Source organism: Ranitomeya variabilis, chromosome 2 (genome assembly GCF_051348905.1).
Source record: "Ranitomeya variabilis isolate aRanVar5 chromosome 2, aRanVar5.hap1, whole genome shotgun sequence".
Lineage (NCBI taxonomy): Eukaryota > Metazoa > Chordata > Amphibia > Anura > Dendrobatidae > Ranitomeya > Ranitomeya variabilis.
The window spans coordinates 833,877,309-834,021,487 of NC_135233.1; the positions used below are offsets into that span (position 1 = coordinate 833,877,309).

The window sequence follows — 144,179 nt, forward strand, 5'->3', positions numbered from 1 at the left end:
CATTTTGGGCAGAGGGAATTAAATTGTTTTATCCAAACATCTGAATACAAATTATTATAGTAAATGTAGACATTTAACACTGCAGGTCTGTCTTGGCTCACCTGTTTAAATTGTCAAATTGAAGATAAATGCTCAATAAATATTACGGACAGGCTGGTGTTACATTAGCATTTTTGGTCTCACGTGAACCCTGCCTTGCATTTGTGCTTGATTCTATTGTTTTCCAGGGTTGGTTAGATGTGGCTGGTAACAAATTTTAATAAAAGACTTAAACATTATGCTTGTGTTTAAAATGTATGTTAAACCAAAACTTGAAACAAATGTATAAAGCACAATAGGGTCTTATCCATGTATATAAGGTTAATAACAATGGTAATCTGCTCAGCTACTAGGGTTGTGTGTGACACAACCACTATGGTTGCATAGTTATCAGTTGCTGCACCATCCACAGAGGGGTATGCAATGTATGGAAAGCAAAGAATGGTGGACTAAAGTGCGCAGCTGATTAACAAACAGATCCGAAGACAAATATAATCTGCAGTGGTTTAATGTCAGCATGTTTCAGAGTCACATCTGACTCCTTTCTCACATGCAGTTGTCCTGAGGAAGGAGTCGGATTCGACTCTGAAATGCGTTGACATTAAACCATTACAAATTATATTTGTCTTTGGATCCATTTGTGAATCAGCAAGCACTTGAAGTCCATGATTCCTGCCTTTCTATACATTGATAAACCGAAACACTGGCAATGGACATGGAACTGTGAGAGAAAAAACTTCTCACACCATGGCAAAAAATGTAGGAGAGGCTAGCAGCAGCGCCCTCGACACTTCTGTCAGCAACCATCACAAAGATACAAATACAAAAACGCATGTCACAATTGGCCTACTTTGCCTTTGGCAAGCTTATCAGTGAGAAAAATTGAAGATCGTAATGGAAAATATGTCACATTGCTCAACTCCATCACAGCTGGAATATGTAGTATCTGACAGAAACGCTATTAGCTTGAGTCAGTGCTCTGCTCAGTCCACATACTCAACCTCCACTAAGGAACATACCACACCAGAACAACTTCTTTCAGTTGATTTATTGGAAATGATGAACAGTCAGCCTTTGTGCTCGTAAGACATGGAACTGGAGGAGATAGATGACACAATTTTAATGCCAAGTTGTGTTGCTGGCTTTATGAGTCATTGTGGTAAAGGCACTGGCTGTGGTAGTAGGACTCAAAATCTGGAGGTGGGAATCAGGTGGGAGAAGATAAGGAGCTCAAGCAATTTCCCACACAGAGACAATTGTCAGCTGATTCCAAAATGACGATAATGATGTTGTTTCTGCGGTGTACAAGAACTGGAAACCAGATAGTAGTGCCAAGGAGTTTATGTCAAAGGAGCAGGGTATGGACTTGGCGATAATCAATTCACGCGATGTGCAGCTAAAAGATTCTCTGGATCAAAATCTGGTCATTCTGCAGTGAGCTCTTAAGCAGGTGATGTTGGCGGTGGAGGCTCAACAGCACCTGAAAGGTCTGTTGGCAGTGAGTCATTTGTGTGGATATCTCGTGTATGGTTCTTTTTCATGTTGCTGCCAGATGATAGACTGGAATTTTGCCACCTCTGCTAGAGAAAAATAAGTTAAGGACTTCTCAGCTTGCTTAGACTAGGAACTACAAGTGATACCTTGGTCACTTGCACACCTTCTAAGCGCCATCCTACTCACCCTGTGTTTCACTCTGGTACACCCAGCACCTGACTATTGTTCTGAGTTGCCTTGTGCTGGTTGTGAGTCACAGGGAGGTGTGGCTGTTCTCTTGCAGGAATTTGTTCCACTCTTTCCTGCAGAGATTTTATTTTCTAGCCTATCACCTGCTAGCAGGTGATATATCAGGTGATTCCACCCTCCATTCCTCACCCGAACATTGGTTACTCTCATGCTAGTACCTAGTTCATGCATACTTTTGTATTCAGTCGCCTGTTATCGACCCGGCCTGTTTATCCGCTTTGCTTGACATCTCAATTCTAGATTTCAGCTTTGTTTAGTGAACCCATGCTGCCCGCCCCAACCTCAAACCATCTGACTATGATTCAGTCTCAACCTCCTGTTGTCACAATTAATTTTTGGATTCGTGGCAGCTCTGGTTCTGCTATAATTTAAAAGTTGCTTTTTTCCTTTTTGGGTCAGCAAGGGTTAATGTCAGTATCCTTGCTGGCAGCTACTTTTTGGCTGGTCAGCTGATGTGGGTGATGACCACTCCCTCTATCCCTTAGTCACATGACGCATCAGCTGTCAGCAGTTATTCTATGAAGACCAACCTGGATTTAGGAGCTCTCTGGTGTCAGTAGTGCAGCTGCTGCTGCTGTGGAGTTTGGGTTCCTGGTGGCCGTATCTTCTGCTGTTTGGAGTTTTGCAGCAGAGCAAGTGGCTGAGTATAGTTTCCGTTCTTGTGTTTGTCACTTCCCGTGTGTTGTTACCATCTGCAATGGTGAGGCTAACATCCATGCTGGCCAGTGCACTAGCCAGGGTATATTGAGGCAACAATCAGGGACCAGGCATGTGATGGCAGCAGGGGGAAGGACCCGCATAGGGAATTAGGGGAGATTAGGAACAGGCACAGGTCAGAGTCAGGAGGTTCCCCATCCCTCGCTTCCTACTGTTAGGGCCTTCCTCTCCCTATTCCATCCCATCATTGGTTTATGTTGTGCCGTCCATAAGACTTACCCGCACCTGTACCTTGTAGTCGTGTTTCTGACCCTCCAGCTTAAGTCCCAGGGACTACACTAGAGTGGTACCTTGTGTTTACCCGCAGCCAAGCCTATCCTCAACATCAAACACCCTAGTCAAGACCCAGAAGACATTTATTCACGCACTTCCAGGGTAAGGCCGGCCTGTGAAACAGTGGGTCCACACCTGGCAGTGTTACAATCAGTCTATATCAGCACATGAAGCGACATCATCTGCTCATATTTTAAAAGCAAGACAGACTCAAATTTCCTTCTCCCCCTTCTCGACATGCTCTTTTGTCAGTCGTGTCCTGGTCGTGTCATCATCACCATTATCATTCATCACCTCTGCTTGTCATGCTCACAGTATGCCTCCTTCTTAATCACACCTGCAATTTTCCATCCCTGACTGTGTGCTGTGGAAACAGTTATGCACTCTCAGTCATTTGCTGGCTTGCCCACTAAATTCTCACCTGCTCAAGTTGCTGGGAGTGCAGCTATTGCCTTACCACCTTGTGGAATCAGCTGCTGTCTTTCGAGAAATAATGATTTGTGCTTTGCCTTGCCAGAAGAAACTAGACCTACATTTCACACAGAAAAGGGTTATTGCTCTCTGCTCTCAAGTGCAGGAGAATTTAGGCTGCTCTGTCGATTTGCCATTAAGCTCCAAAGTTTACTGCACCATAGTCACTTAGAACAACAACTATGTGTAGGGACAATACCTGAGTTTCATGGCCCACTAAATGCTTGTAGTGGCAGTGATGCATGACTGCAATCAGGGCAAGTATTGAAGCCTCCATGACAGGGAGCTATATGTGTTTCCAACAGCGTCCATTCCAAATGCAGACCTCAATGATCTCGCTCAGACTAGGCAAATCATTGACAAGCAGTTTTATATAGCTTGAAATTCTATGGAAGAATATTCATACAGTGGACGAGCTGCTGCTGTGCATCGAGAGGCAACTGTCATGCTGACTGACTCGCCATGAACTGCAGCTGGAATTTGTCATGAACGACAATACATGGAATATTCTGGCTGCATGTGACTCGTTGCTTGTATGGCACACGTTCTAAAATTAATAGTGCAATATTTCTTTCAGAAACATACTCACTTGAGCAGGGTGGTGACTACGGCTTTGCTTGCCCCATCCTAATTTTCTACCATGCAGCTTCCACAAATCACCTGGCTGCATTCCCACAGTGTTTTATATTGGTAGACTGTACCACTGCTGTGCTGGCCCTACACTACCAGACATCTGCTTGCCTGCCCCATCCTAATTCTTCAGCTTTCTTGCACAGCCATGCCAGCAACACATCTCCTGGCTGCTCACTGTGTTTTATAGTGATAGACTGTACTGATACTACAAGATATACTCTCGAGGGTACACAAATGTCAAACAACTAAACAACTCACAAAATAGGGCTAATTAGCTGAATCGCTTGTTGCCAACAACTTATTACTTCTTGACTTTGAAAACAGCTAGCCTTTTCCTGCTGTCTTAAAAAGGGATCATTTTTTAAGGCTTTAGAAAAAGTTATTTTGTAATTGCTTACTTGTTTTGAGAATCGCAAACCTGTTGCAGATCAAACACAGGTATATTTTTTTCACTACATGTTAAGAAGCCATTACTTCTTCATGTTCAAAAGTGCTGCTCTTGCTCACTAAATAAAGGGAACATTTTCAATTATTTAAAATTATACTTACCTCCGTTCCAGTGGTGTCAGTACTGGTTCTCCTGGGGGATCATGTGACACTGTAGTGTCATGCGATCGCTGAGGTCAATCAGTGGCACTTCACTCTCCCCTCCTTCGGATGAATCATATACATCCAGATCAAATGAGAGTGCAGCAGATTTCACTACCTCCGGACGTGATTTGTCCAGTGCTGATTGGTTGTAGGGATTCCCGGGAGAGCCATCTATCTAAGGCTATTCAAGTGCTGTGGTTTCACAGCATCATAAGGTGGGCACAAAAAAACGCTTGTCAATTGGTTAGTAACCAATGTGGGTTTTTTATCAATCCCTAGTCTGTTATTTTACAAGGTGAATACATGGGGATTGAGATATTGAGAAAGGGTTGTCCGAGCAGTGGACAACCCTTTTAACACCACTTACTAACCGCTTTTATCTAGCCAGACAGGTTGAAGTCACTTGGGCAATACCTCAAAAGGGGTTCTACAGTCCTAGAAGACCTCTGAATGCGATTTACCTATTTTCAGGGCAATTAAAGTGTGCCAGGAACGAGGTAATACTCAAATGTCTATATAAAAGTTACATTTTATTCAGACAAATGCTTTTACAAACGATGCATACAGGCAAACACCAATTACAAACAAAACAGACTAAAATTTGATGGGTGAGCTAGTATGGGAAACACCCATGAATAAATATATACATATGTGTACAAATAGTAGAGCAGCGTTTGCACATATAAGGCAGTTCTATAGTATATACACATATGTACATATAGCTGCTTACTCAATAAATGTAATAATATAAAGGTTTTCACAGTTCAGTCATAACCCCTGACGAAGCATTGGTGAAACACGCATCGGGTATGTGGTGGGTGAGCTTACTACCTCATATGATATAAATTTTACTATAATTCTACTATTACTTGCTGGGAAATACTTTTGTTCTGGGATTTATTTGTGTCTTCAACCAAATTATTTCTGTGTGCTACATATTGAAGTGTGAAAAACTTTTACATTGTTACATTTATTGAGCACATAGCTATATGTACATGCGTATATTCTACAGAACTGGCTTATATGTGCAATCACTGCATTACTATTTATATATTGTACAGTACACATATGTATATATTTATTCGTTGGTACTTCCCAGACTAGATTACCCATCAACTTTTAGTTAGTTTTTTTCTGTAATTGGCATTGCATTGTTGCAATGTATGCATTGTTTGTAAAAGTATTTGAATAAAAGTGACTTTTATATAGACATTTGAGCATTTCCTTGGTCCTGGCACACTTCTTCTTTTGGTTGTGTTTGTATCTTAGTGCCCCATGGGGACCAAAAATACATATTAGTTTGTGTTTGGTACGCAGTATTTAATTTTAGTGGAAAATTCAGCAAAGCTAGCAAATTTAAAATGGTTTGATCTCCTCTAGCGAGCGGTTTATCTGGGCACGAAGTGGCACTATTCAAAAATCTGGCTAGTAGGATAAGCCAAAGTTTCTAAAAAGGTCCTCTTCTTTCTTGGAAGACATGTAAAATCAATACATATTCATAGATAGAACTAAATTTAAAACAAATTCCTGCAAATTGCCATGATCAGTAGAGTTAGATATTATTTAAAAAAATCAGATTGCTCTACAAGTTAAGAATGTACTGTTTTCCTATCCCATAAGAAGAGATATGGCTGTATTCCCATTATGGTAGTATTTGGTAGCACTTTTGATGGACCTCCTACTTGTTCCTGCTCATTTCCCAAGAGAATTAACAACAGGTATAGGCATACTGTTGAAATAAAGGTCTGTGCTTCAGGGGAACAAATGAAGTGCGCAAAGTTAGGTTATTCATTTATCTGAGGAACCCTTATAAAAAACTCTTTGCTTTAGTCCCATGTTTTATGAATTGAGGTGACCGAGGCTCGCTAACTGCAGCGACACAATCCGTGGAGCTGTAAATCTATTACATATATAAATAATGAAATACGTTCATGTGAGATATCTTCGGTAAGTAACAAAAAAGTAACTTGAGACTTCTTTCAGAACACTACTATTTTAATAGTACAAGGTCATCTTTAATCTGTAATAACATTTATCAGAATCCCATCAAATTCAAGATACAGAGAAAAAAGAGCAGAAACAAATTTTGCTAAAATTCATGTTCAATGAGTCGTGTATATATTGACTGCTATCATCCACATATAAAGTAATACTCAATTCTTGGAATGTAAAATAATGTGCAAATTGGTGACTTCTGTAATGGCAACAACAGCTTAGCTGTCGGTTACAAAGACTGAATACTTAGCTTTTTAAACCTCTAAGGTCAGAAGTTAGCAGAAATTTTTTAATAATTCCAAGGAAAAGTTAATAAGTGCAAAAGCAGGTACAAAGAGAATATACAATGCATATTAAAATGCTCAACCAGTATTAAATGCATAGCATTGTGCAGCTTCACAGAACAGTAAAAATACAAAACATGCCAAGAAATGGCCAAACCAAATCATCAACTGAATTAAATAATTATTGAAAATTACCTAAATATTTCCAGTTTCATTGAACTAAATTAGTATTAAAATTCCATTTTTCAAAAATGTGCATCAGAGAGTAAAAAAATTGATTTTGTTGAACAATATGAATGCATCGTTGTAAACAATAGTATGATAACTGTGGAATACTAGCATGATGGACATACACAACAATCACTTACGATCAAAAAGGTATCTACGGTTATTTACACAATACATAGTGATAGGCAGTAAGTGATAACTGCTTTGCCTAGGTAGGTGGTGATGGAATGAAAATATCCAAATTGTTCCGCTACCTTGTGCTGAGTTATGTAGCCCATGAAACCTCATATCATATTATCTACCAATATTGTGTCAGATGTGAAGACACTTAGTAAGACATATTGGCCCAGTATCTCAAAATTGTTAGCAGGCATAAAAGTCCCATTCCCATGGTTTTCCTTTGGGAGCACCATCAGGAAGGAATTTGGACAGGTACTAATCTCTTGCATACAATGTCAATGAAAGTGCATATAAAAGTAGTAGTTACTTATGTCTAAAAATAATTATACACTGTTAATTATATATTTGTTATATATTTTAGAAGACAGCAAAAGTAAGGGATAGAGGACCTGCCAGATTAAAGTGCCAATATATACGTTTGTTCAGTATAAGGCCGGGATCACACGAGATACGGCCGAGTCTCGCAGGTGAAAACCCAGCTCTGGCGCCGGCACTCCGGAGAAGAGCATGCAGCTCCATGTATTGCTGTGTGGCCGCACACTCCGCTCCGTAGTGCCAGCACCAGAGCTGGGTTTTCACCTGCAAGACTCGGCCGTATCTCGCGTATGTGTGATCCCGGCCTTACACATTCTGCCAAGCAAAATCTATGGCCTTGATTAATCAAGATAAGCATTGTTCACACTAGCCTTGATGAGGGGGCATGCTGGAGTCAGACCTCCTAGTGCACCAGGACCAACAGACAAGTGATATGCACCTCTGTTGGTGCCTCATCACAAATCCTACTCTGAGTAGGATGTATGGCATAAGGAGCGACGTTGCTCATCGTGAATTTAACGAGCGGGTTTGCCATGCCCCTGTTCTGCCCCCAGCTCTTCCTACTTTGTCATAGCTGGACAAAAATGGAGTGAGAACACCATAAATTGAAAAATGTTGGCACATTCAAAATTTAGCAACGTTTAAAAGCTTTTTATGCCAGACGTAAATACTTTGATGAATCAGGTCTTATTTGCGTTGCCTATTTTTCTAACATCAATGTATACATTTTCCTTCTTGTCTAGTATTTATTTGATTACAGTAAAAAATTCCCTTTTGACCATAAAAATATTGCGTAAAACTTCCAAAATCAATGAAGTGAAAAGTATTATAACTATTTGACAGAATCCCCTACGGTCCTCAGTAACTCCCGTTATCAACTGAAAAATGGAATTTCGCTGTGCAAAGTAGAGAACTTTTTACTTCTGGGTTGGTCAAATGTACCAAAATCAAGCCTTAGGTCGGGGTCACACTTGCGAGTGCAAGTCGAGAAACTCGCACGAGTCTCTGGCATCAATACCCGGCACTGCCGCCGGCACTCGGGACCGGAGTGTTCAGATACATAGAAATACATGCAGCTGAACGGTCCCGAGTGCCGGTGGCAGTGCCGGTATTGATGCGAGAGACTCGTGCGAGATTCTAGCCTTGCACTCGCAAGTGTGACCTCGGCCTTACGCAGAAAAACTGAAGGATTATTCTCTTTGTTTAAAAAAATGGTTGATTTTTTAATTTGATTTTGTAAATTGGTAAAAATGTAGAACTGCATAAAATAGAAAAATATTAAGGCCCCGATTCATCATTGTACCTGTTTACCTGTTTTTTGTCTAGTTTTGGGTGGTGTGTCCCTTTTTTTGTTTGCACTCAATTTATTTGCACCATTTTTTAGGTCTATTTTATATGTGTTCACCTGTATTGTTATTTTCTGCTTCGTGGATGGGGTCTAGCAAATCCAAATGTTTTACCCGGATTCATCAATTGCAACCTTTTAAAAATTGGTAAAATTTGGCGTAACTTTACTTCAGTACACCCACCCCAACCAAGGTATATTTTTGAGTTTGCAAAAATGTTTGTGCTTTTTTGCAATTTTTGTCACCAAAAATCGCAAAAACAGTTCAAGACAGGAAGAAAGACCATCTTTGACTTTGTGCCTAATTCATGAATCTCATGCGCCATTTTGATGAATTTGTCGCCAAAAATGGCAGCTAATACCACAAGACAAAAAAGGAAATAAAAAAAGACTTAAATCAATAATAAAGGCTTAAATGAAAAATGCAAATGAGGAATCGGGGCCTAAGACTTTAACAAAAGACTATAGAATTGAGAAACATGATGGTCGGAGCCACAAAAATTCAAGGTGATAGCAGAAGGTTCAGTGCAGGGGAACACAACCATTTCTTGGCTAAGGGCCAAACTGTCATACTGCGTTATTTCCAAGCGTAAAATATAAAAGGGAATTCTAATTTAAGACAGGCATAGCATATCCATGGGTGAAAAAGGTCTAAGAGGGGGTTTCCACTTCTGGAACTCCCACAATAGCCCTCTTCTATGTAGTTTATGGGAGTTATGGTATACAAGAGTGATTCACATTTCCTAAAAACTACTATAGAGAGAACTACCCAAGTATACAGCCAACTGTCCACGGTATCAGCTTGAATCAGGAGTTCCAAACAGAGGGTCAGGAGATCCTCATTCTCCCAATATATGGGGGTCCCAGAGATAGAGCCCCCCAGAGTATGCCATGAATCTTTCGAAGAATTAAAGCTTAGTGTTATATTAAACTGAGGCCCTGAGGACCAACACAGAAAATAAAAAAATGGAATGTCTGTATGTGATGGACCTGTACAGAAGTTACTGAAAAAAACACCCACTTCTATGACATCACTTCCTGCTCTGGCTATTGGCTGAGGCTGCAGCAGACTTCCCGCTGTGTTCGTCTCTTACATATTGGGTATAATGGGAGCTCTTTCTCCCTCTTCGCTGATTCCATCTGCATTACGTAGTGAAAGTTGGGGAAGGTAGTAAAAGTTTTACAATAGTTTAAATGATATTTTCTACATTGCCTCCCTGCTGTTTAGAAGACAATATAGGAGGAAAGTATCGCACTTGATCAGTAAGGACTTAAAGGGGTATTCCCATCTCCAAGATCCTAGCCCAATATGTAGTAGGTGTAATAATAATAATATTAGCATATACCTCCAATTAGAAATGTAGCATAGATCTTCTAATTCGCTATGTCACTTACCCCATGCAGGGCATTGCAGTAGCTTAGGTATCCATAGTTACGACCACTATCAGCTAACTGTCACTATATGAGTGGTCGTAACCATGGATACCTAATCTAGTGCAATGTCCTGTACATGGGGTAAGCAACATAGTGAATAAGAAAAACTATACTACATTTCTAATTGGAGGTATTTGCTAATATTATTATTCATGCACCTACTACATATTGGGATAGGATTTTGGTGATGCAAATACCCCTTTACGTATACATGTAAATAATAATATAAGCATGCAATAAAAAGATGGAGTGTAAGATGTTAAATTTAATGTTTGTCTAACATTGATCTGTTCCCTTCAAGTGCAGGGTTTTCATAGCAGATATGATGAATAGACTGATCACAGTGATACATGAAGACGCAGACAATTGGATAATGATTATTTTTCATCAGAGAATAGATTTTTAGAATAAATCGGCTTTCATTTTCCCAATTCCCGAGCCTTTCATTATTGTGTTGGATGAGTAGGAGACCGTACAACACAACGGGCAACAGAGATAAATCAGGGCTGCACGAAGGGATTACATACATTAGCTCATTACATAAAATATAAAATGCACAAAGCCTACAATAGTCTGTAATCTAAACTATCAATGATGGCATTCACCGGCTCACAGCAGAAAGACATGGACGGAAGGGATTTCTTGTCAGATCATAAAATATTCTTGGCCGCAGTTTAGAAGCTTTCCACACGTAATGATGGAGGGATCGTGGGTGTGCTGCTGATCCATTAAGTTATGCATTACATGAACTGTGGATTGCCTACAGCACTGCAGAAGAAAAAGCCAGTTTGTGCAGGAAAAATGAGATTTTCCAAGCTCAGTTGTTAGAACTTGACCAGCATTCTTATCTACTTCGTCTTCATGTGTCGAGTTTCTAAACCGAGAAGCATTAAGAGCTAGGGTCAGAATTTATTTCCAGAGGTCTCTACACACATTGATCAGATGTATAGATAGTATGTCTTTTCCTAGCAGATACTCGTCCAAGGTCTACGTGCCTTATTGGCCGTCTACCATGTCATTTTAATGTGATCATTCAAAAGAATTTCATGGTCATAAATACTTCTCGTAAGTTTTTTATTTTTACTGGGCTTTAAACTACTTTAGTTTTTTTTTTTTTTTTTAAAGGAATTCCGGAATCCCCTCTATTAGGGAAAAGTAGCATTCAGCTTTTTTCTGGAGACCACAAATGTCCAAAAAGAACAAGCTCTGATATCGAGATTCAGGGAACGAATTACTGACAAATACTTTCGACAATGTTTTTTTTTCTGTAGGATAACAAAGGATTGGACTTTTTGATAATCAACAAGTGTCCTCGCTGTTAACCATGTGAAAAAGCAGGAGGCCCATACAGACATTAGATCATTGGTCTCAGCCGATTTGCCAATTTTGGTGCCTAATCGTTAAATTACTGGTCCACCTCAGCCAATTTGCTCTTTTGAATATGATCAACTTTAGGAAACCACATTTACCAAGCAGTTTACACCAGGGTTAACATAGTGTATGACCCAAAAAAGATGCAAATCAGGACATGCACGAATTTTGAGCAGAAATTGAGAATTTTGAAGTGAGTGTCGTCATATACCTGCAAATAGCACAAATTGTGGTGCAAAGCATAGATTTAATTTTCTATCTTTCAGGCAGCAAAAAACAAATTTGTTAGAAGGAGTGCGCCTTTTAATAAGTTTCAATCAAATCACTCCAACTATCTCCACTCTTAGCCAGAAGATGATACAGCAGTCTGAGAGAGAGCTCATGCAGATGACCGTATTTTTGGTCTGAGTGCAATCTGACAAAATATCAAATCACACTTGGACCAATGTTATTCTATTAGTCACACACATGTCCAATTTTCATTTTTTTTCCCTTGGACAGAGTCTGTTCAAAGAAAAATTTGCAGCATGCATGATTTACGTCATATATTCGGTCTGCACTTGGTCATGCAAGTCAATGAGTCCATGGGAAAAATTGGACTGCACTCAAATGACATTAGAGTGCAGTCCAATTTTCACAGGCTGACAGAATGGAGACGATTGAGACATTTATTTTATCATCTTCTCATCCAAGAAAAACGGATCAACCTATGACCACAATCTGATCAAACTCTGATTACCATACAAGGCCCAATTCTCTTAGATAAGAAAAAATACGCTGGGGTGAACCTGGCCTTTGTGTTTTTGTTAAACTTTTGAAAGACTTTGACCAAAATACCTTTTGGTTCTGAAGAAATCATAATGATTGATCTTTTCATATAGATATATCCCCAAACATTTATTAAAGCCATTTCCCATGGTATGATCGCAGCAGATGTTTAACGTTAAGACGTTATTCAGCTATTGCATCTATGTTGTTTTTCCAGTATCATCAAGCGCACATTAAAGAAATGGCTGTGTAATGTAATGGTAAATTGACTTTCCATTATATTTGTTTTCCATAGAGACAGTTTTTCATTATGTTTCCATTATCCTAAGGCATTTAAAGTTTCCCAACACAAGTATTCCCTTCGGTAACGTCACATTTTATACTAGTCACCAGGGAAAAAGTAATGTTGCAGTCAAAATAAATGTTTGAAGACTGAGTAACATGGCACTACAGGAATATCCCATAGGTATACGTGATCCCAGGAATGCGGTCGTCCCCGGCATTGCAATATGGTCAAGGACTGTGGAAGAGACACAGGAAGAACGCACTGTCATAAAAATGTCTATTCTGCTGAATGATGATGGTACTAATGTCGTTACGCACTCAATCACTATTCATTAAAAATATTATATAAACACAATTAGATTTCATGGCTGCAGTAATTGTCAGAATCAACATCGATTCATATGACCGTCAGCAAACGTTTAGAAAATAAGACTTGGTTACGGTAATTGATTTGTGCGGCACGATTCTGGAGACTGGCTATCATCAAATCATCATTTCAGATATATGGAAATATGGCAATGAACACGCTTGTACCATACAACATATATATATACATTGACCAGACAGTTTATTTAAAGGGGAAAGCGTTGTCTGTATTTCTTAACAAAATCCTCACAACCTACAGATGTAGCAGGCCATAAGGAAAGGGTCACGTAGATCTAGCATTTGCCAAACATTGTGGACCAACTGCACAAACTGCAGAAATGGGCTTAGAAAATGCCAGATCTGTATAGACTACACCACTCCATATAAAAAGGAATGAAGATATCATCCCGCCAAACGAATGCCAAAATCTCTGCACAATAAATGCCTAAGGACTAGTGATGAGCGAGTGTACTCGTTGCTCGGGTGGTCTCCGAGTATTTATGACTGCTCGGAGATTAAGTTTTCATCGCCTCAGCAGCATGATTTACAGCTATTAGCCAGCTTGATTACATGTGGGGATTCCCTAGCAACCAGGCAACCCCCACATGTACTCAGCCTGGCTAGCAGCTGTAAATCATTCAGCTGCCGGGATGAAAACTAAATCTCCGAACACTAACAAATACTCGGAGGTCACCCGAGCGTGCTCGGGAAAACCGGAGCAACGAGTACACTCGCTCATCACTACTAAGGACGCGTTCACAAGTAGAGTAAATGCTGCGTTTTTTTTTCTGATGTTTTCTATCCGTATATTTTCTGTCTCTGATCACTGCATTTTTTTTGCTTTTTTTAATGCATTTTCCTTTTTATTTGACGCGTTTTTGGTGCAGATTTGAAGCAGCTGTTTATTAATATGTTTTTTAAATGGAAAAGCTTTGATTCTGCACTTAAAAATGCAAACCAGTTTTTTTAACATGCATTTGTTACATTCGTTTTTACATGCATTTTTCAGTTTTCCCATAGAAGCCTACGTAAAAAAAAAATGCATAAAAAATACAATACTATCCTTAGGCTACACATGGCGTGGCTGTGTACAGTACGCGCATTTTTGTCACCTTTTTACTTGCGGTTTTCACCCATTCATTTGAGTGGGTGAAATTGCTGTAAAATCGCTGAAAGAATTGACATGCTGGGTCATGGCAAAAAAACGCAACACAGCTCAAAAACAAAGCAGAAAAACTGCAGTATTTACACTACATGGGAACACGGTCTAAAGGAAGAAGGATCCATAAGCAGGGTGTGAACAGATCCTAATGAAGGCATTAAATTACAAGCATGGAGGTTACAAGACAAAGCAACATGATGATCTATTCAGTCCGTTCTGTAATACAGGTTCTGTGTGTTAGAAGAATCAGGCTTCTATATAACATGCTCTGATGCTAATCATGTGCCCGGGTCATGTATATAAAACTGCAAATAAGAAACAATAGCCCTGCGCAGAGTAACTGAGAAATAACTCAGGTTATAACAGCTAGAAGAGGTGCAGAAGTAGCAATCACTCCCTGGTCCCTGCCCCCAAGAAGGCCTAAAGCCACATAAGAGGACACCAATAATAGCGCACGAACAGTATCGGTCATGTTATGGGGGTATAGAAAGGGATGTTGTCTGGTTTCCATAGGCATACAGTCAGTATGTAACATATAATCATTTTAATTTATGACCTACAGCAGTGTCATCAGATTATACAATGCAAATTAGCAAATATAAGAGCATTCATTTTGTCTATGGCAAACATTTACAGCCACTCTACAAGTTAGGTCATCCCCTGATTATAATATTATAATTGTCACACTATTGCTCCTCTTCATTCTCATTATATAGAAGTGAGATTCAGTATTATCTGAAATGTATTACCATTTATTTTAAGATTTAGCTCTAAATTTTAGCAGCTTATAGGTGCGGTTAAACTTATCCCGAGAAACTCCTGTTGTCTTCACCATATCGGATGTCATTATATTGTACACACATAACGATCACTACTACATGCAAAACTCTCCTCGGCAAAGGCCTGTAGGCTGGTTCTAATTTACAAGGCCATTTTCAGGAAATAAATGCACAGAATTTGTAGATTCACATATTCATTTTTTGTACAGTGATAGACATGCATTTGTGGAACTATTATGAACCCGGCATTAATGTATTTTTAATCATCGAAACGAACAGACATTTAAAAACATGCCAGTAAAGTAAAACACATAGGCAATATAACCTTGGTCTTAATGTTATGACTTATTCTCAGGTAAAGAGAGAACAAATGGAAATAAGACTCCTTTTGCGTCTTCTGGTGAAGGAAAGACGTCAAGCTCACAGCTAGCCATTTCTCCTCCGGTTCCTTCTGGTGGTAGTGGCACTCTCAGTGTTACACCTCTGTTCAAGCAATAGATGTTGCCTCCCATGACTGTGCAGCGAAAAGGTAGACTAGGTGGTGTAGGCCCTGGACCAGGACGTAGGTTGACTCCCTCACTCCAGTGTCTGGCCATTGAATTGTAAGTGAAAACACTAAGGCCATGTTCACGACTGACATCAAATCGGTAGATGCAGCCTTTGTGGGATACCATACCAGCTGAGCGTCGGCGGCTGTTGTTGTAAGGGCATTCTTGCCATTCATTATGTTTGGGATCATATTTGAGTAGACGGTAAAAAAGAGTTCCACCAGATACATATATCTCACCATTACACGTTGTAGCTTCATGGGCCACTGCAAATGCACCCTTAAGTAATGAAGCTACTGAGGTCCAACGGTCCAGACGGGGATCATATTTTTCCACTGTGAAGAGGCACTCTCCGCCAATAGCATATAAATAACCATCAAGAGCTACTAATTTCAACTGAGAGCGTGGCTGGGAGAGGGGTCGGACCTTATCCCATGTGTCCGTCAAAGGGTTGTAACAAAATACCTGGTCGGAAAGTTTTGCTTTTTGTCCACTACCTTTAATGCCACCAGCAATGAACAAATAGTTATATAGGACACAGACCCCACAACCTTTAGTATTTGCTTCCTCTGGAATCTTTGTCAAAGACCGCCATCTCCTAGCAGATTCAGTAAAGCAATGTACCTGATAAGTAGTTCCATCATCTTCAGTAGACACAATTGATGAAGGACTCTGGGGTCTACTACTCTCTCGGCTTTGAGGTCTACTGCTACTGGTCATTCGTTCAAAAGCATCATTGATTTCTGCTACCACCAAACACTGTTTACCATCCATTCTGCGCTGTAAAATTAAGTCTCTCTCTGCACCTGTTAGTCTGCCGTAGACATTTGGATCCTTAAGAACCTGTAGAAAATGGTCACTCATAAATTTGTAAGCAGCCTCCTTGAGCTCATTCAGTCTTTGCTTCTTTGCGATATAGAGGACCTGATAGCAGTTCTTGAGTGATATCTGGGACCTCATGCTATCCATGGCACATTGCACCGCACAAGGAATCTGGAGGAACTTTGCACCACTTATCACCTCTACCACATTTTCCTGCTTCACTTCCAGCTGTGAGCTGTAAATGTAATCCACAAGCAACTGTAAAGTCTGGTAACTTACACCCTTAATTTTAAGAATGTCTCTTGATGATCGAGCCCTGAAATAATCACTTTTCTCAGCTAACATGGACTTGTGCGCTTTAATTCTTTGCCCCCCAGTCACTTCAATAACCAGGTCTGGATCACCTAGGAGTTCAGGTAAAATGTTTCTTTCCAGGTCACCTCTAGATGCATCAAATGTAGCTTCGTTGATGGAAAAATCTGTGTTGGGTTGTCTCGTGTGAGATTGCAGACACTCACTGATTGAGATGGATTCAGATAAACTTCGTTCTTCACCATCCTCTTCCAATTCTGACACACTATTCATATCCCACTGGCTTCCACCCAGCGGTATGCTACCCTCACTTATGGGTTCAGAAATTGAAATGTCCTCAGCATCATTATAAGTTACTTGTCTAGAAATGTCCAAACTATGCATAGGCTGCACAACAGTGTCAGATTGAAGAGTGTAGCCACCATTAGAGTGGGGTAAGCTGTCTTTTTCTCTGCCATTCGAATGCTTTCCCGAGCTTCCACTTGCCTCCAATCCATCTCTTGAGCCCCCACTGTACTCACATGTCTTCTTTGCAGAAGTCCCCGTGTTTCCATCATTCACTTTTAGATCACTGGGATAAGGAGCAATAGACAATGAAGCATCCATATTCGTGGTTTCTTGAGACTGCAGTCACATAACCTCTGTGCTTTTGCTTTTGCTGTCGATTTCGTTGTGTCAGTGTTGTTTTTCTAGCATTACACCAGATACGGTCTGTTTCAACACCGCGCCTATCACAGACTGCTGATCTAGATTCTGAGAGCAAAGAGGTGTGTCAGAACTGCACCAGTTTCACATAAGACTGAACTCTTGAACTTCTCGGTATGTTCACCGTCTAATGTTTGCACAGAGAGGATTGCTTTATTTTTATTACTTTCCAGCTCCAATTAGGGCAGAGTTATTCTAGCGCTGCATCAGAATTCTCCACCGGAAAATGCCTTCAATTTCACAATATTGAAAAATTACAGTTCACTAGAAATGTTCTGCACATTCTAGGAGACGGGCACAGCTTTAATCCACGTGACTCGTAAAAGAGGGATATTTCATCCACGAGTTTCCAGTATCTTCTAGATCCAGAACTGCTGACTGTTAGGTCAATGATGCTTAGCATATATCCTTCAGCTGCAGAAATCTCACAGGAGTCACATTTGATTAGCTTTAAGGTGACATTGGCAGGACGGATAGAATTCCCTTCAGAGATTAAGCAGCTTTCAATTAGAGGGTTCGTCACATATATTCCAATGTACGAGGTGCATCATGCTGGTTAAATATTCCATTCTTTTATTTGAGCTTATTAATTTTTCAGTTATCGACTCTGATCTGTAATAGAAAAACAAAACAAAGGAGACTTATAATGTGGAAACAGACTAAAAAAACATCAATCTGATTAACTCATGTTATATTGACAAGTGCTAAGAATAGTTTATGTTAATGATCCAAAGACAAGGTCGTTATTAGCTAACACACCCTCCCAGGGTCAAACTAAAGGAAAAAGCATAAAAGCAAGATAAAAGTGACAGGTTAATGAAGTGAGAAAGTATAGCGTCACATACACACAATCCACAGCAGATAAGTTATCAAGAAATAAATTTGATTTACAGGTCGGAAAATTGTCCCTATCCAACAATTGTAGATTTAACGTGGAGCTGTTATCACTAAGAGAAAGGTAGAACTTATCATGTTATGTAACTTGCATGACTAGATTGTGAAATGTACAGTCATATACTGTATTTTTCACATGTACAAGGATACTTGTAAAATACCAAATTTTAGAAAATCTCAGCCCTCACCAAAAAAGGCTCTAAGGGTACCGTCACACAGTGCAATTTTGATCGCTACAACGGCACGATTCGTGACGTTCCAGCGATGCATTTACGATATCGCTGTGTCTGACACGCTACTGCGATCCGGATCCCCGCTGAGAATCGTACGTCGTAGCAGATCGTTTGAAACTTTCTTTCGTCTTCTAGTGTCCCGCTGTGGCGGCATGATTGCATTGTGTGACACAGGTTGTATACGATGTGCGCACAGTAACCAACGGCTTCTACATCGCAAATACGTCATGAAATTATCGCTCCAGCGCCGTGTATTGCAACGTGTGACCGCAGTATACGACGCTGGAGCGATACTTATACGACGCTGCAACGTCACGAATCGTGCCGTCGTAGCGATGAAAATGCCACTGTGTGACGGTACCCTAAGTGGGTACACAGACTATTAATGGACCATTATTATTAATAGTTCTAATTAACTTTTTTGTCAAATTACAAAATATAGAGAAATGGCGATTAGAGACTCTAACAGACAACAGATATTTAATGCTAATGATTTGGAGCAGCTTTACAGTTCCCTAATGGCAGCCATTTAATTCCAACCTAGTTGGAAACGCACTGAAAACGCATGTAATCCGCACATGACTGTATCAATATACTTTTGGGGAGTTCAAATACCATGATGTATCAAAAACAAAACAGCTTTATTTAAAATCTAACACCAGAAAGCGACAAAAAAAGTTTCAAAAACGCAATAAAAATGCACTCCAAAACACAATAAAAAAAGGTAAGTGCAGAAATGCAACAGAAAATCTGCAATATCAAAAACTCACCAAATATTCATTGTGGGAACATAGCCTCTAACCCAAACAGAACTTTGCGAATCGTCTTGTTAAACAGTAACTTAATAACAAAATGTTACCATAATATCACAGCAGACTGGATACAACTGAAGGCCATAATGTAACACTCTGCAATTACATAATTTCCCTTACAGTTCTCAGAATTTAGTGCTGAGGTAAATCAGCGCTATAGAAGAAGTGCGAGTAATTGTTGGCCTGGTGTACACATGCAAACTGCCAAGAGTTACTCGCTGGGTCACGCTGACCTGCTTAAAATGCACAGTCACTAACGCTGGACAGACGTTGGAGCCACAGTACTATCAGGGTATGTGTAGATGATCAGAAATCCGCAGCACTTTGGATACAGCACATGTCCACCGCATCCAAAGCGCTGCAGTCTATTGAACGCAGGTAAATCCACATGTGATCACTGAACCGCGCGGATTCACCACACCCAATACATTCTATGGGTGACATTTATCATGCGTAAACTAGCGTGTCACAAGAAAAATTGACATGCTGCAGTCTGGAGAGACGCGCCGCATGTCCGTCTCAGCGGGTGAGCTGCGGGCGTCTCTGCACGCATAGTGGAAATGGGATTTCTTGAAATCCCTTCCACTATGCTGTAACATCTGGATGCTGTGGGTTGGACGCTGCAGATGTACGCAGCATCCAACCCGCAGCGTTTACTGATCGTGTGCACGTACCCTCATACATAAAGAACAGGAATTTTGGCAGGGTTTAGTATTTAAAGCATCATCAAACATCTTTCTTACTATTGCCCCAATTCATTAACTGGCGTTTTGTGCACCAGTCTGAATACACAGTGCGCTGGAGTAAGATGGACCAAATTCATTCACAAGCGTGCACATTCAGCTGCCAGAAATATACCCCAGGCCGATGTCCATTTCTGTAATAATTTATGTCATGTGACATAAATTATGATGAGTTTGTCAGGCATGCATTGAGTTACGCAAACATTTTGCAACAGTTCAAACAGTTTTAGACCAGAAATCTGGAGGAAACTACTTGACAAATCTGTGCCTGTTTGTTTAACATTTCATTTCTTGCATTTACTCTTTACAGTAAACTTTGAAAATATACGATGTCACCAATTACTCTCTTAAAGGGAATCTGTCACCAGGCTTTTGCTACCTCATCTGTGAGCAGAAAATGTTGGAAAAGAGACCCTGACTCCAATGATGTATCACTTAAGATTACTGGGTGCAGCAGTTCTGAGTTTTTAGATGCAGCATGTAGCACAGCTTAGAAAGCTAACCTCGCCCACACCACAGCTTTCTGTGTACATTGTCTATTGGCAGTGAGCTGCTTAGTACAGGAAAGGGCGTGGTCATTCTAGCAGTTACATGAGTTGTCCAAACAGTGGTAATGTTCTGGTGATAAAACATTAATTTTAAGTAAACGACAGCAGTCTAATAAGTGACACATTCCTGAATTCTGTTTTTCAGGACCCATCTCCAGCGGTCTTCAGATTACATAGCAAAAACCTGCTGACAGATTCCCTTTAATTTCAAGTCAAAATGTTGATGTATAAAAATTTTTTTACATTTAATCAGACTAGATAAACACCTCAATTAATTGATATAGTATTATTATTTTACTTATTCAATCTCTATTTTGTAGCTCCATACTGAACATTTCTGTTCATGTTACATTTGCTTTACACATTCTAATATATTCTGCCTATGTCTAATGCTGATAAACATACTAATCACGGAGCAATGGCTAAGTGTCATCGGAACTAGCGTTCAATGACAGCGGCTTATTCTGAATTTTATAACAAATATAAGATCATTTTGGGGTTTGTTGCTCCTTAATGCAGTATTTTCTAAAAAATGCATTATTGTAGTACTAGCCATTATGAGAACTCTTATTTTTGAATAATTACAGTTAATGGTCTATTCTATTTCCCACAAATTAATGACTAAACCTCCAGTAAAGACAACAATAAATGGTAATGGAGGGAGTTTACTGTGTCTCTAATTTTACGGTTTCTGGGGTTTTATACTGATGGCCTATTCTTAGGCTGCACCATTGATGTAATATATGGGTAAAACCCCTTTATCTCTGTGGTGGGAGCTGGGCCCCCCATCGATGTGCAAAGCAAAGAGTCCAAGCCCTCTCCAAGGATAGTGAGCTGTGATTTGAAGGTGCTATGAATGTACATGTGAGGTAAAAAGACGTTTCACAGCCAGCACTTCTCAAAGTAAATATCTACAGATATTTAGATCCTTAATTTTAGGTATCGTCATAAGTCAAAACTGTAAAATTCGGTCATGTCTACATTTCATGTCAGAGTATTTAAATCTTGGGATACAATGAAGGAGACTTACAAGTTAATGCTAAATGTACCAGAACTTTGGCCTAATTTGTGCCACAAAGCTCCAAGGGAACCTGTCAGCTGATTCATGCTGCCCAAACGAATGCCGCCTGTATATTATTTTCGCCGAAGCGTTTGAAGGAAAATACACTTTGAAGATCTGCCGGGGGAACATAGCCAGGGATCAGAATGGCCCAGCAGTGCTCTGGCAGGTCCTTCTCAACACAGTTGCAGCTGGCAATCACCTGCAGCGGCACTGAGAACAGCTGACCAGGGATGGCACCAGACTAGCCCCGTCTCTGGCTATAGTCGCTGGCCCAATCTTCAAAGTCTATTTTCTCTGAAACGCTTCTGAGAATGACACCTTGCTGGAATCGTGCAGGCAGTCTATGATTCATGATGCCCACAGTTTCCCTTTAAGTGTTTTGTGTCAATGGGAAATTGGGCAAATGAGCATGGTTTAAAGGGGTTGTCTAATATTACAACAAGCCTTTCTCAATGTGAGTGTTTGCCCCGTTAAAATAAAAAAACTTATACTCACCTCCCATGCCAGCACCATTCTAATGGTGTCAGCACTCGCTCACCCGGGGCTCACGTGAGGTTGTTACATCATGCAAACCCTGCACCCAATCAGTGCCAGCTTCACTGTCTCCGCCTGCAAACGTATAAGTAATCCAGAAAGGGTGACGGGCAGCCTCCGCTCTGGCGACAAGTTGATGTTCGTTACGTCTGAAGGCAGGGACCGTGAAGCTGATGCTGGCTGGGTGCAGTGCCCGTGTGACATAACAACCTCACATGATCCCAGTGAGAGCGAATGCCAACACCATTGGAATGGCACCAGCAGGGGAAGTAAGTATAAGGCTGGGGTCACACATGGCGTAAGAAAATACGCCACGTATTATACGTCCGTACTACGGCCGTAATACGGAGAAATGTCCCCAAAATATTGATCCGTAGTCAGGGTGTTTCAGCGTATTTTGCGCATGGCATCCTCCGTATGTAATCCGTATGGCATCCGTACTGCGAGATTTTCGCGCAGGCTTGCAAAACCGACATCTAATGGATTTATGTGCTCAAATGTTAGGGAAAACATATATACAGTATATATATATATATATATGTCATTGAGACACATATATATATATTCTGTATTTAGATTTCATTCAGCGCGATATCTGTGAACAGCCGGTAATTCAATTGCCGGCTTTTCATTTCTCCTTCACAAACCCGACAGGATATGAGACATGGTTTTCATACAGTAAACCATCTCATATCCCCTTTTTTGTTGCATATTCCACACTACTAATGTTAGTAGTGTGTATGTGCAAAATTTCAGCGCTGTAGCTGCTGAAATAAAGGGTTAAATGGCGGAAAAAATTGGCGTGGGCTCCCGCGCAATTTTCTCCGCCAGAATGGTAAAGCCAGTGACTGAGGGCAGATATTAATAGCCAGGAGAGGGTCCATGGTTATTGGCCCCCCCGTGGCTAAAAACATCTGCCCCCAGCCACCCCAGAAAAGGCACATCTGGAAGATGCGCCAATTCTGGCACTTGGCCACTCTCTTCCCACTCCCTGTAGCGGTGGGATATGGGGTAATGAAGGGTTAATGCCACCTTGCTATTGTAAGGTGACATTAAGCCAGATTAATAATGGAGAGGCGTCAATTATGACACCTATCCATTATTAATCCAATTGTAGGAAAGGGTTAAAAAACACACACACACATGATTACAAAGTAGTTTAATGAAATAAACACAGCGGTTGTTGTAATAATTTATTGTTCTCCCATTCCATTTCCAGGACCTCGCTTGGCAACATAATAAACGCACAAGATACATACCTTCTGCTGTCAGATCTCGTCCCACGAAGTAATCCATCTGAAGGGGTTAACTAATATTACAGGCAGGAGCCCTGCAAATGCAGCTGTGCTCCCTGCCTGTAATCCCCAGCGAATGAATGAAATGTAGGTCATTGACCTACATTTCCTTCAGTCGCGGTGATGCGCCCCCTGGTGGATGTCCTCATATGACCTGGAGCGTGGGAAAAAGTTCCCAGGCTGCAGTTCATGAGAACATCCAGCAGGGGCGCATCACCGCAACTGAAGGAAATGTAGGTCAATGACCTACATTTCATTCATTCGCTGGGGATTACAAGCACGGAGCACAGCTGCATTTGCAGGGCTCCTGCCTGTAATATTAGTTAACCCCTTCAGATGGATTACTTCGTGGGACGAGATCTGACAGCAGAAGGTATGTATCTTGTGCGTTTATTATGTTGCCAAGCGAGGTCCTGGAAATGGAATGGGAGAACAATAAATTATTACAACAACCGCTGTGTTTATTTCATTAAACTACTTTGTAATCATGTGTGTGTGTGTTTTTTAACCCTTTCCTACAATTGGATTAATAATGGATAGGTGTCATAATTGACGCCTCTCCATTATTAATCTGGCTTAATGTCACCTTACAATAGCAAGGTGGCATTAACCCTTCATTACCCCATATCCCACCGCTACAGGGAGTGGGAAGAGAGTGGCCAAGTGCCAGAATTGGCGCATCTTCCAGATGTGCCTTTTCTGGGGTGGCTGGGGGCAGATGTTTTTAGCCACGGGGGGGCCAATAACCATGGACCCTCTCCTGGCTATTAATATCTGCCCTCAGTCACTGGCTTTACCACTCTGGCGGAGAAAATTGCGCGGGAGCCCACGCCAATTTTTTCCGCCATTTAACCCTTTATTTCAGCAGCTACAGCGCTGAAATTTTGCACATACACACTACTAACATTAGTAGTGTGGAATATGCAACAAAAAAGGGGATATGAGATGGTTTACTGTATGAAAACCATGTCTCATATCCTGTCGGGTTTGTGCAGGAGAAATGAAAAGCCGGCAATTGAATTACCGACTTTTCACTAACAGCGCTGCGTATTTCTCGCAAGTCACACTGCAGGTCCGTGTGGAATCCGTATTTTTCGCGCCCCCATAGACTTTCATTGGCGTATTATTTGCGCAGTACGCTGACAAACGCAGCATGCTGCGATTTTGTACGGCCGTAGAAAGCCGTATAATACTGAACCGTAATATACGGCTAATAGGAGCAGCCCCATTGAGAATAATTGTGCCGTATGTAATGCGAGTTTTACGGACGTAGTTTCTGCGCTCATACGTCCGTAAAACTCGCATGTGTGACCCCAGCCTAAGTGGTTTTATTTTAACTGGGGCAAACACTCAGATTGAGAACAACAAATTTGTTCATCCCATTTTCGAAGTTTTGTGTAAAATTATGTCCAAGTTGCCTTTTTTTCTCAGTTTTTTTGTGCTGTTCCAATACACACAAAGGAGATAAATGTGTATAACAAAACATGTGTAATTGCTATCATTTTCTGGAACAACACTTTTGGCCATGACTGTATGTGGAGAAATGGTGTGAGGATTTGTGTGGACACAGTATAAGGAGTGAGGGTGTGGGACTGGTGTGGACACAGCTTATGGAGTGGGTGTGTGGGGATTGGTGTCGACACAGTATAAGGCGTTAGGGGAAATTTGTGTGGACAGGCACAGTATGAGGAGGAGGTGGAGGGATTGGTGTGGACACAGTATGGGGAGCAAGAGGAACCCGCAAGGAGATATAATGGCAGTATGGGGAGGGAGTCATGCAATCTTCATACTTACAGTCACGTGACAACTAGCTTCTCTTCCTGCTTCTCTCAGTGAAGCAGGGGCAGTAGTATTTCACTGAACATTGAGAGAATCTGTAAAAGCAGCTCATTGGCATATAAGTGGACACATGACAACTACTCAAATGGACTGAGTAGGGGTGGGGGGCGCCAAACTGAATTCTTGCCATGGGTGCCAGAAAACGTAAGATACACCTCTGGGATGACCCCTTTAAGATGTTATATCGTGTGGCAAAATTTTAGTGCAGATTATTGGATTCAAGTTTACCAACTAATATGCGGCGTATATATATGCAGCACCCCAGAGTCCTGGTCGTTGCAGTACTGACACTCCGCCACTAAGGGGAGTGATGGTACGTCTGATGGCACTAAAGGAGTTCACCTGACCAGGTATCACAGTCACACATTACACTTCACACTCTGGCCACCAGGGGGAGCAAAGGGTTCTATGTATTAGGCCACTCCTCACAATCTGGTAAAACTGGGGGCTGGATAGGAAGTTAGCCAGAAGCTGACTGGGTTGGATCCAGGCAACATCCTGTGGCAGAGGGTGTTGCAGGGGAAGATTCAGGGGGGTCTCTGTCAGGGGTGGAATCCTGACAGTGGCCTAGCGAAAAGAACAGAACGTTACGGAGCCGCGCCTGCACCCGTTGCGGTGGCATTCTAAGAAAGGAAACGAAGCGAGGTTTATTGTGGAGAAGTGAGAAGCGAGATCGCAGCAAAAAGGAGATAAACCAGTAGGAGTCGTGCCTTAAGATCGTGGCAACATCCTACTGAGTCGCGTAGCCGGTGGCCGGCACGCCGAGGAAGTATTGGGCTCAAAGCAGTACTTCAAACAGCGGCAGGACAGTTGATTATAGGTTGGCTGTCTCACCTAAATCACCTATGCAGACATAGGGGGCAATTGTGGGAGAGGGGCGACACTAGGGTCCCGGAAGAACTCCAGGCCTACCCGTCATACGGGTGCGTCCTAGCCATATCATCTGGGGGACAGAGAAAGAACATCAGAACAGATACAAGTTGTGAGAAAGAACATCAGAAACAGACACAACAGTTGTGAGGACTATCCCGTGGTGCTCAGCAGGGAGGTACTACAACACACAGGCGCTAGAAGGTAGGCACTGATTTCCACCTGCAAAGGGAACTCTGGATGTGCCTTCGGACCGGCCGGTCTCAGCCAGCCCTGTTAGCAGTACTCTGGATTGCGGATCCCGAAGCCTTCAGTACAGAGGTAAAGAGACTGCAACCCTGTGTCCTCGTTATTCATCGCGACCTGCACCACGCACCCTCATCACACCTTTCATTGGACGCCCCTTAGCAGGGTCACGGACCGGGTCTAGCCACCGTGACAACCCCAGGACCGAGACTGAGAGGCCCGGTACCGAGTACCCCATGGCCCTGCGTCTGGGGGCGCTCCATATAAACTTGATAAACTGGTCTAAAGATGTACCAAATGCATCATAGGAGCCACTTTGTTACAGTTAGTGCATTTTAACAATCTGGAAATAAAAAGTATGCAATGTGTAAACTCAGCTGAAGGTGATTCTGTTTTCTGTGCTTTAGATTATGAGCAGTATGGCATTAAAAGGCTTGTCAAAGACCTCAACCCTGGTTTCTGCATTAGCCTCCAGAAATATCATTAGATGGAACAATACGCACATCACTTGCTTCCTGCAGGGTATGTGACATCAGTCTCAGAGATTTCTACATTCTGTTCTGCATCCGTTAATTGGACTCAGGATTTTTCTCTTTAATAAGGGTGTCTACCTCTGAATAACCCCCACTGTGCTGTGACAAGTTCTTCATACAACCAGAATAGGGGAGAGCAATAAACAAAGCTCTTGACTAAATTGCTTGTGACTTCCACTCATTGAAACCCTGTAATACCAGAGGACACACTGGGTAGGAGTCCTCTCCTCCTGCTGGTTTCATTGGAAGAGATGACATATTAGGAAGTGACTTTGCTGTTACTCATATTTTGTAACCATTAAGAGTAAAATCAATTTTGCTTTTGTGCACCACAATTAATGGTCTGGTACATGACTCAGTGTGTACATTCCTGTCCCTATTGTCAAAGACAAGTAAAGTAGTTAATGAGGACCCGCAGCTAATTGCCAGTAGAATAATGAGACTTAATAACAAATAATCTAAGCTGTGCACAACATGTTAAGGGGAAGCTATCGGTGAAACACGACTTATTGTTTATATCAGGCTTTGTGTTAAATGTGTATATATATTATTTATTGGCATTGTTTTTTTTCCATATCATAATCTGTGGTAAAGATAAAAAATAAAAATCTTGCAGTTCTCACATTGGCCACTGGGGCTTTTTTAGACTCAAACTTCCTTTTGTTTGAGGAAACAACACATGGACATTAGCCATCTTGTGAGAATTTCATGTCAGTAGCACCTTTAGACATGCATTTACTTAGAAAATTGGTGACGTTTTCAATACTTATTTCACCCGCTGTATATAATGAAGAAGATACTTTACAAGAGGTGCAAATCCTATAGGAGAATCTTCACCAATGAGAGGCAATTTAATTAAAAGGTTGTTTCTTTGCTGTTAAATGAGTTCTGCATTCCAGGAATATATTCCTTTCATCAGACTGGGTGTATATACCAAGGCAATCTGTACACTCTAAATATGAAGCTGATGTAGTCCCAGAAATGAATAACTCATGTCACAATGAAGATTAAACCTTTCTTGTTTGAGCTTCCTCTCATTGGTAAAGTTATTCCTGCTGGATTCACAATGCCTGTAAAAGTGTAATCTTCTTCGTATACCTTCCTATTACAGTACCTCATAGATTATATTTTAAGGCATACATATCTTTTCAGGTAGCTTATATCCTGCGTTTTCACCAGTTTTTGTCTCTCCAGGCTCCATCTCTAATTATCTCTATAACTGACCTTCTGTACGGAGAATAGCTACGCAGATGTCTCCTATACGAAGTACAAAGAGACAGATTGCTGTCCTTCTTTCTTGTTATCACACTGACAGAAATAGAAGCATTGAAATAATTGCAGTACTGAGCTGTGCTGCTGTGAATCCAGCTCTGAAGTAAAATAAATTTGGTAGAAGCTTCAGTTGTATCTGCTTGTCTTTCTGCCTGTTTCAGCCTGATCCCTGACTGTGCTGAGGGACAAACCAGGGCTGAAGAGTCGGAGTCGGAGTTAGTTTTGGTTGGAGTCGGAGTCGGTAGAAATGTACCGACTCCGACTCCAGCTTTAAAAAAAATGTATTAATATTTCATAATTGAACTTTCATATGAATTTTATAAATGTTACTCAAATATATATGTTCTATCAAACTATGAACAACAGTGATAAGCAGTTCTGCTGGAGATAGAGACATTTCTTAAGGTACCTTCACACTGAGCGACTTTACAACGAGAACGACAGCGATCCGTGACGTTGCAGCGTCCTGGTTAGCGATCTCGTTGTGTTTGACACGCAGCAGCGATCTGGATCCTGCTGTGATATCGCTGGTCGGAGCTAGAAGTCCAGAACTTTATTTGGTCGTCAGATCGGTGTGTATCGTTGTGTTTGACAGCAAAAGCAACGATGCCTGCAGGGCCGCGCTTAGTAACCCGCGCTATATCGCTGCAGCGTCGTGAGTGTGACGGTACCTTTACTTCTTGTGTGTCACTGATCTCCACTGCCCTTATCTACTCTTATACTTGGTTAACCTCATGGTGCCCCAACCCCCCTACTTACAATGTATGAAACTGAAAGTGAAAATGTGTTGCAAATTCTTAGTAGTAAAGCTCCTCCTCTAGACTAGATGTTTACTAAGTGTGTGTCTTTCAAGCATCTCACAGCTGCTACTCAGAAGAGGGAGACTGTAAAAAGTATTATCCTTTCAACAAACTTTGCATCAGTTAACTGTGAGTACATGAGGAATAACAGTATTACTGACCACTATATCAGTTGTACGACCTGGCAATAATTTTGTGCAATTGTTTTTAGGAAAAACAATTGTCATTTGGATTGTGAATGCAGAATTAAAAACCTGAGAATGTCAAAGAAGCGTCACATTAAATCAGCTGTATTTGAACATTTTACCATCACTCAAGATAGAAAACATTATGTCTGTCAGTGTATGACAAATGATGCAGACGAAAACAAATGCTGTGAAGCCAAGATCAGTGCATATTCAGACAAAGATAAAAATGCTCCTACCAGAGCTTCTAACCTAAAGACACATTTACAGCGCTTTCATCCAGAAGTACTGAAAGCAGTGAATGAGAAAGACTGCATCCAAACCAATGAACCAGTGCCCAGCTCTTCCAGCCAAACAAAGGAGCAGAGAACTTTGCAGCCATCAGTTGCAAGATATTTTGTCAGTGACAAAGTTACTGTGACAATGACAGTAGATACATTTAAAAAACAGATCATAGAGCTTGTTGTAAAGGATAGTGTGCCTATTTCATTATTTTCACGACCAGCTTTTATGTGTCTGAATGGGGAAATGGCCCACAAGCTTGGTGTTTCTCTGGAGAGAGAGAGTATTAGAAAATTAATAATTGAAGAAGCTTTTAAACAAAAGGAAGAACTTAAAAAAACTCTCAAGGGACGCTTTCTGTTTCTTAAAATGGATGCCTGCACACAGTGAACTATTTTGCCATCAATGTCCGATTTGTGACAAAAATGAAATAGTTACCAAGACATTGGCAGTAAAAGACACCAAGGCTCATCACACCAGTGAGTTTCTCCAGGTCTTGGTGGAAAAGGTTCTGCAAGACTATGAACTTAAAAAAGAGCAAGTTCTTTCTGTCGTAACTGACAATGCTTCAAATATGATAAGTACTATTAAGCTAATGAATGAGAGTAATGATGGTGACCAGCAGCTAGAAGAACATTCTGGGTCCACAAAAACAGAAATGTTTGAAATAGAGGAACACAGTATTGTAACTGAGGAGCAAACTGAAGTTGCTTCAGATGAACAGCAACATGATAGTTTAGATGATCTTGTTGAAACTGTGTCAATACGTTCTTTCATTCATCACATGCGCTGTGTTGTGCATACGCTACAGCTGGCTATAAGAGACAGTCTGCAACAAGGACATGCTGCTGCACTGATTGGCAAGGTGAGAAAATTGGCTACTGTTGCCAGAACCCCTAAAGTTGACTCAATTTTGAAGAGACGTGCTGGAAAAGGGGCAATTATTGATCAAGCCACACGATGGGGCAGTACCTACTTAATGATTCAGCGCTTGGTTGAACTGAAAACCTTTCTTGTAGACATGGCTAACCCTCAACTGACGCTAAATGAAAGTCAGTGGAATCAGGTGACTGAAAAATTACAAGCAGAGGACTTAACTCCAGGTATTTTCTTAAAGGAGTGGAAGAACCTGATGTTTCGCCTGTCCCAAAGAGGAGGGTTAATTGCAAGTGGCATTGCTACATCAATGAAACGGAGAGAGGAGCTACTATTACAAAATAACATTCTTTTGGCAGCTGTTTATGTAGACCCAATGCATCGGATTCTTCTAGATGACCAACAGCTAACTAAAGGATAAGAAGCTCTGTTTGAAATAGCAGTAAGGATGAAAGGGTTGCAGAACAGTCAAGAGGAACAAGAAGAATTTGGTCGTCCTGCCACATCTTCACCCTCAACTGATGAAGAATTTAATTTCGAAAAATATTTGGATCACAAGGACCGTGCAAAGCATTCCCGCATAGAAGAAGAGTCATCCCCATCAAAGAACACAGCCAGTACATTTCAGCAGAATTTTTCATGTGCACTAAAAGAAATTGAGAAATTTGACCATTCATCAAAAATAACAGTGCAACAAGCGATTCCTCTGTATCCTGACATTGTCAGAGATGTTGCCCGAGTGGTTACTGCTTTGCCACCAACCCAAGTTAGTGTAGAGAGGTTGTTCTCTGCTCTCAAAATAATTAGATCAGATTTGAGGGCATCCATGAAGGAGGATCTGACAGAGGCAATACTTTTTCTGAGGACAAATTTATAGATTTCTTCTTATTAACTGCATAACAGTGTTTATTGCATATTTACTTACAAGAGTTTAGAAAAGTTTATAAAAGTTATTTGCTATATTCTAATTGTATTCTAATAAATATAGTTTTTGCTCTAAGTGGTCTGATTACTTATATGATGGTGAGAAACTGAATAAGCACGATGTTAATATTTTACAACAGTAAATTTATTGTTATGAATTGGCCATTTATGAAGGAGTCGGAGTCAGAGCCGGAGTCGGAACCTGATAAAATCCAGGAGTCGGAGTCGCAACTGTGGCTTACCGACTCCACAGCCCTGGGACAAACCCCCCTTTTCTCTCTATAGACTTCAATATACTCTATAACCTGACATCTCACTGTGCTGGCAGTCATTCTGTCTTTCACCAAGATGAATTTGAGCTGTTTTTTTCATTGAGTTCAGGAGACAGAGGTAAGGAAAAGAAATGGCTCATAAGTGGAATAGAAGCAATATTATTAGAGATTGCAAGGTTACTTATATACATTATATAAACTACATTATATTGCTTGCACTATTGATTTATGCAAAGTGTGTATAAAAGACAGAGAATATTTCAGGCCCTATTCGCACCACGTTTTTGCATCCCGTTGAAAGGTGCTGTTATAGTTGAAATTTAACCCCTCTGTGACTTAGACGTACTATCCCGTCGAGGTGACCTGGGCCTATCTGACCCTCGACGGGATAGTACGTCATAGCCGATCGGCCGCGCTCACGGGGGGAGCGCGGCCGATCGCAGCCGGGTGTCAGCTGACTATCGCAGCTGACATCCGGCACTATGTGCCAGGAGCGGTCACGGACCGCCCCCGGAACATTAACCCCCGGCACACCGCGATCAAACATGATCGCGATGTGCCGGCGGTGCAGGGAAGCATCGCGCAGGGAGGGGGCTCCCTGCGGGCTTCCCTGAGCCCCCCGCAGCAACGCGATGTGATCGTGTTGCTGCGAGGGTCTTACCTCCCTCCCTGCCTGCTCCAGACCCGGATCCAAGATGGCCGCGGATCCGGGTCCTGCAGGGAGGGAGGTGGCTTCACAGAAGCCTGCTCAGAGCAGGCACTGTGAAGCAGCCTGCACTTCTCTCAGATCGGTGATCTGTCAGAGTGCTATGCAAACTGGCAGATCACCGATCTGTATTGTCCCCCCCTGGGGCAAAGTAAAAAAGTAAAAAAAAATTTTTCCAAATGTGTAAAAAAAAAAAAAAAAAAATATTCCAAAATAATGAAAAAAAAATATATATATTATTCCCATAAATACATTTCTTTACCTAAATAAATAAAAAAAACAATAAAAGTACACATATTTAGTATCGCCGCGTCCGTAACGACCCGACCTATAAAACTGGCCCACTAGTTAACCCCTTCAGTAAACACCGTAAGAAAAAAAAAAAAAACGAGGCAAAAAACAACGCTTTATTATCATACCGCCGAACAAAAAGTGGAATAACATGCGATCAAAAAGACAGATATAAATAACCATGGTACCGCTGAAAGCGTCATCTTGTCCCGCAAATAACGAGCCACCATACAGCATGATCAGCAAAAAAATAAAAAAGTTATAGTCCTGAGAATAAAGCGATGCAAAAATAATTATTTTTTCCATAAAATAGTTTTTATCGTATAAAAGTGCCAAAACATAAAAAAATAATATAAATGAGGTATCGCTGTAATCGTACTGACCCGAAGAATAAAACTGCTTTATCAATTTTACCAAACGCGGAACGGTATAAACGCCTCCCCCAAAAGAAATTCATGAATAGCTGGTTTTTGGTCATTCTGCCTCACAAAAATCGGAATAAAAAGCGATCAAAAAATGTGACGTGCCCAAAAATGTTACCAATAAAAACGTCAACTCGTCCCGCAAAAAACAAGACCTCACATGACTCTGTGGACCAAAATATGGAAAATTTATAGCTCTCAAAATGTGGTAACGCAAAAAATATTTTTTGCAATAAAAAGCGTCTTTCAGTGTGTGACAGCTGCCAATCATAAAAATCCGCTAAAAAACTCGCTATAAAAGTAAATCAAACCCCCCTTCATCACCCCCTTAGTTAGGGAAAAATAAAAAAAATGTATTTATTTCCATTTTCCCATTAGGGCTACGGTTAGGGCTAGGGTTGGGGCTAGGGTTAAGGCTACAGTTAGGGTTGGGGCTAAAGTTAGGGTTAGGGTTGGGGCTAAAGTTACGGTTAGGGTTTAGATTACATTTACGGTTGGGAATAGGGTTGGGATTAGGGTTAGGGGTGTGTCAGGGTTAGAGGTGTGGTTAGGGTTACTGTTGGGATTAGGGTTAGGGGTGTGTTTGGATTAGGGTTTCAGTTATAATTGGGGGGTTTCCACTGTTTCGGCACATCAGGGGCTCTCCAAACGCGACATGGCGTCCGATCTCAATTCCAGCCAATTCTGCGTTGAAAAAGTAAAACAGTGCTCCTTCCCTTCCGAGCTCTCCCGTGTGCCAAAACAGGGGTTTACCCCAACATATGGGGTATCAGCGTACTCAGGACAAATTGGACAACAACTTTTGGGGTCCAATTTCTCCTGTTACCCTCGGGAAAATACAAAACTGGGGGCTGAAAAATAATTTTTGTGGGAAAAAATTTTTGTTTTATTTTTACGGCTCTGCATTATAAACTTCTGTGAAGCCCTTGGTGGGTCAAAGCGCTCACCACACATCTAGATAAGTTCCTTAGGGGGTCTACTTTCCAACATGGTGTCACTTGTGGGGGGTTTCTACTGTTTAGGTACATTAGGGGCTCTGCAAACGCAATGTGACGCCTGCAGACCATTCCATCTAAGTCTGCATTCCAAATGGCGCTCCTTCACTTCCGAGCCCTTCCATGCGTCCAAACGGTGGTTTCCCCCCACATATGGGGTATCAGCGCACTCAGGACAAATTGGACAACAACTTTTGGGGTCCAATTTCTCCTGTTACCCTCGGGAAAATACAAAACTGGGGGCTGAAAAATAATTTTTGTGGGAAAAAATTTTTGTTTTATTTTTACGGCTCTGCATTATAAACTTCTGTGAAGCCCTTGGAGGGTCAAAGCGCTCACCACACATCTAGATAAGTTCCTTAGGGGGTCTACTTTCCAAAATGGTGTCACTTGTGGGGGGTTTCAATGTTTAGGCACATCAGGGGCTCCCCAAACGCAACATGGCGTCCCATCTCAATTCCAGTCAATTTTGCATTGAAAAGTCAAACGGTGCTACTTCCCTTCCGAGCTCTCCCATGCGCCCAAACAGTGGTTTATCGCCACATATGGGGTATCAGCGTACTCAGGACAAATTGTACAACAACTTTTGGGGTCCAATTTCTTCTCTTACCCTTGGGAAAATAAAAAATTGGGGGCGAAAAATAATTTTTGTGAAAAAATATGATTTTTTATTTTTACGGTTCTGCATTATAAACTTCTGTGAAGTACTTGGTGGGTCAAAGTGCTCACCACACCTCTAGATAAGTTCCTTAGGGGGTCTACTTTCCAAAATGGTGTCACTTGTGGGGGGTTTCAATGTTTAGGCACATCAGGGGCTCCCCAAACGCAACATGGCGTCCCATCTCAATTCCAGTCAATTTTGCATTGAAAAGTCAAATGGCGCTCCTTCGCTTCCGAGCTCTGTCATGCGCCCAAACAGTGGTTTACCCCCACATATGGGGTATCGGCGTACTGAGGACAAATTGTACAACAACTTTTGGGGTCCATTTTCTCCTGTTACCCTTGGTAAAATAAAACAAATTGGAGCTGAAGTAAATTTTTTGTGAAAAAAAGTTAAATGTTCATTTTTATTTAAACATTCCAAAAATTCCTGTGAAGCACCAGAAGGGTTAATAAACTTCTTGAATATGGTTTTGAGCACCTTGAGGGGTGCAGTTTTTAGAATGGTGTCACACATGGGTATTTTCTATCATATAGACCCCTCAAAATGACTTCAAATGAGATGTGGTCCCTAAAAAAAAATGGTGTTGTAAAAATGAGAAATTGCTTGTCAACTTTTAACCCTTATAACTCCCTAACAAAAAAAAATTTGGGTTCCAAAATTGTGCTGATGTAAAGTAGACATGTGGGAAATGTTACTTATTAAGTATTTTGTGTGACATATCTCTGTGATTTAAGGGCATAAAAATTCAAAGTTGGAAAATTGCAAAATTTTCAAAATTTTCGCCAAATTTCCATTTTTTTTGCAAATAAACGCAGGTAATATCAAAGAAATTTTACCACTATCATGAAGTACAATATGTCACGAGAAAACAATGTCAGAATCGCCAAGATCCGTTGAAGCGTTCCAGAGTTATAACCTCATAAAGGGACAGTGGTCAGAATTGTAAAAATTGGCCCGGTCATTAACGTGCAAACCACCCTTGGGGGTGAAGGGGTTAAATAAGAATATATTGTGCTACCTCCCATTGACTTCTATTATCCAAAAGCAGGATCTATTAGGCAGAAAACAGAAGGTGCGTCACGTTTGTGTCCTGCTGCATTTGGTTTTCATGTTACATTTATCTAACTATAAAACTATCTTTTAAGAGGCTCTTAGAATGTGCTGTGAACCCGGCCTTAGGAACCTACAAATAACTCTGGTGCTAGATTATAATGATTACTGCACCAGCCTAAATATACTGCTCAGTTACATAGGTGGTGAAATGAGCACGGCGGCAGGATGACGGCTCGCGCTCCCGTGGCTAGCAGCATGCTACTGTTGCTATAGCAACAGATGAGCCAGTTTTGCATTGTCATTCAAATATGGAACATCGTCACCTTGTCAGGAAGAATTCAATAATCTCCCAAAAGAGAAAAACTATCACTTCCCTATCTGTCAGTTCTCTAGTTACAAAATATTTACTTTCTAGGGCTAAGACTATGAATGTAGATCTCAGAGTTGCTCTTCTCAAGATTTGTCTTGGTTAAGGCTGACACTTTCACTGTAACAGCATATACAAGGAGGTGTAAATAACATTAAAGACACCTCCAACAAACCCCATAAGGCAGGGCATGTGATCAAATATGTGGTAGCTATTGGATATACTAAAAATTAACCTTTATTGGTATATTTTAAAATACTAATTTATATAGAAAATAGGGGAAAAGGGGGGAACCCTGGTGTATAAGTGCCCTATTACCAACACAGAATGGGGAACAAGAACAAAACAAACAAACAATTACAAACTTGGTAAAAAACTGACAGTGCTAATTATAATCAAACTGGATACTCATATGATCTCATCCAGGTTCTATCAATTAAATTTGTCCTATTGTTTATACCTGAAATGCAGATTCGGATTTTTCTGGTATGTTGGAGTGATGGTTCAAAAACCCAATCTATATGCCAAATGTCAAAAGAACAACCTCCTATACCTTGACATCTATCAAGAAGATGATTCAACTGACTACATTAGTCTGCCGCTCTCAGACACAGATTACCATTCTCCCCTGATGAATCCGTAAGGAAGAAACGCGTCGGGAAGTGCTTTTTCACAGCAGAAAGCTTCACACTTTATCTTGGGCTAAAGCGGATAGAGACAGGAGAATGACTGGAGATCGCCAGCATGGGTGAGATCCACCCACTCATGTGGGTTCGTCTAAATATACCGGTTTACATATACTAGCCTCTGAGCAGGATGCTTGTTATAGATGGCTATTATTGCCACATAAAAAGAATCCACAAGGGACGCTCATAATAATTGAATGAAGAAGCTGGGTCCCATAAACATGTGGATGGATATATTTTTGTGGTTCTATGAGGTTGAAGCTTTATGGAGGTGCTGCTGTGTGATACTGACAGTATTTGCATAAGGAGTGCAGACTCTGTATGAATATGTGCTGTTAATATAAGGAATGGAATATGGATACTCTATGCACTAATGTAGTCAGTTGAATCATCTTCTTGATAGATGTCGAGGTATAGGAGGTTGTTCTTTTGACATTTGGCATATAGATTGGGTTTTTGAACCATCACTCCAACATACCAGAAAAATCCGAATCTGCATTTCAGGTATAAACAATAGGACAAATTTAATTGATAGAGCCTGGATGAGATCATATGAGTATCCAGTTTGGTTATAATCAGCACTGTCAGTTTTTTACCAAGTTTGTAATTGTTTGTTTGTTTTGTTCTTGTTCCCCATTCTGTGTTGGTAATGGGGCACTTATACACCAGGGTTCCCCCCTTTTCCCCTTTTTTCTATATAAATAGTATTTTAAAATATACCAATAAAGGTTAATTTTTAGTATATCCAATAGCTACCACATACTTGATTAAACGCACCACGCTTCAGATACATGTGAACAAATAGTGGAGGAGTGTATAGCAGGAAGCTTTCATCAGAAAATGGACTACTGATTACATCAGGTTTTTGTGTTGCATGTAATTAAAAAAATAGCCAAATTTTTTATACGACAGTAGTTATTAAAAAAATGAGTTATCTTGCAATTTTCACACTGTCCACTAGGACTTTTTCAGGCTCATACTTCCTGACCTTTCAGGAAGAGTTTTCAGCAATCTCCTGAAGACAGGGTCACAATGACCGGTAACTCTTCTATACAACACTGATGACAACGGATCAACCATCCCAAATAACTGATATTACTGCTGACCCTGCTCCCAATTCCTTCACAATGGCCTCTGTATATGCTAATTAGATGCATCAATACAAAACTAGGATGTTTGGAAAGAACAAGAAGTTAGAGTCTAAAAAAGCGCCAGTGGCCACCAGGGTGAGAATTGCAAAATTTCTATATTTTTTCCTAAAGCACCACTCCAGTTTTTTTTTTCATGGCTGGAATGGTGCTTCAAAACTCTTCCCCATTTTCAGTGCTGCTTGGGACCCGTGGAGCCATCTTGTTACCGTAGTTACCATGAGCTCTCAAAGAAAGTCTATGAAAGCCAGAACTAGTCTCTCCTAGACTTATATTGAGTTGTGAGCTACGGATTTTTCTGTGAAACACTGGAGCAGCCGGCAGGTCACAAACTGCCGGAGACCTACGGAAGCAGCGGTGATAACAGATGAAGAATGTGTGTACAAGACAGGGGGAAGGAGACTTAGGTTTGGAGAACGACCCTAGAGATAAAAAAAAATTAAAAAAATGCTTGAGTGATGCTCTAATAAAAAATGTGATATGCAAAAAAATGTTGCAAAAAAAAAATCATGTAAAGAAGCACACGCTTTTTATGATTTCCTTGTAATAGTGTTGTCCTCCTCAGTCGTCTTCCATGAAGTCCACTTTGGTCAAGACAGCGATAGTGTGATCTGACACTGATGTACCTTGTCCTCACAGTTCACCTCTGATCTCTTTGGAAGTTGTTCTTGGCTCTTCGGTTATCATTAGTATTATCCATCTCTACAATTTGTCATCAATTTTACTCTAGCAGCCACTTCCAGGGAGATTAGCTACAGTCCCATAGACCGTAAAGAAGCACTCGTCCTCCTATTAAAGTTGTGATCCTCTTAATATATTGTAGTCATACAGCACTCTGTACTTTCAGTTACGGTACTCATTTTGCCTTTCTACCCAGCTAATTATCCTTTTTTCCATTAAGGTCTATGACATCACGTGATTAAAAACTGACTAGCTGAATCCTTCTAGGATCGATGCAGAAACAGGAGGTCAATTTTCCCTGTATGAGTCATGAGTCACTGCAAAAGTCAATGGCATGGGGGAAGGGTAGAGCATCAGGGTCAAGCATTGAAGAGGGAAATGATTTCTGCATGGACAAAAAACTTCATTTTTTTATAAAGAGCAGAGAAAAGAGAAGAATTAACTGGGTAGAAAGGCAAAATGAGCAATTGTAAGTACACAGTGCTGTATAATATGATGACTGCAGTATATTAAGAGGATAAAACCTTTGATGGTAGAAGGAGGAGTGCTTCCTTGACACACAAATCTGATTTAAACAATAGGTTTGTTTCTGATGATATCTTTCCAAATCCTGGAAAACTCGATTCTTCAGCTATCAGCATGCTACTACCCCACAGGATGTGACAGGGTAAACACGAGACATTTGTACGGCCCACAGCTTGCGCGATCTGTTATCACATCACTACAACTCGCACAGGGTACAATCGAATAATACATATATAGCATACTGAACGAATCTGTGCTCAGTAACTAGACAAAATGACATTTTCTAATGCTAAATCTAGACTTCTTACTTGGCAGAGTGTGATGCTGACTTATGTCTGAATCTACAAGACGATGTAAACTGTGCTAGACAGCACTGGCATCTTTATAGTAACAGCAAGCGGAGCTATAAATAATTAATGCCCTTTTCATGATCTAATAGGTAAAATCTATCACATTGTCTCATAAATTAAATTGTAACAATGTTTGCAAGAGAGATAATTGTTTTCGTTCTCAATAAAGTAAAATACTGTCCTAGAGTCAGTGCCAAGGCCATGTACCCACTTCTGCATGGGAAACAGAGAGCCTCTGTTTATTGTCCACCTACTGTGAATACAGACTTTTCACGCTGCACAATAGCCGAGGAAACAACCCAGAAAGCAACTCACTAAATTGTGTCACAAAATGTCTTATCGAGGGGGGTTCAAATTCCAATACCTCAGCGGTTCCTGTGCTCCTGGTATCCACTGCTGACCAATCACTTACTCAAAATGAGCAGCAGGTTTCCGCACATCAAGGGAAATGCCTACTTTACAGGAGTCTCCAGAATATGGAAAATAGCTTATGTTTAAGGCCATGAGAACCAGTATTCATTTCTTATACATGGATGTGTAACGTGTGCCCGCGGCAAATATCGCTGAAATGAACTGTCTTGGTTGTTTGTTGGTGATCATCACTATTCTTTAGGTCTAAGTTTGTGCATGTCTGCACTGAGACTATTCTTTAGGCCTAAGTTTGTGCATGTCTGTACTGAGACTATTCTTTAGGCCTTTGTTTGTGCATGTCTGCACTGAGACTATTCTTTAGGCCTAAGTTTGTGCATGTCTGCACTGAGACTATTCTTTAGGCCTAAGTTTGTGCATGTCTGCACTGAGACTATTCTTTAGGCCTAAGTTTGTGCATGTCTGCACTGAGACTATTCTTTAGGCCTTTGTTTGTGCATGTCTGCACTGAGACTATTCTTTAGGCATACGTTTGTGCATGTCTGTACTGAGACTATCCTTTGGGCCTAAGTGTGTGCATGTCTGCACTGAGACTATTCTTTGGGCCTAAGTTTGTGCATGTCTGTACTGAGACTATCCTTTGGGCCTAAGTGTGTGCATGTCTTTACTGAGACTATCCTTTGGGCCTAAGTTTGTGCATGTCTGCACTGATATTATTCTTTGGGCCTAAGTGTGTGCATGTCTGTACTGAGACTATTCTTTGGGCCTAAGTTTGTGCATGTCTGTACTGAGACTATTCTTTGGGCCTAAGTTTGTGCATGTCTGTACTGAGACTATCCTTTGGGCCTAAGTGTGTGCATGTCTGCACTGAGACTATTCTTTAGGCCTAAGTTTGTGCATGTCTGTACTGAAACTATTCTTTAGGCCTAAGTTTGTGCATGTCTGCACTGAGACTATTCTTTAGGCCTAAGTTTGTGCATGTCTGCACTGAGACTATTCTTTAGGCCTTTGTTTGTGCATGTCTGCACTGAGACTATTCTTTAGGCATACGTTTGTGCATGTCTGTACTGAGACTATCCTTTGGGCCTAAGTGTGTGCATGTCTGCACTGAGACTATTCTTTGGGCCTAAGTTTGTGCATGTCTGTACTGAGACTATCCTTTGGGCCTAAGTGTGTGCATGTCTTTACTGAGACTATCCTTTGGGCCTAAGTTTGTGCATGTCTGCACTGATATTATTCTTTGGGCCTAAGTGTGTGCATGTCTGTACTGAGACTATTCTTTGGGCCTAAGTTTGTGCATGTCTGTACTGAGACTATTCTTTGGGCCTAAGTTTGTGCATGTCTGTACTGAGACTATCCTTTGGGCCTAAGTGTGTGCATGTCTGTACTGAGACTATCCTTTGGGCCTAAGTTTGTGCATGTCTGTACTGAGACTATTCTTTAGGCCTAAGTTTGTGCATGTCTGTACTGAAACTATTGTTTAGGACTAAGTTTGTGACATGTCTGCACTGAGACTATTCTTTAGGCCTAAGTTTGTGCATGTCTGTACTGAAACTATTCTTTAGGCCTAAGTTTGTGCATGTCTGTACTGAAACTATTCTTTAGGACTAAGTTTGTGCATATCTGTACTGAGAATAATCTTTGGGCCACAGTTTGTGCATATCTGTACTGAGACTATTCTTTGGGCCTAAGTTTCTGCATGTCTCCACTGAGACTATTCTTTAAACCTAAGTTTGTGCATGTCTGCACTGAGAGTATTCTTTAGGCCTAAGTTTGTGCATGTCTGTACTGAGACTATTCTTTGGGCCTAAGTTTGTGATATCTGTACTAAGACTATTATTTTGGGCCGAAGTTTGTGATATCTGTACTGAGACTATTATTTGGGCCTAAGTTTGTGCATGTTTGTACTGAGACTATTCTTTAGGTCTAAGTTCATGCATGTCTGTACTGAGACTATTCTTTAGGTCTAAGTTCATGCATGTCTGTACTGAGACTATTCTTTAGGACAAAGTTTGCGCATGTCTGCACTGAGATTACTCTTTAGGCCTAAGTTTGTGCATGTCTGCACTGAGACTATTCTTTAGGCATAAGTTTGTGCATGTCTGTACTGAAACTATTGTTTAGGACTAAGTTTGTGACATGTCTGCACTGAGACTGTTCTTTAGGCCTAAGTTTGTGCATGTCTGTACTGAAACTATTCTTTAGAACTAAGTTTGTGCATGTCTGTACTGAAACTATTCTTTAGGACTAAGTTTGTGCATGTCTGTGCTGAACAATTTTCTTGTTTTTTATTGCAATGCTATGTGTTTGATTTTATTTAAAGCAGGCTGGAGTTTTCCGGGGTGGTTAGAAAAGAGACGGGCAATATATAGACAAGAGACCTCCCTTATTTTTGTTTAATAAAAAATGTCATTTTTGCAAACAGTCTTCTCTAGGAAACTTTACTGGAAAAGGGCACTTGAAATTAGGACCATGACATTCTGTGCAGCTGATATATATATATATATATATATATATATACACACAGGACAGACCAAAAGTTTGGACAGAATTATATACTTAACAAAAAAGTGTGAAACAACTGAAATTATGTCTTATATTCTAGGTTCTTCAAAGTAGCCACCTTTTGCTTTGATGACTGCTTTGCACACTCTTGGCATTCTCTTGATGAGCTTCAAGAGGTAGTCACCGGGAATGGTTTTCACTTTACAGGTGTGCCCTGTCAGGCTTAATAAGTGGGATTTCTTGCCTTATAAATGGGGTTGGGACCCTCAGTTGTGTTGTGCAGAAGTCTGGTGGATACACAGCTGATAGTCCTACTGAATAGACTGTTAGAATTTGTATTATGGCAAGAAAAAAGCAGCTAAGTAAAGAAAAACGAGTGGCCATCATTACTTTAAGAAATGAAGGTCTGTCAGTCCGAAAAATTGGGAAAACTTTGAAAGTGTCCCCAAGTGCAGTGGCAAAAACCATCAAGCGCTACAAAGAAACTGGCTCACATGAGGACCGCCCCAGGAAAGGAAGACCAAGAGTCACCTCTGCTTCTGAGGATAAGTTTATCCGAATCACCAGCCTCAGAAATCGCTGGTTAACAGCAGCTCAGATTAGAGACCAGGTCAATGCCACACAGAGTTCTAGCAGCAGACACAGCTATACAACAACTGTTAAGAGGAGACTTTGTGCAGCAGGCCTTCATGGTAAAATAGCTGCTAGGAGACCACTGCTAAGGACAGGGAACAAGCAGAAGAGACTTGTTTGGAACACAAGGAATGGACATTAGACCAGTGGAAATCTGTGCTTTGGTCTGATGAGTCCAAATTTGAGATCTCTGGTTCCAACCACCATGTCTTTGTGCGACGGAGAAAACGTGAACGGATGGACTCTACATGCCTGGTTCCCACCTTGAAGCATGGAGGAGGAGGTGTGATGGTGTGGGGGTGCTTTGCTGGTGGCATTGTTGGGGATTTATTCAAATTGAAGGTATACTGAACCAGCATGGCTACCACAGCATCTTGCAGCGGCATGCTATTCCATCCGGTTTGCGTTTAGTTGGACCATCATTTATTTTTCAACAGGACAATGACCCCAAACACACCTCCAGGCTGTGTAAGGGCTATTTGACCAAGAAGGAGAGTGATGGGGTGCTACGCCAGATGACCTGGCCTCCGCAGTCACCAGGCCTGAACCCAATCGAGATGGTTTGGGGTGAGCTGGACCGCAGAGTGAAGGTAAAAGGGCCAACAAGTGCTATGCATCTCTGGGAACTCCTTCAAGATTGTTGGAAGACCATTTCCGGTGACTACCTCTTGAAGCTCATCAAGAGAATGGCAAGAGTGTACAAAGCAGTCATCAAAGCAAAAAGGTGGCTACTTTGAAGAACCTAGAATATAAGAAATATTTTCAGTTGTTTCACACTTTTTGTTTAATTATATAATTCCACATGTGTTAATTCATACTTTTGATGCCTTCAGTGTGAATTTACAATTTTCATAGTCATGAAAATACAGAAAAATCTTTAAATAAGAAGGTGTGTCCAAACTTTTGGTCTCTACTGTATATATATATATATATATATATATATATATATATATACTCTATATATATACATATATATACATTAAATAGTGCTATAGTGCTTTTTTCCCCATTTTCTAAGCATATCGGCCTTACGTTGATGCCGATAGAGTTCAAAGTGGTGCTCGCAAGAGAGCCAGCATACCGGGCCCCAGATATTTGGCCCTAGCAAAACCCCTTCTCTGACACAATCATGCACCAAGGGGCATGCTTAATTAACTACGCTATTGTATCATCAATAAATCAATCAATGAGATCATACTGACATTAGTGAGACAAATAACTATAGCACTCTAATCTCAAAAAACAACTTTTACAGACAAAACATCAGTGACAAGTAAGAAAGTGTTCAACTCAGGACTTAGTACAAAGTTTACCATGGCTCCCCAATAGATTAGATCTTGACCCCCAAAAAACTATGTTAAAGTGGTGGCCCAAAACGGATATTGATTTTAATCCTAAATGTCTATTTATTCTAATAATCTAATCACTTTTCTTTTTCTATTCTACTTTAATGAAAAAGTCCCTACCCTTCCCTCGCTAATCTAACAGCTTTGTTTTTACCTACTTCCATTTTAATGACGTTTCATTTGAGACTCAACAGTGTGTGATGGGATACTCAAATGGGACGTCATGAGGGGTCACCAACCTGAAATGAGGAGTCATCAGTGATGTCCGTTTCAGGGGCTTCACTAATCTGTGCTCTACTGAGCATCCATTAGTTGTCAATTAAGATGTATGTCCCTTGTCATTGTGCGATATTACTTTCAACGCACAGTGACAGTGCACTCCATCGCAAGCTCTGTTGAGAAGTGACAAGCCGGCAAGAGAGCGCACTGTTAGGGCACACTGAAATAACACTGATGATGACTGATTTCAGGGTGTGGACAGAGGCTACAGCAGTGACCACAGCCTCTACCCCATGATGATTTGAGTATCCCAGAATGCACTAGGGATTCTTAAACAAAGCATCATCAAAACAGAGGTAGATGAAAGAATAATAAAAAAAGCAGTTACAGAGAATAGAAAAGGAGTAGTAGGGACTTTTTAATTAAAGCAGAATATAAAAGCTATTAGATGATTACATTAATAATATTTTAATAATTTTTAATAGACTACCAATAGATTGACATTTAGGATTAAAGTCAATATTAATTTCGATCCACCCCTTTAAATTCTGTATATCCCTTGGAGTACTAGGTAATCACAAACAATGATGGTGAAGACTTCGCTAGATAAAAGCGGCTTGGCTTTTAAAACTTCACACACCCACAAATGTAGCCATTCCTAAATTCACAAAGATCCCATTGAAGAAAGAAATATCAGTGCAAAAGTAAGGGTACCGTCACACAATGCCATTTTGATCGCTACGACGGCACGATCCGTGACGTCGCAGCGATCGTATGATTATCGCTCCAGCATCGTAGACTGCGGTCACACGTTGCAATCACGGCGCTGGAGCGATGCCGAAGTCCCCGGGTAACCAGGGTAAACATCGGGTAACTAAGCGCAGGGCCGCGCTTAGTAACCCGATGTTTACCCTGGTTACCAGCATAAACGTAAAAAAAACAAACAGTACATACTCACATTCCGGTGTCTGTCCTCCGGCGTCTCAGCTTCTCTGCACTGTGTAAGCACAGCGGCCGGAAAGCACAGCGGTGACGTCAGACGTCACCGCTGTGCTCGCTTTCTGGCTGGTCGGCGCTCACAGTGCAGAGAAGCTGAGACGCCGGAGGACAGACACCGGAATGTAAGTATGTACTGTTTGTTTTTTTTACGTTTACGCTGGTAACCAGGGTAAACATCGGGTTACTAAGCGCGGCCCTGCGCTTAGTTACCCGATGTTTACCCTGGTTACAAGCGAACACATCGCTGGATCGCTGTCACACACAACGATCCAGCGATGTCAGCGGGTGATCAAGCGACGAAAGAAAGTTCCATACGATCTGCTACGACGTACGATTCTCAGCAGGATCCCTGATCGCTGCTGCGTGTCAGACACTGCGATATCGTATGGATATCGCTAGAACGTCACGAATCGTACCGTCGTAGCGATCAAAATGTGACTGTGTGACGGTACCCTAACTCAACACCTAACTGTACAAATACAATGGCCTTTGTTATGTAAAGTTTTGAAGAGTTAACTTTCTGCATCCTGATCTCCTTATGTGTTAGATTAAGAAGGGCTTCATCTGTAGTTTTGATGGTTGCACGGTTACTGGGGCCAGGATATCCATTAGCTTATTCTTGAGACTCCGTTGAGTATGTCCGCCCCACACACAAGCTCTCACGTTCTCTCGGCTACACGTATATTAGCTGGAAATGACCAGCTTTACCAGCAGTTAGCTGCACAATGAACTCAGAAAAGAACTTATAAGTGTTATTTTAATGTAGAAATCACAGCCCCTGATGCCTGCTGTAAATGAGTCAGCATTCATACACTTTCACAGACCGGTATTTTATACAGTGTGAGCTAAGAGTTTTATCCGGAAAATTAAGTGGAGCTTCTAGTTTACGTAAGTAAAGCCGTTTGAGCCATGGATCACATTACACATTTAAACATGTGTGAATCAGACCTTCCCTGCATGGAGACTGCCAGGCCATACACTATAATCTATAGCTACACTCATAAATTGTTCCAGCTGAGTGAAGCCGAGAGTTATATTTATTTCACTTAGTAATAAACTGTCTCGATAATCATTTTTATAAATGCCATTGTAAGTACAGAGATCTCACAGCTTTCGTCTCTAGGAAACCTATTGTTATATCATAAAGTAACACATAATTGTAATTTCAACTAATTAGCTGTTCTTAGGATTCTTTCTCAGTGTTGAGCACACACATATATAAATATATACATACATATTTAGACACGTGTGTGCTGATTAGAGATTAGACATGAGCGAACATCGTCGGCTCCCTCCTTATTCGGCTCGCTAGTAGTGCTTACTAGTGATGAGCGAGTATACTCTTTGCTCGGGTTTTCCCGAGCACGCTTGGGTGGGTGGTCTCCGAGTATTTGTAACTGCTCGGAGATTTAGTTTTTGTTGACGCAGCTGCATGATTTACAGCTGCTAGCCAGCCTGAGTACATGTGGGGGTTGCCTGTTTGCTAGGGAATCCCCACATGTATTCAAGCTGTCTATCAGCTGTAAATCATGCAGCTGAGGCAACGAAAACTAAATCTACGAGCAGTTACAAATACTCGGAGACCACCCAAGCGTGCTCGGGAAAACCCGAGCAACGAGTATACTCGCTCATCAACATCGTTGGCTCCCTCGTTATTCGGCTCGCTAATAGAGCTTACACAATAGCTGCAGCGGGGACCCGGATACCTGGAACGCTCCCGATGGTGTTGTGTGTTGTGACCGTCACACAGCCGCGACACATACAGCCGCGACACATGCAGCTGCGGCGCCGGACACCTGATTATCAGGATCGCTCCAGGTATCTGGGTTCCCGCTGCAGCTATTCGGTAAGCTCTATTAGCAAGCCGAATAAGGAGGGAGCCGACGATGTTGACTCATCTCTATTAGATTACTGAATTTCTTCAAGAGAAACTGAATTATACTGAAAATGTTAAAAAAAATCACATTCTCCAAAATAGAGATTTTTCAGTTTGCTATGTGCAAATTGAGCAGAATACTGTCCAGCAGGCCTTCATTTTGCTGAACCTTTGAGGGTCGGCAAAAGGTTAAAAAAAGAAATTCACCTCACGCTCACCTTTCCTGCCGCCCTGGCAACCTGCTGTCTGGTCCTTCACGCTTCTTGTTTTGGACTTCCTCTATGACATGCATCTACTTCGGCCTGCTTGGCCATGCCCTCTCGAGGCACTAACTCGGCCTCTGGTGAAGCATGTCATAACTTTGTGAAGTGACAAATTCGCTGCCAAGGCATAGCGCCCAGTGAACTTCAGACACTTATTTGTGCCAGAAGTCCAGGCTTAGAAAAAAGAAGGCAAAAAAATATGGCGTGACACGACAAGCAAAAAGAAGAGACACAGAGGAACAAAATGTGTGTGCCAGGAGAGCTAATCAGTGAGGCATTCTTTTTGTTTTTTACTATACTACGTTTATTATTCTTGAGGTTGTGGAGAGACACCAGAGTTTAATATGGCACATTCAATTCGTATTGAATGTTCACATATCATGAGGAATGTTCTGTTATAATAAATGCAGCTCCCTTTGCAACTGTGGATTCTCACACAGGTCTCTGGCTGCAGAAACTACAATTATGGTATTTACCCCCTACAATCAAGGTGAGTGAGTGCCAGTCAGCTGTTACAGAAGTGGACATGCGTGCTGTTTTTGTGTCACCTAGCACAACACATCTTTCTCTATGCACCATAACATCTCCACCTGCACCTCATTCACAGTCCAGCAGTTTGTACTGTTCTCCGTACTCCACCTTGTCTCAGTACACAGATTTGACCGCATCCTGAAGTGCAGTCTTACTGATTAGCAAGCAATTAAACAACTACTTGCCGACAAAGATGTTGCCAGTCAGCGGTCGTTTAAAGATATACATCAGTGTAAATTCACCATTACAAACTGTCAGAACAAACTGACTGACAGGGTCTCAGTGGACTCGTCCTATCCAAAGACAACTGACAACAACTGTTAATGGACGGACTACTCGACTCCCTTTCTTTGGCAGCCGCACAGCGGTACACCTTATAGATGAGGTTCAGAAAGAGCATGTGCTCCAGTGGATGGAAAGTGCTGCATCAAGTGGCCTTTCCTCCTCTTCCTCCATCTTAACATCACACACATTTTCCCCGCATGACAAATTTCCAAATGCCAAACTGACTGTGAGGAACCACAGATGGGCAATTCTGCAGAACTGTTCACAGATTCTATTCCTTGGGCATCAGAGGTCTGCCCCAAAAATTCACAAAATCCAGAGGAGGAAAGCATCTGCACCGATGACCAAAACTCTTTCATGTTGGATCCAGGGCCGGGCAAAGTAGGATCCGAGCAGAATCCAGACCCTCTTCATCAGACTTTAACCACTGGGGGTGGAGGTGATCCTGATGAGACTCAAATACCAGGGGCACAAATCTACTGTACGGTGGTGTCAGGGCAGGAAGAGGAGGAGGGTGACTCTCAGGGTGAGGAATGTGAGAACAGAGAGGATGACGATGAGGTTGTAGATCCCACTTGGTGTGAACCCAGAGGTAGAGTAGCTCAACAGAGAAGGAGGAAGATGAGGAGGTTATGTTGCGGCTTCCCACACAGACATGAAGTGATACAACCATGACAAGCACTGCATCCTCAGCATCAGCTCTGGCTGTTGCCAGCACCGGTCACAAGTGTGCAGTTCACAGGGGTGGTGTAAGGGTTGCCTAACCTGGGCCTTTTATGAAACTGCGAAGGATGACCCAACCCACATTATCTGCCAAATTTAAAAAAAAAACTCAGTAGAGGCAAAAATTGCAATACTTTGACAACTATATGAATGAACTGGCACATGCGTGATCAACATGCGACTATCGGGCCTCGTCAACCACCGGCAGTCCCAACAACCATGTCTGCTGCTTCTTCCTCCTCCATCACCGTGCCAAGTCTCGATAGTGTCCGAGATGTGCTCAATAGAAGACAATTCCTGAGACGCTACAGTCCATGGTAGTAGGAGAGTAGTAGGAGTAGAGGACTCCAGTTACCATACATTATATCTCCTACACCATATTCATTGGAGTATAACTGGTGTGATGTGAAATGAGTGCAAGTGAAATGAGCGGTCACATAGTAAGCCTAAGTCATGAAATAGTGGTTACACAAATCCTCAGAAGGCGTTTCAATGACATTGGACCATGAGCGAGACGTCGAGCTACAGGTGTGCCATCAGAGCAATGGAGGCTGGAATTATGTCTTTCCTTTTAACGATGAGTCCTGCTTTGCCTTACATGTAATGATAGCCAGAGATTGGACTGGAGAAGATGTGAGTAATGCCATGTAGAAGCCTTTACTAGGGAACGTGAAACTTTCTCAGAAGCCATTTTTTCAAAATGACAACACATTTTTTTAATGTGTTTTCGTGTGCTTTTTTTTTACATATGGCTTTTTCGTTTTTTTGGCGATGTGTTTTTGTCTCTTTTTGGTGTGTCATATTTTAAATAAAGCTGCTTTTTCTGCTTCCTGGTATTTAGTTTTTAAAAAACTTTATTGATATCCATAAGGGCAGAATACATGCATTTTTGATGTGTTTCCGCACAAAGGACACGTGCATTTTTTACCTGCAGATTTTCCGCATCTAATGCAAGTCTAGGGGAAAAATCCATACAGAAATCTCTGCGTTCCCACAGGAGAAATTGACATGCTGGGATTTGAAACATGTACCACAGGTCAGTGGTAAACAAAAAAGCAAAGCAGGCATTGGATATGAAATTTATTTAAATCCCATCCACTTTGCTGGAACTGTAAGGCTATGTGCCCACGTTGCAGAAATGCTGAGGAAAAACGTCCGCAGCATTTCCGCAACTCCCTGCCGCGGGTAAAACGCATGTGGAATTAGCATGCGTTTTCCCGCAAAACACAAGCGTTTTGCAAGCGTTTTTAGCTTGCAGAAAACTTTCGCTTTTACAAGCAATTTGAAGGATTGCTTGGAAAAGTGAATGACAGGTTAGTCACACTTGTCAAGCATAGTGCTTGACAAGTGTGACCAACTTTTTACTATTGATGCTGCCTATGCAGCATCAATAGTAAAAGAATGTTAACCCCTTAACGACCGCCGATACGCCTTTTAACGGCGGCCGCTAAGGGTACTTAAACCACAGCGCCGTTAATTAACGGCGCTGTGGAAAAAGTGAATAGCGCCCCCCAGAGTCGGATTTTCTCTGGGGTCTCGGTTGCCGAGGGTAGCCGAGACCCCAGAGAACATGATTCGGGGGTTTTTTACCGACCCCCGAGTTGCGATCGCCGGTAATTAACCGTTTACCGGCGGTCGCAACAAAAAAAAAAAAACGCGATTTGCCGTTTAATTTCTCTGTCCTCCGATGTGATCGCACATCGGAGGACAGAGAAATGTGGTCCCCGATGGCCCCCAATAGCCCCCCAATACTTACCTACCTCCCCCGGTGCTCCTCGTGTCTCCCCATGGGCGCCGCCATCTTTTTTCCGGGAAAAAATGGCGGGCGCACGCGCAGTGCGCCCGCCGCCCGGCACCCGGATGTTCTTTGGGGTCTCGGCTGCCGGGGGTAGCCGAGACCCCAAAGAACATGATCGGGGTCGATTTGCACCGACCCCTGCTTTGCGATCGCCGGTAATTAACAGTTTACCGGCGACCGCAAAGAAAAAAAAAAAAAAAAAGCGATCAGTTATTTCTCTGTCCTCTGATGTGATCGCACATCAGAGGACAGAGAAATAGGGGGATTCGGGGACCCTATCATACTCACCCGGGGTCCCTGGGTCCTCTTCTGTCTTCTCCTGCCAGCCGGCTTTTTCATCATGGCGGGCGCATGCGCAGTGCGCCCGCCATCTGCTGCCATCTGCCGGCCGGCAGGAGAAGACAAGTTGGGGCTAAAATTAGGGTTAGGGTTAGGGTTAGGGTTAGAGTTAGGGTTAGGGTTAGAGTTAGGGTTAGGGTTGGGGCTAAATTTAGGGTTAGGGCTAGGGTTAGGGTTAGGCTACTTTCACACTAGCGTTTTTTGGCTTCCGTCGCAATGCGTCGTTGGAGAAAAAACGCATCCTGCAAAAGTGCTTGCAGGATGCGTTTTTTCTCCATTGGCTTGCATTAGCGACGCATTGCGACGGATTGCCACATGTCGCATCCGTCGTGCGACGGATGCGTCGTGCTTCGGCGGACCGTCGACACAAAAAAAACTACATGTAACTTTTTTGTGCGACGTGTCCCACATATTTCAGTGCCACGTGCCACGTATTTAAGTGACACGTGCCACGTATCAAAGTGCCACGTGCCACATATTTCAGTGCCACGTATCAAAGTGCCACGTGCCACGTATCAAAGTGCCACGTGCCACGTATCAAAGTGCCACGTATCAAAGTGCCACGTGCCACATATTTCAGTGCCACGTATGAAAGTGCCACGTGCCACGTATCAAAGTGCCACGTGCCACATCTTTCAGTGCCACGTATTTAAGAGACACGTGCCACGTATCAAAGTGCCACGTGCCACATATTTCAGTGCCACGTGCCACGTATGTAAGTGACACGTGCCACGTATCAAAGTGCCACGTGCCACATATTTCAGTGCCACGTATCAAAGTGCCACGTGCCACGTATCAAAGTGCCACGTGCCACGTATCAAAGTGCCACGTGCCACGTATCAAAGTGCCACATGCCACGTATCAAAGTGCCACGTGCCACATATTTCAGTGCCACGTGCCACGTATCAAAGTGCCACGTGCCACGTATCAAAGTGCCACGTGCCACATCTTTCAGTGCCACGTGCCACGTATTTAAGAGACACGTGCCACGTATCAAAGTGCCACGTGCCACATATTTCAGTGCCACGTGCCACGTATCAAAGTGCCACGTATCACGTATTTCAGTGCCACGTATTTAAGTGACACGTATCACGTATAAGTGCCACGTGTCACGTATTTAATTGCCACATATTTAAGTGCCACGTATCAAGATTTTCCATGGAGAACAGACACATCCAGAGATATGTCTGCTCTCCACGGCTGCAGCAACACACTGACAGGAGCCATAGTTCCTGTCGGTGTGTCACTGCGCATGCGCGAGCGAGTTTACCGGCGGTCATTGACCCCGGCACTCTCGCTTAACGGCAGTGCTGCGTGGGAAAGTTCAACGCAGCTGTACTGCTGTTAACCGAGACGCCGGAGTCATTGAACTCCGGAACAGTACGCGATACACTGCTAGGAGCTTCGCTCCTGGCAGTGTATCGCCGGAGAGCAGCCGATCGGCGTGGGACACTCGTTTTATGGATTCTGCGGACAGGGAGTATGAATTTGGTTTATTATTTTTGGATTTTTTCCTGGAGGATCGAGGGCTTCGCCTACAAGTGTGCTGTTGGTGAGTATATACTCTGTGTTATATGTTGTATGTACTGTGTGTCATGTATGTGTATTGTGTGTAGGTGTTTTGTGTAACTTTACAATTGTGCTAAGTCGCCGGACACAGGGACAACTCTCCCATCCTAATACCGGATGGGAGTAGTAGTCCCATACGGCGACTTAGCACAATGGTGGCACTAGCGTCGCATGGGGACACATGTACCGACGCACGTTGTGAAAATTGTGCACAACGTGGGCAGCGGATGCAGTTTTTCAACGCATCCGCTGCCCAGTCTATGTCCTGGGGAGGAGGGGGCAGAGTTACGGCCACGCATCCACGGAAATGGCGGACGCGACGTACAAAAAAAAGGTTACATTGAACTTTTTTTGTGACGACGGGGGCTAAAGTTATGGTTAGGGTTGGGGCTAAAGTTAGGGTTGGGGCTAAAGTTAGGGTTAGAGTTGGGATTAGGGTTAGGGTTTGGATTAGGGTTGGGATTAGTGTTACGTTTGGGATTAGGGTTGGGATTAGGGTTAGGGTTGGGATTAGGGTTAGGGGTGTGTTGGATTTAGGGTTTTGATTAGGGTTATGGTTAGGGTTGAGATTAGGGCTGTTTTTGGGTTAGGGTTGTGATTATCGTTAGGGTTGTGATTAGGATTATGGATCGGGTTGAGATTAGGGTTAGGGCTGTGTTGGGGTTAGGGTTGGAGTTAGAATTGGGGGGTTTCCACTGTTTAGGTACATCAGGGGGTCTCCAAACACGACAGCCAATTTTGCGCTAAAAAAGTCAAATGGTACTCCCTCCCTTCTGAGCTCTGCCGTGCGCCCAAACAGTGGTTTACCCCCACATATGGGGCATCAGCGTACTCGGGATAAATTGGACAACAACTTTTGGGGTCCAATTTCTCCTGTTACCCTTGTGAAAATAAAAACTTGGGGGCTAAAAATCTTTTTTGTTGGAAAAAAATATATTTTTTTATTTTCACTACTCTGCATTATAAATTTCTGTGAAGCACTTGAGCTTTCAAAGTTCTCACCACATATCTAGATAAGTTCCTTAGGGGGTCTAGTTTCCAAAATTTGGTCACTTGTGGGGGTTTCTACTGTTTAGGTACATTAGGGGTCTGCAAACGCAACATAACGCCCGCAGACAATTCTATCAAAGTCTGCATTGCAAAATGGCGCTCCTTCCCTTCCGAGCTCTGCCGTGCGCCCAAACAGTGGTTTACCCCCACATATGGGGTACCAGCATACTCAGGACAAATTGGACAACAACTTTTGGGGTCCAATTTCTCTTGTTACCCTTGTGAAAATAAAAATTTGGGGGCTAAAAAAATCTTTTTTGTGGGAAAAAAAATATTTTTTATTTTCACTACTCTGCATTATAAACTTCTGTGAAGCACTTGGGCATTCAAAGTTCTCACCACATATCTAGATAAGTTCCTTGGGGGGTCTATTTTCCAAAATGGGGTCACTTGTTGGGGGTTTCTACTGTTTAGGTACATTAGGGGTCTGCAAAGGCAACATAACGCCCGCAGACAATTCTATCAAAGTCTGCATTCCAAAATGGCACTCCTTCCCTTCCGAGCTCTGCCATGCGCCCAAACAGTGGTTTACCCCCACATATGGGGTACCAGCATACTCAGGACAAATTGGACAACAACTTTTGGGGTCCAATTTCTCTTGTTACCCTTGTGAAAATAAAAACTTGGGGGCTAAAAAATCTTTATTGTTAAAAAATATATATTTTTTATTTTCACGACTCTGCATTATAAACTTCTGTGATGCACTTGGGCATTCAAAGTTCTCACTACACATCTAGATAAGTTCCATGGGGGGTCTAGTTTCCAAAATGGGGTCACTTTTGGGGGGTTTCTGCTGTTTAGGCACATCAGGGGCTCTCCAAACGCGACATGGCGTCCGATCTCAATTCCAGTCAATTTTGCATTGAAAAGTCAAATGGCGCTCCTTTGCTTCCGAGCTCAGCCATGCGCCCAAACAGTGGTTTACCCCCACATATGGGGTGTCGGCGTACTCAAGACAAATTGTACAACAGCTTCTGGGGTCCATTTTCTCCTGTTACCCTTGGTAAAATAAAAATTTGGAGGCAAAAAGATCATTTTTGTAGAAAAAATGCGATTTTTTTATTTTCACGGCTCTACGTTATAAACTTCTGTGAAGCACCTGGGGGTTTAAAGTGCTCACCACACATCTAGATAAGTTCCTTAAGGGGTCTAGTTTCCAAAATGGTGTCATATGTGGGGGGTCTCTACTGTTTAGGCACATCAGCGGCTCTCCAAACGTGACATGGCGTCCGATCTCAATTCCAGCCAATTCTACATTGAAAAAGTAAAACGACACTCCTTCTCTTCCAAGCTCTGCGGTGCGCCCAAACAGTGGTTTACCCCCATATATGGGGTATCGACGTACTCAGGAGAAATTGCACAACAACTTTTGTGGTCTAATTTCTCCTGTTACCCTTGTGAAAATAAAAATTTGGGGGCAAAAAGATCATTTTTGTAGAAAAAATGAGATTTTTTATTTTCACGGCTCTACGTTATAAACTTCTGTGAAGCACTTGGGGGTTCAAAGTGCTCACCACACATCTAGATAAGTTCCTTGGGGGGTCTAGTTTCCAAAATGGTATCACTTGTGGGGGGTTTCCACTGTTTAGGCACATCAGGGACTCTCCAAACGCGACATGGCATCCGATCTCAATTCCAGCCAATTCTGCATTGAAAAAGTCAAACGGTGCTCCTTCACTTCCAAGCTCTGCGGTGCGCCCAAACAGTGGTTTACCTCCACATATGGGGTATCGACGTACTCAGGAGAAATTGCACAACAACTTTTGTGGTCTAATTTCTCCTGTTACCCTTGTGAAAATAAGAATTTGTGGGCGAAAAAATCATTTTTGTGAAAACAAATGCGATTTTTTATTTTCACGGCTCTACGTTATAAACTTCTGTGAAGCACTTGGGGGTTCAAAGTGCTCACCACACATCTAGATAAGTTCCTTGGGGGGTCTAGTTTCCAAAATAGTGTCACTTGTGGGGGGTTTCCACTGTTTAGGCACATTAGGGGCTCTCCAAACGCGACATGGCGTCCGATCTCAATTCCAGCCAATTCTGCATTGAAACAGTCAAACGGTGCTCCTTCACTTCCAAGCTCTGCGGTGCGCCCAAACAGTGGTTTACCTCCACATATGGGGTATCGGCGTACTCAGGAAAAATTGCACAACAAAATTTGTGGTTAAATTTCTGTTTTTACACTTGTGAAAATTAAAAAAAATGGTTCTGAAGTAAAATGTTTGCAAAAAAAAGTAAAATGTTAATTTTTTTCTTCCACATTGTTTTAGTTCCTGTGAAGTACGTAAAGGGTTAATAAACTTCTTGAATGTGGTTTTGAGCAGCTTGAGGGGTGCAGTTTTTAGAATGGTGTCACACTTGGTTATTTTCTATCATATAGACCCCTCAAAATCACTTCAAAGGTGATGTGGTCCCTAAAAAAAACATGGTGTTGTAAAAATGAGAAATTGCTGGTCAACTTTTAACCCTTATAACTCCCTAACAAAAAAAAAAATTGTTTCCAAAATTGTGCTGATGTAAAGTAGACATGTGAGAAATGTTATTTATTAACTATTTTTTGTGACATATCTCTCTGATTTAAGGGCATAAAAATACAAAGTTTGAAAATTGCAAAATTTTAAAAATTTTCGCCATATTTCCATTTTTTTCATAAATAATCGCAAGTAATATCGAAGAAATGTTACCACTAACTTGAAGTACAACATGTCACGAAAAAACAATCTCAGAATCAGCGGGATCCGATAAAGCGTTCCAGAGTTATAACCTCATAAAGTGACACTGGTCAGAATTGTAAAAATTGGCTCGGTCATTAAGTACCAAATTGGCTCTGTCACTAAGGGGTTAAAAATAATTAAAAAAAAAAAACGGCAGTTATTCTCACCTTCCGACGGCCCCTGATCTCCTCAGCGGCGCTCCTGGTACGTTCTGTTCCCAGGGATGCTTTGCGCGAAGGACCTATGTGAAGTCACGGATGGAGTTTAGTTTAACCCCTTAACCCTCGGAGCTTTTTTCGGTTCTTCATTTTTCATTTTTCGCTCCCCTCCTTCCCAGAGCCATAACTTTTTTATTTATTTTTCCGTCAGTATGGCTATGTGAGGGCTTATTTTTTGCAGGACGAGTTGTACTTTTGAACAACACTATTGGTTTTACCATATCATGTACTCGAAAACGGGAATAAAATTCCAAGTGCGGTGAAATTGCAAAAAATGTTATCAAAGTGGCGAAAAAAAACTCCAAAGTTTGCTAAAAAAAAAATTGTGAAGTTTTCCGATACTCGTAGCGTCTCCATTTTTCATGATCTGGGGTTGGGTGAGGGCTAATTTTTTTTCGTGCCGAGCTGACGTTTTTAATGATACCAAATTTGTGCAGATACGTACTTTTGATCGCCCGTAATTGCATTTTAATGCAATGTCGCGGCGACCAAAAAACGTAATTCTGTCATTTTGAATTTTTTGATCGCTACGCCGTTTAGTGATCAGGTTAATCCTTTTTTTATTGATAGATCGGGCGATTCTGAACTATGTGTAAGTTTGAATTTTTTTATTGTTTTATTTTGATTGGGGTGAAAGGGGGGCGATTTGAACTTTTATGTTTTTTATTTTTTTCATATTTTTAAACACATTTTTTTTTTAGTTTTGGCATGCTTCAATAGCCTCCATAGGAGGCTAGAAGCTGACATAGCCTGATCGGCTCTGCTACATAGAAGCGATGCTCAGATCACCTCTATGTAGCTGAATTACAGCATTGCTATGAGCGCCGACAACAGGGTGGCACTCATAGCAATCTGTTATCAACAACCATAGACGTCTGGGTTGTGATAGCAACGCACCCATGACCCAAGATCAGGTGACGGGGGTCAGCAGTGTGCGTATTTCCGGCCGGGTGGCAGGAAGCGTTTATTAAGTGCCGCTGTCAGTGGCATTTAACTAGTTAATAGGTGCAAGCGGATCGCGATTCCGCTGGCGCCTATTGCGGGCACATGTCAGCTGTTTAAAACAGCTGACATGTTGCGGCATTGAGGTGGGCTCACCACTGGAGGGATACTGCCAGCTGACGTACTATTCCGTCAGCTGGCAGAAAGGGGTTAAGGCCACATTCACACATTCAGTATTTGGTCAGTATTTTACCTCAGTATTTGTAAGTGAAAACCAGGAGTGGGTGATAAATCCAGAAGTGGTGACATGTTTCTATTATACTTTTCCTCTGATTGTTCCTGATTTTGGCTTACAAATACTGAGGTAAAATACTGACCATGTGAATGTGGCCTAACAGATTTTTCCACCTGATTCATCATTTAAGGCTTTTTGAAAAATCCTAAAATTTGTTGCAATTGTGTTCCAGTCCTCCAAAGCGATTTTATGTATGTCCGTTATTTTCATTCAATGTTTGTGAAACTTATGACTTTTTGCTCAAAAAAGTCACAAAAAAGCTTGAAAGCAAAAATAACAGCAATTTTTGACTTTGTGCTACATTTATGAACCACATACCGGTAAATTTGAAACAGAAAACGTCAGCGAATATCACAAGACAAAAAATGAAAAATATATATGAGTATCTTGATACTGTGCTAGACAATAGATAGAAAAATATGAAAATTTGAGAGCCCTCAGTGGTTGATACCATCTTTTCAGTCAGCCATTAAAAGGTAACAAATTGCAAGCTTTCGAGACTACTCAGGTCTCTTCATCTATGCCTGATAAAGAGACCTGAGTAGTCTCGATAGCTTGCAATTTGTCACCATCTTTTCAGGTAGACATTAAAAGGTATCAACCACTGAGGACTCTCAAGTCTTAAGATTTGAAATAAAAAATGAAATCAAATCCAAAATATGTGAATGAATGATTGCATCAGTTCTTCTAGACCAGTATTTCCCAAACTCCAATCCTCATGGCCCCCAATACACCATATTTTCAGGATTTCCTCAGTATTGCACAGGTGAGAGAACCTGTGGACATTTCTGATGCCTTAATAATAATTCCATCACCTGAGTAATACGAAGGAAATACTGAAAATAAGAATACTCATCCTTTTCAGAAGAATGAACTCAGCTTGCATGTAGTGTCAGCTGTAGGGCTCCTTCTCACTTGCGAGAAATACGGCCGAGTCTCGCAGGTTAAAACCCTACAATGGCGCCGGCACTCCAGAACGGAGCGTGCAGACGCACAGCAATACAAGGAGCTGCACGCTCCGCTCTGGAGTGCCGGCGCCATTGCAGGGTTTTAACCTGCGAGACTCGGACGTATTTCTCGCAAGTGAGAAGGAGCCCTTACAATGACATTCACCTCTGCCTAAAAGGAAGACTATTGTGAACAAGAGTTCTGAGGAACTCGTGTTTCCTGATAATCGGCAAGGTGACAACAGGCTGCCAATCACCCAACTAATGAGTAAATAGCTTGTTAGTAGTAGTAGTGAAATATTATTTTTGAGCTTGCTTAAAAAATCACCGCTTTCGACAGCACATGGCCCTGTGTAAGTGGACCTGTGCTGCCGAGAACCATGAACGCCCATGCGCACCGAGCCATCTATGAGTGATCATTCTGTATGCAGCAAAAAAGCAGTTTACCTGTCTAAACGGGTTATTAAACGACAGCTGACTGACATGTAGCCAACTGGCCGTCGTTTTCAGCCGCCGATCGGGCAATGTAGATGAGCCCCTAGTCTTTCTCCCGGTGATCTATGTATTCAGTGTAGCTTATGCCAGCATGAAATCATCATTATTGGCAGCACATCGCCCCTTGTAAATAGGGGATGTGCGGCTAGTAACATGTTCTGCATATGGGTCGTAAGGTTGTATTAGCGATCGTTCTGTCCCCATCATCGCGCCGAGTAATCAGGGGCTGATCCGCGCTCGTTACTGACCTGACGTTGGTCATTGTATATGGGCCATTACATGTCACAATACACTAATATCATCACAACCTGGTATACATTCGATATACGATGATAATAAGAGACGAGCTTATCATCTTCTTACACAATATTTTTTCCCAGCTATATTTAAACTAGATCATTAGTGAGATTAAGCTCTGCAAAAGTTCCGTTTTCACCCTACCTGTCCCTACGCATCAATTATTTACTGGGATCCTCAAGAATTTTAACAACGTAGTTTAAATTGTTCATTTCAATGTTCCGCGGTTGCCATGGTAACCCACCCCCTGACAGCTACCGCAAGAAGAGTCTGTGTCACTTGGTGAAGAGGCATCACATTACCATGGAAATGATTGCCTTTCATTGAAATGTGCATTTCTAGTTAATCTTCCACTACAAATTGAAAAGCATCTCGGCGCCTCTCGCTCCAGTCCAGCCCTAAACTAATAAAATGCCAATACACAGGGCTATGTGCATTGTTTGACAACATGAATACACCATTCATATGACCTTTACCCTCCTCTGAGTGCAAAACCAATGGCCAATACAAGATCATCTAAAAGTAATGCTATTAGGGCATATTCACACTGCAGATTGTGGCAGGAATAGTGGGATCTGCAGAAATAATCCCACTCACACATATGGAACGGTTTGGATTTGTATAATGTGTAAAGCGATAGGTTAAAGGTAGATGAGACATGTAACAACCGGCGATAAACAAGGCGATGTTACAACGTTATAGCTGCCATATGCTGTTTATTCTCTTTACATGTAAAGTATCCAAGATGGACTATTACATGAGGTATTTGCAGACTCCATGTCCGGGGCACGTGTATTGTCAGGCTCAGGCCTGTCACATCCGGTAATCTCCTTTGTATAGAAGTGGCAGAGCTCCTGTGCTGTGGCATCATCCTGGCAGGCCTCAGGTCTGTGTATGCAGCGCTGAGTGACTGGCGTATGCCAGGGCACAAATCATCCTGCCTGGTATAGAGCACATTCACTGACGCCTGCCCAGCGGGGGAATCCATAGCAGATGAGCCGAGAAAACAACAGAATGGATGTGGAGAACAATATAGTAATGTTCTGAGAAGTTCTACCAAGCACAGGATACCGTGCCCATTCCTATGTGCAGAAGACAAGACGTGGACAGGACACTAAATATCCTGCACCTTCATTTATGTCCACTAATGTACGTATCAGTATGTCCCCATGCCCACAGGACACCGTCCTTATATGCCAATGCTCACAGCACAGCGCCACATTATACATGTAATATGCCAATGCTCACAGCACAATGTCACATGTGTACATGTAATATGCCAATGCTCACAGCACAGCGCCACATTATACATGTAATATGCCAATGCTCACAGCACAATGTCACATTATACATGTAATATGTCAATGCTCACAGCACAGTGCCACACTACACATGTAATATGCCTATGCTCACAGCACAGTGTCACATTATACATGTAATATGCCAATGCTCACAGCACAGCGCCACATTATACATGTAATATGCCAATGCTCACAACACAGTGCCACATTATACATGTAATATGTCAATGCTCACAGCACAGTGCCACACTACACATGTAATATGCCTATGCTCACAGCACAGTGTCACATTATACATGTAATATGCCAATGCTCACAGCACAGTGCCACATTATACATGTAATATGCCAATGCTCACAGCACAGCGCCACATGTGTACATGTAATATGCCAATGCTCACAGCACAATGTCACATTATACATGTAATATGCCAATGCTCACAGCACAGTGCCACATGTGTACATATAATATGCCAATGCTCACAGCACAGTGCCACATTATACATGTAATATACCAATGCTCACAGCACAGTGCCACATTATACATGTAATATACCAATGCTCACAGCACAGTGCCACACTACACATGTAATATGCCTATGCTCACAGCACAGTGTCACATTATACATGTAATATGCCAATGCTCACAGCACAGCGCCACATGTGTACATGTAATATGCCAATGCTCACAGCACAATGTCACATTATACATGTAATATGCCAATGCTCACAGCACAGTGCCACATGTGTACATATAATATGCCAATGCTCACAGCACAGTGCCACATTATACATGTAATATACCAATGCTCACAGCACAGTGCCACATTATACATGTAATATGCCAATGCTCACAGCACAGCGCCACATTATACATGTAATATACCAATGCTCACAGCACAGTGCCACATTATACATGTAATATGCCAATGCTCACAGCACAGTGCCACATTATACATGTAATATGCCAATGCTCACAGCACAGTGCCACATTATACATGTAATATGCCAATGCTCACAGCACAGCGCCACATTATACATGTAATATACCAATGCTCACAGCACAGCGCCACATTATACATGTAATATGCCAATGCTCACAGCACAGCGCCACATTATACATGTAATATACCAATGCTCACAGCACAGTGCCACATTATACATGTAATATGCCAATGCTCACAGCACAGTGCCACATTATACATGTAATATGCCAATGCTCACAGCACAGTGCCACATTATACATGTAATATGCCAATGCTCACAGCACAGTGCCACATTATACATGTAATATGCCAATGCTCACAGCACAGTGCCACACTACACATGTAATATGCCAATGCTCACAGCACAGTGTCACATTATACATGTAATATGCCAATGCTCACAGCACAGTGCCACATTATACATGTAATATGCCAATGCTCACAGCACAGTGCCACATTATACATGTAATATGCCAATGCTCACAGCACAGCGCCACATTATACATGTAATAGACCAATGCTCACAGCACAGTGCCACACTAAACATGTAATAAGCCAATGCTCACAGCACAGTGCCACACTACACATGTAATATGCCAATGCTCACAGCACAGTGCCACATGAGTACATGTAATATGCCAATACTCACAGCACAGTGCCACATTATACATGTAATATGCCAATGCTCACAGCACAGTGCCACATTATACATGTAATATGCCAATGCTCACAACACAGTGCCACACTACACATGTAATATGCCAATGCTCACAGCACAGTGTCACATTATACATGAAATATGCCAATGCTCACAGCACAATGCCCCATGTGTACATGTAATATACCAATGCTCACAGCACAGTGCACCATGTGTACATGTAATATACCAATGTTCACAGCACAGTGCCACATTATACATGTAATATGCCAATGCTCACAGCACAGTGCCCCATGTGTACATGTAATATGCCAATCCTCACAGCACAGTGCCACACTACACATGTAATGTGCCAATGCTCACAGCACAGTGCCCCATGTGTACATGTAATATGCCAATGCTCAGAACAGTGCCATAGTACATATATATTCCAAGGCTCAGAACACAGTGCCACATGTGTACATGTAATATTCCAATGCTCATAGTAAAGTGCCCCATGTGTACATGTAATATGCCAATGTTCACAGCACAGTGCCACATTATGCATGTAATATGCCAATGCTCACAGCACAGTGCCACATGTGTACATGTAATATACCAAAGTTCACAGCACAGTGCCACACTACACATGTAATATGCCATACTCAAAGCACAGTGCCACATGTGTACATGTAATTTACCAATGTTCACAGCACAGTGCAACATTATACATGTAATATGCCAATGCTCACAGCACAGTGCCACATTATACATGTAATATGCCAATGCTCACAGCACAGTGCCACACTACACATGTAATATGCCAATGCTCACAGCACAGTGCCACATTATACATGTAATAAGCCAATGCTCACAGCACAGTGCCACACTACACATGTAATATGCCAATGCTCACAGCACAGTGCCACACTACACATGTAATATGCCAATGCTCACAGCACAGTGTCACATTATACATGTAATATGCCAATGCTCACAGCACAGTGCCACATTATACATGTAATATGCCAATGCTCACAGCACAGTGCCACATTATACATGTAATATGCCAATGCTCACAGCACAGTGCCACATTATACATGTAATATGCCAATGCTCACAGCACAGTGCCACACTACACATGTAATATGCCAATGCTCACAGCACAGTGTCACATTATACATGTAATATGCCAATGCTCACAGCACAGCACCACATGTGTACATGTAATATGCCAATGCTCACAGCACAATGTCACATTATACATGTAATATACCAATGCTCACAGCACAGTGCCACATGTGTACATGTAATATGCCAATGCTCACAGCACAGTGCCACATTATACATGTAATATACCAATGCTCACAGCACAGTGCCACATTATACATGTAATATGCCAATGCTCACAGCACAGTGCCACACTACACATGTAATATGCCAATGCTCACAGCACAGTGCCACATTATACATGTAATAAGCCAATGCTCACAGCACAGTGCCACACTACACATGTAATATGCCAATGCTCACAGCACAGTGCCACACTACACATGTAATATGCCAATGCTCACAGCACAGTGCCACAAGTGTACATGTAATATGCCAATGCTCACAGCACAGTGTCACATTATACATGTAATATGCCAATGCTCACAGCACAGTGCCACACTACACATGTAATATGCCAATGCTCACAGCACAGAGTCACATTATACATGTAATATGTCAATGCTCACAGCACAGTGCCACATTATACATGTAATATGCCAATGCTCACAACACAGTGCCACATTATACATGTAATATGCCAATGCTCACAGCACAGTGTCACATTATACATGAAATATGCCAATGCTCACAGCACAGTGCCCCATGTGTACATGTAATATACCAATGCTCACAGCACAGTGCACCATGTGTACATGTAATATGCCAATGCTCACACCACAGTGCCCCATGTGTACATGTAATATGCCAATGTTCACAGCACAGTGCCACATTATTCATGTAATATGCCAATGCTCACCTCACAGTGCCACACTACACATGTAACGTGCCAATGCTCACAGCACAGTGCCCCATGTGTACATGTAATATACCAATGTTCACAGCACAGTGCCACATTATACATGTAATATGCCAATGCTCACAGCACAGTGCCCCATGTGTACATGTAATATGCCAATCCTCACAGCACAGTGCCACACTACACATGTAATGTGCCAATGCTCACAGCACAGTGCCCCATGTGTACATGTAATATGCCAATGCTCAGAACAGTGCCATAGTACATATATATTCCAATGCTCAGAACACAGTGCCACATGTGTACATGTAATATTCCAATGCTCATAGTAAAGTGCCCCATGTGTACATGTAATATGCCAATGTTCACAGCACAGTGCCACATTATGCATGTGATATGCCAATGCTCACAGCACAGTGCCACATGTGTACATGTAATATACCAAAGTTCACAGCACAGTGCCACACTACACATGTAATATGCCATACTCAAAGCACAGTGCCACATGTGTACATGTAATTTACCAATGTTCACAGCACAGTGCAACATTATACATGTAATATGCCAATGCTCACAGCACAGTGCCCCATATGTACAAGTAGTATACCAATGCTCATAGCACAGTGCCCCATGTGTACATGTAATATGCCAATGTTCACAGCACAGTGCCACATTGTACATGTAATATGCCAATGCTCACCTCAGTGCCACACTACACATGTAATATGCCAATGCTCACAGCACAGTGCCCCATGTGTACATATAATATGCCAATGCTCACAGCACAGTGCCCCATGTGTACATGTAATATGCCAATGCTCACAGCACAGTGCCCCATGTGTACATGTAATATACCAATGTTCACAGCACAGTGCCACACTACACATGTAATATGCCAATGCTCACAGCACAGTGTCACATTATACATGTAATATGCCAATGCTCACAGCACAGTGCCCCATGTGTACATGTAATACGCCAATGCTCACAGCACAGTGCCCCATGTGTACATGTCATATACCAATGCTCACAGCACAGTGCCCCATGTGTACATGTAATATACCAATGTTCACAGCACAGTGCCACATTATACATGTAATATGCCAATGCTCACAGCACAGTGCCATAGTACATATGTAATATGCCAATGCTCACAGCACAGTGCCACATGTGTACATGTACTATACCAATGCTCACAGCACAGCGCCACATTATACATGTAATATGCCAATGCTCACAGCACAGTGCCACATTATACATGTAATATGCCAATGCTCACAGCACAGTGCCCCATGTGTACATGTAATATGCCAATGCTCACAGCACAGTGTTACATTATACATGTAATATGCCAATGCTCACAGCACAGCGCCACATTATACATGTACTATACCAATGCTCACAGCACAGTGCCACATTATACATGTACTATACCAATGCTCACAGCACAGTGCCACATTATACATGTAATATGCCAATGCTCACAGCACAGTGTCACATTATACATGTAATATACCAATGCTCACAGCACAGTGCCACATTATACATGTACTATACCAATGCTCACAGCGCCACATTATACATGTAATATGCCAATGCTCACAGCACAGTGCCACATTATACATGTAATATACCAATGCTCACAGCACAGTGCCACATTATACATGTAATATACCAATGCTCACAGCACAGTGCCACATGTGTACATGTAATATGCCAATGCTCACAGCACAGCGCCACATTATACATGTAATATGCCAATGCTCACAGCACAGTGCCACATTATACATGTAATATACCAATGCTCACAGCACAGTGCCACATTATACATGTAATATACCAATGCTCACAGCACAGTGCCACATTATACATGTAATATACCAATGCTCACAGCACAGTGCCACATTATACATGTAATATGCCAATGCTCACAGCACAGTGCCCCATGTGTACATGTAATATGCCAATGCTCACAGCACAGTGCCACATTATACATGTAATATGCCAATGCTCACAGCACAGTGTCACATTATACATGTAATATGCCAATGCTCACAGCACAGTGCCACATTATACATGTAATATGCCAATGCTCACAGCACAGTGCCCCATGTGTACATGTAATATACCAATGCTCACAGCACAGTGCCACATTATACATGTAATATGCCAATGCTCACAGCACAGTGTCACATTATACATGTAATATGCCAATGCTCACAGCACAGTGCCCCATGTGTACATGTAATATACCAATGCTCACAGCACAGTGCCACATTATACATGTAATATACCAATGCTCACAGCACAGTGCCACACTACACATGTAATATGCCAATGCTCACAGCACAGCGCCACATTATACATGTAATATGGCAATGCTCACAGCACAGTGCCACATTATACATGTAATATGCCAATGCTCACAGCACAGTGCCACATTATACATGTAATATGCCAATGCTCACAGCACAGTGCCCCATGTGTACATGTAATATGCCAATGCTCACAGCACAGTGCCACATTATACATGTAATATACCAATGCTCACAGCACAGTGCCACATTATACATGTAATATACCAATGCTCACAGCACAGTGCCACATTATACATGTAATATACCAATGCTCACAGCACAGTGCCACATTATACATGTAATATACCAATGCTCACAGCACAGTGCCACATTATACATGTAATATGCCAATGCTCACAGCACAGTGCCACATTATACATGTAATATGCCAATGCTCACAGCACAGTGCCACATTATACATGTAATATGCCAATGCTCACAGCACAGTGCCCCATGTGTACATGTAATATGCCAATGCTCACAGCACAGTGCCACATTATACATGTAATATACCAATGCTCACAGCGCAGTGCCACATTATACATGTAATATACCAATGCTCACAGCACAGTGCCACACTACACATGTAATATGCCAATGCTCACAGCACAGCGCCACATTATACATGTAATATGGCAATGCTCACAGCACAGTGCCACATTATACATGTAATATACCAATGCTCACAGCACAGTGCCACATTATACATGTAATATACCAATGCTCACAGCACAGTGCCACATTATACATGTAATATACCAATGCTCACAGCACAGTGCCACATTATACATGTAATATGCCAATGCTCACAGCACAGTGCCACATTATACATGTAATATACCAATGCTCACAGCACAGTGCCACATTATACATGTAATATACCAATGCTCACAGCACAGTGCCACATGTGTACATGTAATATACCAATGCTCACAGCACAGTGCCACATTATACATGTAATATACCAATGCTCACAGCACAGTGCCACATTATACATGTAATATGCCAATGCTCACAACACAGTGCCACATTATACATGTAATATGCCAATGCTCACAGCACAGTGCCACATTATACATGTAATATGCCAATGCTCACAGCACAGTGCCACATTATACATGTAATATGCCAATGCTCACAACACAGTGCCACATTATACATGTAATATGCCAATGCTCACAGCACAGTGCCCCATGTGTACATGTAATATACCAATGCTCACAGCACAGTGCCACATTATACATGTAATATACCAATGCTCACAGCACAGTGCCACACTACACATGTAATATGCCAATGCTCACAGCACAGCGCCACATTATACATGTAATATGGCAATGCTCACAGCACAGTGCCACATTATACATGTAATATGCCAATGCTCACAGCACAGTGCCACATTATACATGTAATATGCCAATGCTCACAGCACAGTGCCCCATGTGTACATGTAATATGCCAATGCTCACAGCACAGTGCCACATTATACATGTAATATACCAATGCTCACAGCACAGTGCCACATTATACATGTAATATACCAATGCTCACAGCACAGTGCCACATTATACATGTAATATACCAATGCTCACAGCACAGTGCCACATTATACATGTAATATACCAATGCTCACAGCACAGTGCCACATTATACATGTAATATGCCAATGCTCACAGCACAGTGCCACATTATACATGTAATATGCCAATGCTCACAGCACAGTGCCACATTATACATGTAATATGCCAATGCTCACAGCACAGTGCCCCATGTGTACATGTAATATGCCAATGCTCACAGCACAGTGCCACATTATACATGTAATATACCAATGCTCACAGCGCAGTGCCACATTATACATGTAATATACCAATGCTCACAGCACAGTGCCACACTACACATGTAATATGCCAATGCTCACAGCACAGCGCCACATTATACATGTAATATGGCAATGCTCACAGCACAGTGCCACATTATACATGTAATATACCAATGCTCACAGCACAGTGCCACATTATACATGTAATATACCAATGCTCACAGCACAGTGCCACATTATACATGTAATATACCAATGCTCACAGCACAGTGCCACATTATACATGTAATATGCCAATGCTCACAGCACAGTGCCACATTATACATGTAATATACCAATGCTCACAGCACAGTGCCACATTATACATGTAATATACCAATGCTCACAGCACAGTGTCACATGTGTACATGTAATATACCAATGCTCACAGCACAGTGCCACATTATACATGTAATATACCAATGCTCACAGCACAGTGCCACATTATACATGTAATATGCCAATGCTCACAACACAGTGCCACATTATACATGTAATATGCCAATGCTCACAGCACAGTGCCACATTATACATGTAATATGCCAATGCTCACAGCACAGTGCCACATTATACATGTAATATGCCAATGCTCACAACACAGTGCCACATTATACATGTAATATGCCAATGCTCACAGCACAGTGCCACATTATACATGTAATATGCCAATGCTCACAGCACAATGTCACATTACTTATGTACATATAACAGGGATTACATGCACACAACAGAGAATACCATGTCCCTTCATTTCCAGTTTAGTGCCATGCACGCAGCACAGTATGCAGAGCCTCCTCACATATGTGTACAGTAATCCACATACAATACATTATATACTGTCTGCAATGAATAACATATATAAAGCACAGATCTCACCTCCTTCATGCCCACATTTGTCAGGGTACCCTGACCACATTGGTATGTGCATAATGGCATGACTGACCCATCATGTATGAGACAGCAACAAATGGCTGCAGTAGGTGGATGTGCCATCACCAGCCCCACTGCCCACATGGATCATCACATGGATGACTCTGCTCTTTCTCACCTCTTCCTCCTCTTGATAGTCCTGCAGGATGGCATCAGAATAGGCGGCTGTGCCCCTTGTAGCTGTGGAGCTCCTGGTTAGATGAGAGCAGCCTTGTGGATCCCCATTCCTCTCATTCCCCACCTCCTCTCTGCTGCATGGAGCAGTGAATGCCTCCCCTCCCTCCAGTGAGATTACAGTAATGACAGACCATGAGATCCCCTCCTAGTCTTTGTCTTCACAATGCAGGACGACCCAGTGCAGATCCCAATCAGGAGGATTATAGCAGCAGCATGTCAGGAAGCTGTCAGCAGGCTGCCAGGATGGGGCACAGCACTGGGCATACATGCAGATCAGTGCATCCCTGTGTAGCTGGGCATGTGCCTGCCTAGATGCCCACACTGAGCATGCTATCTATGCCAGCTTTTCTAGCTAGTAACTGCTGAGCACTATTCTCCCATCTCACTGGAGCTACAGGGGGCGCTGCTGAGGTCATAGGAGGTGGGAGAAGTCTCTAATGCAGAATGCATCCAGGACAGTCCCTGCCTAATGATATCCTGCTCAGGAAGCACAGACATGGGAAACACCTGTAGGGAAAGGAATTAGGAGGGGTTACCAGGCTGGAAACATAGCGGGGTCATTGCATGTTCAAATAGTGCAGGTTAGCTAGGTAGAAAACCCAACATGGTGATTTAAAAGCATGGAAACTATCAGTGGAGAAGCTCTAGTGGCTGATACATCCCTCTTTTGAATGTAGATTATGAGCTAGTGGTCTAATGTAAGATTTCTTCCATCACATCCTCCTCAGGGAACAACTGTTTCCATGTTGGAGACTATAAATTGTCCCGTAAAAGAATGGACCTCTTTATGGTCAATGGGCCCATGACTGGTGCCCCAGGATGTGACCTCAGAACTGGTCATTATATAACCACATGCAGATCTGTCAGGTGCCATTGGGGTCTCTCTTGTTTGTTCTGTCTAGAGAGCAAAGAGAATGCTAGCCCCCCCCCCCCCCCCCCCGTCAAAAAATGAAATAAAGGGGGGGTCTCATGGCATTACAGATCTTAGGAATATTGTTGTTATCAGATATGCACATTGGGCTTTAATTTAGGGTTCAATCTCAGGTCAGTTTAAATGTCCATGGTGAGCTATTTTTAGAAGCTCTGGTTTTAACTGGCGCTTTTGGCGCCCATTTCAAATGATTTTTATTGGTGGTTATGGTTGTTGGGCAGATTTATTCTGCTATATATTTACCGGCTTTTACCAGGGAACATCATTCCGCTGGAGCAGTGAAGAAAAGAAGAGTCCTTTCCATGATGGAAGATTTACTTCAGCAGCTGATATCCAGAGCCGGCGCAGAGGGCGGGGTTGACTGGCTGAGGAGCTGCCTGGCTATAGAACCTTATGCAGTAGCTTCCGAAGCCGTCTCCCCCCCTCCCTTACCGGCATCCCAGCCTGAGTCCTCGCGTCAAGAATCTGCAGAGCCACCGTCTGTCAGTGGAGTTCCAGGCTCTCCGGCGCTGCCGGCAACACAGGAAGGACCGCGCCCGGCTCAGAGGTCCAGACGCCGCTCTCAAGCGCCCTCCAGGAAACCTCGCGGCGCTGCAGCCAGGAGATCTCGCAGCCCGGCGCGAGATCTCCCACAGCGTCTGCAGCCGTCGCCAGCCGCGTCATCAGTGAGCGCTGGCAGCTCAGGGGTAAGATGCAGCCGTACAAGCGCTGCGGAAACCCCTCTGTCAGGCGCCCTGTCGGCGATGGCTGCGGCCTCCTCCAGCATCCCAGCTCCCGCACCGGACCGCGTGCTCCCGCAGCGTGAGGACTCCATCGGGTCAGGATCAGCTGGCTCGCACCGGCGCTCGCCCAACTTGGAGGGCTGGAGCGCTGGCAACGCTTCTGGACGCAGCAGCGACGCCATCAGTAGGGGTGAGAACATTCATGTGCCCCTGTCTGTCTCGCACTCTGATTTCAAAAACATGATCAAGGATGTGGTTTCAGAGACACTGGGGGAGGTTTTTAAATCTCCTTCTCCCACAGTTGTCAGTTTTGACAACAGTCCTGGAATTTCCACATCCTCTACGGTAATTCCTCAGAATCATTTTAAAGAAGCTCTGACTTGTGAGCTTTCTCCCCTTGGTTTTCATCTCAGCTCAGCAACAAAGGAGCTGATTTGGAGTAACCAATACATTGATTTATTTTCTCTGCTTCCTCGCAGGGATCAGCCGGGTAGGTTGGAGAGGCGCGATGAAAGATCTGATTCTGATGACGTTAAGCGTGGTCACATCAGGTCTTTCAACAATTGGATACAGGCCTTTTCAATTTACTCGGCGGTCCTGGGCGAGAAATCACCCAATTTATGTAGTAAATTGTTTCAACACATTGATATAATTTTGGAGGCATACCGCAACTTTGGCGGTTTTGCCTGGATTAATTACGACGAATCCTTTAGGCAAAAGTTAGCTGTTCATCCTGACCTCTCCTGGGGTACGAAGGATGTGGGGCTTTGGATTAATCTGATGCTGCCTCAGAGACAGTCTTCAGCTAAACAGGTGTCATCAGCCCTTCCTAAGAAGGGCGTCTGCTTTGCTTTTAATGACTCTGTCTGTAAGTGGAATACGAACTGCAGATTTCGACATGAGTGTTCATTTTGCGGAAATGCGCACTCTATGTCACGATGCTTTAAAAAGCAGTCCGCTCAGCAAACACTTTCCAAAGACAGTAATGCAAAAAGCCTCGACCCCAGTGAAGCTGGAAAGACTGGTGTACTGGCTAAACAAGTACCCAGATCTTCTGAGCAGTAAATTAATTTTTAACGGGTTTTCTAAAGGTTTTTTTGTGCCTTCTTTTAAAGGGATCGGTTGTAAGTTGTTAAGGAATCTTCCCTCTCTGGCGTTTAATCCCGAAATAGCTAGAGAAAAATTTTTTAGCGAGCTGGAACTTGGTAGGGTCGCAGGTCCTTTTACCTCCCCTCCTTTCCCAAATTTTCGTATTTCTCCGTTAGGTTTAGTACCCAAAAAAGATACGGGATCTTTCCGCCTGATTCACCACCTATCGTACCCCACCGGTTCATCTCTAAATGATGAGGTAGATAAAGACGTCTGTTCTGTTAGCTACTCATCATTTGACTTGGCCATAGACATGCTTAGGACTATGGGTAAGAACGCTCTTATGTCCAAATCGGACATTAAGTCGGCGTTTCGGTTATTACCTATAGATCCTAACGGTTTTAATTCGTTAGGCTTTTATTTTGAAAACCATTTTTTCTTTGACAAATGCCTCCCTATGGGCTTTTCCCTGTCTTGTTTTTACTTCGAGAGCTTCTCATCATTTTTGCATTGGATACTGGAATCCAATTCCCCTAATGTCAATATTTTGCATTATCTAGACGATTTTTTGTTTGTAGGCCCCCCTGAATCCTCAATTTGTTTAGATACACTTAATAGTTTTATTAAAATGTGCGAGTATTTTGGTGTTCCCATTGCCCATGAGAAAACCGTTTTTCCTTGTAATTGTATCGAGTTTTTAGGCGTTACGTTAGACTCGGTTAAAATGGAATCCAGACTCCCGCTGGACAAAATTGTAAAATTATCCACTGCACTAAATAATTGTCTTACCAAAAAGAAGGTGATCTTAAAGGATCTTCAATCTTTACTCGGCCTACTAAATTTTGCTTTGCGTATTATTCCAATCGGTCAAGTTTTTTCTAGACGGCTTTATGATGCTACCAAAGGATTAACGTCTCCTACTTCGCATATCAGAATTTCTTCTGAGATGAAGGAGGATGTAAAAATTTGGTTAGAATTTCTTTCAGATTTTAACGGAAAGTCTTGCTGGCAAACTGCTTTTATTTCTGCTGACTCAATCCCCTTCTCTGTTTCAGTGAATTCCACTTTTGGCTGTGGTGTTCTCTTGTCACATCATTGGTGTTATGTTCAGTGGCCATCTCATTGGTTGGATTCTCATATCACAAATAATGAGATGGTGCTGGAACTCTTTGCAATTTTTTGGGGGCTCTATTTATGGGGCTCTTTGATTCAGAACTCCAGGATTAGCATCTTTTCATTGAATCAAGGAGTACTTCTCTCCATAAACACCCTGTCCTCTAAAAATAAATGTGCTTCTTTGATTATGAGACAGTTGGTTTTAACATGCCTAAAATTTAATATTTGGATCAAAGCGAAACAAGGTGTGAGTGCATGGGCTTCAGTGGCGGGTTCACTGTACAAACATGAGCGGTCAATCTTTTGCTTACAGGTACCCAACGCAGATTTGGAGCCAACTCCTTGCCCGCAGTCAATTTGGGAGCTGATTTCGATCTGATTCCTCAGTGTATTAGGAATTCCCTCTCTGCTAGATCATGGGCCGATTATTCGGCCGCGTGGCTTAGATGGGTGAATTTTTGCGCCCTTCATAACTTAAATTGTAATGTATCCAATGCCTTATCCGGCCTGCAGTTTGCAGTATCTCTGTCTGAATCAGGCCTCTCCCACTCAGCTATAGCTAAATCCATTGCAGGGGTATCGTTTTTTCTAAAATTAAGGGGTAACCCCCCGCTAACTAGTTTTTTCCCCTTAAAGCAATTTTTGAAGGGCTTGAAGAGATCTAACTTTAAACCCGATTCAAGACGCCCGATCTCTTTCCAGCTTTTGAAGGAATTATGCTTAGCGCTCCCTGATGTTTGTAGTTCTAGAGAGGAGAGCCTTTTATTTTATTCAATATTCACACTCACATTTTTCGGTGCCTTGCGGGTTGGCGAGGTAGTCTCAACTAAAAAATCGGAACCTTCTGGTCTGTTCATGTCTGATGTCAGAGTTGATAATTCTCAAGTAGTTTTATTTATTAGAAAATCAAAAACAGACCAGATGGGCAGAGGATCTAGGTTAATTATTAACTCTTTCCCTGAGCCGTTAATCTGCCCAGTATCTAGTTTTATGCGTTGACTTACTATTAGGCCAGATATTTCAGGCCCGTTATTTATTCATTTGGATGGTTTACCTGTAACTATATTTCAATTCAATGCAGTCCTAAAAAAATGCTTATGTTCTTTGAATTATCAACACCTTAGGATCACTTCCCATTCTTTCCGTATAGGAGCTGCTACCGAAGCAGCCAGATCAGGCTTAGAGGATGCTTCAATACAGAAATTGGGTAGATGGGAATCTAATAGATTCAAATTGTATGTTCGCCACGAACTTTACGATTACTAATTATCTATTTATTTTTCAGGTCCATTCATAGTTTGGATTATTGGACACTCGTATATTTTTTGGGCAGAGAAGAGGGCCAGGCAGAGAGTTTATACTGAGAATTTATCATTTAATTCTTCTCAAGTTCAGATCTTCTGGCACAGTGTTCGGGGCATGAAATGGTCAAATTTTTGTTTTGAGTTTAGAAAATGTATTAACATGTTTCCTTTTCCAGATTTAGTGATTTTTCATCTGTCCGGTAACGATCTGGGCAAAATGAGAACTTTAGATTTATTGGCTTTTATGAGGTCTGATATTTGCAGCATTAGACAGTCCTTTCCGTCTGTGGGTCTTGTTTTTTCTGAAATTGTCCCCAGAATTTTATGGTCTGATTCTAAGTTTTTATTTTTGGATAAGATTCGTAAAAGAATTAATAGGAGTATGAGTAAATTTTTACCATTAATTGGCGGTTTTTCTTTTCGTCATGAGGATTTAGAAGGGTTTTTACCGGGGCTTTTCCGGAATGATTTGGTCCATTTATCAGTTATTGGATTGGATATTTTTAACTTAAATTTACAATCGATGGTTGAAAAGTGGCTGTGTGGTTATGGGGGGGCCTCGCCTCTTTGAGGCTTGGCTCTTGGGAAAATCGCCCATTGGTATGGGCGGATTGGATTTGGTCTTTTTATGGAAATATGGAAGTTGTGATTACATTATTTATTCTGTTTGTAACTGGTTTAACCCTAAATAAACATCACGGCCATTTTTCTTCCACTCATTAAATTATGTGTTGTGTTTTTATTTATTATTTAAGGAATAGATCTTGTAATGCCATGCTAGCCCCCCCCCCGTCAAAAAATGAAATAAAGGGGGGGTCTCATGGCATTACAGATCTTAGGAATATTGTTGTTATCAGATATGCACATTGGGCTTTAATTTAGGGTTCAATCTCAGGTCAGTTTAACCCCTTCACCCCCAAGGGTGGTTTGCACGTTAATGACCGGGCCAATTTTTACAATTCTGACCACTGTCCCTTTATGAGGCTATAACTCTGGAACGCTTTGACGGATCTTGGCGATTCTGACATTGTTTTCTCGTGACATATTGTACTTCATGTTAAAGGTAAAATTTATTCGATATAACTTGCGTTTATTTGTGAAAAAAATGGAAATTTGGCGAAAATTTTGAAAATTTTGCAATTTTCCAACTTTGAATTTTTGTGCCCTTAAATCACAGACATATGTCACGCAAAATACTTAATAAGTAACATTTCCCACATGTCTACTTTACATCAGTACAATTTTGGAACCAAAATTTTTTTTTGTGACGGAGTTATAAGGGTTAAAAGTTGACCAGCAATTTCTCATTTTTACAACACCATTTTTTTTTAGGGACCACATCTCATTTGAAGTCATTTTGAGGGGTCTATATGATAGAAAATACTCAAGTGTGACACCATTCTAAAAACTGCACCCCTCAAGGTGCTCAAAACCACATTCAAGAAGTTTATTAACCCTTCAGGTGTTTCACAGGAATTTTTGGAATGTTTAAATAAAAATGAACATTTAACTTTTTTTCACACAAAATTTATTTCAGCTCCAATTTGTTTTATTTTACCAAGGGTAACAGGAGAAAATGGACCCCCAAAGTTGTTGTACAATTTGTCCTGAGTACGATGATACCCCATATGTGGGTGTAAACCATTGTTTAGGCGCATGGCAGAGCTTGGAAGGGAAGGAGCGCCATTCGACTTTTCAATGCAAAATTGACTGGAATTGAGATGGGACGCCATGTTGCGTTTGGAGAGCCCCTGATGTGCCTAAACATTGAAACTCCCTACAAGTGACACCATTTTGGAAAGTAGACCCCCTAAGGAACTTATCTAGATGTGTGGTGAGCACTTTGACCCACCAAGTGCTTCACAGAAGTTTATAATGCAGAGCCGTAAAAATAAAAAATCATATTTTTTCACAAAAATGATCTTTTCGCCCCCAATTTTTTATTTTCCCAAGGGTAAGAGAAGAAATTGGACCCCAAAAAATGTTGTGCAATTTGTCCTGAGTACGCTGATACCCCATATGTGGGTGTAAACCATTGTTTGGGCGCATGGCAGAGCTTGGAAGGGAAGGAGCGCCATTTGACTTTTCAATGCAAAATTGACTGGAATTGAGATGGGACGCCATGTTGCGTTTAGAGAGCCCCTGATGTGCCTAAACATTGAAACTCCCTACAAGTGACACCATTTTGGAAAGTAGACCCCCTAAGGAACTTATCTAGATGTGTGGTGAGCACTTTGACCCACCAAGTGCTTCACAGAAGTTTATAATGCAGAGCCGTAAAAATAAAAAATCATATTTTTTCACAAAAATGATCTTTTCGCCCCCAATTTTTTATTTTCCCAAGGGTAAGAGAAGAAATTGGACCCCAAAAAATGTTGTGCAATTTGTCCTGAGTACGCTGATACCCCATATGTGGGTGTAAACCATTGTTTGGGCGCACGGCAGAGCTTGGAAGGGAAGGAGCGCCATTTGACTTTTCAATGCAAAATTGACTGGAATTGAGATGGGACGCCATGTTGCGTTTGGAGAGCCCCTGATGTGCCTAAACATTGAAACTCCCTACAAGTGACACCATTTTGGAAAGTAGACCCCCTAAGGAACTTATCTAGATGTGTGGTGAGCACTTTGACCCACCAAGTGCTTCACAGAAGTTTATAATGCAGAGCCGTAAAAATAAAAAATCATATTTTTTCACAAAAATGATCTTTTTGCCCCCAATTTTTTATTTTCCCAAGGGTAAGAGAAGAAATTGGACCCCAAAAAATGTTGTGCAATTTGTCCTGAGTACGCTGATACCCCATATGTGGGTGTAAACCATTGTTTGGGCGCATGGCAGAGCTCGGAAGGGAAGGAGCGCCATTTGACTTTTCAATGCAAAATTGACTGGAATTGAGATGGGACGCCATGTTGCGTTTGGAGAGCCCCTGATGTGCCTAAACATTGAAACTCCCTACAAGTGACACCATTTTGGAAAGTAGACCCCCTAAGGAACTTATCTAGATGTGTGGTGAGCACTTTGACCCACCAAGTGCTTCACAGAAGTTTATAATGCAGAGCCGTAAAAATAAAAAATCATATTTTTTCACAAAAATGATCTTTTTGCCCCCAATTTTTTATTTTCCCAAGGGTAAGAGAAGAAATTGGACCCCAAAAAATGTTGTGCAATTTGTCCTGAGTACGCTGATACCCCATATGTGGGTGTAAACCATTGTTTGGGCGCATGGCAGAGCTTGGAAGGGAAGGAGCGCCATTTGACTTTTCAATGCAAAATTGACTGGAATTGAGATGGGACGCCATGTTGCGTTTGGAGAGCCCCTGATGTGCCTAAACATTGAAACTCCCTACAAGTGACACCATTTAGTAGAGGAAAGTAGACCCCCTAAGGAACTTATCTAGATGTGTTTTGAGAGCTTTGAACCCCCAAGTGTTTCACTACAGATTATAACGCAGAGCCGTGAAAATAATTTTTTTTTTTTTTCTCAAAAATGATTTTTTAGCCCCCAGCTTTGTATTTTTACAAGGGTAACAGAATAAATTGGACCCCAAAATTTGTTTTCCAATTTGTCCTGAGTACGCTGATACCCCATATGTGGGGGGGAACCACTGTTTGGGCGCATGACAGAGCTCGGAAGGGAAGGAGCGCCATTTGGAATGCAGACTTAAATGGATTGGTCAGCAGCCGTCACGTTGCATTTGCAGAGCCCCTGATGTACCCAAACAGTACAAACCCCCCACAAGTGACCCCATATTGGAAACTAGACCTCCCAAGGAACTTATCTAGATGTGTTTTGAGAACTTTGAACCCCCAAGTGTTTCACTAAAGTTTATAGCGCAAAGCCGTGAAAATAAAAATTCTTTTTTTTTTTTCACAAAAATGATTTTTAGCCCCCAGTTTTGTATTTTCACAAGGGTAACAGGATAAATTAGACCCCAAAAGTTGTTGTCCAATTTGTCCTGAGTACGCTGATACCCCATATGTCGGGGGGAACCACTGTTTGGGCGCATGACAGAGCTCGGAAGGGAAGGAGCGCCATTTGGAATGCAGCCTTAAATGGATTGGTCTGCAGGCGTCACGTTGCATTTGCAGAGCCCCTGATGTACCCAAACAGTACAAACCCCCCACAAGTGACCCCATATTGGAAACTAGACCTCCCAAGGAACTTATCTAGATGTGTTGTGAGAACTTTGAACCCCCAAGTGTTTCACTACAGTTTATAATGCAGAGCCGTGAAAATAAAACATCTTTTTTTTCCCACAAAAATGATTTTTAGCCCCCCAAATTTTTATTTTCCTAACGATAACAAGAGAACTTGGACCCCAGAAGTTGTTGTTCAATTTGTCCCGAGTACACTGATAACACATATGTTGGGGTAAACCCCTTTTTGGGCGCACGGGAGAGCTCGGAAGGGAAGGAGCACTGTTTTACTTTTTCAACGCAGAATTGGCTGGAATTGAGATTGGACGCCATGTCGCGCTTGGAGAGCCCCTGATGTGCCTGGACAGTGGAAACCCCCCAATTCTACCTGAAACCCTAACCCAAACACACCCCTAACCCTAATCCCAACGGTAACCCTAACCACACCCCTAGCCCTGACACACCCATAATTCTAATCCCAACCCTAATCCAAACGTAAATGTAATCCAAACCCTAACCCTAACTTTAGCCCCAACCCTAACTTTAGCCCCAACCCTAACTTTAGCCCCAACCCTAACTTTACCTCCAACCCTAGCCCTAACCCTAACCCTACCCCTAACCCTAACCCTAAACGTGACTGAAATACGTGGCACTGAAATACGTGGCACTGAAATACGTGGCACTGAAATACGTGGCACTGAAATACGTGGCACTGAAATACGTGGCACTGAAATACGTGATACGTGGCACTTAAATACGTGGCACTGAAACACGTGGCACTGAAATACGTGGCACTGAAGTACGTGGCACTGAAATACGTGGCACTGAAATACGTGGCACTGAAATACGTGGCACTTAAATAAGTGGCACTGAAATATGTGATACGTGGCACTGAAATACGTGGCACTGAAATACGTGGCACTGAAATACGTGGCACTGAAATACGTGGCACTGAAATACGTGGCACTGAAATACGTGGCACTGAAATATGTGATACGTGGCACTGAAACACGTGGCACTGAAATACGTGATACGTGGCACTGAAATACGTGGCACTGAAATACGTGGCACTGAAATACGTGCAACTGAAATACGTGGTACTAAAATATGTGGCACTGAAATACGTGATACGTGGCACTGAAATACGTGGCACTGAAACACGTGGCACTGAAATACGTGATACGTGGCACTGAAATACATGGCACTGAAATACGTGGCACTGAAATACGTGGCACTGAAATACGTGGCACTGAAATACGTGGCACTATGACTGTCAGAAAATGTTCATTAAACGGTTAGGGGTGAGGTTAGGGGTAGAGTTAGGGTTAGGGTTTGGATCCCTTTATCACCTTGATGGTGGTGGGTGGCTTTTCAGTGTGTTTTCTGTTTTTTTTCGATAAAAATGCATGCGTTTTTAACGCAAACAAACGCATGTGCTTAAAAACGCAAGAAAATACTGCAGGTTGTATTTCTGAAAATGAACGCATGCAGAAAAAAACCGCATGCGTTTGAAAACGCGACCAAACGCGTACAAAAAAACCGCATGCGTTTTCAATGTTAAATATAGGGAAAAAACGCATGCGTTTTTTTGTGCAAAAAACGCTGCAGACAAAAACGGAAGTGTGAAACCAGCGACGCTTTTTATAGCAAAAAAGTTTTTGCGTCTCCACATTTTGAGACCTATAATTTTTCCACATTTGCTCCACAGAGTCATGTGAGGTCTTTTTTTTTGCGGGACGAGTTGACGTTTTTATTGGTAACATTTTCGGACACGTGACCGTTTTTGATCGCTTTTTATTCCGATTTTTGTGAGGCAGAATGACCAAAAACCTGCTATTCATGAATTTCTTTTGGGAGAGGCGTTTATACCGTTCCGGGTTTGGTAAAATTGATAAAGCAGTTTTATTCGTCGGGTCAGTACGATTACAGCGATATCTCATTTATATCATTTTTTTTATGTTTTGGCGCTTTTATACGATAAAAACTATTTTATAGAAAAAATAATTATTTTGGTATCGCTTTATTCTCAGGACTATAACTTTTTTATTTTTTTGCTGATGATGCTGTATGGCGGCTTGTTTTTTGCGGGACAAGATGACGTTTTCAGCGGTACCATGGATATTTATATCAGTCTTTTTGATCGCGTGTTATTCCACTTTTTGTTCGGCGGTATGGTAATAAAGCGTTGTTTTTTGCCTCGTTTTTTTTTTTTTTTTTCTTACGGTGTTTACTGAAGGGGTTAACTAGTGTGGCAGTTTTATAGGTTGGGTCGTTACGGACGCGGCGATACTAAATATGTGTACTTTTATTGTTTTTTTTTTTTTATTTAGATAAAGAAATGTATTTATGGGAATAATATTTTTTTTTTTTTTTCATTATTTTGGAATATTTTTTTTTATTTTTTTTTACACATTTGGAAATTTTTTTTTTTACTTTTTTACTTTGCCCCAGGGGGGGACAATACAGATCGGTGATCTGTCAGTTTGCATAGCACTCTGACAGATCACCGATCTGAGAGAAGTGCAGGCTGCTTCACAGTGCCTGCTCTGAGCAGGCGTCTGTGAAGCCACCTCCCTCCCTGCAGGACCCGGATCCGCGGCCATCTTGGATCCGGGTCTGGAGCAGGCAGGGAGGGAGGTAAGACCCTCGCAGCAACGCGATCACATCGCGTTGCTGCGGGGGGCTCAGGGAAGCCCGCAGGGAGCCCTCTCCCTGCGCGATGCTTCCCTGCATCGCCGGCACATCGCGATCATGTTTGATCGCGGTGTGCCGGGGGTTAATGTGCCGGGGGCGGTCCGTGACCGCTCCTGGCACATAGTGCCGGATGTCAGCTGCGATATGCAGCCGACACCCGGCCGCGATCGGCCGCGCTCCCCCCGTGAGCGCGGCCGATCGGCTATGACGTACTATCCCGTCGGCGGTCATACGGGCCCACCCCACCTCGACGGGATAGTACGTCAAATGTCGGGAAGGGGTTAAATGTCCATGGTGAGCTATTTTTAGAAGCTCTGGTTTTAACTGGCGCTTTTGGCGCCCATTTCAAATGATTTTTATTGGTGGTTATGGTTGTTGGGCAGATTTATTCTGCTATATATTTACCGGCTTTTACCAGGGAACATCATTCCGCTGGAGCAGTGAAGAAAAGAAGAGCCCACCCTCCCTCCCCTTTTTCTTTGTTAAGTCCCCGTCGTGATGTTCTTGTTTGTGGGAAAATCGCCCATTGGTATGGGCGGATTGGATTTGGTCTTTTTATGGAAATATGGAAGTTGTGATTACATTATTTATTCTGTTTGTAACTGGTTTAACCCTAAATAAACATCACGGCCATTTTTCTTCCACTCATTAAATTATGTGTTGTGTTTTTATTTATTATTTAAGGAATAGATCTTGTAATGCCATGAAGAAAGCAGGTAGAAACAGAGCTAAATGGTAAAACATTGTCCTTTAGTACTAAGTATCATGAGAACTAGCATCTATCTTGAATGGTTGGGGTAAGTAGGGTATGTATGCTATTTTGCTTTACAAGGGTGTTATATCAGAATAGATTTTAGCCACGTTGGCCAGTGGCACAGTCAATAATTGGCATATGTTGTTTTTGAAGACCTTTCACGTGGTTTAGCATGTGAAACTGGGCATGTCATCATGGTACTCCACATTCCCCCACACTGACTGCCGAGAAATTAAAGCTGGAGGTGTTAGTAATGACAGATAACTAGAGATAATGTATCACACAGAGAAGCCGGCTCTATGTTTTTCTGGGGGCATGTTCTTTTTTCCACTGCTTGATGCCTTCCACTAAGGATTGGTCAACATCATGCAAGAAAAAAGTCAATGCCCACATAGACCAATCTCTGCTAACACATCCTTGAGCTTTGTGTAAATTAGAATCCAAACTTTACAAGCTAAAATCTCTGCAACAGAAATGGGACACTAAAAAATAAACAAATATACGGTATGTTTTATTCATCTCTGCAGCCATTATTACATGACATGGCCAGTTTAACAAGCTCAAACATTCATCATTGGTTACTTGGTGTGTACAGTGTCTGATGCATACATGTCAAACCTAGGTCTACAGGCCAAATCTGGCCCTCAGTGTAATTATATTTGTCCCAGACGATAATATTGAATGTATATTAGAGCAAGCCATCACTAGTAGACAGCCCATACTAATACTACATATATTTATACCCCATGTCCTCTAACGCTATCACAATTTGCCAACAATGGACAGCAAGGAGGGTGACAATAGCTTCTCACTGCTGGACATGGGGGAGCAGAACGATTGCTTGGTCAGCCTAATCAGACAGGAGAAGACTCAGCACCGAGGATGCGGCCAAACATCTGCTGGAGTCCTTGTAGGTAACCTGGGGGCACTGAGAACTTACCACGAATATCATGTATCCTATGTGCTGGTACTGTACAGATAGCTGCAGCAATAAGGTGCCATTGCTGCCACATGTACAAGTTGTGCCCACTTACACCACATCCAATCCATGTCCATTGCCGACCATGGCACTGTAGGATATTCCATGGCTGCCAGCACAACACTGGTCATTGCCATCAAGAGCCTCTCAAAAGGTGGCAGCTGATCAGACAAGGGTCTCTTCTTTCTTGGTTAGGGGGTGTGTGGTGTTTTTGTCCTGGGGGCTGATCCTGTGATTAGAAACCCACTCATCTCCAATCTGTATGTTGTTTATTGCTGTATCAGGGTTATATTGCTCACATTTACAGCACATTTCAACATGAATCCATTCTTTACACTTATTGTATGTTTATTTCTTTGTAGACAGTTTGCCACGTTTTTCATTAAAATTACAGTTCAGTTAATACTTTGGCTAGGATAGTGGTGCTGTGTATGATGACCGGGGGGGGGGGGGGGGCAATGTGTTTGATGAGGGGAAGGAATGTGTCTAGGTCAGAGGAGTTGCGGAGTGTAATTTTGTTTTTTTCTTAAATAAGTTAATGTGTCTACATTATAGCAGCCAATCAGGGCACAGAAACTACTCACAATGTCATGACACAAGGTTTTCTGTGATTGGCTGCCAAAGTCACATGTCTCTGGCAATATAAAAAGCGGACATCTTGTTTTGCTGGCACCATTTTCTCAGTGTCACAGTACAGAGAATCCGCTCCTGATAGTGCTGCAAGTGAACTTGTCATTTTTGCTAGATAGGATCCTGTCCTGTGTGAAATCTCACTGTGTGACAGTCTCAGGAGGCCCCTTTGTAAATCCAAATCGTTTGTGATAAAACTGTGCTTCTGTGAGAAACCAGAAAGCCAGATTTTCACTTGAAATCATTAGGCCTAATATTGGGGTGCAGCCACAAGGCCCAATTTGCTAATCCAAATCATTTGTGATAAAACTGTAGTGAGGAATCGGGGCCAAATTTGCTCATCAAAAGCGTTAGGTATAAGATTGTTATTCAGGCACACTATCTAAGAAAATAGTGATTGTTCATTTAGTGACAGATGGCTGACAGGTGTGTAAAAGAGCAGGCTAAAAGAGGGGAAGGGTACATGCAGCATGAGTGGGGAAAAAGCGAGGTCGTGGCAGTAAGGGGAATAGGCTTGGTGTTCCACATGTACGTGGGTTAGTGTACTGTCACACTCTGCAACTTTCCAACGATCACGACCAGCGATACGACCTGGCCGTGATCGTTGGAAAGTCGTTGTGTGGTCGCTGGAGAGCTGTCACACAGACCGCTCTCCAGCGACCAACGATGCCGAAGGCCCTGGGTAACCAGGGTAAACATCGGGTTACTAAGCGCAGGGCCGCGCTTAGTAACCCGATGTTTACCCTGGTTACCATCGTAAATGTAAAAAAAAAAAAAAACAGTACATACTCACATTCCGGTGTCCGTCAGGTCCCTTGCAGTCTGCTTCCCGCTCTGACTGAGTGCCGCCGTAAAGTGAAAGCACAGCACAGCGGTTACGTCACCGCTGCGCTCTGCTTTCACTTTCCGGACGGCAGTCAGTCAGAGCAGGAAGCAGACGGCAAAGGACCTGACGGACACCAGAATGTATGTACTGTTTTTTTTTTTTTACTTTTACGATGGTAACCAGGGTAAACATCGGGTTACTAAGCGCGGCCCTGCGCTTAGTAACCCGATGTTTACCCTGGTTACAAGCGAACGCATCGTTGGATCGGTGTCACACACACCGATCCAACGATGACAGCGGGAGATCCAGCGACGAAAGAAAGTTCCAAACGATCTGCTACGACGTACGATTCTCAGCAGGGTCCCTGATCACTGCTGCGTGTCAGACACAGCGATATCGTATGGATATCACTGGAACGTCACGGATCGTACCGTCGTAGCGACAAAAGTGCCACTGTGAGACAGTACCCTTAGGTGTTAATGTTAATGAAAGCTCAACTGAACAAACACCATCTCATCCTATGCAAAGACCACTGACAACATCTGTTACTGGACAGGCTACTAGACTCCCTTTCTTTGGCAGCCGCCCAGCGGTATGCCTTATAGATGAGGTTCAGAAAGAGCATGTGCTCCAGTGGATGGAAAGTGCTGCAACAAGTGGCCTTTCCTACTCTTCCTCCACCTTAGCATCACACACAGTACAATCCTCAGAGGTGGCGCCCCAATCACCCTTGTTTCCCCCCATGTCACAAATTTTCAAACGCCCAACTGACTGTGGGGAACCACAGATGGGACATTCGGCAGAGCTATTCACATGTTCTATTCCATGGGCATCAGAGGTCTTCTCCAAAGATTCACAAAATCCAGAGGAGGAAAGCATCTGTACCGATGCCCAAAACTCTTTCATGTTGGATCCAGGGCCGGTGCAAAGTAGGATCCGAGCAGAATCCAGACCCTCGTCATCAGATGTTAACCACCGGGGGGTGGAGGTGATCCTGATGAGACTCAAATACCAGGGGCACAAATGGACTGTATTGTGGTGTCAGGGCAGGAAGAGGAGGGTGACTCTCAGGGTGAGGAGTGTGAGAACAGAGAGGATGACAATGAGGTTGTAGATCCCACTTGGCGTGAACCCAGAGGTAGAGTAGCTCAACAGAGAAGGAGGAGGAGGATGACAAGGAGGTTATGTTGCGACTTCTAACACAGACATGAAGTGATGCAATTACGACAAGCACTGCATCCTCAGCACCAGCTCTGGCTGTTGACAGCATCGGTCACAAGTGTGCAGTTCACAGGGGTGGTGTAAGGGTTGCCTAACCTGGGCCTTTTATGAGACTGCAAAGGATGACCCCAACCCACATTATCTGCCAAATTTCCAAAAAACTCAGTAGAGGCAAAAATTGCAATACTGTGACAACTATATTAATGAACTGGCACATGCGAGATCAACGTGCCTTACTGTGGGAATCTCATTGTGCTAAAATGGCTACTAGTTGGCCTCGTCAACCATCGGCTGTCCCAACAACCACGTCTGCTGCTTCTCCTTCCTCCGTCACCATGCCAAATCTTCTCACACAGGTCTCTGGCTGCAGAAACTACAATTATTTACCCTGTACAAGCAAGGTGAGTGAGTGCTAGTCAGCTGTTACGGAAGTGGACATGCCTGCTGTTTTTGTGTCACCTAGCAAAACATATCTTTCTCTATCCACCATAACATCTCTACCTGCACCTCATTCACAGTCCAGCAGTTTGTACTGTTCTCCTTACTCCTCCTCAGTACACACATTTGTCTGCATCCTGAAGTGCAGTCTTACTGATTAGCAAGCTATTAAACAACTACTTGCCGATTAAGATGTTGCCAGTCAGCAGTCGTTTAAAGATGTACATTGGTGTAAATTCACCATTACAAACTCTGTCATAACAAACTGACTGACAGAGTCTCAGTTGACTCGTTCAACAGTCAGTAATGAGCATGGAAACAATGTGCCTGTGACATATATAAACAGTCCAAAATTTGTAATGGAACCCAATTGCAAAAATATTTTTTAGCCCCAAATTCATATATTTAAGTAAAATAAAAATATCCCCAAAAATATCCACAGGCTTCCATTTACCATATTGCTCTTTCATACTTCAGTCTTTTGGCGTCAGTCTGAAACCGCCATTTTCCTCAAATAGCGGATCCGCCATTTTTGGGGGGCGGATCCGCTATTTTCCCAGACATACATTAGCGACGGCTTGTGGCGGATGGTCGTCTGTTCCATCCGCCATGCGACGGATCCGTCGAAATTTGGCGGACGTTGTCTAGACATTGACGGACATTATAACGTTTTTTGTCTGCGCCGAAATGGCGGTTCGCGACGGATCCGTCGCGTCCGCCATTCCATAGAATGGCCGCCTATGGGCGACGGATCCGTCGCGTCCGCCATTCTATAGAATGGCCGCTTATGGGCGTCATTTCGGCGGATCCGTCGCCCCAATCCGCTTTTTCAATTGCGCATGCTCCAAAAAGTAGATACATTTCCCAGACAACCCCCAAGTAACGGATCCGTCAAAAAAACGGATCCGTTAGAACCGTTTTCTCAACAATTGTGACGGATCCATCGATCCGTCACTGTCGGAGCAGACTGACTCCAAACAACTGAAGTGTGAAAGAAGCCTTACAGACAAATTTACTACGGTATGTTACCCATGCTTACTGATTCAGAGGTCTCAGATCCAATAGCCAATCCTCCCCCATAATAAATGTATTTTATTCCATCCTATTTCCATTTGGTAATTTTATTTTACTTTTTCATAAACTGTGTTGCTGAAGGCGATGATAATTCCTGTACAAATATTAATGCTGCAGGTCCCAACATGTCACTTATTAGTCTGTGCTGGCAATGTGCTCGCATTCTTCTATATATCATATCAAGAAAGAGCTACATCTAAGGGTCAAGATGACAGACGATACATATATTATTGGTCACCACACCCTGTATCATTATCTTCCTTTTGTATTTAGTCACCATTTCAACATACATTACATTTTACAACCTCTTCTGCTTCTGTTTTATCTCACAATAAGAAAGAAGTGTCATTAATGTTGTCATTTACTACACGGCGAATGTGTTAAAATGTGAAATTTTGCTTGTATGCAACATTTCCCCCCCCCCACAAGAAAAATAGGGCAGTTCTAATTTACTGTTTAAGGGAATCTGTCATAGAGATTTTCTACCTAATCTGAGTGCAGCATAATGTAGAGCCCCTGATTCCAGCGATGTGTCACTTACTTGACTGTTTGCTATTCATGAGATTTTGTATAACTCCACCCGCACCACTGATTGGCAGCTTTCTGTCTATGCACAGTGTACACAGAAAGCTGTCAATCAGTCATGTGGGTGGGGCTATGCAGAGCTCAGAGAACTGTTAGATCTGCAGCAGAAAAAAAAGTTTTTTTTAAAAAAATAACAGCAAGCAGACTAGTAAGTGATTCATCACTGAAATCAGGGTATCTGCCCCTACGTCATGTTGCTCTCAGATTACAAAATCCTGAAGACAGATTCCCTTTCATAAAGGGAATCAGATTTGAACAGCACAGTAGAACAAGAGGCAGTCCAGACTCTGGAGGAACTCGAGAAGGAATCATACCCGAGAATATCAGTATTTCTCCACCTCTAAGGGTATGTGTCCACGTTCAGGATTGCATCAGGATTTGGTCAGGATTTTTCATCAGTATTTGTAAGCCAAAACCAGGAGTGGGTGATAAATGCAAAAGTGGAGCAGATGTTTCTATGATACTTTTCCTCTAATTGTTCCACTCCTGGTTTTGGCTTACAAATACTGATGAAAAATCCTGACCAAATCCTGATGCAATCCTGAACGTGGACACATACCCTAAGGGTATGTTTCCACGGTCAGGACTGGCTCAGTATTTGCTCAGGATTTGACTCAGATAAAATCTACACCAAATCTGCATCAGAGGTCACTGGCAGGTCACCTGCATTTTTGATGCGCTTTTGATGCGTTTTTTTTTCATGTGGATTTGTATGCGTATTTTTGTAATCTAAATCAAGATATATTATTTAACTAAAAAAAAATTTTTTATGTAATTTCTGATCCAACCTCCTCTTTAACATTTGTCCAACCCACACTCCATTACACACACAGATAGACAGATAGATAGGTGGATATATAAACACAGAAAATTGAAACAGCACTTCACCAACAGGTGGGTGCACGCCTCCCAGACAAAATATCCCAGACTTGCCTCAATCCAGACATAGGAAAAAATGCAGGCAACACTCCATAGCTTAAAGGTGGAAAAAATGTGGTTTTATTTCAAACCCACATGCTGTGGCAACGTTTCGATAGATATGGGATAGATAAATAGATATCTAGCTATCTATCTATAGATCTTTCCAGGGCCGCCATCAGGGCATGACAGCCATGACTGGCGTATGGGGCCCAGTGAGCAGAGGGGGCCAGCATCGGGCCCCGTCTAATCTGCTCACCGGGCCCCCCCCTGCCGGCGCTGCGGGCCCCCCACCTGCCAGCGCTGCGGGCCCCCCACCTGCCGGCGCTGCGGGCCCCCCCCTACCGGTGCTGCGGGCCTGCGGGACACTATTGACGTGCGGGCCCGCCTGTGCCCGTACGTCAATAATTAACAGCCGCCGCCAGCCAGTCAGAGGCTGGCAGCTGACTTGAGCGGCCGCAGTGCGCAGTCGCACTTCGCCGGTGTCTGACGTCATTGTCAGCCGCCGGCGAGTGCGTCCTTCACCTGCGTGGAGGAAGTGAGGTTCCCCGCCGCAGGAGCGCACGGCCAGGTAAGAACTCGTTTTTGTTTTTTTTTGAGAGCGGCGATCCCAGGGGGGTGGGGCCCGGGGCAGAACGCTGGACACGCTGGGGCCCGGGGCAGAACGCTGGACACGCTGGGGCAGAAAGCTGGACACGGGCAGTATGCTGGACAAAGGGGCAGAGATACTGGACACAGGGGGCAGAGATGCTGGACACAGGGGGCAGAATGCTGGACACAGGGGGCAGAGATGCTGGACACAGGGGGCAGAGATGCTGGACACAGGGGGCAGAGATGCTGGACACAGGGGGCAGAGATGCTGGACACAGGGGGCAGAGATGCTGGACACAGGGGCAGAGATGCTGGACACAGGGGCAGAGATGCTGGACACGGGGCAGAGATACTGGACACAGGGGGCAGAGATGCTGGACACAGGGGGCAGAATGCTGGACATAGGGGCAGAGATGCTGGACACAGGGGCAGAGATGCTGGACACAGGGGCAGAGATGCTGGACACAAGGGGCAGAATGCTGGACACGGGGCAGAGATACTGGACACAGGGGGCAGAGATGCTGGACACAGGGGGCAGAATGCTGGACACAGGGGGCAGAGATGCTGGACACAGGGGGCAGAGATGCTGGACACAGGGGGCAGAGATGCTGGACACAGGGGGCAGAGATGCTGGACACAGGGGGCAGAGATGCTGGACACAGGGGCAGAGATGCTGGACACAGGGGCAGAGATGCTGGACACGGGGCAGAGATACTGGACACAGGGGGCAGAGATGCTGGACACAGGGGGCAGAATGCTGGACATAGGGGCAGAGATGCTGGACACAGGGGCAGAGATGCTGGACACAGGGGCAGAGATGCTGGACACAGGGGGCAGAGATGCTGGACACAGGGGCAGAGATGCTGGACACAGGGGGCAGAGATGCTGGACACAGGGGGCAGAGATGCTGGACACAGGGGGCAGAGATGCTGGTCACAGGGGGCAGAGATGCTGGACACAGGGGCAGAGATGCTGGACACAGGGGGCAGTATGCTGGACAAGGGGGCAGAATGCTGGACACAGGGGGCAGAATGCTGGACAAAGGGGCAGTATGCTGGACAAAGGGGCAGGATGCTGGACACGGGGCAGGATGGTGGACACAGGGGGCAGAATGCTGGACAAAGGGGGCAGAGATGCTGGACACAGGGGGCAGAGATGCTGGACACGGGGCAGAGATGCTGGACACAGGGGGCAGAGATGCTGGACACAGGGGCAGAGATGCTGGACACGGGGCAGAGATACTGGACACAGGGGGCAGAGATGCTGGACACAGGGGGCAGAATGCTGGACACAGGGGGCAGAGATGCTGGACACAGGGGGCAGAGATGCTGGACACAGGGGGCAGAGATGCTGGACACAGGGGGCAGAGATGCTGGACACAGGGGGCAGAGATGCTGGACACAGGGGCAGAGATGCTGGACACAGGGGCAGAGATGCTGGACACGGGGCAGAGATACTGGACACAGGGGGCAGAGATGCTGGACACAGGGGCAGAGATGCTGGACACAGGGGCAGAGATGCTGGACACGGGGCAGAGATACTGGACACAGGGGGCAGAGATGCTGGACACAGGGGGCAGAATGCTGGACATAGGGGCAGAGATGCTGGACACAGGGGCAGAGATGCTGGACACAGGGGCAGAGATGCTGGACACAAGGGGCAGAATGCTGGACACGGGGCAGAGATACTGGACACAGGGGGCAGAGATGCTGGACACAGGGGGCAGAATGCTGGACACAGGGGGCAGAGATGCTGGACACAGGGGGCAGAGATGCTGGACACAGGGGGCAGAGATGCTGGACACAGGGGGCAGAGATGCTGGACACAGGGGGCAGAGATGCTGGACACAGGGGCAGAGATGCTGGACACAGGGGCAGAGATGCTGGACACGGGGCAGAGATACTGGACACAGGGGGCAGAGATGCTGGACACAGGGGGCAGAATGCTGGACATAGGGGCAGAGATGCTGGACACAGGGGCAGAGATGCTGGACACAGGGGCAGAGATGCTGGACACAGGGGGCAGAGATGCTGGACACAGGGGCAGAGATGCTGGACACAGGGGGCAGAGATGCTGGACACAGGGGGCAGAGATGCTGGACACAGGGGGCAGAGATGCTGGTCACAGGGGGCAGAGATGCTGGACACAGGGGCAGAGATGCTGGACACAGGGGGCAGTATGCTGGACAAGGGGGCAGAATGCTGGACACAGGGGGCAGAATGCTGGACAAAGGGGCAGTATGCTGGACAAAGGGGCAGGATGCTGGACACGGGGCAGGATGGTGGACACAGGGGGCAGAATGCTGGACAAAGGGGGCAGAGATGCTGGACACAGGGGGCAGAGATGCTGGACACGGGGCAGAGATGCTGGACACAGGGGGCAGAGATGCTGGACACAGGGGCAGAGATGCTGGACACGGGGCAGAGATACTGGACACAGGGGGCAGAGATGCTGGACACAGGGGGCAGAATGCTCTACATAGGGGGCAGAGATGCTGGACACAGGGGCAGAGATGCTGGACACAGGGGCAGAGATGCTGGACACAGGGGCAGAGATGCTGGACACAGGGGGCAGAGATGCTGGACACAGGGGGCAGAGATGCTGGACACAGGGGGCAGAGATGCTGGACACAGGGGGCAAAGATGCTGGACACAGGGGCAGAGATGCTGGACAAGGGGGCAGAATGCTGGACAAGGGGGCAGAATGCTGGACACAGGGGGCAGAATGCTGGACAAAGGGGCAGTATGCTGGACAAAGGGGCAGGATGCTGGACACGGGGCAGGATGCTGGACACAGGGGGCAGAATGCTGGACAAAGGGGCAGTATGCTGGACGAAGGGGCAGAGATGCTGGACACGGGGCAGAATGCTGGACAAAGGGGCAGTATGCTGAACAAAGGGGCAGAGATGCTGGACACGGGGCAGAATGCTGGACAAAGGGGCAGTATGCTGGACAAAGGGGCAGAGATGCTGGACACAGGGGGCAGTATGCTGGACACGGGGCAGAATGCTGGACCCACGGGGCAGAATGCTGGACAAAGGGGCAGTATGCTGGACAAAGGGGCAGTATGCTGGACACGGGCAGAATGCTGGACACGGGGCAGAATGCTGGACACAGGGGGCAGAATGCTGGACACGGGGCAGAATGCTGGACACAGGGGGCAGTATGCTGGACACAGGGGCAGTATGCTGGACAAAGGGGCAGTATGCTGGACACAGGGGCAGAGATGCTGGACACAGGGGCAGAGATGCTGCACACAGGGGCAGAGATGCTGGACACAGGGGCAGAATGGAGATATGGGGTATGATGAAAGACATGGGGGCATGACTGGAGACAGATGGGGAAGGATTGGAGACACAGGAGGCATGATTGGAGACACTGGGGGCAGAATTGGAGACAGATTGTGCAGGATCATGGGGCAGGATGGATACGATGGAGACAGATGGGGCAGGATGGGGAGATCATATGGGGCAGGATGGATACTCATGAGGGCAGGATGGGAGAACATATGGCTGACGCCAGGAATGAGACACACGGGGCAGGATGGGGAATATTATTACCATAGGGACTAATTAAGGGATATTATTACTGCAGTGATGTATTTATTTTTTGAGGACACTGTTTTAAATGAGGGGGCGGTCCTGTTACTGTGTAGAGTGACACTATGTCGCCTCTTTTTCTTTATGCGGTGTAATGTAGAAGTTGGGAAAAATTAAGTAATGTGTTCTACAAGCGGAGCTCGAGATAACTGTGTTATTTCCTGCAGAAATGAGTCCTGGCTGGAAGACATGATGGCGGTCTGTGCTGGATGAAAGATGAAGGACTTCACCTAGAGACGTCACTGGTAAGTCAGTGTTACCTATACACTGACACTATACACTGTATACTATATACAGAGCTCCTGTGTATAATTTCACTAGTGATCACTGTATTATCTGTACACAGACACTGCATACTAAGTACAGATCTCCTGTGTATAATGGCACTTATGGTGATAGTGTGGTGCTTTTTTTTTATTACTGATCAGAATTGTAGTATTCAGTCACTATGTGGTGGTAATATGTGGTCTGGATATGGTGTTGCGGTATTTGTTCCTTGTATGTGATATTATTCGATCACTGTGGTGGTAATATGCGGTCTGGTCATGGTGTAGCGGTATTTGTTCTTTGTATGTGATATTATTCGATCACTGTGGTGGTAATATGTCATCTGGTCATGGTGTAGCGGTATTTGTTCTTTTTATGTGATATTATAGGTCATTTTAAAAATTGAAAAATAAATAAAAATATACCTAAATTGTATTGCATATTTTAACAAATATTTAATAGGTTACAGCAGAGTAGGGCCTCACCAAAAGAGTCTACCGTGTTATGGTGGCGGCTTACAAAATCTTTTGGCCAAAACAAAAGCTGCCGGCTATATGTGTGATCTGGTGATGGGAACTGTTAGGGTATGTGTCCACGTTAAGTAAACGCTGCGTGTTTGACGCTGCGTGGGGCCACAGCGTCAAACACGCAGCGTCCAGATGTTACAGCATAGTGAATGGGGATTTTATGAAATCCTGTCTCCACTATGCGTGGTAACACGCACCCGGCGGCCCTGCGACTCCGGACATGCGGCACTTCTTTTAAGATCGCAGCATGTCCGTGTTCCTTGCGGCAGCTGCGCCGCCGCAAGCTATAACACAGGGCCCTATGTGTGGGGTGCGATGATCCCGGATGTGTGCAATGAACACATCCGGCATCATCGCGTCACAGTAGGGGGCGGGGCTTAGCGCCGAGCGGGTTTGCCGCTCCGACGCAACCGCCGGACATCCTGAAGGTGAACACGTACCCTCAATGTGTGATTGGTGAGAAGTGGAGTTTTTCCAAGAGAGAGCGGTGGGACTGTGGACAGTTTGAGGGGTGGAGCGTGGAGGCGGGGCTGGGGTGGAGCCTGGGCGGAGTCTCAAGGGGGCCCCGAAAATTTTGCCAGTATGGGGCCCCGAAATTTCTAGTGGCAGCCCTGGATCTATCTATCCCATATCTATAGACAGATAGATAGATAGATATGGGATAGATAGATAGATAGATAGATAGATAGATAGATAGATAGATAGATAGATAGATCTACACAGTACAGACCAAAAGTTTGGACATACCTCATTTATATATTTTTCCATATTTGAATGACTATGAAAATTGTACATTCACACTGAAGGCATCAAAACTATGAATAACACGTGGAATTATATACTTAACAAAAAAGTGTGAAACAACTGAAAATTATGTCTTATATTCTAGGTTCTTCAAAGTAGCCACCTTTTGCTTTGATGACTGCTTTGCACACTCTTGGCATTCTCTTGATGAGCTTCAAGAGGTAGTCACCGGGGATGGTCTTCCAACAATCTTGAAGACGTTCCCAGAGATGCTTAGCACTTGTTGGCCCTTTTGCCTTCACTCTGCGGTCCAGCTCACCCCAAACCATTTTGATTGGGTTCAGGTCTGGTGACTGTGGAGGCCAGGTTATCTGGCGTAGCGCCCCATCACTCTCCTTCTTGGTCAAATAGCCCTTACACAGCCTGGAGGTGTGTTTGGGGTCATTGTCCTCTTGAAAAATAAATGATGGTCCAACTAAACGCAAACCGGATGAAATAGCATGCTGCTGCAAGATGCTGTGGTAGCCATGCTGGTTCAGTATGCCTTCAATTTTGAATCAATCCCCAACAGTGTCACCAGCAAAGCACCCCCACACCATCACACCTCCATCTCCATGCTTCACGGTGGGAACCAGGCATGTACTGTAGAGTACATCTGTTCACCTTTTCTGCGTCGCACAAAGACACGGCGGTTGGAACCAAAGATCTCAAATTTGGACTCATCAGACCAAAGCACAGATTTCCACTGGTCTAATGTCCATTCCTTGTGTTCTTTAGCCCAAACAAGTCTCTTCTGCTTGTTGCCTGTCCTTAGCAGTGATTTCCTAGCAGCTATTTTACCATGAAGGCCTGCTGCACAAAGTCTCCTCTTAACAGTTGTTGTAGAGATGTGTCTGCTGCTAGAACTCTGTGTGGCATTGACCTGGTCTCTAATCTGAGCTGCTGTTAACCTGCGATTTCTGAGGCTGGTGACTTGGATAAACTTATCCTCAGAAGCAGAGGTGACTCTTGGTCTTCCTTTCCTGGGGCAGTCCTCATGTGAGCCAGTTTCTTTGTAGCACTTGATGGTTTTTGCCACTGCACTTGGGGACACTTTCAAATTTTTCTCAATTTTTCAGACTGACTGACCTTCATTTCTTAAAGTAATAATGGCCACTCGTTTTTCTTTACTTAGCTGCTTTTTTCTTGCCATAATACAAATTCAAACAGTATATTCAGTAAGACTATCAGCTGTGTATCCACCAGACCTCTGCACAACACAACTGATGGTCCCAACCCCATTTATAAGGCAAGAAATCCCACTTATTAAACCTGACAGGGCACACCTGTGAAGTTAAAACCATTCCCGGTGACTACCTCTCGAAGCTCATCAAGAGAATGCCAAGAGTGTGCAAAGCAGTCATCAAAGCAAAAGGTGGCTACTTTGAAGAACCTAGAATATAAGACATATTTTCAGTTGTTTCACACTTTTTTGTTAAGTATATAATTCCACATGTGTTAGTTCATAGTTTTGATGCCTTCAGTGTGAATTTACAATTTTTATAGTCATGAAAATACAGAAAAATCTTTAAATGAGACAGTGTGTCCAATTTTTGGTCTGTACTGTAGATCCATCTATAGATAGATATATCTATAGATAGATATATTTATCTATAGATATATCTATCTATAGATCTATCTATAGATCTATCTATCTGTCTATAGATCTATCTGTCTATAGATCTATCTATCTATAGATCTGTCTATTGATAGATATATCTGTCCATTAGTGTTGAGCATTCCGATACCGCAAGTATCGGGTATCGGCCGTTATTTGCTGTATCGGAATTCCGATACCGAGTTCCGATATTTTTGTGATATCGGAAATCGGAATCAGAAGTTCCCAGTGTATGGTTCCCAGGGTCTGGAGGAGAGGAGACTCTCCTTCAGGCCCTGGGATCCATATTCATGTAAAAAATAAAGAATAAAAATTAAAAATATGGATATACTCACCCGTCCGGCGGCCCCTGGACCTTTCCGATGTAACCGGCAGCCTCCGTTCCTAAGAATGCAGTGAGTTTAGGACCTGCGATGACGTCGCGGCTTGTGATTGGTCGCGTAAGCGGTCACATGAGCGGTCACGCGACCAATCACAAGCCGCGACGTCATCGAAGGTCCTTTACTGCTCATTCTTAGGAACGGAGGGTGCCGGTTACATCGGTAAGGTCCAGGGGCCGCCGGAGGGGTGAGTATATCCATATTTTTTATTTTAATTCTTTATTTTTTACATGAATATGGATCCCAGGGCCTGAAGGAGAGTTTCCTCTCCTTCAGACCCTGGGAACCATCCAGGATACCTTCCGATACTTGGGTCCCATTGACTTGCATTGGTATCGGGTATCTGTATCGGCGATATCCGATATTTTTTGGATACCGGCCGATACCATCCGATACCGATACCTTTGAGTATCGGAAGGTATCGCTCAACACTACTGTCCATCGATATATATCTATAGATAGATCTATCTATAGCTAGAAAAAATCTGTGTTAGGCAGGGGTCACACTTTACGAGAAACTTGCATGAGTCTCGCACCTCAATACCCCGCACTGCCGCCGACACTCGGACCGGAGCATTCAGCTACATAGAAATACATGCAGCCGCACACTTCGGTCCTGAGTGTCGGCGGCACTGCTGGATATTGAGGTGCAAGACTCGTGCGTGTTTCTCGCAAGTGTGACCCCGGCCTTAAACGCAATATCTGTTTAATTTAAAATATATATTAATAACGTATTAGAAGCAGCCTGTTTTTTTCTAAAATCTAGCAATTTAGATGCAGATATGAGAGGCCTGGTGTTGGAGTTGCTGCAGTTCATACTGACACATATTTTTTTTACATTCAAGGATCATTTTTTTCTTCAAAGAAGAGATCATATGTGAATCTATTTTTAGGTATTGGGAGAGGAAGATCTTTCCTGATGATGCACACGTTGCTCCCCAGATCCCTGGTTGGTACAGATATATTGATGATATCCTTTTCATTTGGTAGGGCTCTGTCAATTACTTATCAGGTTCTATGTCGAGATCGAACTGTATTGCCTCCAACATCAGGCTTACATATACGCACCTTTATCAGGAAATCTTCTTCTTGGATGTCATGCTACAGGTTCAAACTATTGGTTTGATATATACAAATGTGTACTGGAAGGTGACTTCAGTCAATGCATTATTGAATGCTTCATCATCAGCACATTTGGATGCAACTATTAAGGCGGTCCCGATAGGCCAATTTCTCCGTATTTGGAGAATTTGTACTTCGGATGAATTATTTGAGAACCGAGCCATGGACCATGGGGAGAGATTTTTAGATTGTGCATACAGTAAGAAGAGTATTAGGAGGGGTTACTTCAGGGACAAAAAGCTTCTAGAAATGATTTTCTTTCATCTAAAAATAGAAAATCCAATGATATTGTAAGGAGGTGGCAGGTTTCCTCAGTTGCGCCCTCTCCTCCTTCCATGTGACTCTCCGTGCCCTTCATATATTTATGTTATGAACTTGAATGTACTATGTGTTTATACTATGTATTATGTGGATATTCCCTTTAATGTGCTGTCTGCCATGTATGCAATACAACTAAAAAATGCAGTGACAGCAACAGTTAATATTGTGGGCTGGGTCAGCAGCAGAGAAGGAACAGGAAACTGCTGCTTCCTAGTCAGAACTACCCAGATACATTGGACAGGGTTTAAGTGTTTCACAGAAGGGCACTCCCAGACCCCCCAGACGGGAGAGGTCTGTTGCCCCGGTCTTCAAGGGACTCAGGAGGGGTCACAAAGACTACAAGGCTAAGGACTGCAACATGGGCCTCAGGATTCTGAAAGGGCCCCCGCTTCTGAAGGGGTTATCCCCAGCGTGTGGAATTCCACTAAACCTTGGATGCGGCAACCGCTGTGTTGAAAAGCGTGACAGGGAGAAAATAGGAAGACCAGTGTTGTACTCGTGTCTTATTTCCTCATCACTGTTCAATAAAAAGCTATTTTGCCTGTTGGACAATGGCCGCCTTCCGGACTCATTTGTCTGGACCGCTGTGACGAGAGGAGAAGGTAATCTGTGGGGAAAAACTGCATCACACCCGTATTACATGTACAAGGGGCTGGGGGTGCTCACTGAACATTTGCTCAGTGGACTCTGTTGGTGAACTGTGCCTCTAAATAACTCAGCTATAACTACCACCCTGCTGCCACCTTGTTACACTACTGAGGATCGGTTCATAACACCTATAATCATTGATGGGATGTCATGAGGAAGATCCTCTACAAACATTGGGCGATATTGAAAACCGAACCTATTCTATCTAGATGCATCTCTGATTCACCTCTTATGACAGTAAGAAAATTAGGAATCTGAAGGATATTATTGTAAATAGCTATTATGTGGTTAAATCGCCAATTTTTTTTTAATGCTAGGAAGCAAAAATGGGGTTGCTATCCATGTGGCGATTGTCTGGCATGCAAGAACTTAGTTCGCACCACATCATTCACCGGCAGATGGCCTCAGGGAATATAAAATTAAGGATTACATTTCCTGTAACACAGCGCATGTTGTGTATTATGCCAGGTGTCTGTGTGGTTTGGTATACATACATTGGTCTCACTTCCCGTGAATTGCAGGTGAAGACGTGAGAACATGTACAAGAAATCATGGCCTCACTGGATGTGGATGATGTGAGTACTCTATAAATGATTCCTAGGCATTTCAGGATACACCACAATGTAATCCTAATGAACTACACATTTGAGAGGTCAACAGGGTTTGTGCCGGCATAAGAGTTGGAGATGTAAAATGCCTTTTGGCACATAGAGAATATAGATGGATTACAGTTTCTTTTCTTTAATATAGTATTTCTGGATTTATTTTAGTCTGTGTGTTTTCTTTTATTTTCCTAGTTGTTTTTAACCTCTTGATGACTCAAGACCATCGTGGTGGTGTTGTCTGTCTTTCTCCCAATCAATACATGCTGGACTGGTATCATTGGCTACAGGACACTCTATTATACCATGGGACACTCTGAATGAGTGACCTTATGGTTGTTATAGGCTCTAATTGTTTTCTTGTATTTGAAATCAGTTCCTGCTGGCTACATTTAATATATCTGGTATATGTTTTTTACATGTCTTTAAGTGCACTTTTGTTGATTGACTACATCAATATATAATGTATATTGGTATATGCCTCTTATATATTTTTATTGGCAATATTTTATATTTAGGTAGAGGTCTAGTTGTACCATACATTCTTTTTGTCACTCTATATTTTTTCCTTGTTTATCACACAGGTTCTTCTTTTTTCACTGGCTCACTAATTGTGTGACTGGAAGATATACACTCACCGGCCACTTTATTAGGTACACCATGCTAGTAACGGGTTGGACCCCCTTTTGCCTTCAGAACTGCCTCAATTCTTCGTGGCATAGATTCAACAAGGTGCTGGAAGCATTCCTCAGAGATTTTGGTCCATATTGACATGATGGCATCACACAGTTGCCGCAGATTTGTCGGCTGCACATCCCAAAGATGCTCCATACAAGGCAGGATGGATCCATGCTTTCATGTTGTTTACGCCAAATTCTGACCCTACCATCCGAATGTCGCAGCAGAAATCGAGACTCATCAGACCAAGCAACGTTTTTCCAATCTTCTACTGTCCAATTTCGATGAGCTTGTACAAATTGTAGCCTCAGTTTCCTGTTCTTAGCTGAAAGGAGTGGTACCCGGTGTGGTCTTCTGCTGCTGTAGCCCATCTGCCTCAAAGTTCGACGCACTGTGCGTTCAGAGATGCTCTTAGGCCTACCTTGGTTGTAACGGGTGGCGATTTGAGTCACTGTTGCCTTTCTATCAGCTCGAACCAGTCTGCCCATTCTCCTCTGACCTCTGGCATCAACAAGGCATTTCCGCCCACAGAACTGCCGCTCACTGGATTTTTTTTCTTTTTCGGACCATTCTCTGTAAACCCTAGAGATGGTTGTGTGTGAAAATCCCAGTAGATCAGCAGTTTCTGAAATACTCAGACCAGCCCTTCTGGCACCAACAACCATGCCACGTTCAAAGGCACTCAAATCACCTTTCTTCCCCATACTGATGCTCGGTTTGAACTGCAGGAGATTGTCTTGACCATGTCTACATGCCTAAATGCACTGAGTTGCCGCCATGTGATTGGCTGATTAGAGATTAAGTGTTAACAAGAAGTTGGACAGGTGTACCTAATAAAGTGGCCGGTGAGTGTATGTTCATATCATGGATAGATTTTTTAAGTGCCTTTTTTGCTCTGCCCTTTACATTATTATTCTTATTTATTTATATAGCATTCATTCCATGGTGCTGTACATGAGAAGGGGTTACATACAAATTACAGTAAACAAACTAACAATAGCAGACTGATACAGAGGGGCGAGGATCCTGCCCTTGCAGGCTTTCATTCTACAGGATGCTGGGGAATGAGACAGTAGGTAGGGGGTTGCGGCAGCTCCTGTGCTGGTGAGGCGGTAGCCCTGGTAGGGGTGAGGAGGCAGAGGGGTCATTGCAGGCTGTAGGCTTTCTTGAAGAGATGGGTTTTCAGGCTCCATCTGAAGGATCCAAATGCGGTTGATAGTCGGACGTGTTGGGGCACAGAATTCCAGAGGATGAGGGATATTCGGGAAAAGTCTTGGAGGCGATTAGGTGAGGAACAAATAAGTGTGGAGGAGAGAAGGAGGTCTCAAGAAGACCGGAGATTACGTGAGGGAAGATATCGGGAGATTAGTTCAGAGATATATGGAGGAGACAGGTTATGGATGGCTTTGTAGTTCCGAAGTAGTAATTTGAACTAGATATGCTGAGGGAATGGGAGCCAGTGAAGAAATTTGCAGAGGGGAGAAGTGGAGGAGTAGCGAGGAGAGAGATGAATTAGTCAGGCAGCAGAGTTAAGGATGGACTGAAGAGGTGCGAGAGTGTTAGCAGGGAGGCCACAGAAAAGGATGTTGCAGTAGTTGAGGCGGGAGATGAGGGCATGCAGAAACATTTTAGTAGATTGAGTGTTGAGGAAAGGACAGATTCTGGAGATATTTTTGAGTTGGAGGTGACAGGAGGTGGAAAGAGCTTGGATGTACAGTTTGGAGGACAGGGCAGAGTCAAGGGTTACTCCAAGGCAGCGGACTTCTGATGCATGGGAAAGTGTGATGTCGTTAATTGTGATTGATAGATTGGGTAAGGAAGATCTGTGAGATGGAAGAAAGATGATTAGTTCAGATTTGTCCACATTAAGTTTGAGGAAGCGAGAGGAGAAGGAGCATATGACTGATAGACACTTTGGGATTCTGGACAGCAGAGAGGTGACATCTGGGCCAGAGAGGTAGATGTGAGTGTCATCAGCATACAGGTGGTACTTGAATCCATGGGACTTTATGAGTTTTCCCAGGCCAAGTGTATAGATTGAGAAGAGTAGGGAACCTAGAACAGAGCCTTGGGTGACTCCAACAGAGAGAGGGTGGGATGAGGAGGTAGTGAGGGAGTGAGAGATGCTGAATGTGCAATTGGAAAGGTATGAGGAGATCCAGGATAAGGCGAAGTCTTTGATGCCAAAGGAGACGAGGATCTGTAGTAGGTGGCAGTGGTCAACTGTGTTGAAAGCAGAGGACAGGTCTAGAAGGAGGAGTATAGAGTATTGTCCGTTAGCTTTTGCTGTAAGTAGGTCATTAGTCATTTTGGTCAGGGCAGTCTCAGTGGTGGGGATGGAAACCAGATTGTCAAAGACCAAGTTAGAGGTGGGAGGAAAGTTCAGCGTGCACGTGCTGCTCCAGGAGTTTGGAAGCGAAAGGGAGCAGTGATATTGGGTGATAGCTGGACATAGCGGTTGAGTTGAGGGTTGGCTTTTTAAAGATAGGTGTGATTGTGGCATGTTTGAAAGCAGAAGGGAAGGTACCAGAAGTTAGTGATAGGTTGAAGAGATGGATTAGGGATGGGATAAGAGTGGTGGTGAGGTTGGGGAGGAGGTGGGATGGGACGGGGTCGAGTGCACAGGTGGTGAGGTGTGATTTGGAGAGGAGACAATTAAGCTCCCCTTTAGTGATGTTGGAGAGTGAAGTTATGGGTTTTGGGCATTGGTCTGGTATACAAAGGGGTTGTGGTGGTTGAACAATAAAGACTTGCCTTGTTTGGTCGATCTTATTTTTGAAGTGTGTGGCAAAGTCCTCAGCAGAGATGTGGGAGGTTGGAGGGGGTAGTGGGGGGCGGAGGAGGGAGTTAAAAGTTTTGAATAACTGTTTGGGGTTGTAGGATAGGGAGGATACGAGGGTTGTGAAGTAGGCCTGTTTAGCAGAGGTGAGGACAGATTTGAAAGCGAGCGTTGCCTGTTTGAATGCAGTAAAATCATCTTGCGAATTTGTTTTCTTCCAACGTCGCTCTGCAACCCTGGACACTAGATAACCTGTTTATTATGTATTAGGATATATAGTTTTTTTCATTGTGCTTGCACATTTACTTTATGAGGTCACACTCTCACTTGAATATTGGGGGGATATTTAGTACTGTCCCCTTATTAGTTATATTATTGATCTTGTGAACATTTGAACTATTTCAATTGATTAGCATATACTTACTAGGGGAGACTACGGGTGGAATTTATATTATGCAATTTGCACCTATTATTTGCCAGCCCCGTAGATAGCCTATAGCTATAAAAGTCATTTGTCTATTTTTCCCTTATCCAAGATAGTGTCCTGTGAGTGCACATGCCTGTGATGCGATGATACATGGAGCAATGCCGACAGCGCCTGTTTCCTGACACGTGTGGGCCATTAATATCATAGGGGATTTCACCTGACCAGCCGTGTCATGTGTGATGCCGGAAGCAATGCTAAAACTGTGGCTTGCACCAGTAGGCATGCGCCACCCAGAAAACACAGATGATATACACCTATGGTGCTACCGCCCCCCGAGGAAGTCCACGCGACACATATATCTAATCTTATCATATGTGATGTGGTCCACAGAGGTGTTTACCTATTCCGATCATGGATCATAATCAGCTGAGCTGTGCATCTAATAATATCATGTGTGATAAAGTCCACTGATCCCTGTATCTAAACAAAGCTATGTAGCTAATCCCATCATCTGTGATACTGCCTGCTGACTTGTGTAATTAATGTGATCTGAGCACCGCAGCCTCAACGACATGATTGCTACGCTCTGATCTCTGTAAAGACCAGTGAGCAGCACTGTAGCAAATAACAAAATCGGCACTGCCAGCACTCCTATGTATCACTGTCCATATCTCAGTATCACATTGCAGTCACCAACAAAATGGTGCTGCAGTGTGATCCTACACATCATCCTACCCCTATTGTTTGAAAGTTGAAAATATCAACACTCTTGAAATAATTTTTCATATTTAATACTATTTAAGAAATATAAACATTTTTAAAATAACTAAAACATTAATACTTGACATTTTGTCAATTCTTGAAAATTAATATTTTTGATGACACATCCACTGTACAACAACCATATAGCATTATCCATCTAGCACCAAATATAGTCAGCCAGGCAACATTCACTGGGCATATGCCCACAAATTCATCATTGTCCATCAGACTGAAAGATAAAAACCTGGGATTCATCGCTCCACACAACCGGATTCCAGCCCTCCGGAGGAGCCATGTTTTACACAACTCCTTCCAATGCTTGGCAATACAACCTATGAAAAAAAACTGAATTTAGTCATAAAGAGATGTGTGCTAATACTTTTGTCAGTATTGTGTATGTAATATAGATATGCATGGTATATATTCCATCATTACCCCTAAACTGACTGTACCATACAAATGCTTGTAAAATACCTTTGCTGTGGTACGCAGAAGCCTAGCAGGCTTTGCTTTCATCTCCATAGGACTTAGCTAATTGCTTTGTACTTTGATCAGTGTACTCCAGTAATAACCATGAGACGCCTGATGGACCCGTGTTCTGTATACCATCCGGGGCCCCTTCCAGTGATGTGTAGCCTAAGAATAATATAAGAACAAGCTATGGATTATCTCAGATATACAGCAAATCTATATCTATAGGACACATCTCATTCTACATTTTTCTGCAGTACCGATCTGATTCTATAATAACCTCACATGTTCTTATTTAAGCTTCTCCTTAGAAATGCCTGCAGCAACGGGCAGGGCTAATTCATTCTTCATTTAGATTTAATATTGATTTTACCAAGTCTTTCATCTCCAAACTTTCAGTATTAGAGGCTTTTGTAAATTGAACATCTGGTGTAGAATTAAATGTACAAATACTTCACTAATACAATGAAAGCATCCATATTGCATTTATGCCTGCAGGTATTAATATACATTATATCATATCATACCATACATGTCGATTGGTCTGGAAATCACACTAAGATGGAAAATTAGCAAAATAAATATCAAAAAGAGTATAAAACAAATCTCTTCACTGTGTACATACACATGAGATGAATGTCGGCCGAGGGTTCATTTGTTTTCAATGGGATGATGGGAAAAAGCCACTGCCAGACACTGGCAGCTGCTTACCACCCCCTTTAGAACAAACTGATTGGGTGTTTCATATATACATTTCTTCTCTCCCCTGACTTCTTCTTTCAAAAAGAGAAAAAGATAGCCTCATACACCTCAGATTGTTGTTCAACATTAATATAAGGCGTATAGGGTCCTGTAATCTGCTATTCCTACAAAAAAAAATTATTTGTCCCACTGTTTCATTCCCCCACAAATATTCTTCAGCACTTGTCCACCTTAGGGCTCAGAAAACACCCCAGATCAAGTGTATGAATTCTTGATCTATCATTCATTATGTTTTTGGTAGTATAATAGCAACATTAAAATAGGGAGGAGTTAGATTCATCATGCATACATTACTTATCAGTTTTAAACCCATTGTTAACCCTGATTTGTTTAGGACACACTGTTTTGTACCTAAAGCTGCTATTACATAGTATTCCTCTGCAACCCCTATCTGCATAACATAGATACATACAAATATCAGCATAAATGAGTACACCCACTTTGAAAAGTAAGCTTTTAGTCAATATCTCACGCAACACAAGGAAAAAATTTCCAATTTTATAACAAGAGTTTTATAGACTATTTTTTAATCCATATAATGAAAGTGCATGTCTACCAAGATCACGGAGTGATAGTAGCATCTTCTCTTTAAATATAGAGCAGTACATCTATGAATTCATGATACCATCAATGAACTGTAGCTCCCCAACATCTGCAGCATTCATGCAACCCCAGATAAGGACACTGCCACCAACATGTTTCACTGTGGGCACCATGCATTTTTCTTTGTACTTTTCAGCTTTCTGACACCAGTTTTGAAGCAATCAGTTCCAGAAATATTTAACTTGGTCTCATCGCTCCAGAGTATAGCTGCCCAGTAGTCATCATATTTTTCATTGTGGGCCCTGGCAAATTATAAGTTGCCTTTTTGTCCATAGACTTTAGAGGTTTTTTTTCATGGATGACACCCATGCATTCCATTCCTTTGCAGTGTACATTGTATTGTGTCGTGAGTAACACTCACCCTATTTTAGCTTTCTACTTCTGTAGCTAACTTCAGTGAACTTGCATGTCAATTTTCCTGTTTAGGGGTTATCTTCCATGGTTGGCATGGAAGTCTCTAAAAGATGATTGCAGTCCCACCTTTGTTACACTCACTTTTGTATTATATTTGCTACTGTATTCTGACCTATTCATACAGTTTCGCTGATCTTCTTATAGCCTTCACATTTCTTGTGCAAAGAAATTATTTTCATCCTCAGGTCTTGTGACATTTCTCTTCCATGTAGTGCCATTGCTGACAGCATGGAATTGGAAGTAGTTTTCTTTGCTATGTAACACCCTTCCATAGTCAACTGTTTGCTGGACACCTGTTTAATGAGTAATTAAACTTACCTGTGGTTGAATTCTTGTTAATTTGAAATTTGTAGTCTAAACCTAAGCTTTTTACTGAAGACTTTCATTGGGGTATACTTATTTTTGCAACATAATCTTTAATTAATTTGTTAGGAAAATTGCTTTTTTTTGATCTTCAGAATAACAAATCTTATTTGCAATCAATGACCCAAACAAGATTTCAGGCCATTTCAGATATGGGTACAATTAAAGCTTTGTCCTCCTTGTCAGAGCAACAGCAACGTGATCAGGTCATGTGATCACACTGCTGACGTCACTCGACTGCAGTCAGAGGCGCGCAAAGTACAGCGATGGTAAATGCTCCAGTGGTGGTGCTGAAGACACCGAAGATTTAGTGTAATGGGGAAGATTTAGTGTGGGGGAGATTTAATCTGTGAGAGATTTACTTTGGCTGGGGAAGATTTACCCCGCCAGGGGGAGGTCTGCTCTGTAAGGAGAGGAGTGGGGGGAGATTTAGCGTGGGGAGAGATTTGGTGTGGGGGAGATTTAGTGTATTGGGGGTACATTTGAGGACACAAGTTTGGGGAGCAAAGAAGGGACAGGTGCAGACACAATATGGGAAGCGGGAGAAATTTAAAGACACAGTATGAAGTGCAAGGGGGAGATGGGGGCATGTATGAGAAAACGGTATGGAGAGACAGGTGCAGACACAGTGGGGGGTGCGGACACAGTATGAGGAGTGAGGGGGGAATGTATGAGCGGGATGGGTGCAGACACAATATGGTAACTGGGGCAACTGGGTGTAGGCACAGAATTGGGAGGATGGGTGTGAATGCAGAATGGGGGTAATGTATGCAGGCACAGTATGGAGAGTGGGGGGATGGGTGCAGACACAGTATGGAGAGTGGGGGGATGCCCATACACAGTATAAGTTACAAGGGGAAAAATGTATGTGGACAGTATGGGGAGCGAGGGCAGGGTCGGCCTGGTGGGTATCAGGGTAATCCCTGGTGGGCCTTTGCTGTGGACCAGAGAGATAGAGGTGGGACAAAAAGCCTGCGGTTTTTAGGGACACGTGCCCTTTAAAATCACAGGCAAAGCATATGTAGGGGTGTGTGCACATTCATTACCTGAACCATTGTGTTGCACATCCCAATGAATACTGACGAGTATGCGTCCGACGTCACCACCATATGTTGTCAGTGTCATTGTCTGACTTTTTTTTTTCTTCTTGCATGCGGCATGGTACAGGGGCCAGGATGGATAAATGGGGGTTCCAGTATGGATATATGGGGCCATGATGCATATATGGGAGGCCAGGGTAAATATATGGGGGCCAGGATAAGGAACCAGGTTGGATATATATGGGAGCTTGGATGGATATATGGGTGCCAGGATGCATACTGTATATGGGGGGACCAGGGTGGATATATGGGGGGCCAGGACAAGGGACCAGGTTGAATATATGGAGGAGCCAGGATACATATATGGGGCCAGGATGGATATATGGTGGCCAGGATGGATATATAGAAGCCAAGACAAGGGACATATGGGGCCAAGGCAAGCGGCATATGAGTGCCAGCATGTATATATAGGGGGCAGTACAAGGGGCATATGGGGGACAGAATGGATATAAGAGGGCCAGGACATATGGGGGGCCAGGATGGATATATGGGAGCCAGGACAAGGGACATATGGGGGGCTAGGATGGATATTTGGGGGGGGCAGGAGCCTCCATTACAGTTAATGCTCCACTATAATGGGGATAACGGTTAACAAGTATTTTCATATAGCTGTAGATTGAGCCCCTAAGGTCAATTCCCCCTGTGTGCCCCAGACACCACAGTCCGACCCGGAGTGACGGTGATGGCATGTGTGCAGACACAGAATGGGGAGGACGGGTGATGTATGAGGGCACAGTATTGAGAGTGAGGGGGTAAATATAAGGAGACAGTATGGTTAGTAGGGGCAATGTAATAAGAGACAGTATAAGGAGGGAGGGGGAAACATGTGAGGAGACTTTTGAGGGGAATAGTGTGTGGAGACAGTATGGGGGGAGAAAAGTGTGAGTGGGCACAGAATAAAGACAGAGTAGTGTGGGGGTAGCACGGAGGAACAGTGTAAGGGCACTGTCAGGAGGGGAGAGTAAGCCAGGAAGGTGGGAGTGAGATGAGAGGGCACAGTATGGAAAGGAGAGGGCAGAGTGGAGAGCAAGTGCCATAAGAAGGACAGTGTGTAAGTCATAGTTTGTGCAGGGAATATAGTGAGGGAAAATTATTTATTCAGATGTTCAGCGTAGGGCAGATATTTTTATTCAGGAGCATTATAACGACATTGCTATCTTTAAGGGTATCGTGTGGAGATGTGCTACACATCTTCATAAATATAACCATCAAAAAAAACAAACCTAGAAGCTATTTAGCTATAAAATAACAAAGTTTTATTAAAGACATACAATAGTACAACATCAATAAACAAAAATAAAAAAATGGAGGTAGAAAATATGCAAAAAAAACACCAAGAGGTAATACAATGCAATGATGTTAAATATACACAGGGTTAATGAACAAGTGTTTAATTCTAATACAAATGTGCGCAAGGATCAATTTAATGGGGTCCAAACAAGGTACTTCCCTTCGCCAAAAAAAACAATGTTAAAAATTAGATAATAAATGGCACTATGCGCATATAAATATAAACCCAGGCATATTAATAATAGGGCCTACCAAAGAAAATGCAGACTCCAAAAAACATGTGGATTTATATATTTTGTATGAAGGCTACAGCAGAAATCAAAAGGAATATAATCCTTAAATGAACAAAAAAAATCATACAAAAAAACAAAATAATTTAAAGTGCATACTGTGATCTAAGTAGTATAACGGCCTATATAGTATAGTAGCCTACATAAAAGGAATATAGCCCTTAATGTATAATGAGCCAGTGCATAAAAGGAATGTAATCCTTAATATATAATGAGCCAGTCTGATACCAATAGTGAAAGTAAATGGTTCAAAGTGCATACAGTGACCTGAGTGATACAGCAGCCTACAAAAAGGTTAATTCACATGTGAAGAAATTTACAAAGTAACATGTATGAAGAAAAACAGCCTGGGATATTACCTCAAGGTGGTAGCAGCAACCCGACGCACGTTTCGCGTATTGCTTCGTCTAAGGGAAAGCACTTTCCGAAGTAGTAATTTGGGAAAGCACTTTCCCTTAGACAAAGCAATATGCGAAACGTGCGTCGGGTTGCTGCTACCATCTTGAGGTAATATCCCAGGCTGTTTTTCTTCATACATGTTACTTTGTAAATTTCTTCACATGTGAATTAACCTTTTTGTAGGCTGCTGTATCACTCAGGTCACTGTATGCACTTTGAACCAATTAGTTTCACTATTGGTATCAGACTGGCTCATTATATATTAAGGATTACATTCCTTTTATGCACTGGCTCATTATACATTAAGGACTATATTCCTTTTATGTAGGCTACTATACTATATAGGCTGTTATACTACTTAGATCACTGTATGCACTTTAAATTATTTTGTTTTTTTGTATGATTTTTTTTGTTCATTTAAGGATTATATTCCTTTTGATTTCTGCTGTAGCCTTTATACAAAATATATAATGCCACATGTTTTTTGGAGTCTGCATTTTCTTTGGTAGGCCTTATTATTAATATGCCTGGGTTTATATTTATATGCGCATAGTGCCATTTATTATCTCATTTTTAACATTTTTTTTTTTTGCGAAGGGAAGTACCTTGTTTGGACCCCATTAAATTGATCCTTGCGCACATTTGTATTAGAATTAAACACTTGTTCATTAACCCTGTGTATATTTAACATCATTGCATTGTATTACCTCTTGGTGGTTTTTTTGCATATTTTCTACCTCCATTTTTTTAATTTTTGTTTATTGATGTTGTACCTTTGTATGTCTTTAATAAAACTTTGTTATTTCATGGCTAAATAGCTTCTAGGTTCGTTTTTTTTATGGTTATATTGATTTGAAGCTTTGCCATTTATCTAGGCAGGTATTTTCCTTTTTGATGTACATCTTCATAAATGATGCTCTACACTCTACACTTTTAGCCACAGAAAATTTGGGCACAGCTCTGCTTCTGCACCGACTATTATTTTACAAGTTTATCTTACACATGTAGTAACAATTATCCTCAACCCTAGAAGCTACTGTTACCACTATATACTGTATATGTTAAAAATATGGGACCCTCTCCAGATGTCCTATTGAAAGCCTTCCTTCTTAATGAAAGTTCAATTCTATGTTTCTGTTATATGCACCAATGCACATAGCACCTTGAGCTTCCTAAAAATTCCAAAACACTTTGAAATTAAAGAAAATGTGTAACTAATGCAGACTGTATCGTCATCTGAGAAATCGTAGATGGTTGTGTTCACTAATTCGTGACCATGCTGTAGTGTATATGAAAAATCTTGATACATATCAAAAGACTATGTCACTATGTTTTCCCAAAAAATGGATGCAAAGTAAATTAGCTAAGCATGTATCATGTTCAATCTTATTTCTGTGTGTCACAGGATAACAATGATAGAGTTAGACATGAAGAAACAAGCTTTGTTTAATCAACATGACCTTAATAAAATATATCCATTGAATCTTGATGGTGGAATTTTACCTACAGGAAAGGAGGAATGTTTGTTTTTGGATTTTCCTTATCCCTAGCTGTAGTTCTCAGGATTAATTTTCACATAAAGTATATGAAATGTAGCATGGAGCAGCATGGTAGCTCAGTGTTTAGAACTGTATCCTTGTGGCACCATTTATTCCATGGTGCTGTATATACGAAAAAGGGTTTACATAGAAAATGCAAATATAAATTAAAATGAACAAACTAACAGTGACAGGTTGGAACAGATGGGAGAGGACCTTGTCCTCATTGGCTTACAGTCTACAAAGTAATGGGGAAGAAGACAGGATGTTGGGGTTGTGGCAGCTCTGGTGGTGATGAGGTAGCAGCGTGGTCATTGCAGGCAGTAGCTTTCTTGAAGAGATGGGTTTTCAAACTTCCATCTGAAGGGTGTGAATGGGGGAGATGTTGTGAACTCTGTTTTGGGGCTCCCTCTTGTGGTCACAAGTGGTACTGTGTGAGTGCTGTCTTTGGGCTCCCTCTGGTGGCTCTTTGTGTCATTCTGCAGGTCTGAGGCTGGTTCAGCTGTCTTGTTATCTGGTAGCTGGTTTCCTATTTAGCTCACTTGGACTTTCAGTGGTTGCCTGCTGTCGATGTATTCAGTGCTATTTTGATCTCTCCTGAATCCCTTCGTTATCAGTCTCGCCAAGAGAAGCTAAGTTTCTGTTTGGTTATTTTTTGCTCATCAGTGTTCAATATGTTTCTTGGTTATTTATTTGTCCTTGTCCAGCTTGCTAATATGTGATTTCCTTGTTTGCTGGTAGCTCTAGGGGGCTGAGTTTCTCCCCTCACACCATTAGTTGGTGTGGGGGTTCTTGTATTCTCAGCGTGGATATTTTGTATAGGGTTTTTTACTGACCGCACAGTTCCCTGTTATGACCCCAATGGCAGAGGGTCTCAGAAATAATTACTAAGTCTGCAAACACAAAAAAACAGCTCATAGGGCAGTGGTAACTGAGCTGACCATATATCTAATCCTAGCACCACAAATAGCAGCAGCCGGGGAACGTGCCTACGTTGGTTCTAGACGTCTCACGCCAGCCGGAGAACTAACTAACCCTAGAAGGGAAAAGATAGACCTTTCTTGCCTCCAGAGAAAAGACCCCAAAAGTTGGATACAAGCCCCCAACAAATAATAACGGTGAGGTAAGAGGAAAAGACAAACGTAAGAATGAGCTAGGTATTTAGCAAAGAGAGGCCCACTAGCTAATAGCAGAATATAGTAAGATGACTTATATGGTCAGCAAAAACCCTATCAAAATATCCACGCTGGATATTCAAGAACCCCCGAACCGTCTAACGGCCCGGGGGGAGAACACCAGCCCCCTAGAGCTTCCAGCAAAGTCAGGAATCACATTTAGTACAAGCTGGACAAAAATAAGAGCAAAGCAAATAACCAAAAAACAAAGAAGCAGGATTTAGCTTAATTTTGCACGAACCAGGACCAGCAGACAGGAGCAAACAGAAAGGATCTGATTACAACGATGCCAGGCACTGGACTAAGGATCCAGGAAGTTTATATAGCAACACCCCTGGACTAACGACCCAGGTGGGTGCCAAACTGAGGAAAGACAATCCCAGAGTCATATCACTAGTAACCACAAGAGGGAGCCAAAAAGTCTAATTCACAACAGTACTCCCCCCTTAAGGAGGGGTCACCGAACCCTCACCAAGACCACCAGGGCGATCAGGATGAGCAGCGTGAAAGGCACGAACTAAATCGGCCGCATGCACATCAGAAGCAACCACCCAGGAATTATCCTCCTGACCATAGCCCTTCCACTTGACCAGATACTGAAGCCTCCATCTGGAGAGACGAGAATCCAAGATCTTCTCCACCACGTACTCCAACTCGCCCTCAACCAACACCGGAGCAGGAGGCTCAACAGAAGGAACCACAGGTACAACGTACCGCCGCAACAAAGACCTATGGAACACGTTGTGAATGGCAAACGACACCGGAAGATCCAAGCGAAAGGACACAGGATTAAGGATTTCCAATATCTTGTAAGGACCGATGAAGCGAGGCTTAAATTTAGGAGAGGAGACCTTCATAGGAACAAATCGAGAAGACAGCCATACCAAATCCCCAACACGAAGTCGGGGACCCACACCGCGGCGGCGGTTGGCAAAACGGTGAGCCTTCTCCTGTGACAACTTTAAGTTGTCCACCACATGATTCCAGATCTGCTGCAACCTATCCACCACAGAATCTACCCCAGGACAGTCAGAAGGCTCCACATGTCCCGAGGAAAAACGAGGATGGAAACCAGTTGCAGAAAAATGGCGAAACCAAAGTAGTGGAACTAGCCCGATTATTAAGGGCAAACTCAGCCAACGGCAAGAAGGTCACCCAATCATCCTAATCTGCCGAAACAAAACACCTCAAATAAGCCTCCAGAGTCTGATTAGTTCGCTCCGTTTGTCCATTAGTCTGAGGATGAAAGGCAGACGAAAACGACAAATCAATGCCCATCCTAGCACAAAAGGATCGCCAGAACCTGGAAACAAACTGGGATCCTCTGTCAGACACAATATTCTCAGGAATGCCGTGTAAACGAACCACATTCTGAAAGAACACAGGAACCAGATCGGAAGAGGAAGGCAGCTTAGGCAAAGGCACCGAATGGACCATTTTAGAAAAGCGATCACATACCACCCAGATGACAGACATGCCCTGAGACACTGGGAGATCTGAAATGAAATCCATGGAAATGTGTGTCCAAGGCCTCTTCGGGACAGGCAAGGGCAAGAGCAACCCGCTGGCACGAGAACAGCAAGGCTTAGCTCGAGCACAAGTCCCACAGGACTGCACAAATGACCGCACATCCCGTGACAAGGAAGGCCACCAAAAGGACCTAGCCACCAGATCTCTGGTGCCAAAAATTCCCGGATGCCCTGCCAACACCGAGGAATGAACCTCGGAAATGACTCTGCTGGTCCACTTATCAGGAACAAACAGTCTGTCAGGTGGACAAGAGTCAGGTCTACCAGCCTGAAATCTCTGCAACACACGTCGCAAATCAGGAGAAATGGCCGACAAGATAACTCCCTCTTTAAGAATACCAACTGGTTCTGCTACTCCAGGAGAGTCAGGCACAAAGCTCCTTGAAAGAGCATCAGCCTTCACATTCTTTGAACCTGGTAAATACGAGACCACAAAGTCAAAACGGGAGAAAAACAATGACCAGCGGGCCTGTCTAGGATTCAGGCGTTTAGCAGACTCGAGATACATCAGATTCTTGTGATCAGTCAAGACCACCACACGATGCTTAGCACCCTCGAGCCAATGACGCCACTCCTCAAATGCCCACTTCATGGCCAGCAACTCCCGATTGCCAACATCATAATTCCGCTCAGCAGGCGAAAACTTCCTAGAGAAGAAAGCACATGGTCTCATTACCGAGCAACCAGGGCCTCTCTGCGACAAAACGGCCCCTGCCCCAATCTCAGAAGCATCCACTTCGACCTGAAAGGGAAGTGAGACATCAGGCTGGCACAAAACAGGCGCCGAAGTAAACCGGCGCTTCAACTCTTGGAACGCCTCCACGGCTGCAGGAGCCCAGTTAGCAACATCAGAACCTTTCTTGGTCATATCCGTCAAAGGTTTAACAACGCTAGAAAAATTAGCGATAAAACGACGGTAGAAGTTAGCAAAACCCAAGAACTTCTGAAGACTCTTAACTGACGTGGGTTGAGTCCAATCATGAATAGCTCGGACCTTGACTGGGTCCATCTCCACAGCAGAAGGGGAAAAAATAAACCCCAAAAAGGGAACCTTCTGTACTCCAAAGAGACACTTTGAGCCCTTAACAAACAAAGCATTCTCACGCAAAACCTGAAACACCATCCTGACCTGCTCCACATGTGAGTCCCAATCTTCAGAGAAAACCAGAATATCATCCAGATAAACAATCATAAATTTATCCAGATACTTCCGGAAAATATCATGCATAAAGGACTGAAACACTGAGGGAGCATTAGAGAGCCCAAAAGGCATCACCAAGTACTCAAAATGACCTTCGGGCGTATTAAATGCTGTCTTCCATTCATCTCCTTGCTTAATGCGCACAAGGTTGTACGTACCACGAAGATCTATCTTGGTGAACCACTTGGCACCTTTAATCCGGGCAAACAAGTCCGACAACAGAGGCAAAGGATACTGAAATTTAACAGTGATTTTATTCAGAAGCCGATAGTCAATACAAGGTCTCAAAGATCCGTCCTTCTTGGCCACAAAAAAGAATCCCGCACCAAGAGGGGAAGAGGATGGACGGATATGCCCCTTCTCCAGAGACTCCTTGATATACGAACGCATTGCGGCATGCTCAGGTACAGACAGATTAAATAGTCTTCCCTTAGGAAATTTACTACCTGGAATCAAATCTATGGCGCAGTCACAGTCCCTATGAGGAGGCAGAGCACTGGACCTGGACTCGCTGAATACATCCTGATAATCAGACAAATACTCAGGAACTTCCGAAGGAGTAGAGGAAGCAATAGACACCGGCGGGGAATCAGCATGAATTCCCTGACAGCCCCAACTTGACACAGACATTGCCTTCCAATCCAAGACTGGATTGTGGGTCTGTAACCATGGCAGACCCAAAACGACCAAATCATGCATTTTATGCAGAACAAGAAAACGAATCACCTCCCGATGTTCAGGAGTCATGCACATGGTTACCTGCGTCCAAAACTGCGGTTTATTTTCCGCCAATGGCGTAGCATCAATACCTCTAAGAGGAATAGGATTTACCAACGGTTCAAGAACAAAACCACAGCGCTTGGCAAATGACAGATCCATAAGACTCAGGGCAGCACCTGAATCCACAAACGCCATAACAGGGTAAGAAGACAATGAGCAAATTAAAGTCACAGACAAAATAAATTTAGGTTGCAAATTACCAATGGCGACAGGACTAACAACCCTTGTTAGGCGTTTAGAGCATGCTGATATAACATGTGTAGAATCACCACAGTAAAAACACAACCCATTCTGACGTCTATGATTTTTCCGCTCATTTCTAGTCTGAATTCTATCACATTGCATTAAATCAGGTGTTTGTTCAGACAACACCACCAGAGGATTAGCGGTTTTGCGCTCCCGCAAACGCCGGTCAATTTGAATAGCCAGCGCCATGGAATCATTCAGACTTGTAGGAATGGGGAAACCCACCATCACATTCTTAATGGCTTCAGAAAGGCCATTTCTGAAATTTGCGGCCAGAGCACACTCATTCCACTGAGTAAGCACGGACCATTTCCGAAATTTTTGGCAATACACTTCAGCTTCATCCTGGCCCTGAGAAATAGCCAGCAAGGCTTTTTCTGCCTGAACTTCAAGATTGGGTTCCTCGTAAAGCAATCCGAGCGCCAGAAAAAACGCATCAATATTTGCCAATGCCGGATCTCCTGGCGCTAGCGAGAAAGCCCAATCCTGAGGGTCGCCCCGTAAAAAAGAGATAACAATTTTAACTTGCTGAGCTGAATCTCCAGATGAACGGGGTCTCAGAGATAGAAACAATTTACAATTATTCCTGAAATTCCTAAACTTAAATCGGTCTCCAGAAAACAGTTCAGGAATAGGTATTTTAGGTTCAGACATTGGACTACTGGTAACAAAATCTTGTATGCCCTGCACACGAGCAGCAAGCTGGTCTACACTTGTAATCAAGGTCTGGACATTCATGTCTGCAGCAAGCACAAGCCACTCAGAGGTAAAGGGGAGGAAGAGAGGAAAAAAAAAAAAAAACTCAGAATTTCCTTTCTTATTATCCCACTTCTGCAATGCATTAAACATTCAATGTTGGCCTGGCATACTGTTATGACCCCAATGGCAGAGGGTCTCAGAAATAATTACTAAGTCTGCAAACACAAAAAACCAGCTCATAGGGCAGTGGCAACTGAGCTGACCATATATCTAATCCTAGCACCACAAATAGCAGCAGCCGGGGAACGTGCCTACGTTGGTTCTAGATGTCTCGCACCAGCCGGAGAACTAACTAACCCTAGAAGGGAAAAGATAGACCTTTCTTGCCTCCAGAGAAAAGACCCCAAAAGTTGGATACAAGCCCCCAACAAATAATAACGGTGTGGTAAGAGGAAAAGACAAACGTAAGAATGAGCTAGGTATTTAGCAAAGAGAGGCCCACTAGCTAATAGCAGAATATAGTAAGATGACTTATATGGTCAGCAAAAACCCTATCAAAATATCCACGCTGGATATTCAAGAACCCCTGAACCGTCTAACGGCCCGGGGGGGAGAACACCAGCCCCCTAGAGCTTCCAGCAAAGTCAGGAATCACATTTAGTACAAGCTGGACAAAAATAAGAGCAAAGCAAATAACCAAAAAACAAAGAAGCAGGACTTAGCTTAATTTTGCACGAACCAGGACCAGCAGACAGCAGCAAACAGAAAGGATCTGATTACAACGATGCCAGGCACTGGACTAAGGATCCAGGAAGTTTATATAGCAACACCCCTGGACTAACGACCCAGGTGGGTGCCAAACTGAGGAAAGACAATCCCAGAGTCATATCACTAGTAACCACAAGAGGGAGCCAAAAAGTCTAATTCACAACAGTTCCCTGCCTGTCTTCTGCTATCTAGTATTAGTGGGCCTCATTTGCTGAATCTGTTTTCATTTCTACGTTTTGTATTTTCCCCTTACCTCACCGTTATTATTTGTTGGGGGCTTCCTATATCTTTGGGGTCATTTCTCTGAGGCAAGTGAGGTCTTACTTTCTCTATAGGGGTAGCAAGTTTCTCAGGCTGCGTCGAGACGTCCAGGAATTTAGGCACGTTCACCGGCTACCTTTAGTGTGTTTGTTAGGATCAGGTTTTGCGGTCAGTCCAGTTACCACCTCCCTAGAGCTCGTTCTATGTTCAGTAACTTAGCTAGTTCATTCTGTGATCCTCAGCCACTAAGGATCATAACAGTACAGCAGGCCAAAAAAGTGTTTAATGCATCGCAGAAGTGGGATAAGAGAAGCCCTGAGTACAATTTTTTTTTTTTTTCCTCTCCCTTTGCTGCAGTCTGTCCAGCTTCTCTTATCCCCTTAATCTCTGGGTGGCTTTGAGTTCAGCTGCAGACATGGATATTCAGAGTCTGACTTCTAGTGTGGATCATCTTGCTGCAAGGGTGCAAAGCATTCAGGATTTTGTTGTTCACAGTCCTATGTCTGAGCCAAAAGTACCTATTCCTGAGTTGTTTTCTGGAGATAGATCTAGGTTTCTGAATTTTAAGAATAATTGTAAATTATTTCTTTCGTTGAGACCTCGTTCCTCTGGTGATTCCGCTCAGCAAGTTAGAATTGTTATCTCCCTGTTACGTGGCGACCCTCAGGATTGGGCTTTCTCCCTGGCGCCAGGAGATCCTGCATTGCTGAATGTGGATGCGTTTTTTCTGGTGCTTGGATTGCTTTATGAGGAACCTAACCTTGAGAACCAGGCAGAAAAGGCCTTGCTGGCTGTCTCTCAGGGCCAGGATGAAGCTGAGGTGTATTGTCAAAAATTTCGGAAATGGTCGGTGCTTACTCAATGGAATGAGTGTGCCCTGGCTGCAAATTTCAGAGGTCTTTCTGAAGCCATTAAGAATGTTATGGTGGGGTTCCCCACGCCTGCAAGTCTGAATGACTCAATGGCTTTGGCCATTCAGATTGATCGGCGTTTGCGGGAGCGCAAATCTGCGCACCATCTGGCGGTGTTTTCTGAACAGAGACCTGAGTCTATGCAATGTGACCGAATTCTGATCAGAATTGAGCGGCAAGATCATAGACGTCAAAATGGGTTGTGCTTTTACTGTGGTGATTCAACTCATGTTATCTCAGCATGCTCTAAGCGCGTAAAAAAAATTGCTAAATCTGTCACCGTTGGTACTATACAGCCTAAATTCATTTTGTCTGTTACTTTAATTTGTTCTTTATCTTCCTATTCGGTTATGGCTTTTGTGGATTCAGGTGCTGCCCTGAACCTGATGGATTTGTCGTTTGCCAGGCGCTGTGGTTTGGTCCTGAAGCCTTTGGAATTCCCTATTCCACTGAGGGGAATTGATGCTACACCATTGGCTGAGAATAAGCCTCAGTATTGGACTCAAGTGACCATGTGCATGACTCCTGTACATCAGGAGGTGATTCGCTTTCTTGTGCTGCATAATTTGCATGATGTTGTCGTTTTGGGTCTGCCATGGCTGCAGGCTCATAATCCAGTTTTGGATTGGAAAGCTATGTCTGTTTCAAGTTGGGGTTGTCAGGGGATTCATGGCGATGCTCCTTTTGTGTCAATTGCTTCTTCCACTCCTTCTGAGGTCCCTGAGTTTTTATCGGACTACCAGGATGTATTTGATGAGCCCAGATCCGGTGCCCTGCCTCCTCACAGGGATTGTGATTGTGCTATAAATTTGATTCCTGGTAGTAAGTTCCCTAAGGGACGACTTTTTAATTTGTCTGTACCAGAACATGCCGCGATGCGGAGTTATATAAAGGAGTCTTTAGAGAAGGGACATATTCGCCCGTCCTCCTCCCCTCTTGGTGCAGGATTCTTTTTTGTGGCCAAGAAGGATGGTTCTCTGAGACCTTGTATAGATTATCGTCTTCTAAATAAAATCACGGTCAAATTTCAGTATCCTTTGCCATTATTATCTGATCTGTTTGCTCGGATTAAGGGGTCCAGTTGGTTCACCAAGATAGATCTTCGTGGTGCGTATAACCTTGTGCGTATTAAGCAGGGGGATGAATGGAAAACAGCATTTAATACGCCCGAAGGCCATTTTGAGTACTTGGTGATGCCTTTTGGACTCTCTAATGCTCCTTCTGTGTTCCAGTCCTTCATGCATGACATCTTCCGAGAATATCTGGATAAATTTATGATTGTGTATCTGGATGACATTTTGGTCTTTTCTGAGGACTGGGAGTCCCATGTGAAGCAGGTCAGGATGGTATTTCAGGTCCTGCGTGCTAATGCCTTATTTGTGAAGGGCTCAAAATGTCTCTTCGGAATACAGAAGGTTTCCTTTTTGGGTTTTATTTTTTCTCCTTCTACTATTGAGATGGACCCAGTCAAGGTCCAGGCTATTCATGACTGGACTCAGCCTACATCTGTTAAGAGTCTTCAGAAGTTCTTGGGTTTTGCTAATTTTTACCGTCGCTTCATTGCTAATTTTTCTGGCGTGGTTAAACCCTTGACGGATTTGACCAAGAAGGGTTCTGATGTGACTAATTGGTCTCCTGCGGCCGTGGAAGCCTTTCGGGAGCTGAAGTGCCGGTTTTCTTCGGCTCCAGTTTTGTGTCAGCCTGATGTCTCTCTTCCTTTTCAGGTCGAGGTTGATGCTTCTGAGATTGGAGCAGGGGCTGTTTTGTCGCAGAGAAGCTCTGATTGCTCTGTGATGAAACCTTGTGCTTTCTTTTCAAGAAAGTTTTCGCCTGCCGAGCGGAATTATGATGTTGGTAATCGGGAGTTGTTGGCTATGAAGTGGGCATTTGAGGAGTGGCGACATTGGCTCGAAGGAGCTAAGCATCGTGTGGTGGTCTTGACTGATCACAAAAATCTGATTTATCTCGAGTCTGCCAAGCGGCTGAATCCTAGACAGGCTCGTTGGTCGTTGTTTTTCTCCCGTTTCGATTTCGTGGTCTCGTACCTGCCTGGTTCGAAGAACGTGAAGGCTGATGCTCTTTCTAGGAGTTTTGCGCCTGACTCTCCGGGAGTTTCAGAGCCGGCTGGTATCCTCAGAGAGGGAGTGATTTTGTCTGCCATTTCCCCAGATTTGCGACGAGTGCTGCAGAAATTTCAGGCGGATAGACCTGACCATTGCCCACCAGAGAGACTGTTTGTCCCAGATAGATGGACCAGCAGAGTTATTTCCGAGGTTCATTCTTCGGTGTTGGCAGGCCATCCTGGGATTTTTGGTACCAGAGATTTGGTGGCTAGGTCCTTCTGGTGGCCTTCCTTGTCGCGGGATGTGCGTTCCTTTGTGCAGTCCTGTAGGATTTGTGCTCGGGCTAAGCCTTGCTGTTCTCGTGCCAGCGGTTTGCTTTTGCCTGTCCCGAAGAGGCCTTGGACGCACATTTCCATGGATTTTATTTCGGATCTTCCAGTCTCTCAGAGAATGTCTGTCATCTGGGTGGTGTGTGATCGTTTTTCCAAAATGGTCCATTTGGTGCCCTTGCCTAAGTTGCCTTCCTCCTCCGATTTGGTTCCTCTATTTTTTCAGAATGTGGTTCGCTTGCATGGCATCCCTGAAAATATTGTGTCTGACAGAGGATCCCAGTTTGTGTCCAGATTTTGGCGGATTTTTTGTGCCAAGATGGGCATTGATTTGTCTTTTTCGTCGGCCTTCCATCGTCAGACGAATGGCCAAACCGAGCGAACTAATCAGACCTTGGAAACTTATTTAAGATGTTTTGTTTTTGCTGATCAGGATGATTGGGTGACTTTTTTGCCATTGGCCGAGTTTGCCCTTAATAATCGGGCTAGTTCTGCTACTTTGGTTTCGCCTTTTTTCTGCAATTCTGGTTTTCATCCTCGTTTCTCCTCGGGTCAGGTCGAGCCTTCTGACTGTCCTGGGGTGGATTCTGTGGTGGATAGGTTGCAGCAGATTTGGAACCATGTGGTGGACAATTTGAAGTTGTCACAGGAGAAGGCTCAGCGCTTTGCCAACCGCCGTCGCGGTGTGGGTCCCCGACTTCGTGTTGGGGATTTGGTATGGCTGTCTTCTCGGTAGGTTCCTATGAAGGTCTCCTCTCCTAAATTCAAGCCTCGCTTCATCGGTCCTTATAAGATTTTGGAAATCCTTAACCTGGTGTCATTTCGTTTGGACCTCCCAGCGTCGTTTGCCATTCATAACGTGTTCCATAGGTCTTTGTTGCGGAGGTATGTGGTGCCTGTGGTTCCTTCTGTTGAGCCCCCTGCCCCGGTGCTGGTTGAGGGCGAATTGGAGTACGTGGTGGAGAAGATCTTGGATTCTCGTGTTTCTAGACGGAGGCTTCAGTATTTGGTTAAGTGGAAGGGCTATGGTCAGGAGGATAATTCCTGGGTTGTCGCCTCTGATGTTCATGCGGCCGATTTGGTTCGTGCCTTCCATGTGGCTCATCCTGATCGCCCTGGGGGTTTTGATGAGGGTTCGGTGACCCCTCCTCAAGGGGGGGGTACTGTTGTGATTTCTGTTTTTGGGCTCCCTCTTGTGGTCACAAGTGGTACTGTGTGAGTGCTGTCTTTGGGCTCCCTCTGGTGGCTCTTTGTGTCATTCTGCAGGTCTGAGGCTGGTTCAGCTGTCTCGTTATCTGGTAGCTGGTTTCCTATTTCAGTGGTTGCCTGCTGTCGATGTATTCAGTGCTATTTTGATCTCTCCTGAATCCCTTCGTTATCAGTCTCGCCAAGAGAAGCTAAGTTTCTGTTTGGTTATTTTTTGCTCATCAGTGTTCAATATGTTTCTTGGTTATTTATTTGTCCTTGTCCAGCTTGCTAATATGTGATTTCCTTGCTTGCTGGTAGCTCTAGGGGGCTGAGTTTCTCCCCTCACACCGTTAGTTGGTGTGGGGGTTCTTGTATTCTCAGCGTGGATATTTTGTATAGGGTTTTTTACTGACCGTACAGTTCCCTGCCTGTCTTCTGCTATCTAGTATTAGTGGGCCTCATTTGCTGAATCTGTTTTCATTTCTACGTTTTGTATTTTCCCTTACCTCACCGTTATTATTTGTTGGGGGCTTCCTATATCTTTGGGGTCATTTCTCTGAGGCAAGTGAGGTCTTACTTTCTCTATAGGGGTAGCAAGTATCTCAGGCTGCGTCGAGACGTCCAGGAATTTAGGCACGTTCACCGGCTACCTTTAGTGTGTTTGTTAGGATCAGGTTTTGCGGTCAGTCCAGTTACCACCTCCCTAGAGCTCGTTCTATGTTCAGTAACTTAGCTAGTTCATTCTGTGATCCTCAGCCACTAAGGATCATAACAGGGAGATAAGCAGCAGTGTTTTGAGCATGAACTTCCAGAGGACAAGAGATGCTCAGGAGAAGTCTTGGAGAAGATTGATTAATGAACTAGAGTGAAGGAGAGAAGATGGTCTTGTGAGGACCAGAGATTACATATGGGAAGATATTGAGATATATGAAGGAGACAGATTTTGGACAGTCTTGTAGGTCAGTGTTAGTAGTTGAAATTGGATTAATTGGAAGAATAGAAGCCAATAAAGAGATCTGCAGAGTGGAGAGGTGGATTAATAGGGCAGCAGAGTTAAGGAAGGTCTGGAAAAGTTAAAGAGTGTTAGCAGGAAGGACAAAGAGTAGGAAATTAGAGTAGACAAGGTGGGAGATAATGAGACCATGCACTAACATTTTAGTAGATTCGTGGTTGAGGAAGGGACTAATTCTGGAAATATTTTAGAGTTGGAGGCAACAGGAAGTGACAATAGCTTGGATGTGTAGTTAAGGGTTACTCTAACACAGTAGACCTGTGATGCTGGAGAAAGTTTGATGTTATTTATAATGATAGGTACAGTAAGTGAGTTAAATGAGATGATGGAAAGAAGATTCGTTCAGCTTTGTCCACGTTGAGTTTTAGGAAGCATGATGAGAAGAGGAATGGCTGATAGACACTCTGGGATTCTGGACAGTAGAGAGGTGACATGTGGGCCTGAGAGGTATGCAGCATATTGCAAGCCATGGGACTTTATACATTGTCCTAGACACGTTTGTATGTTCTGCCAGGGTTTGTATGTTCTCGCTGTTTATGTGTGGGTTTCAGTAGCGTAGCTGCCAAGGGGGCAGAGGGTGCGGTATATTTACACAGATATATATACAGTATATACACTGTATATATATATATATATATATATATATATATATATATACCCACTCTTCTTGGCAAAACAAAAAGACTCCAGTTCCTGTAAATTCCAGGGTTATCTAGCATGAACTGTGCGCTTGAGATCTCCCCAGAATGGCTCAATGATATTGAGGTCAGGAGACTGAGATGGCCACTCCAGAATCTTCACTTTATTCTGCTGTAACCAATGACAGGTCGACTTAGCCTTGTGTTTTGGATCGTTGTCATGTGGGAACATCCAAGTACGTCCCATGCTCAGCTTCCGGGCTGATGAGTGCAAATTTGCCTCCAGTATTTGCTGATAATGTGCTGCATTCATCTTTCCTTCAAGTTTCCTGTGCCTTTGTAGCTCACACGTCCCCAAGTCATCAGCGCTCCTTCTCCGAGCTTTACACTGGGAATGGTGTTCCATTCATCATAGGCCTTGTTGACCTCTCTCTAAATGCAACATTTATGGTTGTGGCCAAAAAGTTCAATGTTGATCTCATAGTTTTGAGGCTTGTGTCTGTGCTGTTTTGCATATTGTAGGCGAGATACTTTGTGGCATTATTGTAGAGACAAAAACTGAGGGCACTACTATAAATATAAGTAAATGGGATCACTGACCACATGCTAAAGAAATACGAGCAAACAAAGAAATGAGCGTGTAGAGGCAAGGATCACCATTGAATGTATAAGATTTAACAAATTATCTGTATTCAAAATTAGAGAAGCAAAACAAGATGTGATTTAAAAATAATTTAAAAAAACCCAAAGGTTTATAGATGAACAACAACAGGGTCACATAAGTACCCTCCAGACTCCTCCACTATGCGCATCGGGAGTGGCTGAGGACAAGCCCACTATACAGAAAAAAAACATATAAACAGTACAAAATATACAAAGCTAAAAAAAACTCCAAAATTACAAAATATGAAAATACATCCTTTAACTGTAAATAACTGAACCCTTTTAACCCCTTCACCCCGAAGCCTGTTTTCACCTAAGTGACAGGGCCATTTTTTACAATTCTGACCACTGTCACTTTATAAGGTCATAACTCTGAAACGCTTCAACGGATCCTGGTGATTCTGAGACTGTTTTCTCGTGACATATTGTACTTTATGATAGTGGTAAAACTTCTTCGATATGACTTGCATTTATTTGTGAAAAAAACGGAAACTTGATGAAAATTGTGAAAATTTAGCAATTTTCAAACTTTTAGTTTTTATGCCCTTAAATTAGAGAGTTATATCACATAATATAGTTAATAATCAACATTTCCCACATGTCTGCTTTACATCAGCACAATTTTGGAAACATAATTTCTTTTTGTTAGGGAGTTATAAGGCTTAAAAGTTGACCAGCGATTTCTCATTTTTGCAACAAAACTTGCAAAAACATTTTTTTTAGGGACCACCTCACACTTGAAGTGACTTTGAGGGGTCTATATGACAGAAAATGCCCAAAAGTGACACCATTCTAAAAACTGCACCCCTCAAGGTACTCAAAACCACATTCAAAAAGTTTATTAACCCTTCAGGTGCTTCACAGGAATTTTTGGAATGTTTAAAAAAAATTGAACATTTAACTTTTTTTTCACAAAATTTTTACTTCAGATCCAATTTATTTTATTTTACCAAGGGTAACAGGAGAAATTGGACCACAAAAGTCGTTGTACAATTTGACCTGAGTATGCCGATACCCCATATGTTGGGGTAAACCATTGTTTGGGCACATGGCAGAGCTCGGAAGGGAAGGAGCGCCGTTTGACTTTTCAATGCAAAATTGGCTGGAATTGAGATCGGAACCCATGTCGCGTTTGGAGAGCCCCTGACGTGCCTAAACAGTGGAAACCCCCACAAGTGACCCCATTGTGGAAAGAAGACCCCCTAAGAAACTTATCTAGATGTGTGGTGAGCACTTTAAACCCCCAATTGTATCACTAAAGTTTAGAATGTAGCGCCGTGAAAATTAAAAAAATCTTTTTTTTCTTTCAACAAAATGATGTTTTAGCCCGCAATTGTTTTTCCCAAGGGTAACAGGAGAAATTGGACCACAAATGTTGTTATCCAATTTGTCCTGAGTACGCTGACACCCCATATATGGGGGGAACCACTGTTTGGGCGCACGGCAAAGCTCGGAAGGGAATTAGCGCCGTTTGAAATGCAGACTTAGATGGAATGGTCTGCAGGCGTCATGTTGCATTTGCAGAGCCCCTGATGTACATAAACAGTAGAAACCCCCCACAAGTGACCCCATATTGGAAACTAGACCCCCCAAGGAACTTATCTAGATGTGTTGTGAGAACTTTGAACCAACAAGTGTTTCACTACAGTTTATAACGCAGAGCCGTGAAAATTAAAAATATTTTTTTTCCACGAAAATGATATTTTAGCCCCCAAATGTTTCTTTTTCCAAGAGTAACAAGACAAATTGGACCCCAAAAGTTGTTGTCCAATTTGTCCTGAGAACGCTGATACCCCATATGTGGGGGGAACCACTGTTTGGGCGCACGGGAGAACTCGGAAGAGAAGGAGCACTGTTTTAGTTTTTCAACGCAGAATTGGCTGGAATTGAGATCGGACGCCATGTCGCGTTTGGAGAGCCCCTGATGTGCCTAAACAGTGGAAACCCTCCAATTCTAACTGAAACCCTAACCCCAGCCCTAACCCTAGCCCTAATGGGAAAATGGAAATAAATACTTTTAAAATTTTTTTATTATTTTTCCCTAACTAAGGGGGTGATTTAGGGGGGTTTGATTTACTTTTATAGCATTTTTTTGGTGGATTTTTATGATTGGCAGCCGTCACACACTAAAAGACGCTTTTTATTGCAAAAAATAGTTTTTGCATCACCACATTTTGAGAGCTATAATTTATCCATATTTTGGCCCACAGAGTCATATCAGATCTTGTTTTATGCGGGACGAGTTGACGTTTTTATTGGTACCATTTTCGGGCACATGACATTTTTTGATTGCTTTTTATTCCGATTTTTGGGAGGCGGAATGAACAAAAACCAGCAATTCCTGAAATTCTTTTAGGGGGGGGGGGCGTTTATACCGTTCCACGTGTGGTAAAATTGATAAAGCAGTTATATTCTTCGGGTCAGTATGATTACAGCGATACCTCATTTATATAATTTTTTTATGTTTTGGCGCTTTTACACAATAAAAACTATTTTATATAAAAATAATTGTTTTTGCATCGCTTTATTCTGAGAGCTACAACTTTTTTATTTTTCTGCTGATGACGCTGTATGGTGGCTTTTTTTTGCAGGACAAGATGATGTTTTCAGCGGTACCATGTTTATTTATATCAGTCTTTTTGATCGCGTGTTATTCCACTTTTTGTTCGCCTGTATGATAATTAAGCGTTGTTTTTTGCCTTGTTTTTTATTTATTTTTTTTGCGGTGTTCACTGAAGGGGTTATTCAGTGGGATAGTTTTATAGAGCGGGTCGTTACGGACACAGCAATACCAAATATGTGTACTTTTATTGTTTTTTTTTAATTTACATAAATAAATGGATTTATTGGGAATTTTTTTTTTCCTTTATTTGGGGATTTTTTTTAATTTTTTTTTATACATTCTATTTTGTTTTCTTTACTTTCTACCATTGTCCCAGGGTGGGACATCACTATATTAGATCAGATCGCTGATCTGACACTGTGCATAGCACTGTGTCAGATCAGTGATCTGACACGCAGTGCAGGAGGCTTTCCGGCGCCTGCTCTCAGCAGGCGCCGGCTAGCCACGTCACTTCATGACCCAGAGGGAGTCCCGCAGCCAACTTGGATCCGGGGACTCCTTCCGGATCACCGGAGCAACGCGATCACATCGCGTTGCTCGGGTGGGAGAGCGCAGGGAGCCCCCATCCCTGCGCGATTCCCTTCTATGCCACTGTCACTACTGACAGCGGCATCAGAGGGGTTAAATGCCCACAATCGGCGCTAGCGCCGATCATGGGCATTGCTGCGGGGTGTCAGCTGTCATGTACTAGTACTGCGGCTGGCACAATTGCAGTTGCCGCAGCGCAGTACTAGTACGGCGCATGTCACGAAGGGGTTAAGGGAATATAATAATTCCTGAGAACGGAAAGAGTAAGGAACTATACCTATAAAAGGGAAATAAACACAAGTAAGAGGGAAAGAAGGCAAATAAATGAGGCTGTATAAGACCTGTTGGAATCTAAGAAGAAGGTTTACTCGGTCACATCATAGAGGAGGGGGAAGAGCCCGACGCATATCGCCACACAGCGTGGCTTCCTCAGGGGAAAGTCTGTATAGTGTGCTTGACCTCAGCACACTCCCGGCGCACATAGTGGAGGAGTCTGGAGGGTACTTATATGACCTTCCATGTTGTTGTTCATCTATAAACCTTTCGTTTTTTTAATTGTTTTTAAATCACGTCTTGTTTTGCTTGTCTAATTTTGAATAGATCATTTTGTTAAATCTTGTACATTCAATGGTGATCCATGCCTCTATACGCTACTTTCCTTGTTTGCTCATACTTTATGGCATTTGCGCAACAGTGGCTTTCTTCTGGCGACTCGACAATGCAACCCATTTTTCTTTAAGTGCCTCCTTATTGTGCATCTTGAAACAGTCACACAGCTTGTTTTCAGAAAGTCTTATATTTCAGCTGATGTTATTTGTGGGTTTTTCTTTGCATCCCGAACAATTTTCCTGGCAGTTATGGACAACATTTTTGTTGGTCTACCTGACCGTGGTTTTGTTTTTACAGAGCCCCTGATTTTCCATTTGTTAATCACAGTTTGAACGCTGCTGACTGGCATTATCAATTCCTTGGATATCTTTTTGTATCCCTTTCCTGTTTAATACAGTTCAACTACCTTTACCCATTTGTCCGTCGGCAATTCTTTTGCTTTCCCTATGACTCAAAATCCAGAAACGTCAGTGGCTGGATGAAAGATTCAAGAGTCTGTCTGGATCCCAGAAATTCACTCAGTTTTTATGCAAACACACTGATTACAAACAAACATGTCACAGGTGAGGATGTTACCTTTAGTAGCCATTCACACCCATTTGTGTCAACATCTGTGCATGTTATAAGGCCAGAGAAAACACAGTAGTTTGACAATAAATGGCTTCACCCAACCACTAACAACCATTAGTAGAGAAAAAGTTTTGGTGTTATCATTCATATTCTCTGAAAAAAAGGCCAAGAAAGCAAAAATTCTGCCTGGGTATGTAAACTTTTAAGCACAACTGTATATAACTTTTTATTTAAAAAAAATAATTCACAAAGTTGAGGATCCATATATATGATAAAGAGCATAGAAGAAAATACAAACAGCCAGTATGTGCGTATAGATGACCACATATAGATCCCTGAACGTACATATACTCAGTCTGGACAACAAGACCCCCTCAAAGGCAGAAAAGGGAAAAAAAAGAGAAGACGTACTAGGGGGCACAGTTTCTTCTTTACATGAATAATATTTTACCTCCCCCTCTTCTAATTCCCTCTTTCTTTCCGGTCCCCTCTTTGGAGTCTGTCCAGACAAGAGTATTTATTTTAGGGTTACCTGGATATGTTTAGGGAGCTATACTCATATGCTGGCCTCTATACGCACCCACTGGCTGTTTCTATTTAGCTCTTTGTCATATATACAGCTCTGGCAAAAACTAAGAGACCACTGCAAAATTTTCAGTTTGTCTGATTTTTCTCTTTATAGGTTTATTTTTGAGTAAAATGTAAATTGTTCTTTTATTCTATAAAGTACTGATAACGTGTCTCCGAAGTTCCAAGCAATAAATTTTGTATTTATTTTCTGAAAATGAGAAATGGTCAAAATAACAAAAAAATGCATTGCTTGCAGACCTCAAATAATGCAAAGAAAAAAACAAGTTCATAATCATTTAGAAACAACAATACTAATGTTTTAACTCAGGAAGAGTTCAGAAATCAATATTTTGTGGAATGACCATGATTTTTAATCACAGGTTTCATGCATCTTGGCATGCTTTCCACCAGTCTTTCACACTGCTTTTGGGTGACCTTATGCAACTCCTGGTACAAAAATGTAAGCAGTTCTTCTTTGTGTGATGGCTGGTGACTATCCATCTTCCTCTTGATTACATTCCAGATGTTTTCAATGGGGTTCAGGTCTGGAGATTGGGCTGGTCATGACAGGAATTTGATGTGGTGGTCATTCATCCACACCTTGGTTGACCTAGCCGTGTGGCATGGCGCATTGTCCTGCTGGAAAAAACAGTCCTCAGAGTTGGGGAACATTGCCTGAGCAGAAGGAATCAACTGTTATTCCAGGATAACCTTGTATGCAACTTGATTCATACGTCCTTCGCAAAGAGCAACCTGCCCAATTCCAGCCTTGCTGAAGCATCCCCAGATCATCACCGATTCGCCACCAAATGTCACAGTAGGTGCAAGACACTGTGGCTTGTACGCCTCTCCAGGTCTCCATCTAACCATTAAACGACCAGGTGTTGATCTGGGGATGCTTCAGCAAGGCTGGAATTGTAGATAGTGAAGGAGCTACTGTGGGAACCAGTGTGGAGCGTGGAAGCCACTGTGTTGGCACAAAAGAGACATCCTACTATGTAAGGGGCACAGGGGTGGCATTACTATGTGAGGCATGTGCACTAATAGGGACACATACGGCAGCAGGAGCTCAGTATTGGGTTGAGTAGTTTATGCAGGTTGGAGGTAGATGGGTACTGGGCTGGAAATGTAAGAAGTCAAATGTGTCTTTGTTGTAATCTCTGCAGACGAGTCTTGGCTGGAGAAGTTGTCATGTTGGTCTGAGTAAGATGTAAAAGTGAACGATTATCAGAAAGAACATCATCTGTATGTTATTGTCTGTAACTGTATTGTAAACTCTTGTATATTCTGCAGCACTGGTATCTACCACTGTAAGCTCACTATATGGTGGTGACATCAGTATTAGTTTTTGTATAGAGTTTTTTTTAGTTACAGAACGGTCATCTGCTGAGGTTCTCCTATACCCAATAGAGTGCACCACCTGAGTTGTAATCAGGGTTACCGATTAGGGGCCCACTCACATTCTCCCCCCCGAGCTGAACCCCTAGCTAAGGGTACCGTCACACATTGAAATTTTCATCGCTGCGACGGCACGATTCGTGACGTCGCAGCGTCGTATAATCATCGCTCCAGCGTCGTAGACTGCGGTCACACGTTGCAATCACGGCGCTGGAGCGATGCCGAAGTCCCCGGGTAACCAGGGTAAACATCGGGTAACTAAGCGCAGGGCCGCGCTTAGTCACCCGATGTTTACCCTGGTTACCAGCGTAAACGTAAAAAAACAAACAGTACATACTCACCCGTCGGTGTCCTTCAGGTCCCTTGCCGTCTGCTTCCTGCTCTGAGTGCAGCCGTACAGTGAGAGCAGATCACAGCACCGCTGCGCTCTGCTCTCACTTTCCGGCCGGCACTCAGAGCAGGAAGCAGACGGCAAGGGACCTGAAGGACACAGACGGGTGAGTATGTACGGTTTGTTTTTTTACGTTTACGCTTGTAACCAGGGTAAACATCGGGTTACTAAGCGCGGCCCTGCGCTTAGTTACCCGATGTTTACCCTGGTTACAAGCGAAGACATCGCTGGATCGCTGTCACACACAACGATCCAGCGATGTCAGCGGGTGATCAAGCGACGAAAGAAAGTTCCAAACGATCTGCTACGACGTACGATTCTCAGCAGGGTGTCTGATCGCAGTAGCGTGTCAGACACAGCGATATCGTAACGATATCGCTATAACGTCACGAATCGTAACGTCGTAGCGATGGAAATTTCAATGTGTGACAGTACCCTAAGTCTCTGGTGGGTTTCCTCTGGGTACCCTGGATTCCTACCACACTCCAAAGACATATTGATATGGAATTTAGATTGTGAGCCAAATCAGACAGTGGTATTGTGTCTGTGAAGTGCTATCGGATTAATGGAGCTATAAAAGTGAATAAAATAAATAAATGTTTAATCTATGAAACCAAGGGAGACACACATCAGGTACAGCAGAGTCAGGGGCACACTGTTAAAGGCCTTAGCTAATTTTATGACAGAGACTAGGAGTACCACAGTTTGAACAGAATGTGTATGAGGCCATTCTTTATCCCTAATACAGGGTGTATCTGATTCCCTCTTCCATCATATTTTCTTTTACAGTTCTTGCTTCCTTCATAAATTACACTGAAATTTCCAATATCTTAATTAAAATTGAATGACAAAAAGATTGACTTCTAAGCTAATGTGAACAACTAGAAACAGCTACCTCCAGATACAATAAACAAAAAAGTTGCACTCTGTAGCGCTAAAGCATGTCAATGTGAAATATATGAAATATGAATAGCAATACTGCTTCTGGATTCTAGGAAGAAAATGAGACATTTAGCACATAATTTGGCCAATTCATGCATGCCCATCAAACAAAGACAAGGTGGTCTCAAAATTAATGGGTCCTAACGTGTCTGAAGTCTGAATTCCTGGGTAGATGTGAACACCTCTCTTCCAAGTCTGATTTTATGAGTAGGTAGGAGGATCATGCTGCAATTAAAATCTACCACATGCTGAAGGGCGGAGTGTCAGAAAGCTATACACAATGACAAAAAAGACTGACTAGCACTTCCAAGCCAATGTGAACAGGTGCCAACTAGGAACAGCTACCTCGATATTCAATAAACAAAAAAAGTTGCACTCTGTAGTGCTAAAGCACTAGACACATTAGGACCTATCAGTTTTGAGACCACCATGTCATTGGTTGATGGGCATGCATGAATTCGCCAAATTATGTGCTAGGCATCTAATTTTTTTCCTATTACGCAGAAACAGTACTGCTATTCATATTTCATATATTTCACATTGACATGCTTTAGCACTACAGAGTGCAACTTTTTTGTTTATTTTTAATACTTTTTAAATTTTACATACAAGTCATTATACAGGAAAGAATGTTTCTTAACATTTTTTTTCCTGTAAACTCCAATTTCTCATAAATTTTGAATGTTTTATTGTAATTTATTAAAGTGGAGTAATAATGTGACACCATTGTTCTTAGCAGTGATCTGGAAGTCAGAGATATTTCCAGGGTTCTTCCCCATGCTGTTCTCCTTCCATTCGGCACTTTTTCCACCCATGTTCACGTTTTCACTGCCTCCCAGACCTCCTTGTAGGGTTTGCGGGAAAAATGCTTGGATTTCGCATTGACGCCCATCAAAAAAGTTATTCGAAATGAGCATTAGGAATTGCTCGGTTTGAGTAACGAGCATCCAAGCATTTGAGTGCTCGCTCATCTCTATTTATTATGAGTGGCAATGGTAGTTTTTATAGCTACTTCCTATCCTAGAAAATTAAAGTAGGCAATAAAGAGCTCAGGTTATGAGATACAGTTATATGAAAAAGTTTGGGCACCCCTATTAATCTTAAGCTTAATGTTCTATAAAAATTGTTTTTTTTTGCAACAGCTATTTCAGTTTCATATATCTAATAACTGTTGGACACAGTAATGTTTCTGCCTTGAAATGAGGTTTCACCTCACCAGAAAAGTGACATTAATATTTAGTAGATCCTCCTTTTGCAAAATTAACAGCCTATAGTCACTTTTCTGGTGAGGTGCCCATACTTATGCACCTGTCAAATTTTGTTTGAATGCAGATTGCACATTTTCTGTTAGTACAATAAACCTCATTTCAAGGCAGAAACATTACTGTGTCCAACAGTTATTAGATATATGAAACTGAAATAGCTGTTGCAAAAAAAACAATTTTTATAAAACATTAAGCTTAAGATTAATAGGGGTGCCCAAACTTTTTCATATAACTGTACAGTAAGTTACTGCACTGCATTGAATTTTGGATAGAGGTAGCTTTACCATTTTTTCATAGTTTTACATGGATATTAGTTATTTTCTTGTTGCTTAATTACTTTCCTACATTTTCCTTTTCCTGCTACTAAAAGAAATGGAACAAAACCAGAAAAAAAAATCACTGTAATAGAGAAATGAAAAAAAAAGAAATTTTCCCTAGGCTTGGGAGTGAACCAAAAAAGTATTCCACTTAAAATAAGCAGTGAGTGATCCATGAATTCGTTACTAGGTAAATAGTGGAAATCTGTGTGGACATTGTTCTATATTACAATGAGTTTCTTTATGTGCTGGTCAGAAATTTGTATATATTCATAACACAGCAAATGTTTTATTAGATCAGTTGTAGTGTGGAGCAATCCATCAGTATGTGCGGTAAGGTTTGGCAGATTGCATTTCTATATCCAGATGGTGTACATTAGACTTGACACATTGTAAAGTAATCTTAATATACAATAAATGTACAATATAGCAGCTCATTTCTAAAGAAAACTTTAGTTTTTACATATATCATATTTTCAAACGCAATGGTTAATGCAGCCAAGAAGTCTTTTTGCATGTAACTATACAGTCCATGTTTGTTCTATAAAAGGGGTTTGACAAGACACAGAGAGGACCAAGAGTCATGTCAAGCAATGGTCTCTGCTCATTAAAATCAGTGGACACTGTATAAAGCAATTTTGCCCTAAAGTGACGGTGAAGGGAAAAATAAGCAGTTTGATACCGACTTCCTTTTGTGAAAACAGATACCGGTACTTTATTATTTACATTGGAACCTGCACACTCTAAAATAACAATAATCTAAAATAACAATTGGAAAAGGTTTACTAAAAGTTTAATTTTTAGACTGTAAATGAAGACAAGAAAGTTTTAAAATACACCAAATTTATTAAAATTACCTGTTCTGTTTGATAAATTTGGTGCACGTTTAGAAAGTGTAGTGTAAGCTTACACAAAGTATAAGGGAAAGTGCACACAACGTCTTTTTCATATGGGCCCGCACTGAAAAGCACTTGAAAAATGCTCAATAGGACGAATATATACACAACAGTGTAAAAACGACATTGCTGTGCATATCTTAAGTCTTTATGAGCTTTTTTTTGTCTTAAAAAGCCATGAAACAGTAAATAAAGGTCATCTAACAATTCTTCAGGCGGCTTCTGCTTGAAAGTCAATCCTTATATTACACCGTACTTAGCTACCGCCAATAATGACATAGAAGACGTCAAAAAGACATTTCAGGAAAAATACTGCTGGCATTTTCCTAAAGTGTTTTCTACTTGAAAATCTCCACGGGTAAAATGGCATATAAAAACGCAAAGGCTTTGCCCCCTTGTTGAACGAGTCGGCAAACTAGTCAAAAACACATAATATACAGGTACTTCTCACAAAATTAGAATATCATCAAAAAGTTAATTTATTTCAGTTCTTCAATACAAAAAGTGAAACTCATATATTATATAGAGTCATTACAAACAGAGTGATTTATTTCAAGTGTTTATTTCCGTTAATGTTGATGATTATGGCTTACAGCCAATGAAACCCCAAAAGTCATCTCAGTAAATTAGAATAATTAACGAAAAAACAAACAGTCTGTTTCAGTTGGATCCACAATCATGGGGAAGACTGCTGACTTGACAGATGTCCAGACGGCAGTTATTGACACACTCCACAAGGAGGGTAAGCCACAAAAGGTAATTGCTAAAGAAGCTGGGTGTTCAGAGTGCTGCATCCAAGCATAGTAAAGGTAAGTTGAGTGGAAGGACAAAGTCTGTTAAAAAAAGGTGCACAAGCAACAGATAACCGCAGCCTTGAAAGGATTGTTAAGAAAAGGCCATACAAAAATTTGGGGGAGATTCACGAGGAGTGGACTGCTGCTGGAGTCATTGCTTCAAGAGCCACCACACACAGACGTATCCAGGACATGGGCTACAAGTGTCACATACCTTGCGTCAAGCCACTCATGACCAATAGACAATGCCAGAAACGTCTTACCTGGGCCAAGGAGAAAAAGAACTGTACTGTTGCTCAGTGGTCCAAGGTGTTGTTTTCAGATGAAAGTAAATTTTGCATTTCATTTGGAAATCAAGGTCCCAGAGTCTGGAGGAAGAGTGGAGAGGCACATAATCCAAGCTGCTTGAGGTCTAGTGTGAAGTTTTCACAATCAGTGATGGTTTGGGGAGCCATGTCTTCTGCAGGGTAGGTCCACTGTGTTTTATCAAGGCCAAAGTCAGCGCAGCCATCTACCAGGAAATTTTAGAGCACTTCATGCTTCCCTCTGCCGACAAGCTTTTTGGAGATGGAAATTTAATTCTCCAGCAGGACTTGGCACCTGTCCACACTGCCAAAAGTACCAATTCCTGGTTTAAAAACAACACTATCACTGTGCTTGATTGGCCAGCAAAAATGCCTGACCTTAACCCCATACAGAATCTCTGGTGTATTGTCAAGAGGAAGATGAGAGACACCAGACCTAACAATGCAGATGAACTGAAGGCTGCTATCAAAGCAACCTGGGCTTCCATAACACCTCAGCAGTGCCTTAGGCTGATCGCCTGCATGCCTTGCCACATTGATGCAGTAATTGATGCAAAAGGAGCCTCGATCAAGTATTGAGGGCATTTGCTGAATATACGTTTCAGTAGGCCAACATTTTGGATTTTAAAATCATTTTTCAAGCAGATGTATTAAAGTATTCTATTTTACTGAGATAATGACTTATGGGTTTTCATTGGCTGTAAGCCATAATCATCAACACTAACAGAAATAAACACTTGAAATAGATCACTGTTTGTAATGACTTTATATAGCATATGAGTTTCACTTTTTGTATGGAAGAACTGAAAAATTCACTTTTTGATGACATTCTAATTTTATGAGAAGCACCTGTATGTGGTGCAAGCAGTGAAAGTTATGTTCACACAAAGTATATAAGGCATTGAAAAATGGCAAATTCTTCAAGACGAAACTGCTTCAGGATATGCTCATTTCTAGTGAGAGGTTTTATTCCTGAAAAGATTTTGACGGGTTTTAGAAGAGTTTATTTTTTCTGAAAAATTTGCCTTTTATGATTAGACAATATCTAATTTGGAAACAACAACCTATATAGAAAGAAACACCAGAGATAATAATTTTTATAAACTGAGGAAAAACACTATAGAAATGAACCCTTAAAAAATTCCATCAGACCAGATTATATTAAATAAAATACATTTTTTTATTAAAAATAAATTGCAATCACAAAAAACATCACCAAAAAGTATGGAATTTTTATTATTACTAAAATTGTATAATCTACAACAGATATTTATTTATTAAGAATATAAAACATACAACTATAGATAATATGTATCTCCTCCAATCGAGGTTTACTTAGGGATAGATAAAAAAAAATATATATATAAAAATCCCGTATGTGCAAGACAGGGCAAGTCCAAACTGATCAGTATAATAAACATAAAAATATATATAATGCAGCAAATAATAATTTAATAATATAATATGTGATAAAAATCAGTCAAATAAATTTGTGGATAATATGTGTGTATATCCATATATACACACACACACACACCTATTGTGTGCAGCAAAATAAATCAATTCATAATAAAGTGCAATAGTGCAATAAAAAATAAATTGCATACAAAACAACCAGTGTGTCCACAAACGTTGTGAGCCAAAAACAAAACACAAATAATTATATATTACCCAGTAAAAGCGCTGCCAAATGTGCCAAAATATATTATGAATACTGACCAGTTAGGAGTACCACTGCCCTGCACACACCACTCCAACGCCGTTTCGCTCACTGCTTCATCAGGGAGTCAACTTATTTTTTATTGCACTATTGCACTTTATTATGAATTGATTTATTTTGCTGCACACAATAGGTGTGTGTGTGTATATATGGATATACACACATTATCCACAAATTTATTTGACTGATTTTTATCACATATTATATTATTAAATTATTATTTGCTGCATTATATATATTTTTATGTTTATTATACTGATCAGTTTGGACTTGCCCTGTCTTGCACATACGGGATTTTTATATATATTTTTTTTTATCTATCCCTAAGTAAACCTCGATTGGAGGAGATACATATTATCTATAGTTGTATGTTTTATATTCTTAATAATTAAATATCTGTTGTAGATTATACAATTTTAGTAATAATAAAAATTCCATACTTTTTACTTTACTAAATCTCCCTTTCTGTTCATGTTTAAAAATCTTTAAAACTCTATAGATCAAAACCAGATACAGGTACAATATGGAATCTGTACTGTTCCATAGAACAATCAAAATGATTAACTCTCATATTTAGTAAAACAGTACACAAATGTTGTATGTGCAATATACAAATATCACAATACAATCATCTAGTGCCAAATATCAGATAATGGAGAGAAGCCACTCAAGAGTGCTATTAATTAGCATGTGACAATCTCTGTACAGCGCACAAGAACATGCTGGTTCTTTATGAGTAACCAGTAATAAATAAAATGAATTACATCTACAGTATATGATCTCTTCCCTCTATGTATAAATGTGAGAATTTCCAATCTTTCACATTATGTTAATGTAAGAAAATTGCACAACCAGGAAGAAATGACACATAGTTTAATGGATTCATGACTTATATGGTTAACCCTTAAGAAAGAAAAAGCTGATTTAAAAAAAAATCTGGTATGTGTAAATATATAAAAGAAATAACTAATTGTTTGGGGGGGTTTGTTACATATACTTTCTATTGAAGGCAAAAGTTGTTTTCATTTACTTATTATCCCCTTAAAGACCGCCGATACACCTTTTAACGGCAGAAATTAAGGGAATTTACTCCTCAGCGCTGCTTTTTAACGGTGCTGAGAAATAAGAAAATAGTGCCACCCAGTGTTGGAATTTCTCCTGGGCCGGTTTTTACTGACCCCAGTGTTACGATCGCCTTTATTAACGGAATAACGGTGGCCGCAAAAAAAAAAAGAAGTCCGATTTCTCATTTAATGTGCGATCACATCAGAGGAAAGAGAAATGGGGTTCCCCATCCCCCCAGTAACTCTGCATCACCACGTGAAGCCCCAAGCCGGCGGCATCTTCCTCTTGGAAGAAAATGGCGGACGCAAGCGCCCGCCGAAAACTGTTATTTATGTCCTATTTTGTGTGACACCACTCTCCGATTTAAGGGTACAAAAATTAAAAGTTTAAAAATTGCAACATTTTCAATTTTTTTTTCAAATTTCCATTTTTTCATAAACGCAAGTTATATCGAAGAAATTTTACCATTAACATGAAGTACAATATGTCACGAAAAAACAATCTCAGAATCAGTGGGATAAGTTGACGCATTCTAAAGCTACAACCTCATAAAGTGACAGTGGTCAGAATTGTAAAAATTGGCTTGGTCATTAAAGGGAACCTGTCACCCCCCAAATCGAAGGTGAGCTAAGCCCACCAGCATCAGGGGCTTATCTACAGCATTCTGGGATGCTGTAGATAAGCCCCCGATGTATCCTGAAAGATGAGAAAAAGAGGTTAGATTATACTCACCCAGGGGCGGTCCCGCTGCGATCCGGTCTGATAGGTGTTGCGGTCCGGTCCCTCTCATCTTCTTATGATGACATCCTCTTCTTGTAGTCACGCTCCGGCTCAGGCGCAGGCGTACTTTGTCTGCCCTGTTGAGGGCAGAGCAAAGTACTGCAGTGCGCAGGCAAAGGTCAGAGAGGCCCAGCACCTGTGCACTGCAGACTTTGCTCTGCCCTCAACAGAGCAGACAAAGTACGCCTGCGCCGGAGCCGCAGCGTGAATACAAGAAGAGGACGTCATCGTAAGAAGATGGGAGGCCCCGGACCGAACCGTGACACCCATAGTACCGGGACCGCCCCTGGGTGAGTATAATCGAACCTCTTTTTCTCATCTTTCAGGATACATCGGGGGCTTATCTACAGCATTACAGAATGGAGTATATTCCTCCGTAACCAATGAGGAACTTCCTGTCATGCGTGCTAAGGCAGGAAGTTACCGCTGCCTAGAAACTAACACGCTATGACGGGAGTGCCCACTGTAATAGGCAGGGCCGGCTCCAGGTTTTTGAGGGCCCCGGGTGAAAGAGTCTCAGTGGGTCCCCCTTTAACACATACCACAATTCATGATGCACAGATACAGCAGAGAAATATAGCTATAGTACAATGCCAGATTTCACTTCTTACATGAGTGATAGCTATTGTAAATTCTACAATACCATACAGCAGAGGTGCTTTTCATAAGTCAACCCCCTATATGCCAATTATGCGAAAGCGATGCGCAAGCCTTGCATTGCATCAGTGCATATATACAGGATTCTTGCCCCTTGTGTCTCTATTCTTCCCCATGTCTCCCATCCTGCCCCCTGCTGTTTTCAATAAAAAAAAAAACTGTCTACTTACATGGCCGCGCTCCTGCGGCGATGATCCCTCCACGCAATTCAACTGCGTACTTGCTGGCAGATGACAATGATATCATACACTGGCGATGTGCGCACAGACGTCACCTGCCAGCCGCTGATTGGCTGGCGGCTTTTAACTATTCAATGAAGAGTGTTTGCGCTTATCCTCATATGGAATTAAAACGATTTAATGCAAATAGGGTTAAAACACTTAAAACATATAAGACCATATGTAGGTTACGGCAGATACCAGTCAGTAGCTTAAATAAATTAAAATGTAGGTTAGATTGGCGGTCAGGTAGAGAGATGACTAGTAGCAGGCAGTAATCGGCCACAGACCACTGTACATTAGGGTTAGTGTCCCATAGATGGTGCATTTAGCATGAGAGATCCACTTCTAAAGTGCACTGGTGCAGACTCCAAAAAATAGATAGCTGTATACAGCAAAGAAGAGGTCAGGGTTATCTCTAACCACTATTAGCAAGGCAATAAAAAGTTGGAGGAGGGGCAGTACCTTTGTCTTTGTAGCAAAATCCCCTCTGTGTTCTGTAAATGGTATTCCTGACATAGTAAGAAGATGTTGCAGTCTAGATAAGACTGATGGATGGGAGCGCTGTCCCGCTGGTGACAGCTGCTCCGTGTGCCTCACTCCAGTGGTCTGCAGTGAGCTGGTCACGGTGTGTAAGTGCAGCGTCCTGAGAGCAAGTGTAGGACCTGCGTGACGTCAGTCGGCACATGATGCCCATGTGACCACACCACAGCATGTACAGGATGTGATGAGGACCAAACCACTTTCCGACGCCGGGTTCCTTCTTCAGCTTTTAACTGTAGTGTTTAACTGAATCCTGCCGCTGGGACCCGATGAGCAGAGGGGGCCCGATGTGGGCCCCCTCTACTCATCGGGCCCCATACGCCAGTCAGGGCAGTAATGCCCTGATGGCGGCCCTGATCCCAGACAGCGTGAGTGGGCCCCCCCGTCTCGCCAGGGCCCCGGCACTTGCCCGGGTACGCCGGGTGCTGACGCCGGCCCTGGCAAAACTTAATCCCAAGCAGTTGTGGGCGGTCCCAGGGGGGAAAGTATCCTGCTACGTGTCATACAATGTAAAAATGAAAGCGGTCACTGAAAAAAGGTTCGGTGCGGGGAATATCACTAACCGGAAGTCACCGTAACCCGGCAACCAAAATGAAGCATACATGGTGCGGCGAGATGACCACCGCAACCATGTAGTTATAACTTGGTGAATGTCACGGCACATAGCACGCAGGGGTATTTAATCATGATAAGAAAGGGCCCTAACCTGGTAAACTACAATGGGGGCGCTGCCATGTTAAATTGTGCAGTCACCAAGCATCTTATCATAACACGCCACACTTCAGTGGGGCTAACCAGAGAACGCCCAAACCTGAGATGATAAAGCCCAAAATATAAACAGTAGGCGCTAAATTGGAAGACAAGGATCCAGATGATACATATGGGCCCACAGTCAGTACATATGTAGTAAACCGTAAAATACCCCAACCACAAATATTAAGTAAGCCATGTAATAAGGAAAGACACTAAGAGAAATTGCCATGGTAAGTAGCTTATTATATTGCGAATCCCGTAAACAATAATTGGATGGTATCAATAGGATTTAGGCATAAAGATCAGAAATAACAACTGTGTATAACAGAAATTGGCCACAATAGGAGGCTATAGGAGGCAATTCAAACAAAGCATGCCACAGGAACAAGAGGCCTTGTAAACAAACCCTCTGGTACTACAATTGATAAATTGTTTGATGGTATAGCTCTTGCCCGTGACATTACTTACAAAGTTGTTCCCTATCTCAATATATTGGCAGGCTGTACAGTGTCCGCACTTAAAACATCCCGTCACATCACTTCTAAGCCAGGTTTCCTTGACTGGGTTCGTAAAGTGACTGTGGACGACTCTTTCATTGAGAGAACGAGCTTTTCTGTAAGTGATTGCTGGCGTGTCACTGAGGTACTGTGAAATATCACGATCCATCTGCAAGACAGACCAATGTTTTTGAATGATCTGTCTTACATGATTAGATCCGTAGAGGATACTGACTTTTCTGAGTCTGAGAGTAGGAGTAAATCCCGTAGAGGCAAAAACCGGGGGAGAGGGAGGGGTCGAGGTGCACGGGGTCCTTCTGACCGATCAGAAAACATCTCAGGTGGTAGTTTTTTAGATCAGGTCTACAGTTTGAGAGACAGACCTCTTCCAACGAGGAAACAATAGGAAGGGAAGTCTATATGAACAACCGGACTGGGAGCCCCTCGAGGCCTGCTACCAAACAGGATATTCAGATCATCAATTTATCGGTCTGAAATTTGGACCCTGATGAAATGTCGGTCCTAAAGAAGGGACTTTCTTTTGTTCCCAACAGTGATTTTGATCTTTTTAGGACAACTAAGGACCTTAATCTCTTCCTGCGTAAAATAAGATGGAAAAAGTATTTTCACAAGCAGGAGTCTCGCACTTGTGCTGAACTTGGTATCCCTACAGATATGCTGGCTGATGTCAGATTACTGCATAGTATTGGGGAGACGGACCCTAACTTACAAGGTATGGGCCCGTTCACCCAATTAAAAAACAAAAGCCAGAAAATGCCACCACCTACTGGTGATTTGTCAGCTATCGACATTTTTTCCAATTTGGTGACATCTGATCTAGCTGCTCTCTCTCAGTCCCATGTGTCATGTAAATTTAATTGCTCCAGGAGAGAGATGGACGTGACGTGACGACACCATTACCATAAAACCCTCACACAAGGGTGGCAATATTGTCATCCTTGACACTGTTCATCACCAACAATTGTGTGAATCCATACTCGCTGATAGAAACTCCTATGAGATCCTCGCACATGACCCTAATAAGGAGTACTGCGAGGAACTCCGTCTTATTTTGCAGGAGGGTTTGGAAAGTGGTGTAATTAATAAGACCGAGTTTGATTTCATCCTCCCACGGCATCCCATCTGTTGTGATTTTGCTTTTTGCTCCCTCTAGTGGTCATTAGTGATTTGACTCTGGAGCGTCTGTCTTTTCCTATTTCCTCACCTGGGCCGTTAGTTCAGGGGCGTTGCTATTTAAGCTCCGTGGACCTTCAGTTCAATGCCTGGCATCGTTGAAATCAGAGCTAATCTGTTGTGCTCTTGTCCTTTGATCCTGGTTCCTGTATTTCAAGCTAAGTCTG

The 144,179-nt window shown here is 42.8% G+C and overlaps 1 protein-coding gene across 1 annotated transcript; it reads right to left on the minus strand.

The window, feature by feature from the left end:
* Positions 1-11,347: 11,347 nt before the first annotated feature.
* On the minus strand, positions 11,348-70,561 carry KBTBD11 (kelch repeat and BTB domain containing 11). Its single transcript, XM_077290060.1, has 2 exons — positions 70,107-70,561; positions 11,348-17,978 (listed from the first exon to the last, which is right to left on the minus strand). The coding sequence occupies exon 2, from the start codon at positions 17,265-17,267 to the stop codon at positions 15,318-15,320; it is 1,950 nt and encodes a 649-aa protein (XP_077146175.1). The 5' UTR covers positions 17,268-17,978; positions 70,107-70,561; the 3' UTR covers positions 11,348-15,317.
* Between the last annotated feature and the right edge of the window lie 73,618 nt (positions 70,562-144,179).

Excerpts from the sequence above, each read along its gene's own strand:
- KBTBD11 (XM_077290060.1), bottom strand. The coding sequence starts at position 17,267 with ATGGATGCTTCATTGTCTATTGCTCCTTATCCCAGTGATCTAAAAGTG.